Below are 140,254 nucleotides of genomic sequence, written 5' to 3'. Positions count from 1 at the left end.
CCTCTCTTTCTTTCCCCCTATGATCCCAGACCTTTCGGCAGCAGAGCAGTGCATTGTAAAGAGGTTCTTTTCGTTGATTTCTGAAGATGGTGTAAGGAAAACTGTGGACGCGGCTGCTCCGGCGCGTTTGTTCAGCGTCACAATGGATGAATCCGGGCCCTTAGGCACTGGCGGCGCACTGCAGGTTCGTCGTGCTTGACGTGGTGAAGTACAACGGTTAAGCAGGGCTATGCACCTACTTCGCATTTGATTAACTAGGCAAATCGGCCGTAATTGTTTTTCCAACGCCGTCGACGCGTGGTATTCAGCCGCATACATACCGCAGATTCACGTGACAACCATGCCTGACCGAGGACTGCCACAAGCAAAGTTCGCATTTGTGGTTGGAAGAAATTCGACGAAAGCAACAGCTAGCATAATGGTCTCCGGAAACAACTCGCCTCATTCCTGCAAGTAAGCTGAGAGGAGCCGCAAAAAACCGGCACCTGACCTTTGGCGCCCAGTTTCTGAGATGTGACTCATGGCGGAAACCGTTCTTGGACGCATTAGCCGGCCAACCTTTACCATGGCAACAGCAAGTCATATCCTCGATGCAATTCAGCTCTCAGTCGCTCCACGACTATGCCCATTCAAAGCTACGCATCATCGAGAAATGCCCAGCGCCGCTGACAGAGCCCCAGAAATATGAGTATCTTTTACAAGGTATTTTTTGCACATTCACCTCAACAAGCTAGCTGTTCTAGCCCGTCGTCGGCACCCTGCTTCGTTGACACCTGCACCCAGCTCGACCGGGCAATGCAACATGTGCAGGTCGCAGTCTATTGTCCAGAGTAGACTCCTCTCGTTTACAACGAAAATCCCTGTTTCAGACGAGCCCCTTCGATGCCAATAATATCAGAAGTTGCATATTCAACTACATGCAACTCCAGGTCCAGCCTTGCGCCTACAAACCGCCCTCGCATAGCAGACCTCCCACCTGCTGAAATTGAGCTCGCTTTTCCGCTCTATCGCAACGTTATGGCGCCCCTGCCTTTCGTCCCGGCCAGTCACTAAGTGAAGCTGTCTGCTTCAAGTACCGTGGGATGGGGCATCTAGCTTCGAAATGTCCAGCGAGACATGCCAAACAGCAGTCAACCACAGTAGTCACACCTCTTCATGCGGTAGCCCTTGCATTGCACGCCAGCCCTCAGCAAGATGTGCTTGGCTCTCAGCAAGAGTGTTCTTCACTGCCAACATCCCACCCCTCGGCGCATACGAAGTTTTTCCGGACACAGATTCTAAAATAACTATAGAATAATTTCTCCCTTGCACCATCATAATTAAAAATAATAGTGTATACAACATACATTCGTCCACAACTCGAATACGCCTCATCTGTTTGAGACCCCGCTCGAACAACCCTCATACACTCCATTGAGGCAGTACAAAATCGCTCAGCCCGGTTCATCTTAAATAATTATCAAAGAACAGCCAGCGTTACTAATATGAAAGCATACTTACATCTGCCGCTGTTATCGACTCGAAGAAAGCTATCACTTTTTCATAAAATATACTACCACAACTCAACACTGCGATTCTTATCGGTTCAACCACCATCCTACACTTTATTTCGCTGTAACCGCAGTCAAAAGGTAAACATTCCGCACTCAAACACAGTTGTCTCTTCTAACTCGTTTCTTCCCCGGGCCTCTAATTATTGAAATAACCTGTCTGCATCCCTAACAAGTATAATTAAAAAAATAAAAATTTAAATCTGCGCTGCAAACTTTCTTTCTTGCCTAGTATTAAACCTTGTTGTATGGTTATTTGTTTATCTTCAATTTATACTGTGTTGCTTAACATATTTTTATATTTCATTATTTTTTACACCTAAACCTAAACCATCTTCCTAAATTACACATGTACCTCGTTGGTATTTTTATGTGCTATCCTTTGAAAAACTGTTTTTCAGATATTTCTACACTTAATGTGTTAACCTTCTGCTTATATATATATATATATATATATATATATATATATATATATATATATATACACATTGTAAAAGAAGGCTAGCTCGAGACGGCGAGGTCGTGACGGCAAGGACAGCGAAGCCTTGTCTAGCGTTTTAATCCGATCACGAACCCAGGCGCGCGCAGGAGCCGGCGCCGCGGGACGATGATGATGGTATGTACAAATGAAAGAAGAAGATCATGGCATGTACAAATGAAAGAAGGTCCACAGAAGGCTCACAATATATATATATATATATATATATATATATATATATATAGACATGATTTGCTTGTTACTAATGGGTCAGAGTTTCAGAGTTAAATTCAAACAGGGTCACACAACTTTCCCGATTATCTATTTTATTCCAACAGTTTCGGACGGTGGACCGTTCTTCTTCAAGGTAAAATTGAGAGTCTATCTTGAAGAAGGTAGACTCTCAGACTGAAGAAGGAATTGAGTCTACCTCTCAATTCTACCTTGAAGAAGGACGGTCCACCGTCCGAAACTGTTGAAATAAAATATAAAATAGATGATCGGGAAATTTGTGTGACATTATATATATATATATATATATATATATATATATATATATATATATATATATATATATATATATATCGTGTATCCGCCTGTCCCCTCTGTAACATACATCTATCTGTAGCCTGAGGGGATATTAAATAAATAACTATATTCACGAAAGCTGCAGTCAAAGACCTTCCCCTGATCCTCTGGACAGAGACGCCTTTAGCCGTCGTAGGTGGATCAAGTATTTTTCCAGAAGGCACAATCTACTTCAAGATTACAGTGGGCCCCATCAGAGCTTTTGTAGAAGCAGCCGTCGTCGAAAATATCTTAACTGCGGTCCTCAGTGAACACTGGTTTTGCCCCAGTAGCACAAAGCTGGTGTTTGAGCCACCCAATTCAGCTGAATGCCATCATTCTGCCTCCAGCAGTTTCATACGGGCACAACAAAAGTAGTATCTGCAAGCAGCTAGCTCTGGGTGTCTGCTGCTCCTGCTCCATACTCTCAGCTGAGGCAGCATATGCCTTCTACTGCACCTGCGCAGCAGCCTCAGCAATTGCCTCCAGCAGTAGCTTTGCAGAACTCCCAGTTGCAGCCACAGCCATTGCAGTCAGTCTCTACAGCCGCAATCACTGCAGCGACACACATTGCATTGCAGCCCCAAAGCTTACAGCCTCCAACATTGCAGCCCCAGGCCCTGCAGCCTCAACAACCGGTACTTCATCAGGGCTTGCAGCTCTAGGCAGTACAACATCAAGGAATGGAACCTAAGGCATTGCAATCTGAAGCTGCATGTTCCATATGGGATACCCGCCATACATCGTTGATTAACCACTTTAGGGCTCTAAACAAAATAAAACTTTGCTTCAAAATTTTTTAATGACGCGAAATGGTTAGATAACATGTTTAAAATAGAAAACTGATTGCAAAAAGATGTACAGCTGCTTTTAACTTTTCATTTACCATTCCTTGTTGCCTACAGTGATACAACATACGTGGCTACGTTTAGGTGGGACATAAGAAGTAAATTTATGTCAGAGAAAGTGTACAAAAAAGATATGCACTGAATAGTCATGCATGCTTGTCCGTTTCTTCACAGTTCAGTTCAGTCGTTCAGTCGTGTCCGACTCATCTGACCCTATGGACCATGTCACGCCACGCTTTCCGGTCTCTCACTATCTTCCTAACATCACATAACTTCATCTGCAGTGCCTCGAGGATGCCATCTAACCATCGCGTTCGCCTTCATTATATGGGCAGGGTCAGTTCAGTTCAGTCGTTCAGTCGTGTCCGACTCTTCTGACCCTATGGACCATGTCACGCCACGCTTTCCGGTCTCTCACTATCTTCCTAACATCACATAACTTCCTCTGCAGTGCCTCGAGGATGCCATCTAACCATCGCGTTCGCCTTCATCGTATGGACAGGGTCAGTTCAGTTCAGTCGTTCAGTCGTGTCCGACTCTTCTGACCCTATGGACCATGTCACGCCACGCTTTCCGGTCTCTCACTATCTTCCTAACATCACATAACTTCATCTGCAGTGCCTCGAGGATGTCATCTAACCATCACGTTCGCCTTCATTATATGGACAGGGTCAGTTCAGTTCAGTCGTTCAGTCGTGTCCGACTCTTCTGACCCTATGGACCATGTCACGCTACGCTTTCCGGTCTCTCACTATCTTCCTAACATCACATAACTTCATCTGCAGTGCCTCGAGGATGCCATCTAACCATCGCGTTCGCCTTCATCGTATGGACAGGGTCAGTTCAGTTCAGTCATTCAGTCGTGTCCGACTCTTCTGACCCTATGGACCATGTCACGCCACGCTTTCCGGTCTCTCACTATCTTCCTAACATCACATAACTTCATCTGCAGTGCCTCGAGGATGCCATCTAACCATCGCGTTCGCCTTCATCGTATGGACAGGGTCAGTTCAGTTCAGTCGTGTCCGACTCTTCGTGACCCTATGGACCATGTCACGCCACGCTTTCCGGTCTCTCACTATCTTCCTAACATCACATAACTTCATCTGTAGTGCCTCGAGGATGCCATCTAACCATCGCGTTCGCCTTCATCGTATGAACAGGGTCAGTTTAGCTCAGTCGTTCAGTCGTGTCCGACTCTTCGTGACCCTATGGACCATGTCACGCCACGCTTTCCGGTCTCTCACTATCTTCCTAACATCACATAACTTCATCTGTAGTGCCTCGAGGATGCCATCTAACCATCGCGTTCGCCTTCATCGTATGAACAGGGTCAGTTTAGCTCAGTCGTTCAGTCGTGTCCGACTCTTCGTGACCCTATGGACCATGTCACGCCACGCTTTCCGGTCTCTCACTATCTTCCTAACATCACATAACTTCATCTGCAGTGCCTCGAGGATGCCATCTAACCAGCTCTCAGCTGAGGTAGCATATGCCTTCTACTGCACCAAACTAGCTTAGATTGTCGTCTGTGTGGTAGCGCTCAAAGCATGTCACCATCGCGGGAGCTGGCCCACTTCTCGCTGCACTCTTCCGCTTCAGACTCACTGTCGGTATAAACATCATCACTATCTTCTTCGCTTGAAGAATAAAATAAAAAGTCTAGATCTTGCACTTGCACTTCACTTGCACTGTCACTTGCACTGTCACTGTCACTTGTGATCACTTGCACTGTCATCATCTGACGGATAATGTTCTCCCGGATGATGCAATACTTGAAATAGCGGGAAAGTGTAGGAAATACTGGACACACCTTGCACCCTCTCGTGCACAAACTATAATTCAGTAGATGAGCAATACACAAGGCTCGAGCAGGTGCAGCGTATACACCGGACATCCTGAGTGAATGGCGCCCAACCAAGATCTGCTGCCCGAACTACCCTGCTTACTCCGTTCACCGGCAGCGCGTAACCTGGACCTGTCCTGGCAAGGCTAGACTCTGCGCCCACTACACATCTGCTCACCACATTCAGACTTACGAAGACTGGACAGCCCCAATGCCAAGGCCAAGCGCAAGCTTATTACCCCTGCTAGCCTTCATGTCGGAGACTGGCGCCATCAACCTCACCTAACCCACCCCCTTCCCCTCTAGGCTTCAGGTCATCCTCATGAATACAGGTTTATGAATGAATGAATGAATGAATGAACAGAACACATTCGGCCATCTATGTTTTAAATAAGAAAGCACCATTTCATGAATTGGGCTCGTCATAAACAAAAAGGCGGCGATTGCTCACGACGAGCAATGCTCGTCATAAGCCCTTAAAGTGTACCCTAGAAAGCGTACAAAATCGTTCAGTTCGTTCTACCCTCAATAACCACCAGCAGACTGCAAGCGTGACTAATATGGAACTAGTCTGAATTTTTCCTCCCTGGGTGTCCGGCATAAATGTTCTCGAATATGTCTTTTTCATAAGATCTTTTCCATAAGATAAGAATTCAAACCGCGCCTATCACACACGCCACATGCGCATAGAGAAACATAATTACGTAAAGAGCGGACACTCGAGCCTTTTCGCGACCGACCAAGTAAGTGTCTGACCACCGGCGAGGCTGCGTAGCTATGTTCGCTTCCATTCCACCTCAAAGGTAGATAGTTTATCATACGTACACCGGCTTGCATTAAAGCGTATGCTTTCCCTGCTATTTCCATATAAACGTCATGCTGCGCCGGTCATGTGCCGCCGGGTACGCCCACCTCTCCGCAGCTTTCCAATGCGTCAGCTCGTTTCGCCGGTAAATTGTTTCCTTTTGTCTGCAGAAATAGTTTTGTTGTTTTTTGAGCTAATAACACTTTTAGCAAGTCGTTTATTGCGCAACGTGAACGTATTTTGCACGTGTAACATAGAATAGGAACCGTGACGCACTTTTAGTGTGCAGTTACGGTATGTTTTTGGGTCGTGCTTTTCTTAACATGTGCAGTCCATCGATTGTGTAATTTTCTAAGACAGCTTTAAGACCGAGAATTTTTCGGTGGCTCAGATGTATCTTAACATAAACTTTTATTCGGCAGTTCAGGAACTGTGTGTTGCGCATGTGGGATCGTTTTGTGAATGGTGTTTATTTCGCTGTCTTTGCACAATGCATGGGCTTTTGCCGCTTCGTATACAAGCACCATTTTTACATGCCGAATTCCCTGTCATCGCTAAAGAATTCTCGTTGGTGTATAAAAAGCGGTGCTGCCTGTTTGTGGCTTGCATTTTGGCGACATCTACTGCTATTAGTCGCTAACAGTGGACTCCATATATCTTTGCCATGCGGGCTAGAGGGCAATTTTGTCGGCGATCATGAGTATATGCATAGCATAGGGTTACTTTTATGTATTCATTGTGATGTGTTTAAATTTCTGAACCGCCTACTTATCAAGGCTAATTTATAGAAATTCCGCGCGGGCTGTGCCTGCATTTTTTTCTCCTTACACGTGTCTAACAGTTCGCAACTCATTTTCTGTTGTTCTCACGTGTGATGTTTTGAGAGCAAAAACGCACAGCCGGTATGCGAAATTTTGTCATCGGAACACTTTTCTGCGTGGATCAACATACCATCATTTTGTTGCCCTTTGTAATATGATGTATTTTATAAGGTGTGTGATCAAGTATTTTTTTTTTTTGTGCCATTCAATATGTAAACAAGAAAATGAACTTTTTTGTTTGGAACCACTGCCTCCTTGCGATTTGCTGATGACATTGCCCTGCTAAGCAACTCGGGGGATGAACTGCAAGTAATGATTGATGACCTAGACAGGAAAAGTAGAAAGGTAGGCTTGAAAATCAATATGCAGAAGACTAAGGTAATGCTCAACAGCCTCGGGAAGGAACCGCAGTTTAAATTAGGTAGCGAAGTACTGGAAGTAGTAGGTGAATATGCCTACTTAGTAACCGCAGATCCGGACCATGAAAAGGAAATAAGAAGAATAAGATTGGGATGGAGCGCATTTGGCAAGCACTCGCAGATTACGACTAGCAGCTTACCGGTATCGCTCAAGAGGAAAGTATACAACAGTTGCATCTTGCCTGTACTCACCTGTAGGGCTAAAACGTGGAGGCTAACCAAGAGAGTTCTACTTAAGTTGAGGACAACCCAGAAGGCTATGGAACGAAAAATGGTAGGGGTAACATTAAGAGATAGGAAGCGTGCAGAGTGGGTCACAGAAATAACTCAAATTACCGACATTCTAGTGGAAATCAAGAAGAAGAAATGGACATGGGCAGGACATGTAGTGCGAAGCGAGGATAATCGATGGTCGCTGAGGGTAACAAACTGGATTCCAAGGGAAGAAAAGCGGAGCGGGAGCGGCAGAAAGTTAGGTGGGCGGATGAGATTAAGAAGTTCGCAGGGGTCAAGTGGATGCAGCTAGCACAGAACCGGGTTAAGTGGAGAAATATGAGAGAGGCCTTCGCCCTGCAGTGGGTATAGTCAGGCTGATGATGATGATGACTGCCTCCTTGTGTGCCACTGAGAAAGGCAGCTCAATAACGGCAAAAAATTACAGTAAGAACAGCTCTGATCGCATTATTCTAACCTGCATGAACTAAGTCAGCCACGCTTATGCTCTGCGAGAACCTTGCCGACATTTCCATTAATGAGGTTGCGATCCGCGACTTTAATATATATATACGTCCGTATGGATGGCATAGTTAAAGCACTTGAGCGCAACTCTAGATGATGCAGTTGAATATTTTAGCATCTGAAGGTAAGTCAGAATTGAAAGCATTTCTATCGAAACCGAATCCAAAACAGAGCAAACCATGTGCCGAAAATGTCCGCTCTGTACGTATGTTTATCTATGACATGCGTCCTTACAAAGTTGCCATACCTCGCCAAGACACAGTGACAAATGCACTTTTATTTCTACCTAAAGCAAGCCGCAACTAGAACCGCTTGTCTGCTGCTCTGGTCACTAGCAGCGCAAACTCCCGCTTGCGTGCAGCTCTTACAAATGTCTTTAATTATTCAGTTTTCTCTTTTTCTTGCTTGTGCTTGTCGTTCAGTCTGCTTTCAACCGTTTATTTTTTTTTTTTTCCGTTCTCTTGATATACACTGACCTATATTGTAGCCAACTGCGAATTTTGCAATATTCTGTGTTTTGATTAAGCGCTATCGTTTCCTTTTCTGTTTCCTTGTTTAAATTCTTGTATACTAAAGTCTGAGTATACTTTTTGTATTTGTGTCCCTCTCCTATACAATAATTTTGTAACCCCTGAGGGTGAAATAAATAAATAAGATGCATCTTCACTCTAATCGTATACTGCCATCATTTTCATTATCACTAACTGCATCCTCATTGTCATCGCTACATCATCCTTACGCTAACAAGGAGCATTACGATCTGTTTCTCACGAGCCTGGCGTGGAGTAGTGGTTTGCGCGCTTGGTTAGGGATTGGAAGTAATAATAATCATTGCCTGTAGGAAAGGAAAGGCGTAGTATTTGTCACACTTTTTCGTGCACACCTGAACCACACCGTAAGGCAAGTGAGAAAGGTGAAAGCGGAATGAAATTGGTGCCATAGTGGAGGGCTGCGGAGGATGGATGCAAAATTTCCGGAAATTTTGAATGCCGGAAAAGCAACGAAATAAAACGTTTTTTTTTTTTTTTTAATATTGGGAAATTTTGAAAATGTAAATTATATACATTAATCAGGATGTAGTGTGGCATTGAAACAAGAAGCCGCTTCATTGTTACTTATTTGTTGCTCATGCATACTTTTACACTTCTACATTGTTATTATCATCAGCCGGATTATACCCACTGCAGAGCGAATGCCTCTCCCATTTACTCCAACTATTCCGGTTCTGTGCTAGCTGCATCCACTTGACCCCTGGGAACTTCTTGACGTCATCCGCCCACCTAACATCCTGCCCCCCCCCCCCCCCCCCCTATATATGTGAAGGAAAGAAGCCAACAGTCGGTGAGGCCAAGGAAAGCATTGGATGTTATCAGGCGACGTCGAAACTAACCCTGGTCCCGAAAACATCGCTGCTGTACTGGCTGCATTAGAGAAATTAACCCCCGGCCAGACAGAACTGATTGCCGAGATACAGGGGTTGAAAACCCAGCTAAGCAAGGCGAATGCAACCATTACAGACCTACAAAAACGTATGACTGAAATAGAAACACACTATCAAACACTTAAACTCTTAAAAACAGATATGAAAATATTGCAAGCAAACACGATAACCATGAATAATAAGGTACACGAACTGGAAGCACATCTAGACGACGCAGAAAATAGATCTCGCCGAAATAATCTTATTTTTTATGGCATTCCCGACAATAGCACTGAATCGTGGGCTGAGTCCGAAAAAATAGTTATTGATATCTGTGAAAGTAATCTATGTATACGGGTGGAACCTACCGACATAGAAAGAGCCCATCGTCTTGGAAATTACTCAGCCGATCGAACTCGTCCTGTAATCGTAAAATTCTTATCATACAAGACAAAAAACGCCCTTCTATCTGATGGCCGGAAATTAAAAAACACCAATTACAGCATTGGTGAAGACTTTTCCTGCCCCGTTCGACACGCACGAAAGCAATTGCTAACATTTGCCAAAGCACACTCTGACAAGTACTCTTTACGCTTTAAAACATTGCATATCGGCTCTAAACGCTACACTTTCGATGCATCGTCTGATACTGATAAAGAAGTCGCATAACCGTTCCCTAATCACCAACCATCAACAAAACATCGACCCAACACGCCCCGCAATGTTCTTTCGTTTTCCGTAATAGTATTCACTAACATCCGGAGCTTCCTTCCTAAACGTGAACTCGTATCAAACATCATCTCGTCATCCAGGAGCAACATACTTATATTAACTGAAACTTGGCTGAAAAGTAATATAACGGATGCTGAAGTACTAACTGATTTGCCTGATTTCAATGTATATAGAAATGATCGGAAATATTTACGGGGTTGTGGTGTCCTTGTTGCAATTCATAGGGATATATCATGCTCTGTTGTTGACGTCACTCCTGACATCGAATCATTATGGCTCATTTGTCGCACTCCCCCCGTAACAGTACTTCTCGGCGTTTGCTACGGACCTCCGCAGACAAATCCTGACTTTCCACGTCATCTCAATAATACCATTCATAAACTTCTTCCCACATATTCAAATGCTTACATCCTTCTTTTTGGTGATTTTAACTACCCTGACATTGACTGGCAGAACTTAACTAGCTCCGCAATAACATGTCACGCAGAGGAAAAGAACTTTATCGAAATGTGTCTAAATTTTAACCTTACGCAGTTAGTGTCGCAGCCAACCCGTGTGACACGAGAATCGGCAAACACACTCGATTTGATATTAACCAATAGCCCCGAAAAACTAACATCTATCAGTTATCTTCCGGAAATCAGTGATCACAAAGTCATACATGCTCGATTTTCATTTCGCTCTACTACAAAACAGACATCTGAAAAAACAATACGTCTATACGATAAAGGCAACCATAACGCAATAACTGAAAATCTTAACATCTTCTTTCCTGAATATGAAGCTGCATTTCACACTCGCTCAATTCATGAAAACTAGTTGATTTTCAAGAACAAACTAAACAATCTCACTGATACGTTTGTCCCAACCATTACGTTTCACACTAACCGCAATAAACTCTGGTTTACCCGTCCTTTAAAACGCCCAGAAAACAAAGAAACGATTTTTTTGCTCCGCCAAACGCATCGACACACCCGCCGCATGAAAAAAATACTACGAAATTGAAAAATTATACTTACATTCCGTTCGCAATGCCAAGCACTCATTTTATCACCACGAATTACCAAACCTACTAATAAGCAACCCGAAGCAATTTTGGCAGGTCTTATCTCCTACTCACCGTTCCCGTATACGCTAACTAATGACTTCCATGAACCTGTTACTGATAACGACTGCGCAGATATTTTTAACCATGCATTCACATCTGTATTCACCACCGAGTTTGACGCGCCTCCACACTTATCCTTTCACTTGGAATCATTCATGCCGGCTATCACCTTTAGCGTAGAAGGCATCTCATCCATAATTATTAATATGAAACTTTCGTCCGCAGCTGGTACGGACCTAATTAATTCAAAACTTTTGAAGAATGTGAACACTACTTGTACCGCCTATTTATGTCTCCTTTTTTCACAGTCACTCTCTTCAAGAATCATTCCAGCTGACTCGAAACAGGAAAAGGTCATTCCAGTCTAGAAATCTGGTAACAGAGACTTACCTTTGAATTACCGCCCCATTTCCTTAACTAGCGTACCATGTAAAATAACGGAACGCGTCGTATACTCACAAATCATCAATTTCCTTGACTCAAACGAATTTTTCCATCCTTCGCAACACGGATTTCGCAAGGGCCTCTCATGCGAAACCCAACTAGCACTCTTTCTTCATGACTTACATACTAATCTCGATCGTAACATGCAGACCGATGCCATTTTTCTAGATTTTGCGAAAGCCTTTGACAAGGTCCCTCACCGCCGTTTATTACTATAACTTTCGCAGCTCAACCTACAACTCAATATTTTAAAATGGATTGAAGAATTTCTAACTAATCGTTCGCAGTCAATGTTAACGGCCACCTGTCTAATTCCGCGGCAGTAACATCCGGCGTCCCTCAAGGCTCTGTTCTTGGTCCCCTTGTATTCCTAATATATATTAACGACTTGCCCATGAATGTTTCCTGCAATATTAGAATGTTCGCGGATGACTGTGCCATTTACTATACCATTAACAATCGTGATGATCAACACACCCTTCAGGCAGCTCTTTGCAGTGTAATTAACTGGTGCAATAATTGGTTGATGTCCCTTAATCCTACTAAATGCAAATTAATGTCATTTTCTCGTCGTCGTAACCATTATCGTTTTTATTACTCGGTTTCTAATACACCAATTGAGTTAACAGAATCGTACAAATATCTGGGAATCACCATCTCTCCTGGTCTGTCACGACGCGCTCATATCAGTAACATCATTTCAGCAGCAAATAAAACATTAGGTTTCCTTCAGCGTCATCTTCGTCTTGCCCCACCTCAGGTAAAGCTGCTCGCATACAAATCACTGGTAAGACCGAAGACCGAAATTAGAATATGCATCTGTCATCTGGAACCCACATCAAGCATACCTAATCACTGCATTGGAATCTGTTCAAAATCGTGCCGTCCGGTTCATTCATTCCTCACACTCATACGACACCAGTGTTTCAACTTTGAAGGTGAAATCCGTATTGCCACTCCTCTCATTTCGTCGCCGCATCGCTAGCTTCGCTCTCTTTCACAAGTTTTTTTACTGTTCTCTTAATCAAGCACCGTACATCGCAGCCGCAGCACGCATATCTCACCGCACCAGTCACCCACTGCAAGTTGCTCGCTCACCATCGCACACTACTACTTTTTCTGCTTCGCTCTTTTCTCGAACAGCTTCAGATTGGAACGGCCTTCCCCATGAAATCGTCGTTATCGCTTCGCCATCTGTTTTTCAAGCGCGTGTAACAGATCATCTTCAATGTTAAATAATCATTGCTGTTTTTTACATTATCAAGTGTATGCCATTGTCGTCATCGCTCGCCATCTGTTTTTAGGTGCGTATCATCTTCAATGTTAAATAATCATTACTATTTGTTGCATTTTCAAGTGTATTCCCACCCCTTATGTAACACCCCCTGAAAAAGGGGCGGGGCCTTTAAGGAATAAAACTGAAATGAACTGAACTGATTGCACTTAAGGGTTTTTTTTTAGTTTTAATTTTTGCTTCGGTAATCACATAAATTAGTAATGTAATCTGTTTAGGGGAAAGATAATTAAACACAAAGTAGAAGGAAAAACAACGTGCCGATGGTGGGAACCGAACCCACGACCTCCGAATATCGCGTCCCGTGCTCTTCCAACTGAGCTAAATCGGCCGCTGTCCCACTTGCTACACGCACACACACACACGCGCGCATATATACATATAGTGTGAGAACTGTGTGGCGCTCTATCCTCCACACGGCTGAACGTGCTGCTTCATCTTCATCCTGCTCCCTCTTGTAGATACCCATCGTCATCGCGGAGTGTGGTTGGCTGCAGTGTGCAACCAAGGCTTCAGGTCTGCGATAAAACCTGATTCCCCAAGTCCGACCTTCGCGTTGCCTTACAATATATATATATAGTAAGTGGACAACAGAAGCCTTAAAGCATTTTCATTATTTCACGGTGAAAATATGATGCCGGCCCTTTATGAAGAAAATCCCAGTTCCCACAAAACATATTGCAAAGTTATGAAACCACATTCCAAAGGCAATGTATTTTTACAACACCGGGATACGTGCGCTTGGGTGTCGTCGCTAGCCACCGGACCGCATGGCAGCATGACTAACAGAGTCAAGACATTCCCGTGTAGGCAGGTCATTCGTTCACATTTGGCATGTACTTTGAAGAGCACTGTGACAAAATATAATTCTCTTCCTTTCATCGCAAGTGCAGGCATCCAGACAAGTGAGACAGATACTGCGCGTTCCTTTACGCAAACAATTGGCTGTGGCTTAGCTCGGCTATACCAGCATATACGTAGTGAAAGCCAAGGCATAGCTTGGTTAGCCTTGGTTAATCTTGGTTGCACTTCCACGTTGGTGCGGTTGCCTGGCTAGGTCTCTTCGACTCGTCGTCTTCGCCTGTTTTCATTCCAACGCGAAGTCTGGCTTGTTTAAACCTTTCCGACTCTCTTTGCGTGGCTCCAAATAGGGCGGCACCGACGAACCAACCACTTTTTATACAGCGCCGCTACGTGCGCCAGCTGCTATCTTCCCTCCTCCTACCTCCCCGGCTGCACGCCAAACGGCGCGGCGCACGGCTTCTCCTCTCAAGCGTCTCCGCTGTACTCTTCGCCTCCTTACGCTTATTCTCTCTTTACTGCTGTTATGCGCTCTGGTGTCATGCGCAGCGCGCCTGTTCCTCCTCTCCGATTTCCGCGCATGAACACTGGTGGTCTGTCTTACACACAGCGAAATGCTTTTGTCGTATACACGCTAGATGGCGAGGAAGTGGTTACTAGGCAGCGGCGGTGAGAGCAGTGCAACCACGGTGGAAACTTAGACCTAAATTCACTCTCAGGAATTAAAGACTTAATTAATGAATATTGGAACAAAGGTGAACTTCCCCAGATGTGGAAATACGCGAAGGTTGTCTTTATTCCTAAACCCAAAAAGAAACTAAGCATAGAAAATAAGGCTCATCTCTCTTACGTCGTGCTAAGGTAAACTTATGGAACATATTATTCTAAACAGGCTGCAGAACTACGCAGAAGAGGATGGCCTACTTCCCAGCTCAATAATTGGCTTCAGAAGTCAACTCTCTACCTAGGACTTAATTCTTCAGTAGCTTGCAGAATAGATCCCCCTACGAAAACCGGAACCAAAGCCACTCTTGCCTTGAGTCTGGAAAAAGCTTCCGGCAATGTCTCTCCGGCAATGTCCCCTATGGGGCTGAAACGTGGAGGCTAACCAAGAGAGTTCTACTTAAGTTGAGGACAACCCAGAGGGCTATGGAACGAAAAATGGTAGGGGTAACATTAAGAGATAGGAAGCGTGCAGAGTGGGTCAGAGAAATAACTCAAGTTACCGACATTCTAGTGGAAAATGGGAGAGGCCTTCGCCTTGCAGTGGGTATAGTCAGGTTGATGATGATGAATGTCTCTCACAAAGCCAATCTCCAAACACTCTCCAACATCAACGCGGGGAATAAAACCATTAATTACATTCGTTCCTTTTTCTCGAGAAGGACTGCGGAGCTAAGATCGGACAAATAGCATTAGGAGACAGAGGAAGCCCGCAAGGATCAGCCCTCTCCCCCTTCTTATTCAATCTAGCACTAATAGGTCTACCTCCCAAACTTGAAGAAATCAAAGATCCTCAGCACTCTCTATATTCTGACGATGTCCCCTAATGGGTAACAAAAGGTTCAGACGCTCGCATAGAGAACACGCATCAAGAAGCAATGAATGTAGTCCAGTCATACGCTAACCAGATTGGACTGAAATGCTCACAACCGAAATCTGAACTACTAGCAGTGAGAAGGAAAACGCAAGACAAAGGAGACATAAAAGTCTTCCTGCACGGACTACCCATACCTACAGTCGATACTATTCGAGTACTCGCTCTCTACATCCAGAGCAACAGGAAGAGCAATGTTACTATCAACAGGCTGGAAATAACTGTGCAACAAATCACTAGACTGATACACAGAGTAATGGATAGAAAGACAGGGGTGAAAGAGGCTGACATTTGTCATCTTATCCATGCCTTTGTACTAAGTCGATTCGCATACTCAGTCCCTTATCTCCGCCTCATTCAATCCGACAAGGAAAAATTAGACATACTCATTAGAAGCACCTACAAGTCTAGGTTAGGTCTACCCAGACACACTTCAACCGAATTACTTCTCTCACTTGGGATACACAACACTGTAGAGGAGCTGATCACAGCACATAAGACAGCACAGCTACAAATACTAATGAACTCTTAAGCAGGCAGACAAATTCTCAACCGCATAAGAATTAATGCCGAACCACTAGCCAACCACCCAGGCCCACTACCAAGAGGAGTGCGCTACAAAATTATCACCAAACCTTTGCCCAAAAACATGCATCCCTCCTTCCATGAAGGCAGGAGGAAAGCTAGAGCTAGGGCCCTAGACAGAAAATACATAAATCATGATAGGGCGGTGTACACCGATGCCTCGGACTAAAATATGGCTGAAAGTGCCTTTGCCATCTGTGTAATTAAGCAGTCCAGTAACGTCAGTAAATGCGTATCAGCCGTTTCGGTCAACATCCGCTATTCGGACTAAGCGGAAGAAGCCGCAATCGCTTTAGCCATCGCTGCAACAGATGCGGACATAACTGCCAGCGGTTCAAAAACTGTCATACGAAACTTCTCGCGTACCAGATTATCAACTACTGCCAGAAACATCCTTGTGGATATCAGACTGGACAGAGAGATAGAAATCGTATGGACACCAGCCCACTCAGGGAACCGAGGCAATGAGGCTGCTCATCAACACGCTCGATGTTTTGTCGGCCGAGCGGTAAGATCTAATGCCGAGGACCTCGAAATGGAAGGATTGCTCACATGCAGCGACCTTACACAACACTTCAAACTCTATACGAGAGTATATATCCACCACCACACAAATCTTTAACAAGACAACAAGAAATTGTCTTTCGGAAACTACAAACGAACTCCTTCTCCAACAATGCGCTTTACGCACACATATTTCCGGGCAGCATAAGCTCATCCTGCACTAGGTACGGAGTAAAAGCCGACCTTAATCACATCTCATGGGATTGCTCAGAGGACCCGTCTCCCGATTAAGGCTCTCATAGAAGCTCCCTCACTTGAATCCTGAGAGTAAGGGCTGCGCAACGCGAACTCCGATATACAATTGGGCGCCGTAAACCGCGCTGAAGAAGTCGCCGCAAATCACCAGCTTACGGCCATTCGGCTCTTCCACTAAGACTCAGTAACCCTACTTCCGCCAATAAAGTTTCTCTCTCTCTCTTCGGTGCCAAGGCGAAATCGCTGCATCGCGGCAAATGTAGCTTTTGCTACAAAACCGAACCAGGCTGCATTTCGATGCCACGCCTCGGTGGCGCAGTAGCTAAGACGCCCGGCGGCTGTTCCGGAGTACCCTGGCTCGAACCTGACTCCCTGCGGCTGCATTTCGATGGAGGCGAAACGGAGTGGCCTCCGTGTGCTGTGCGATGCCGGTGCCGGTTAACGGGTTCACCAGGCGGTCTAAATTTCTCCGCAGCAACCCACTACGGCTGTCTTACTTTCTGTTCTCACTCCCACCTTTCTCCCTTTCGTTACAACCGGATAAAAAAAAATTGCTGCAGGTTTAAGCATGGCTTTCATCTTTCATCTTTATTTTCACTGTGAGGTACATGTGCATGGATTATCAGTATTACAGAAGGAGGTCCCGAAGTATAAACTGTCCGGGGGACCTCCTATGACAGAATGGATAAGATTAGCAGGTAACATACTAGGCAGTGAAGAAAAGAATATACAGGCGTGCAGAGAAAAACTATAATACAATACTAACGAGAAACAGTGCAAATAAATTCTAAATAAACAGGAACTTCAAACAAAAAATGCACGAATTGCAGAAATTAGCGCATTATTAGTACAAGAATAAATAAAATGTAAACACGGAAACTATGATCCAGACAAACATCTTTAGTCGGTGGAACAAAACAAGGTAGAAAACAAATAGGTGTTTAATGAACGATGAAATGAATGAATAGTACGCTGTGCTTTAATTTCAGGAGGCAGTGAATTCCAAACAGATATGCCTGAGAAGTATGCAGTTTGTTTCCCATAATTGGTCCTGATTTTCGGTAGTAGTAGATAATGATGTTCAGCAAATCTGGTGTTATTTTTGTTAAAAAGCTTGGATGACTCAAAACCCCTAAGGACGACATGTTTATTACGCGTTTTAAAGATGATTGATGCCAACCTAAAATTAAGCTGTAGCGACAATGGCAGTATGTTAAGTGTGCGATAATAATTGAAAACGGATGCACGGTAAGGGCTGAAGGTAAGTATGCGGAGGGCTTGATTTTGAAGGTGGCGAACACATGAAAGGTGAGTGTTGTATGTGTTACCCCATGATGATATGCAATACGAAAGGTGACTATGTATGAAGGAGAAATACATTATGCGAAGTGTAGGTAGGTCAAAGTAATGTCGGGCTTTAATTATTACGCAAATACCGAAGGCTGCCTTAGATTTAATGAATTTGGTATGCTGATGAAACTTTAGTTCATTATCTAGGACGACACCAAGAAATGTAGTAGATTCTGACGGGTAAATTGTGTCCGTGACTAAATGTACCTGAAGAGCAGGAATTGCCTCTTTATTGCGTGAGTGAAAAATCATAAAGGTGGTCTTTTTTGGATTAATTAGTAGATGGTTATTTTGGCACTTGAACCTAGTAACACGAGTGAAAGGAAGTCATTGTGCTTGTGTTCACTTCAACGTTCCAGCATGAAGCACTGCAGCGTCTCTCATAGCCCGAGTCGTTTTGGGACGTTAAACCAAACAGGAGGAAGAGGCTAAAACATTTATTTTATTCGGTTAGGGGGAGGGGGTGTGGTGGGGGGGGGGGGGGGGGGGCTCAGTCTAGGGTCGCAGTAACAGCGCGTCGAGCCAGTCATTACTGGCGCTCCGTGCAGGGGTCCTGCAGGGCGGTCTCCCAATCTTCTATGCAGGGGGTGAGGAAGTGGACAAAGAGAAGGGGTAACCTGACATGCCCAAACCATATGGTATAGCGTTGCCCGCTCACCGCATGGGGCAGTTAGGGGAATAAAAAGATACCAGAGGTTTAGGAAAGAGGGTGTAAGAAAGATATTAGTTTGTAGGTGGTGCTATACGTTGCTGCTTCTTGGGTAGACAGGGTCTGGTAGCGGTGGTAGTGTACGGCGAAACAACCTGTATTGTCCAGGCAGTTCTGTGTAAGTAAAAATCGGGAAGGCGTACCTGTGATCCGGGAGAGGGGGGCTCGGGGACCCCACAAATCAAAACAAATCATAAATGTATTCTTAGGAATGGATGATGATGGTTGGTTCACAGGAAGGGAAAGGCGCAGTATCTGTCACACTTGTTCTGTGGACACCTGAACCCTGCCGTAAAGGAAGGGAGGAAGGTGGGAGTAAAAGTGGAAAGAGAGAAAGGGGAGCCGTAGTGAAGGGCTACGGAGTAATTTCAACCATCTGGGGATCTTTAACGTGCATTGACATCGCGCAGTACACGGAAGCCACTTCGTTTCGCCTCCATCGAAACGCAGCCGCCGAGGTCGGGTTCGAGCCCGGGAACTCCGGCACAGTAGTCGGGCGTCTTACCACTGCGCCACCCCGGCGGGGCCTAAGGAATGGAAAGGCATATCATCTCAATTGTCGGTGGACACCTGACTGGCTACGCGGCGAGCATGTTTCAAGGTCATGTTTAACTAAAAGTGCACTCTCTCTCACACACTTCTTGGTGAATACTTGTGTTTGTCCAGGAGGGAGGAGGTGGTGAGGGTGGCTGTTTCTGGCTCTACGGGATTGGGACTGATAGGTCAATGCCGCTTGCGGTAGGTGCTAGCCTGCCCCCAAATTTTTATCTGTTATAGGCCGGCATTGCACCCGCCACCGTTTAGGTGGTGGACGACGGCTGTTGCGGCGCGCGTCTTTCTCTCCCTCTTTTTTTCTTTCTTCTCTGCATTCTCTCTTTCGTCCGCAAGAAGCACCGGAGGTGGCTCAGCTACAGAGCCAATAGATGGCCCGTGCATTTTCTTTTCTTTCTTCCTACAGTCGCAACAAGTGCATTTTCTTTTCTTTCTTCCTACAGTCGCAACAACAACGACATCACACAGCAGCCCCGCCGGGGTGGTGCAGTGGTGACGCCCGACTACTGTGCCGGAGTACCCGGGTTCGAACCCGACCTCGGCGGCTGCGTTTCGATGGAGGCGAAACGAAGAGGCGTCCGTGTGCTGTGCGATGTCAGCGCACGTTAAAGATCCCCAGGTGGTCGAAATTACTCCGTAGCCCTCCACTACGGCTTCTCTTCCTCTCTTTCCACTTTCACTCCCATCTTCCTCCCTTCCCTTACGGCGCGGTTGCGGTGTCCACAGAAAACAAGTGAGACAGTTACCGCGCCTTTCCCTTCCTATAAATAAACAAATCAAATCAGACAGCACACTTGCGCCATTTCGTTTCACATCCATCGAAACGCAGCCGCCGGCAGTCGGGATCGAAGCCAGGTGCTCCTGCACAGCAGTCGGGCGTCTTACCACTGCACCCCATCGTGACGATCTACAATTTTATGAAACAAAATGTCGGCGGCTTGTTAAATTTATCGGTCGCTGTCTGTACAGCGTGACTGGCCCACCAAATCTGGCACGCACTCGCGTCACTTCTATTTGAGTTTACCCCACCCTAATAAAACTTCGTATGGAGGCTCCTAGACTCCCAAGAGATCCCCGCCGACTTTCTCTAAAGATGTGCAACTGACCTTCGGATTGGTTTCCCTCTTTGGGTGTAATAAAGTTCTATTCACCATCATCATTAGACTACCATCTCCATTTTTCCTTTCCACAGTACCTGGTACGGGCGCGGCGTAGATGACTAGATATTGGTGGCTCTATAGAGGTCAAATTGCAGACCCAGATGTCATACGCTGACAGTCGCCGGAAGGAGATTGTGGTAAGAGGAGACAACGCTGTAAAGATGTGGCGACTTGTGATGTTCGCGGGAAGATGCGTCCCAGCATGCTTCGATTTTTCTATGTTGTTCAGCCAGCTAGGAGGATGAAGCAAAAAAAAATTGTGCGCAAATGGAACAACGCCTCATAATAACTTTGGCTAGTAATTTGTTTTCCAAAACAGGACAAAATTCTGTGGAATTTCCTTTCATAAACCGGCCTAGCTTTGCACGTTTTGTTGAAACTAGTCGCAGTATGTAACTCGGTTTGCTGGTTACGTTAGCAGTGCGCCCAGCTGAATATTCCGCCTCCCGTTAAAGCTTATTTTTCCTATAGCTTTTCACTGAGTCGTGGTGCGGGCGTAGTGGTTGTTTGCAGACCATTACTGCATGGCAGTTTTCGTTTGTTCGACACGGAAGGCCGAGTGATTGCCTTTGATTTTTTTCGGGGTGGAAAAAAATTTCGTGCACTGAACATTTATGCTCCAGCGACGCGGCCGAATTTGAAACGTTTCTTCACCGAGCTGGCCCCTTTCATTTTAGAAAACCATCCGTTTTTGGTACTAGGCGATTTCAACTGCGTTCTGGATGCCCGGCGCGACATACGAGGACCTGGACAGGATGGGTCTATAGCCTCCTGAGACCCGGCTATGGGGATTTGTCCAATATATTGGACACTAAGTAATCAGACAGTACTCCTATGCCAAGGCATTCATCCTCATAAAACCCTGCAGTCCAATATATTGGACACCTGCTAGCGCCATCTATGCAACATAGATGAAAACGCATTGTTCAAATTCCCGCCAAAACTTTTCAAAAGGGCGACATTCAGCGGCGCGGCGTTTGATGGCTCCTGTCGGCGAAGTAAGTCCTTTTTCTCGTATTTCTACCTGCTTTCAAAGCATATCTTTGATTTTATATTAAAGGTAATACAACAACGAATGTGCAGAATAAGAAATTTAAACTGTTCAAGCGCTTACTTTTATTCATGCGTCCTTTGATTTCGCGTGTCCACTGTGTTGGACGCTGGGACTCAACCCGGTCATTTTGACCGCGCTTTTGCCACGGCCTTGTTATGAATAGCAGACGAGTATTGTTGCTATTTAGCGGCTTGCGGACAAAATCGCCTCTATTTGTTGTGTAGCAGACCGGCCTCGCATGTCTGATGAGACAGCTGGCGCAAGTTTATAATTTTATAATTTATAATTTTAATTAAAAATTAAAATTTATAAATTATAGCATCATAAATTATAAATTTAAAATTTTATAATTTTGTAATATAAAACAGTGTTCTTTTGCACCAAATGCCCGCTCTTCTTCTGCAATACAAAGGACAGAAGATGTTTTGAAATTGCCCACAGAAAGTGAAGAAGCAAGCGAGTTTTTTTTTTTTTTTTTTTTTTTTTTTAGCAGACGAAGGCTCGCTTTTACGTTCTTTTTCATCATTTTACCTTAGAAGTTAATAAAAAAAAATAGCACACGAGTTTGAGAGCATTATTTGCGGCATGTAAATACATGCGCGTTTGGTGAAAAAAGAACGGGTAGAATCCCAGTGTCCAATATATTGGACATCGCACTGAGCCGATACTATCAGTTCTATTCAAAAAACGTTTAACACTTTTCACCTTCATAACCATACTGACTTATTCTGAAAGTTAAAGAAAAATCTGTGCACCCAATGCATTCCGGGTCTCAGGAGGATAGCACACGCGGCCGAATTAGCACGATTCGTCCGCGAATATCGATTGAGTGACGCTTGGGTGCACATGAAAGGCGACACTTTTGGTGGCACATGACGACAACGAACACAGACCAGGCTAGACCGCGTGTATCTTCCACCTGAACTAGTCCCCCGTCTTGTACAATGCAATGTCCTAACATTCTCCCCTGACGCTGGCCACATCTCGGACCACCAGCCGTTTTCCATTATCCTGCATCTATAAGGGAAGCCCGGGGATCGTGGAGATCTCTGGAGGCTAGACGTAGCTTCTTTGCGTGATCCCGCAGCATTAGCTGAAATCAAGGCAGCAATAGAGGAATCGCTTACTCTGCGGAAGCAAGACTTTGACAAATTGGACGATTTAAAACAAAGCTGGAGGTCCGCATGCATAAGAGCAAGCAGAAAGAGGAAGAAAGCAGAGACGGAGCAGATCTGTGAAAGTTTGCGACGCATTTGCATAGTGCGAACGGGAGGTTCGAAGTCTCAACTTTTCCAGGAATACCTCGAATGCCAGCGCGACCGATATAGCCGCCTTTTGTGCAGAAGCTCACAGACGTCGGCAAAGGCATGGGCAACAAATCGACCAGTCTCTGATCCAGAGGTGCTGCGTTTGGCACGCACGTCAAGTTCCGCTCGCAGTAGTTCGTCGTTTATAGAAAAAGTATTAGTTGAAGATGGGAGCGAGAGCGGACTGCGTCGTGACATCGAAAGGATGTTCTATAACTGGTTTAGTGATGCTTTTATGTCGGAATGCACGCAAACTGCCGAAACGCTCAAGAATGAAATCAATAATTTTTGTTGTAGTCTTCCACAATTGGATGATGCAGAAGGAAAACATCTAACCGCCTCCACTGACAAGCAAGAACTGTTTCTCGTCCTGAAGACTATGAACAGCGGAGCAGCTCCCGGAACGGACGGGCTACCCGTCGAATTTTACCGAGCCTGCTGGTCAAAAGTCAGCGACGCTTTAGTAGCCCTACTAAATGCAGTGCTGGAATGCAAAGGGATACCTAGATCGTTTTCAAGAGGGCGTGTAACCCTCCTACCTAAACCCAGCGCAGATCCTGCAAAACCAGCATCATGGAGACCAATAACTCTTTTGAATGCAGATTACAAAATATTTGCAGCCCTACTCGTCCAGCGTCTTAAAGGACTATTAAGTAAAATAGTTAGTCCTCTCCAGACCTGTTCCATTCCTGGAAGGAGCATATTTTCCTCTCTCAACCTTACTCGAGACATAATACAATACACGAAAGCGCGGGCAGCACCAGGTCTTCTGGTTGCTTTAGATCAGGCGAAAGCTTTTGACCGCCTCGAACATCAATACCTTTTCGAAGTTTTGCGTTGTTATAATTTTCCCAAAGAGTTCACCCAAGTTCTTGAACTGTTGTATTCAAATATGACTGGGGAATTGTTGAACGGCAACGTAACACCAACATTTAATGTCACAAGAGGGGTCCGGCAAGGATGCCCTCTTTCCCCTGTACTGTTCGTGTTGGCAATTGACCCATTGTTAAGGCGTTGGCACAACAATACAACAATAAGGGGCCTCCCAATGCCAGGTTTCAGCCGCGTTAAAGTCTCAGCTTACGCGGATGATGTTACCCTTTTCCTAGAAGATGTGGAAAGCCTTGCAGGTGTCTTTACAACTTGCAATGTTTACTCCACTTTGTCGGGTGCCAGAGTGAACATCGATAAGTGCGAAGCACTAAATTTGGGAAATAACGACATCGCTTTACCAGGTGGAATCAGACAAGTGGATCACATGCGTATATTGGGCGCTATTTTTTGCGCCGCACATGTGGAAAGATATTGTGAGCGGGATACGACGATAGACTGAAGCTGTGTCGGCAGGATCCTTGTCTTTGGAAGAAAGAGCTTATCTAATTAAGAACGTAATGTGTAGCAAGCTCTGGTTTGCAGCACGAGTGGCCCTACCACCGTCATCAACGGTACGCACAGTAAACACTCTCATCTTCTCTTAGTTCTGGCTTGGGAAATCGCAGTACGTAGCACAAACATCCCTCCGTCTTCCTAAGGCAAAGGGAGGCTGGAGCCTACCTTGCGTCGTCACTTTCTGCAGAATTCTCTGTACAAAGTGCACTTGTGATCTTCTAGAAGACGAATCTTATCAAGGAAGGGTATTATTATTGTACTGGTTAGGCCACTACAAGCGCACTCTGGTGCCTCGAGGTCTAGGTAACTTAGCACCAACAGCTGTTGTGCCAGCGCCCCAGTATGCTGCAGCGGCACGTATGTATGCACAACTTGAAGCGCTTCCGAATGTGTTGTGGCGCTCAGCACCAGTATCCAAGGTGTGTGAAACCATGTGTATGTCGGCCCCGCCTTTGAACTCTTTGCCAAGTCGGACACACAATTGGAAACCTGTTTCTTCGCATGACTTGCCATCGACTGTCAGAGATGTCTACTGGCAGTACTAGTGGGGCATCTTGCCAACCAGGGACAGGCTGAATAGATGGGGCATGGTGCCAAATAATAAATGCATAAACTGTGCTCAAGTAGAGACTAATAATCATCCTATAAAAGTATGTGTAGTCGCGTCTACTATGTGGAAGTTTGTTGGGAAGGTTTTCGGTGTGCTTCCTACACATGCCCCGAGACAGCGGAATAAATTTGAATACTTGGTGTACTATACAGTGATGTATGTACTGTGGCACTTCCGTAATGTGTCCGAGAGGTCGAGAAGACGAAACAGAGCAATGTTTCCTAGGTTGCGCAAATTGCGTACAATCATACATGCTCATTTAGAGGAACGGCTGTTTGTTTTGGGGGAACAAGAATTCCTCCGCCAATGGTCAACACGGTATTTTCATGTATCTAAAAACAGAGTGCTTTTAACTGTTTGAAGGTCGTTTTGATGTAACATAACGGCTAGCTCGGACCTACACTAGCAGTTGTGTAACCTATATGGTTAGGTCTCTTTTGTTGTCTGTCGTAACGTTTGGGTATGTGCAAAGTGATTATTTGCTCATTTGGTTGTCAGTTGTTAACAATATTCATGCTTACAGCCAATTTTGATTTGGAGGGTGTTGTCCTCTTGTTGTCATCCAGCATCCTGTCATGTTTTCACATTATTGCATTGATCCCACGTCATGGTGTTGATGGGTCTGATTTGTACTGCTGTACTTGACATGTCATCTTCGGGTGTAATAAAACATTTTCTTTCGCCTTATAGGGACTTTTGTTTGGGACGGTGGGACAGCGCTAGTCACCCGTCACATTCTACACCTTTCGATGAGCAGCGCAGGCCTTGGTGCTGTGCTGTGCATCCCGACAGTGGCTCGAGTACTCGCGTTAAAGCTGATGGAGAGGCTATTAACGGACGAGTCTTACCCTGGTCGCTCGCTCATCCTGTGCTGGATGAGCACGGTGCGTCGTGTTCTTACACCCGAACATTACCTCGGTCCACAGGCGGACAGACCTCTGCCTTTTTACCGCGAGGTTGCCGAGACAAAGTCGACTCTCGATGCAGACCTGTCAGATGTTAATGAAGGCGATCTACCATCCATACGCATCAGCGAACTAGTTGCCGTTCGTGGGCTTTCAGCTGATGAGCAACGAGAGACCGCTTTCCCCAAATGGCGAGCGTGAGCAGCTTGTCAGCTGCCAAATGAAGTGCGAGCTTTTGACTGACTTAGGCGCTGGGGCATCCTCCCCACGAGACAGCCCCTTGCCATATGGCGTATTGTACCCAGTGACCAGTGTGCCAACCGCGGTGCTCCTGAGAGCCTCTCGCATGTATTTTTTTTTTTTTTCGAGTGTGTAGTTGCGAGAACAATGCGGCGGCTCGCATATAGGATGTTTAACGTCCGTATGAACCCCGACGTCAGGCGCCGGCGCCACCCTTTCGAACATCTTGCGTTCACTGTGGTTCTGTTTGTGTTGTGGCGTCACAGGTGCCTCGCTGAGGCGCGCGCATTCCTGCCCGCACAATGTACCCAGCCTTGCCGAGACTGCGCCTCGTCATCTGGAAGTGTCTGTCTGTCCAGTTAGAAACGGACAGCGAGGCGCGGTTTCTGCGGCGTTGGCACACGCTCTTTTATGTTGTACGGGAGAGCAGACTTGAAATGTCTGTCGTACTTTATTAGAACCCCGCCCCCCCACCCCTTCTATTGTTTCCCTCTCTAGAGAATCATGTATTTGAGTTTATTTAGTGTTTTGTATAGTGCTATTGGTCTGTGAGTAATGTGCGTTTTTGTATGTATGTATGTATGTATGTATGTATGTATGTATGTATGTATGTATGTATGTATGTATGTATGTATGTATGTATGTATGTATGTATGTATGTATGTATGTATGTATGTATGTATGTATGTATGTATGTATGTATCCTATTGCAAAAACCAGCGTCTTCCAGTGCGAAACCACTCATGTTTTTGCGCTGGTTTCGCACTGGATCTGCTGGAGGTCTGTGATATTCATTGGAGCAGCGACGGGAACACACTGGTTGCACTAGTACGATGGGAGAAAAACGCTGGGATTAGCGTTTTGACGCTGGGTGTGTCGCTGGCATCCGCGATGCACTGGGAGAAGCGCTGAATGTGCGCTGGGACCGGTTAGCATCCCTCAGGGGCCAACATGGCAACAGTGTACTCACAATCGACCATCGGGGCGCATATGAAAAACATAGTTCAAGTAAGCGCTTTTTGCTGCGAAGTCGCTGCGCACCTGTAAGAAAACAAAGTATCATTTTTCTAGCGTTTCCATGTTTCTATAGGTCGTTTCGAACGTTTCGAAAGAGACCACGATCGCCGCGCCTCTGATATCTCATGACACACTAACGATTTCGTACAATTAATACTGGAACTGAATAATGTGGGCTACCATGAATATCAAACATCACAGCTGATCTTGAGGGCATTCTAACACAATGATTACTGCCAAAATGTCCAATGCGGGCTCAATCGCAGGCTCCAAACAAGGCCTACGCATTAGCGAGCGTGGCCTGCATCACGGCCCAGTATAAACAGCAAAAAGAAAAAATAAAGCAAGGAAGAGAGTAGTTTACCGAGCGCTGGGCTCATGAGATAAAAAAAAAAAAACATACAGCGCTTGTAATGCATGATATTTCGCGTTTCTCAAGCTTAATTGAGCTCCTTGCTCTGCATATAAACCCATCGCATCGCTTTCCGAAATATTTACATACAAATAAGATTTAGTTAACAGTAAAATAGTGTCGTCGGGGCTGCGCTTGCCAGTACTGAAGCTTGATCGAAATTTTTTCCTTGAAGGTTCGTACTACAGCTCCGTGTTCAGCGAAAATTACGCCCACAGTAGTAGAGTACCACCGAAGAGCCGGCGCTGGTGAATTTGCCAGCGATGCCAAAATCGACATGTTAAAATGATTCCAGTGCACACAATAGGACACATAGGCATCCAGAACATTAGTTGCAAGTCGTGAGAGCAGGCAGCAAGCTCCAATGGTAAAGAAGTTGTCATTGTTAGAGCGGCTGCAATGGGCCTGTACGCTTCGAAACATCAAGTCTCAACCTATGATGCGATCATGACATAACATGCAAAAGTGTTTCAAAGATTCCCGGTGTAGAAAGCTACGGAGTAAGAGGTACCGAGTTCGAAGCGCTCTAGCGCTGCAGTTTTCTTTTTTGCCTAGTTTACTATTTTTTAGCTTTTTTTTTAAATGTAGTTAAGGTGCTTCGTTACTTTTTAGCTTTTACTTTTTATCCGAGAAACACTTCGCGAGAGTAGCTTCATACTCCTCCAAAAAACCATCTGACCCGAAGGCATGGAGACCGCCATCTCCTTACTCAACTCCGACTATAAGATATTTTCTGCAAACTAGCGCATCAATAGCATTTCTACCGAAATTAATCAGTAATGTTCAAACATGTCGTGCTCCAGACCACGCAATATTTTTTTCTTTGGCTCTAACCCGTGATCTGTTTATGTTTGCTACACGTACACAAATTTCCGGCACTTTTGCATCCCTAGACCAGGAAAGCTCATTATATAGTGTAGACAGAGAATATCTATTAGCTGTTCCTAAATGTTCTGGCTTTCCGGCGCGTCTGACAGAGGTTCTTCGAATGCTATACACTGGTTTAGAAGCTTGTCTGTTAGTCAACGGCCAGTGCACTTATCCGATAGCTGTCACTTGTGGAATACGGCCAGGATTCCCACTCTCATCTGTCCTCGTCGTGCTTTGCATAGAGCCTTTACTGCAGCAGTTCCAAAACTGTAGATCTATACGTGGTTTCACTCTCCCAGGTCAGGGTGAGGTGGGAATTTCAGCATATGCTGACGACATTTCTCTGTTCATAGGAACACTGACAGTTATAGGGCATTTTTGCGTCTTTTCTACACATATATCTGCTGGTCAAGTGCACTCCTCAATCCAGAAAAAAGCTAAACACTGCGTTTCGGAGCTTTCAACGAAGGTTTTCTTGATGGCGTCGTCTGTGTCTATGGTGTGAAAGTACTATAGTGTTACACTCTTGGCGTCTAGTGAGGTAGCTCGCATCACTTAGAAAGAAATAAAACCCAAAGCTGGGAAACGAATCGAGGTAGCCAGGACATTCCACCTACATTTTTCTGAGCGGCATGCATACCTAATCAAGAGCAGTATTGCTGCGCCCCCTTTTACGTAACCAAAGTACTCGTCCTCCTCGCAGAGTTCTGCAGCGGCTAGCTACTGCTTGTGTGTCGTTCATTTAGAACGAGAAGACTGAGAATGTTTCGGGGGTTGTTGTCCGCTTACCAACAGACCGCATTCTAGACTTTGAAATAATGTGCCGAGTGTTGGCCCTAGGAACCACTCAGGGCATCATCGCGGATGTAGCATACCGTGGCAAAGAACTTATTGAGTATCTAATGGGGACCTCTCGCCGTCTGTTTGGAATGGCGCCAGTACGGAGCCGGTGGCTGTGAGACCACCAATGTTTTACATCTGTGAAATTGCTGAACCTACTCTGACACACCACCAAACTGTCACCTTAAGGAGATGGCCCCCACAGACATATGTGAATGCATGACAATTGAAAGTCTGGACGACGATCAGCGAAGGAAGGCTTATAGAAGAAAGCGGAGGCCGTTGATTACTGCCGCCCTCCTCGCTGGTGTCCGCGATTTCATTTTGTTAAAAGAATGACAGGCACTACCAACAGCTGACCGCCTTGCGGCGTGTGACGTGGCGCCATCCGCTCATGCCCGCTGTGTGGTCAAACAGAAACTCTGAATGATGTCTTGCGCGAATGTTGTGTGGCACGCACGTTCTGGCACCTAGTGCCACGCATGTTTCATGCCAGAAGACAATGGCAGGGTCGCCACAAAGATAGTTTCATAGAGCTTGTCATGTGCATAGGCATGCATTTGCTTTGGAAGCGGAGGAGCCTGGCTATTTTGCGGGGACGCCCGCAAAAAGCCATGTTTCCAAAGCTCTATAGGCTAAAATCAATGCTCTGTACACATTTAAATGAGGAATTGACAACAATGGGAAGGGGGGGGGGGGGGGGGGGGGGACTTCCTCCGACGATTTTCTACAAGGTTTATTCTTGTTATAAACGACACAGCAACCGTGCCCATCCTTCCGCACTAGGAAGGTAGGCAAGTGTTTTTGAATGGCATGATTTCCGATTCCAGAGAGTAAGGCTACACAAGTGTTATTATTGCAGAGAGCCTATATGACACGTATAATACACTCTACGTCTGTCAGGTGTCTCATCACGTACCCGAAGGCGTTGCGTCTAGCACGAGGTAAAAAAAAAAGAAAAAAAAAAAAAAGCTCAGAAAAGGCTTCCACATAGTACGTTCCGTCGGTTTTCAAGGAAGACGGGGAGGCGCGACATCGAGCACGTGTTCTGGAACTTTTTCTCCTATCTTTTCTCCACCTGACAATTCGACACCGGTCCGGAGTACACTTCGCGGATTACAGAGTCCGGTCGGTTCTCCCGCGACTCGCCAGTGAGAACGCGCAGTCGATATTTGCCCAGCTACCGCAGGTGAAGTGTGGGATACCATATGCGGCATGAAAGGTGCACGTGCTTCTCCGGGATCAGATGGCATGCCTGTCGGATTTTACCGCGCCACTTGGCAACAGATACAAAAGCCCATCATGGAGTTTATCAACTCTGCTCTCAACGGAGAATTCGTGCCAATTTCTTTTGGTAAAGGCCGCATTGCGCTGCTGCCCAAGCCGGGAGCAGATGTGCGGTACTCCTCGAATTGGCGTCCATTACCTTTCTGTATACAGATTATAGGATCCTGACAGCTTTACTCGTAAAGCGCATTAACCCTTTTCTCCCAAAGCCTATAAGCCCATTCCAATCGTTGTCAGTTCCTGGCCGCTCCATTTTCGTCCCTCTCACACTTGTTCGTGACCTCGTAGCACACACTGATGCTCGCGCGGCTACAGGCATCATATAGTTAACCTTTACTAGGAAAAAGCCTTCGACTGGTTGGAGCAACAATACCTGATGACGCTTCTGGGAGGTTACAACTTCCCACGCACCTTCGCGGAACTTCTCAGTTGTATTTATAGACGCACCACAGCTGATATCCTCCCCAGTGGGGTGACAACGACTCGCTTTTAGTGACCTGGGGTGTGCGGCAGAGCTACCCACTCTCGCCAGTATTCTTCGCGCTGGCCATTTGTCTGTTGCTGGGACGCGTGGAAGGCGCGAGTTTGGTGCGCGGTCTTCTGATACCGGGCTCGGCGCAGACCAAGCTCATATCTTACGCAGATGACGTCATGCTTCTACTGCGCGACGCAGATAGCTTGATGGGTGTTATAAGGATAAGGAACGTTATAAGGATAAGGGTTAGGAGCCTCCGACGCCTATCCGCTAGCCGGCCGCTCGGGTTCCCCCTCCTCCCCTTGCTCGCTGACTTGGTCCACCTCTGTTGTGTGTGAAGTCCCTCATTGTGTGCGTCCGGCGGCGACACCCCGCGGCGAAAGAATGGCCATTGCCGGAGCGCTGAGTTTTTTGTGTCGAGGTGTGCGACTCGGGCGGAGACAAGCTATCGGGCCTCGCGAATTAACCCTTCGGATTCTGAGAATTGAAGTGTTTTATGGCCCTTCGAAAATGCGCCGCGCGGAGATGCCCCAGAAGCGGAGACGGGAGGTGGACCGCTACTGCCCCTCAACGCACGTGTGGCTCCCGCTGTGATTGCCTTTTCGTATCGGTCCGCGGGGCTGTAGCCATGGGTTTAGACACTCGACGGTTTCGAGGGAAGGCTTGGTACGGGAAAATAAAAAATAGTTTCGTTAGCTCCGGCAACCTTTCGGTTTTCTCCAAAATCCTCAGATTGGCTATCAGGAATGGGACCGTGATTGATGCGTACACTGTGAAAAATATTAGTTGAAAAATACAGAAATCTGCCATAAATTTTCGGTTTTGCTGTTTTAAATTTTTTATGTCATCTTACAGCTTTTTTTTTTTTGTTTACAACTTATAGGAATGTTTTGTAAATTGGCAAACATTTTCTGTTATACGGAGTTCTTTTTTTTTTTGCTTTTTTTTTCTGTCGCAGTGAAAACTAAGGATCCCAATATATCTTTTTTTACTCGTCTTTCGTTTCACGTTTTGTGTCTGTAACAACAACAAAATTGCGTTAAGCGCCATTTTTCTTTAATGAACACCATTTCTAAAGCGAAATCCCTGCCAACTCCATCTCATAAATATCTCGTGGCGCTGGCAATACCCGATGAAACCCATCAAGTTGGCCGCGCAGCAGTCGTTGCCTAACCACCGAATGGAGGCAAGTGAAAAGTACCTAACAGATATACTACTATAGCAGGGAGCCAACCAACAACGGACCTCAATGTGGCGCCACTATTTATATTCTTTCGTATCGAAATTGTTACGCATGCGTTCTTCGGACTTGGCCTTCGTGGTTGTCATAACATTTCACTTTCCATTCAACATTAACCTACTATTCATGCAAAAAAGAGTTTGCGGTAGAAAATAGAACAGACGACGGATTGTTTGCCTTCCAATTGAGGTTTCGGCTGAAAAACAGAAAATTGTTTTGTTTTTGTTCTTGTTTTTCTGAACGTATTTCGGTAAATGAAGTAGAACAGATATTCTCTGTATGGAGACAGAAATTTTCATTAAAAATACCTGTAATTTTACACACATTTTTTTACAGTGTAGGAGCTATAGGTGCCCCAAAAACAGGGGATGTTTTGGCCCGAAATGGGGAGAGTGCGCCTGGTCTCGGCCGCCTCTGGGCTGTCATCTTTTGTAACCGCCTTTTAAAAATCTGCCCTGTATTTGGGCTTGTCTATAAACGGTCTTTATATTCAAGAGTTATTCAACTTACAACGAGTCAACTGTCATTTGTAGGTCAACGCCCAGACTCGGTGCCGGACCAACTAGCCTGCGTCGAACATGTTTAAATATTAGGCGTCACGTTCTCAGGACGCGGTATTTCGCCATGCACGTGGCAAAACAATGTAGCCACTATAGAACAGCAGGTAGCCGCGGTCAGAGCGAGGCCCCTTCTACTGCGGGAGCTGGCTTATTTAGGTGTTCTTTACAATAAGTTATGGTTCGTGGCCCGTATCGCTGTGGCGCCCTCTTCGGTGTTCCGAACTCTGAATTCGTTTATATTTTGTTGGTTTAGGGATCACAAGACTGAGCTTGTATCTCGTGTCCATCTCCGCCGTTCGCGAGACCAGGGTGGGTGACGCATGCCCTTCCTTGTAACATTTTGTCGCCTGCTATGCACAAAATGGGTGCACACGCTCATAAGCCAGATAGACGACGTGGGCCTACCCCTTGTTTTATACAGGCTCGGTAGTCTCGGCAACAGTAGATCTGCAGAGGCTCCCATGCTATTCTGAGTTGCGCTGTAAGAATTCCCACTCAGTCAGAGGAAGACTTCCCTAATGAGGATTGGAAAGGCATGACTGAGTCGCGATTGTGCAAGGCACTCTCGATCGCTTAGCGCGCTCCCACCTAGCCCTCACGAGTCACAAAGTTGTCATTCCTGTTCAACATGAAAGGATGGTCACAGTTCCGTGCTGACCGATGTGGTAAAAGATCTCCGCTGGCGCATCGCGTGGGGAGTCCTTCCCACAAAAGTCCGCCTGAGAAGCTGGAAGGTTGTACAGGGTGACAGATGTGTCCACCGTGGCCAGCCATGAGGCAACCAAGCATGTACTGGAAGAATGCGTAGTGGCGCGCACGCTCCACCACTTGGCTACGCGGTAGTCCTCTGTGCCCTTGTCGAGAGTAGCCACACCACAGGGAGCATCTGAGCGAATCCTAAGTTGACGATCGCGTTCGATCTTTGGGAGAACCTGAACGTTGCTACACTGGTGCATACACAGCTTCGACGCATGCAACCCCTCATGACCAAGCTAGCGGTGTTAATGCGGTGCTTTCTTGATGTACAACTTATTGTTCTTGTTGAGGATGCCTTTCGTAAGGGGTCAACGCGCCACATACATATTAGACAGGAGAGAGCGACCCACCAATGGACCGCACGGTAGGCAAACTATCGCATCCAAGTGGGGAAGATCGCAAGCCCACAGTAACATACGCGACCTATGCGGTTTGTGCGTACTTGAATTGTTTTTATGTCTTGAAACTATTGTGACATTTCCTTAGTTCGAATGTGTTTCTGGCCCGTGTGTACTGCTGGGAACATGGAATCCCGACAGAGCACTGGCTGGTCACCTCTGAAGATTGCACCAGATTTTGTCTTGTGTGTGTGTGTGCGTGCGTGCGTGTTTGTTTATTTGTTTGTTGTTGTTGTTTTTTGGCGCATAAGCAACTAAGGCTATCATGCGCCAAGAGCAAGGTTATTTTTGTGTGTGAAATAAAGGGGGAAAACTCGTGTGTTCTAACCAGAGTTTGTTTAGAAAGTCTCCTTTTACGAAACTGGTTGTGTTGGTTTTTATGGCGCATAAGCTGCTAATGCAATGATGTGGAAAGCTTCAGGTTTTAATTTGTTTACTGATGCACACTTGATTTATTCTACAGTTTGCATAAGACATTTGCTTCTTTTAGAAAACTGAAAACACAAGACAAATCTACAAGTCCATCTTCGCCTAAAATCAGTTTTGGGTGAAAAGGAATGTGTTGTTTGTAAAATGGGGTAAAATATTTTTTCCTTAGTGTTTCGAGACCTGTGCATGATTGTAAGACGTGGTTAATAGATAGTTGTTCTCCACATTTTTCGCATTTAGATTTGTCTCTTTTTGTCAGTAGAAAATTGTGTGTCAGGTGTGTATGTCCAATACGGATCGCGGCATAGTATTATTTCTATGAAACGTTCATGATACCGGCACGGCATCCATTCTCCCAAAATGGGCTTTACTAAGTGTGGTTTGTTATCCACTTTACTATTCCAGGAAGACTGCCATTTTTCTTTTAGTTTGTGATGTACAAATTTCATACATTCTTTATAGGGTATGTTTACACTCTTCATTGGCTTGTCACGGGCTTTAGCAGCACATGTGTCTGCTCTCTCGTTGCCTTTAATGCCCATGTGACTCGGGATCCAACAAAATTTTATGTTATATCCTCGAGCAATGGCTGTTTTTATATTTTGTCCGCCGCACCTCTGCCGTGGCAGAGGTGCGGCGGTTGACGCTGGAGAAGCCGCTGGCAAGGCGGCGCGTCGAGGGCCGTGAGCACAAGGCGGGAATGCTGGCAAAGCAGCGGGGGAACCGCAGGAGCGGCAGGGGACGCGGGTGCGTCAGGGCCCGCGGACCGTGAAGTCCGCGGGAGACTGGCAGTGGCCAGCAGGGATTCGCCCACGGAGGAGCTGCAGTGGGCCGCCGCAGTAGCCATGAGCCCGGTCCAACGCAGGGGCGCGCCGCAAACGTGGAGGCAACGAGGGGTGTGCCTCGGGGAAATCCAGGTCACCGGCACAGCACTGGGTCGACGCCTCGAGGGCGGAAGGGGCGCACTGTGAGGGTCCGGTGATCCTGGAGCCGGTTGCAGCACTGGGTCGCACCTCTCACGCAGCAGCTACGAGGTGCGCGAAGGAAGTCACGGGTCCGGGGCACCACGGCAGCAGGAAGGTTGGCAGAAGCAAGCGAGATGGGGACGATGGCCCAAGGAATGTGCACCAGCGGGCTGGAGCAGGGAGGACTGAACCCCCGAAGAGGGCGAGCAGGACGCACGAATACGTGAGGGACGGTCAAGGCTGACGAGAGCGTTGCGAGAGCGGGAACGCACGAGCTCGCCGGAGCTAGCGCCGCACGCAACCGCTCTCGCCGAGCTCTGAGAGGCGACTGACGCGGAACGCGCCTAGTCGAAGGGGAGAGAAAGACGCGTGTGAAAAATTTCGAGAGCACGGCAGAATCTGCTTTGCAGACATGCATTGACGCCCCCTCGATATACCCTCGACACTTGCCTCCCCTCTTTGAGTCTCTTCATCCCTCTTTGCCTCCCCTTGCCTCTTTTTTTTTTTTTTCTCCTCATCTCTCTTGATTCTATTTATCACTCTTGTTCAACGTTCTGTGCTACGTTCTCCGCACCAAAGCTTCCGTCAAGCCTTGCCAAGGTGTGCGTTCGTTGGAATTGGTTGGTTGGTTCACAGGAAGGGAAAGGCGCAGTATCTGTCACACTTGCTCTGTGGACACCTGAACCGCGCCGTAATGGAAGGGAGGAAGGTGGGAGTGAAGTGGAAAGAGAGAAAGGGGAGCCGTAGTGGAGGGCTACGGAGTAATTTCGACCACCTGGGGATCTTTAACGTGCGCTGACATCGCACAGCACACGGACGCCACTTCGTTTCGCCTCCATCGAACGTGTCGAATTTAAGAGAAAGAGAGAGAGAGAATAGACTTTATTTATATAAAGCAATTGCGCGGGTGGTTCACCCAGGCCCCAGTAGGATACGAGATGAACAATGAAGAGATAATTAAATAATGGAAAAAGGTTGGCTGATTTCGTTGTTGTATGACCCGATACGCAGAAATCATGCACGTATGATGTAGTTTGGGTTTTGGTTTAAAATTTAAGAAAACACAACTTGCAATGTTTTATTGAAACATCAAGCATATTTTTGTGACAAATTGGTTGAAGTATATAATAATTTTATAAAATAAAATAGTTAGGATACTTAAACTTTTCTCGCTGCCAGAGGATCTTGCTCTAAGCACCAGGCGGCGCTATTTTCAAAATGGCGCTCTTGTAAACATTAGTAGATGCTACAACAACGTGAGTATTGCAGCTTAACTGCGCAGTGCGCTTATTTTTATGCAAATTATTTACTCTCAAGTCTCCTATTGCACTGAACATTCGTAAACATTCCTGATTTGTCTGGCACGTTTGCTGTTTTTCCCGGGTGGGGATGTCCTTTATGTGTATTGTTAAACCGAAACTGCCTTCCGTTCGTGACAGTCAAATCAATTTAATTTAAAACCGGCCTGCGCAAATTTTAATACACCGTGAACTTGAAAAGTGAATGCAGAATTCATTTATTAGTTCTGTGCACACTATGGAAACAATTTTTCACTCCACGTCCAACGCAGCTGTTCGAAGCGAGGAGAATAAAAATTATTTCCGGGCAAGAGGCAAACGCAAAATTCTGCACATTCGTTGTCAACGCTCATGGAGCGAACAAAATTATTCGCTGAAATCTGCGGTCTCCTGCTACTGGAACGCGGCGAAGATGGTCGCAGCGAGAGCATGCAAATTTGTCGTCCCGCGAAGAGGCCTTCGCAGGCTTACGCGATCCTTCGGAGTATTACGGCGATGAAGAAATTCCTCTTTTCCCGTCGTGGCGAGTACGTCTGCGCCGCTGCTCCGGTGCTGCTGCCGGATTCGCGTTGCATCACGGTGGATCTGGAGCGAAGGCGCACGGACGAACTGGTGGAGACGTTTGTGCGAAACGCGCGGGCTGCAATCGACGCCTTGTCGCAGCAAAGGAGCGACAACTTGCGGAGCCTACAGGCCTGTGAGCATCGCAGGAATGTCCGCATGTTGCTTAGAGATTACCTCTCAGAGACGTGCCAGATCTACGCCGAGATGAAGGCTGTCTACATAAAGCGCGTGTGCGACCGACATAGATGGGGCAGGCTCGGTTCACCGTACCGCAGATTGGGTCCTGGTAGTGCTGGCAGTTCGTCGGGTTTCGTATCTGCTCCCTTGATGAACGGCCTCCGACAATTTCACCGGTTTTCGAATGCGGCCTCCAAGATGGTTTCAGTTGGGAGCTGGTTCCAGTCGACGGACGATAGTGAGGGCCAGCGAGAGTCGACCAACTTTGATTTGAGCTTGAGTTACGACGAATGCGTCCTGTTCGAGGAAGAAAGCAAGGTTCTCATGGACCGTCTTAACAGCCCACAAGAAGCCGTGCGGCACATCGAGACGCAACTGATTGACATCTACTACTTGCAGAGAGTACTTACGGGTCACATCCTCGAGCAGGAAGACGATGTTGAAAGGATGGCCACGGCGACCCGCCTGGCCAGTGCACACTTGGCGGCTGCGACGAGGGTGCTGGAGGACAATGTTGTGCACCGGACTTCTTTTGGATACTGGCCTGCGGGCCTCATATTTTGGCTTTCCCTCGTTTTGCTCTTTCTTCACTGGCTGACACCATAGACAGGAGTTCAGATTGGAAAGAGGGGAGGGGATTAGGAAGAGAAAGAATCAGCAAGTCTATGGCCTGCGTGCACGCCCCTTCTTGTAATGCTTTTATTCAAAAAATAAGGCTTTAAAAATGCAGGATGTGATAATAGGGCTGTAGGATTATTTTATGAGCATAATATGCCCTGCATGTGTGTGTTGTCATACTGCTAACCCTCTAGTGAAGGTGTTACAGGGGATACTGCAATCGACACCATTATGTGTACAAATCGCAAAAAGAAAGAAAGAAAAAAAGCAGTAGAGGAACATTTCAGATGAATTGAAGCTTGCCTGTGATAGATTACCTTGTTTTAACAGCAAAGACACAACTCTAACTGAAAACTGCTTTTAAAAGGTATAAAGGGCAAGAAGATAACATACCTTGCCATCAATAATGTGAATAAACGGTCCATCATCACAGTCTTTTGAATGCATACACTGCCTTTCACTTCAAAATTGTGATCTGCATCAAGTGGCAAGGAAAATTCTAAGTGCCATTTCCTCAGCAATAACTGTCTTTTGCTGCAAGGAATACATCCACATGCAGAAACAGTCATAGCTTTTCAATTTATGCGATAATCAGATGGAGTGCCTTTTTTAACATTGAATGTTTAAAAAGTATGAACCAGTCACTCTGATGGTGTTAAATATATGAACAAGACTTGGCAGCCTTTGTGGTAATTTTATCAATATAGTTACACGTAAATGCGCTCTCTACAGTACTTTTGTATTTATCATAGCATACACTGATGGAGCCATTTCTACTCATGTTTGACCCACTGCAGTCGGTTGGTGGCTTTGGCATTCGGCTGCTGACCTCACTGTTGTGGTTTCGATCCTGGCAGTAGCAGACATATTTGTGTAAAGAAGAAATGTAAAAGTGCCCCCTTGATGTGCAGTACTATTGCATGTTAACAAACTTTGGGGGGTGTAAATTAATCTGGAGCCCTCTACTACAGTGTTCCTCATAACCAGCGCTTCCCTTCAGGACATTAAGCCACACAATTTGAAATCTTACTCAGGTTTACAGCTTAAGTTATAGCTTGTTAAAGCAGAAATATAGCAGAAGAAAACATGTCATCAGTTCCCAAGGTTTTTTGTAGAGTTTTTCAATAGATTTATCTGCAGCAAGTTAACACCATTAGATAATGACATTGAAGCAACATGACTGACCTTGTTTAAGAACAGTTTTTCAGTGGTGGCATCCTTTTGAATCCACCCTCAAATTCATTTCCTAATATTCATTGGTAGTGTTATCTGCACGCACTGAAAGTAAATGCTTGCTTTACAGTCATATGTGAAATAACTAGTAAAATTGAATGCATTAGATAAGGCTCATATCCTCACCAGCTTTCACCTGGAAACTTTATTGAAGGTACTCATTCTGAATATTACAGTTGCCGACATGTCGGTAAAAATGCTTGTCCAGTGTGTGTGTGTTCTATTTTTTGTATAGGTTCTGTTTACTCATATATAATCTCGGGCATGCTTTAGAAATCACCTTTGATCCACTCACCAAAGAGTTTTATGTGCACTAGAAATAGTGCAGTACAAACTTTAGCCAGTTCATCTTGAAGAAGTATTACACAGCCAACTGTGTAAATCTGACAAAAAGAATTCTAGCTTCTCGTCCAGGATGTCAAAATTCTTTAGGCAAGTTTCTTTTACAGCTTAAAAACATTTGCCTAACATTGCGTTCCCGTAGCTCTTTTCACATCACAGCTAGTCAAGCATTGTTTCACGGAATGTAAATAAATTACATCTAGCACCTAACCTAACACATTGAGATTCATTTCTTAAAAAACGATTCGGGAACCGGAACACAGTTCCAATAATAGCGCTGCTTGACTGTGATGGATTGTAATTAAAAGCCCTAACAAAAATGTGAACCTATTTTCTTCTAGTTAAGATGTTTTGCCCAGCGTGTTGATTGTGCTTGCCTAGTAATACATGACATATAATTGCGTGTTATTGCTATTTCCTGTGAGTTTAATGTTCTTCGGAGGATGCAATGCCTCATTGCGGTTTCAGAGCTTTTTTTTTTTTCTTGTCCTAGTACTGACCACGCGTTTAACGCGTTTGAATTGTGGTGCTGGCGAAGACTCTTGAGAGTTCCTTGGACTGCCAGAAGATCAAATCAGTCGATATTGTCGACCGTAAACCCTGACTGCTCATGGGAGGGTCAAATTCTAAAGTTAAAGCTCAGCTACTTTGGTCATCTGATGAGAAGAGAGGAGTCGCTGGAGAAAGATTTGATGTTGGGAAAGGTTGAGGGTCGCCGGAGAAGGGGTAGGCAGCGAACGCGATGGTTAGATGGCATCCTCGAGGCACTGCAGATGAAGTTATGTGATGTTAGGAAGATAGTGAGAGACCGGAAAGTGTGGCGTGACATGGTCCATAGGGTCACGAAGAGTCGGACACGACTGAACGACTGAACTGAACTGAACTGAAGTACTGACCACACTCCTTGCTTTTTTAACATATTTTGTTAACTAATGCCCACTATGAAAAACCTAGTGAAGGATTTTTGTTAGTAAATAGATATGTTTATAATCATATATATGAGCCACTTAATAGGACTATACTACTTCTGGAAGTTTTGATGCTTTGCAGCACAAGGAAGCCAGCCATGTAGTTGATGCTTTGACAATTGCTAAGAGCCCTGGCATATACCTGAGCAACTGTTCTGGATAGATGCAAACCATTTTGGAACTACTGAGAGCTTTGAATGTTTCATTGAAATATTTTGCACCTTTGTTGAAAAAGACCAGGCTAAGGTATGAGAGGAACTTTGAACTGCCGTAGGCTAGTATCATTGTTGGTTTGATGCGTTGCATGACGACAGCTTTGCTTTTGGTGCAAATGGTGCTGTGTGGAACTGATGTTGTCCACTATTAAGAAGTAGTGTTACTGTCGTCCTGGTACTGTTGTGCTTGCAAAGTTATGCTAATACAAGGTTGTCTCATGGTAATACAGTGAAATGCACTTATAACAATACCGCTTTAATGATATATTAGATAACAATGGACAGTCGTAGCGCCATCAACTTTGCCCTAAGGAAAAACAATCCGCATCAAACAATGCTGTAATGGTAAATTATTGGTTGTAACAATGAATTTGGGTCCTGAGTGCAAACACTAGCAGGAAAAAAAAAAAAAAAAAACTCACGAACACTGCAACCTTGCCAGCCAAACCACATCATGAAGTCCTAAAGATGATCAAGTCTCTGTAGGCCATCATTTGTGCTAAAACCTTTCACTCAGCTTTGTGCAGCAGTTGAATGCCCTGCAGAGAGATGCCAGCAATATTGGCGAGAAACAGTCAAAGTAAGTTTAAGCTGATGATTACATATTTTTGCCTGCAAATAAGTAAAAAGTGCAAGCTACGTTCTCTTAAATAAAATTTCTCAAGTTTCTCATGCTTTCTTTGTTGTTTTGACTTAGCCCAGCTATAACAATTATTGGCTATAACAGTGATATTTTCGTGGCACTTCAATATTGTTATATAAGTGGGTTTGACTGTATTACTGTTCAGCATAAATGCCGTGCAAAAAGCTGTTTTTTCACATGACAGTTTCATCTTTTCCACCAGAAAGCCTCTTAAAATGTGACAAAAATGAACCTTGTAGTAGCGATTTCGTCAGGTAAGTTTGTGCAGTTGTTGTGTAGGGATGCTTGCTGTGAAGAAATGTATTGCAGTAGGAAAGACACACATGAGTTACTGTGATGTTAAAGCAGATGTGTGAGTTGCAAACGGCATGGTCTGCTTGTGACCTTGATAGCATTGGTGTGCTTGGGATGCTGTGGCTCTGCAGATGGAGTATGCTGTGCCCAAGTATCCGGGTGTTGGGGAAGCAGGCCTGGAGCAGTTTCCTGGTGCCTTGGCCCATGGCCAGGACTACAGCTTTTTGCAGAACATCCTGGTGGATGGTGGCAGCCAGTTTGGTGTGTCAGCACTGGCCTTCGACTCACAGGAGGAGCTCCTCTGGATGGGAAATCAAGGGGTGCGTGGGTGTTTCCTTTCTGACTAACAACTTGTGCGGGGTGCCTTATGCAAATCTTGCCACTTAGACCGGTCTGCCTGTTCTTGCCTTGTTGATAAACGTAAACAAAAAATTACGAGGGACTTTAGCTACTAAGAAGTAGTGAAAGGCGATAGCCTGAGTGCCGCATTATGCTATGGAACTGGTGCTAATTAGTAAATATTTAGCTAATTAGTCATTAAATAAATAAATAATGAGTTATCTAATTAGTTATCAATCGGTAGTTAATTGGTAATTGATCATTGATTGACATATGACCATATAGCACGCATTTGCTCATACTGTGGTGGTGCTTTGTGATTGGTCGAGACCTCTATGAAGTCATCCTGTCTCGACCAATCAAAACGCCGCAAAAGCGGGACACATTTTGTCCACGGCAGCATGAGTCATTAAAGGCTTTCGCCTTCATACCAAATGGTATTGTTGGTAAGTAAGCAGAGGGAACTTTGGCTTGTGGTGACTGGTGGCAATTTGATGACTGTGTGCCTCCTGGAATTTTTACATGCTTGCTGTTGGAGATGCAAGGAGGAGGGAGAAAAGTATCCTATAATGCAACCTAATTACATGGAGACTGTACAGGTACGATGCAGGAATAGTCATTCAGTGAAGCAAAGGCAAAAATATGGTCAGCAGAGATAATTTGGTTGCAACCATGCTGCCCTAGGCAATATACCAGAGGGTAGTATGCTGTTGGACTTAACTAATACTCTGACCCCCTCCGCCTCACCAGAAAAAAAAAAGAGCATTAATAATCTATACTCTGTTCTGTATATCTTTCAAGAAAAAAAAAAAGTGAAGAAGCATTGATTCAGGAATATGGGATTTTTCGCTCTTTTGTACTCGGTAAGAAATGAAATTTCATGGCATACAAAATGCAAATGCTCCTTTGATTCTTTTCATTTCTTAATTTCAGAAATGAAATTTACATCTAGCACATCGCCATTTACACTGAGGAAACTAGGGATGCATTGCCTTTAATTCTCGTAATGAATAAAAATTTATTATTATTCCAGCAGTGAGTTAAAACTTTGAGAAACTACAGAAAATTGCATACGAGTGTTACTTTATTTCCAATGGCTCCTAATGTTGCAACATGCTTGTGTATGGGCTACTTATCATACGCCTTAAGATTAATGCCTATTTTTTATCTACCTAGGGTCATGTGACATCATACTACACTTCAGAGCTGCAGAAGTACACGTCATTCCAAGTTCATGCAACCAATGAAGTGCGTCAGTTGCTAACCATTGACGCAGGAGTGTTGTCTCTTACTTGCAACACTCTGCGACTCAACAATCGTAGAGGACTCATTGCTTTCCATCATAGGTGGGTACCACACTTGTGCTGCTCTGTGCATTCAAGCCGTAGCTTGAAGTGTCTGTGGAGAGGTATTGTGTATAGTTTGTATTCCATTGTTGGAATCTTACTGTGCTGTCCAAAAACTTACAACAGTCCAGAAATGTGTTGCATTTTATTCATTGCTAATCATTAGGCTGATTATAGTATTTTGGGAATTCTGTTACTACTATACTACTAAATCCACATCAGGGGTTCAGTTGTCATGTGAATTCACTAGAGATGTTAAAGTTCGGTTTATTCCAGTTTGAACAGCTGCAGTGAGGTTTTACACTTGCAGGAAGTATCAGTAGAATGAAGTCACCGCATCATCTTGGTATTCTGTGGTTATAGTAGTATGTGGTTGTTTTATTATGTATCCGAAAGGAAGGAAAAGGTGTTTGCCAGCCCCAGTATCTGCTATCTGATATCTGAAGCACCTGAACTGGGGCAGCAGAAATAGAGGGATAGTGATGATGTGGTAGACGAAATCAAAGAGGTGAGCGATAGGGAGAAAGGACAGGGTAGGTAAAAATGTAAAAAAAAATGGTGTGACAGCTGACTTTGATTCATTGTTACAGTGTGTGTAAATTCTACCGTCACTTCTCGAGCCATACTCATGAAACAGAAACTCATCAGACCACCACTGTTGCAATCTTTAAGTTTGTGTGCCAAGCATGTTGTCAGCAGCTGAAGATTGCATCATGCATCACTCCTGCTTTGTTGCGTTTTGCACAGTATGGGTATGGGCTACCATAATGACAGCCCTGCAAAGAGCTGGAGAAAACTGTGCTGGGCACTTGATTCGGGAGATGCTCCCTCTTGGGGAGCATAGACTGCTCTGGTGTCTCTCATGATTTCAGTTTCTGCCTTGCTTTTTGGGATGTATGGGATTCAATTCTCAGGTCTGCTGGGTATCCGCCTAGTTTTCTATTTGGCAGAGACTTATCCCTAGCTTGGTACTCGCCTTCTCTCGCATGAAATCTTTGGGGAAATGGGTTTTCAGTCTGCATGAGTTGGCTCCGACTCATGCGGACCAAAAACAGCTTAGTCCTGGTGGTCTTTGATCAAAACTGCCCTTCAAGTCATTGCCATTGTCATCCCTTAGGGAGCAAGATTGTCTTCCCCGCAATGTGTAAATTGCAACTCCTGGCTCTGTGCAGCTCTGAAGAATTGGAGGACATGCACTGCATGGCCGTGTCACCCTCTGGCTCACTGCTGATGGGCGGCAACCAGACGACGCTGATTGAGCTGGACTTGGCCACGGGTGAGCAGAAGATGGTTGCTGACGTGGGCGACAATGGCTGTGCTGTCATAAGGCGGCACCCACGCTTCATTTGCTGTGCTGACTTTACGGGCAAGGTGCGGCATGCTTTCTGCAGTACATTTGGCTGTTTTTCAGGAAGGTTATGGCCATTTTGAAGGAATGACTCATCAAGGAGCCATAGCCTGTAGTGTGCTTTGACAGCCAATTTTCACCTGTACCTTCAGCATACTCGGAGTGCAGTACTGACATTGTCAGAAGATGTGGACCACTGCATAAATGCTGAGCACTATGTTACTTTTTTAGCCACCTTGTTTTTTTTTTACCTCGTATTGCCGCATGTGGTATGGATTTTTGAATAATTCTTACCTTTTCTGGCAAGTGTCTGACTAAAAGGTGCCATAAACTGAAGCTTACTATTAAATTGGGTCCTCTGTGTCAAATATGAGCCCAAACAAGTGAACGGTTACGCCAAGGTATTTTCTTTTCGATTTTCTTTAATCGATGCAACATTCAGCAGAGTAGCTGCAGGCAATTCTGGTGGAACTGTAATGACATGCCTGTGGCTCTAATGGTCAAGAAACTGAGAACCGCAGCCATTTTTGGTACATAAATCTTCAAAGCACCTGAGGTTCCACAGTAACCATGTTCTGTGACTTGGCGAAACTCCTGGACAGTTGTGCAGTGGTCGAAAAATTTTGTTAATTAAGCATTGTTTCATTGGACTAGGACTAAGCTTGCATAGCTTGTATGAGCTAGAGCACATACTGTAACATTTTACAGGTTTAATGTTTAAAGTGTATTACTTATTTCAGAAGATATTTCAAAATATGGCTCATAAAATGTGCTTTTTTTGTTTAGTATCTCCTACCCACGACCTACTGTATAATGGGCGACCTGCGCGTGCGCCGCCTCCCCAGCGCCGGAGGTTTGCTTTTGCTTGTGCTGTTTTTTTTAGTTCTCTAAAACGTCACTGTTGAGAGTGGCGCTGTAACTCACCCCCACGACGAGACGCGTCGACTGGCTACGGAGCGTGAAGATTGAACACGAGTGGGCCGTAGATATACGGGATGGAGCGGCCGCAAAGCTCGATGCCGGCGAGTTTATTTTAAGTAGGCACTAAATAACTTAACCAGAGGCAGTTTTGACGTGCCCTGTGCCTGTGGGTTGCGGTGGATGCCTACGCGTTTGCGGCATCATTATGCGCACTATGGTCTACTGTTGCGTGCCACTCTGCAAGTCGAGCGGGCGAACATCGACAGGGACCTTACAGAGGTACGAAATCAGTGGCTCAAGAACATCTCGCGGCAAGCCAAACTTAAGCTATGAAGCTGCACCAGCTTTTAAACATGCCTATAAGATAGCCTTACTCGAGCATTCCGGGCGACGGCGTCCGTTGTAATAGCGAGATCATTTTAGAAGGAAAGGGTTGCGATCATCAGCTGATGCTGTAAAAGTAGAGTTTCCGTTGCATTCAGTGATGTCTGCAAAGTACATTTCTGTTATGGCACTACTTGCTTTTCAGTGTCAGGGAAACAGCCCTGGATTCCAAGCGACAGGAGCACGGTGTGTAGCCTGCATTTTAAGCAGGAGGACCAACAATTTTGCGAACGGAAAAGTGGCATATTTATACGTGCAGCTCAAGCAAGACACTTATCGCCAAATAACCGCTGAGAACCCAACACGAGGAAGCCAGGCGGCAACATCAGGATACCAGACAAGATATTTCTAACCCAAGCAGATAAACTAATAGAAACGGAAAAAAAAAAAATCGAAACGGAAGGCAGGCCAACTCTTCGCAAAATCAGTGTGGACCATTCGTAGCAACAGCTAAGCAAGACATGAGAAGCAAACCAGTTCAGACCCTAAAAAATGAAAAAAAAAAAAAAAAGCCCCGAGGAGGAGGAGGAGGAAAAACTTTATTTAGCCCTATATTATTTGGTGGCTTTTGGACGTCTTCAGAGATGTCTGCTTGTTGTATCCACCTCGAGAAAACAATTAGCAAAAGCAGAGTAAAAAAGGTGAAGCAAAAGCAGTCAGAATCTAGAGAAAACTTAACCAACAACGAAAGACGAACGTAGCAAAAGCAAAGTCAAACAAAAGAGGCAAAAGCAGTCAGAAATCTAAACCAACAACAAAACATGATCTTAGCAAAAGCAGAATCAAACAAAGTACGCAAAATCGGTCAAACTTAAAACAACAATAGCAAAAGACGCTCGTAGCAAAGGCAGAGTCAAACGACACGTCAAACGACACCTAACCAAACAACAGAAGCTAGGTCGCTAAAAAATTCAGGGCTTAAAAGTCGGTCAGTATATAACGTGACGTTATGTGGTTAGGTGTGCTGGTAATTCATTTCTTCGTTCGTTTGACTCTGCCTTTGCTACGAGCGTCTTGTTATTGTTTAGGTTTGATTGATTTTGCTCCTTTTGTTTGACTCTGGTTTTGCTTTTTGTTGTTGTGTTTAGGTTTCTGACTGCTTTTGCTTCCCTTTTTGACTATATTGCTTTTGCTACGATTTTTTTTTTTTTTTTTAAGGTTTTCTGACTGCTTTGCTTCATTTGTTTGACTCTGCTTGAGCTACGAGTGTTCTTGTTGGTTTAGGTTTCTGACTGCTTTTGCTTTTTTTTGTTTGACTCGCTACGATCGATCGTCTTTTTTTTTTTTTTTCGTTGTTGTTGGTTTAAGTTTTTGTCTGCATGCTTTTGCGTCTTTTTTGTTTGACTCTGCTTTTGCTACGATCGTCTTCTAATTGTTGGGGGTGGTTTAGGTTTCTGACTGCTTTTGCCTCTTTGTTTGACTCTGCTTTTGTTGTCGGTTTAGGGTTTTTTAGGCTTCTGACTGCTTTTGCTTCACCTTTTTGACTCTGCTTTTGCTACTGTTTTCTCGTTGTTTTTTTTATTTTTCATTTTTTAGGATCCGGACTGCTTTGCTTCTTACTCTGCTGTTGCTACGAGTGGTCCACACTGCTTTTGCAAGAGTTGGCCTGCCTTCCGTTTCGAATTTTTTGCCTTTTCTGTTAGTTTATCTGCTGGGGTTAGAGATACCTGACGTTGCCGTGTTGGGTTCGCAGCGATTATATTAGGCGACGAGTCTCGTGCTTAAGCTGTACGTATACATGCCACTTTTCCGTTGAATAAATTGTTGGTAGTGTGCGGATGTGGTGTCCCTTTCTTGTCCAGTGTGTTGCGCCGCCGTTCATTTTCACTACAGTTAATGTTCACAAGCTTATTATGCGCATGACAAGAAACGGAAGGGGGAAACGCCGAGCACGCATATTCGGCAAATATTTAATTGCACTGGACACAGCCTGCCTGCGCAGATATCAAATACGGAGGAACGAACGTGCACGGGAGGGAGACTGGCAGTCTGCTCCAACTGGGGCTACTACGCACACCAACTGAAACAACGCAACCGCGTCCGTCGAAAGGACGACGACGGCTGCTTCGAAGATGTTTCCGCGGCTCTTACTCCTAATATTGCCACTCTCATTTCACTGGCCCACGCCTTTATCTTACCGCAGCTATCGCTCATGAGAAATAATGGTTCCACAAATCCTCCCGCGGAACTCTGCGCCGCTCGCTTGCAGGCACAGCCGGAGCGCGTGAAACGCTGCTCTGGGGGTGAGCTTTGGCGGCATCTACTGGCTGTTTCGGTCCCTACTCAGCGGTCACGTGGCATTTCTTCGGCCGCGCGCTCCCGTAGAGAGTGGCGCGATGCGCAGGTCGCCCATTATACAGTAGGTCGTGCTGCTACCCTTATTTCTGCAAGAATCGATAACTTTCGCAAAGTCTTTTTCTCACTCGCACATCTTCGCTTTCTTCCTCATTGTTACTTGTCACTATTCAGTTAGGAAACTAACTACCTGATTTAGTTGTTGCCATGATTAATTCTGGGAAATCTTACTCTGCAGTTGCTGACCTTTCCAGTTGTTTTTAATTATCTTTTTTGTGATTTGCCCTTACGTTGTTGCTGCTTTGTTGTCTGTGATAAATGACCTTCTTGAATTTTTCTAATTGTTGTTTCATAGCCATACTTTTTGCTTCCTGAGAACTGTGTGACATTGGGCAGTGTTTGTGGGCTGTCTCCTGTGTTTTATATTGTCCCGCTCATGAACTGGTCTTTTGGATCTTGATGGCAAAATAACATGGCGATGATATTAACGGCTACGGAAAGGCAAGATTCTGGCTTCAGTGTGAGGCTTGTGCTCATTATTTAATGCAGAGTGGCTAAGATAGAACTGTCAGTGTATATAAACTTATGCTTGCTCTTTTTTCACAAATTTTTTGCTTTCCTGTAAGTTAAATTATTAACACTCTACAGCACATGTATTGTGGCTTTTGATTTGACTCATTCAAAGCTTTTTTTCTTCATGTGTTCTTACTGTGCCTTTCAGGTCACCCTGAGGGACTCCTCCAGCTTTAAGGTTGAATACACATTAGAGTCACTTTCAGAGACCAGCGTGCTCTCTGACTTTGATGTGCTCGGCAACATGGTCGTCACCTGTGGCTTTACGAGCAGGCAAGTGGACGAGACACAGCATAGTCATTCATTTATCTCTGCACTCTTGAGGGCAATGGGCATGCCAGCCTGCTGTATAGCAGATTGGTAAGTAGAACCCCTCTGTAGTAAACTCTGATATAGTAAACTAAAGCTGAAGTTCCTGTTCACCTTCCATAGACGACTGTTCATTTTTCCGCCTTTATGATAACATTTTTTGGCAAAAATTAGTTATAGTAAAAGGCGTCTGGCCACGGCGATGACTTCCCACGAAATGACATTGGCGCATGCCTGCTACCTAGAATCGCAAGGCATTTAAAAAAATAAAAATCACCATGTGTTACTTTAAATGGCTTTACCACTTGGCTTGTAGCGCTCAGGAGAAGTCAACTTTATGTAGGCCTTGCAGCTGTGAGGGAAAGCATGCAGGGCATAGGAAAAAAAAAATCGAAGCTGCCTGCAAACGTGGAAAGAAAGCGGCGCGGTCTGTTCAGAAAGAAAAGAAGAGTAATAATCCAGTAAGAAATAGGGAAGGGAAGGAATGGCCGAATATTCACAGGGCGAGGTAGCACAAGGCACTGGTGGCAAGAACTGGAGGTGTGTGCACTTTTGCAGCACTTGATTGCGGCGCGCATTTCTCATCTATTGCCTTTTAAAACAGAAACGGCGTAAGGTGATGCAGTGTTAATGAAAAGCTGTGGTTTTCACATGAAATCAAACTCGGCTGTATTGGTAGCCACTTTGCCCTCATGCTTCAGAGGTACTTCCAAAAGATGTGCACAAATTTATAACTGAAAAAATGGCACGAAGAGATGATAAGACAAAGGTAGAAGGTATTTTAGAGTGCTTTATTTGTTAAGCAACAAGGCGTGCTCGGTAAGTAGCCATTTCATCATCATCATCATCAGCCTGACTATACCCACTGCAGGGCGAGGCCTCTCCCATATGTCTCCAATTAACCCGGTTCTGTGCTGGCTGCATCCACTTGACCCCTGCGAACTTCTTAATCTCATCCGCCTACCTAATTTTTTGCCGCCCCCTGCTACGCTTTCCTTCTCTTGGAATCCAGTTGGTTACCCTAAGCTACCATCGGTTATCCTCTCTTCGCACTACATGTTCTGCTCATGCCTATTTCTTGTTCTTGATTTCCACTAGAATGTCAGTAATTTGAGTTATTTCTCTGACCCACTCTGCACGCTTCCTATCCCTTAATGTTAACCCTACCATTTTTTGCTCCATAGCCCGCTGCGTTGTCCTGAACTTAACAACTTAAGTAGAACCTTCTTGGTTAGCCTTCAAGTTTCAGCCCCATAGGTGAGTACAGGTAAGATCCAACTGTTGTATACTTTCCTCTTGAGCGATACCGGTAAGCTGCTAGTCATAATCTGCGAGTGCTTGACAAATGCGCTCCATCCCAATCTTATTCTTCTTCTTATTTCCTTTTCATGGTCTGGATCTGCGGTTACTACTTGTCCTAAGTAGACATATTCGCTTACCACTTCCAGTGCTTCGCTACCTAACGTAAACAGCTGTTCCTTCCTGAGGCTGTTGAACATTACCTTAGTCTTCTGCATATTGATTTTCAAAATTCCCATAAACGAAAGTGTTAGGCAAGAAGATACGATCTCCCCAGTACTATTCACAGCTTGCTTAGAGGAAGTATTCAGAGACTTGAAATGGGAGCAGTTAGGGATGAGGGTAGATGGAGAATACCTCAGTAATCTGCGATTTGCTGATGACATTGCCTTGCTGAGTAACTCAGGAGATGAACTGCAACGAATGATTGGTGACCTAGACAAGAAAAGTAGAAAGGTAGGCTTGAAAAGCCATTTACCAGACGACACCTTCAGGACCATGTCGTCACCAATAAATGATATGGGTATGTTCAGATAAAAACAGCAGTCGAGGTCCCATTATCATTTTTTGTTTTCGATTAAATTTTTATCTGTGGTGGGCAAATGTCTCTACACAAAAAGAGGGACCTTAGTTTTGCAAGGTATGCAGTAGGTTTCTCAGAAAAAAAAAAATGTATATCACTAGAGGTGGAAACCATCGTTTTTGCCATTTCAAAAAGTTGCAAGTTTGGAGCCCTGCTGCTTGCACATTAAAATGTTGCCATTTGTTTGTTATCTTTTGCTAAATAAATCAATGCAACTTTTACTTTAAGGAAAATTGTTAAAAATATGTTTTCTTGTCACACTCCTTTTCTTAAAAAATCGCAAACTTTGCTCCAAGAGCAGCGCGCTGCAATAAAAGTCGATTCTCAATCCTATATTATGGCACGAAAGATTGTGTTGTTGTCGGTAAAACTTTTTGTCTTGAATACTAATGCAATTATCGTAATTTTAGACACATTTTGAGGCTCTAGACAGTTAGGTGTTTTCTCCACAACACATCGAATTCGACCAAAAAAGCGAGAGCCTCGGGTCTCACTCTGAGATTGAGACTTTGCAGCTTAGGTGGGTGGCAGGTTCGCTTTGTGTTAATTTGCCGAGCCTAGCCTACATACAAGAACACTCAAAACCTTGGCACATTCGTGCGGCAAGCTTAGAGACATATAATTCCTCCCAAGCTATCATGCTGCAGAGCATATTCTGCTTATTATATAGTACGTAAGTGCACTTCAGGAAAATCGTCTTCAAAAACACATTAAAGTCAATTTCTATCATGACCGATATATGAATAGTTCACATTTTTCCACTCAGTATTATGCTAATAATGTGGTATTCTTGGCCTTGCAGGGTAAAGTAATTAACTAGACGTTAATAGGTATGTGCCCCCCCCTCCCCCACCTCCTTTTTCTCTCTGTGACAGACATGGGGCACTGACGGTGGATCCTTTCATCAAGGTGTATGACTTGCGCGTCATGCGTGCTGTGGCACCCATCCAGATGATGTTCCCACCCTCCCTGCTGCGCTTTGTCCCTGCCTTCACTTCTCGGCTGTTTGTCGTTTCCCAGGTTTGGCCATTCTCCCTGTTCATTTCACGATGAGATCTCTTCATTGAGAGACCTTCGTCCTATGCAAAAGATCGCGAAGAAGCACCATTTCTCATCAAACGACTAAAATGATTGAATGGGAAGCTCGGGAATTGTACAATGTGGTGTATGGTTTAAGAAATGTTTTTATTATATGAGCTTAACAGTAGGCAAGCTCATTTACTAGGGTTGGGCCAAGAGAACCGCTTGAAGGTTCGGGCTCGTTCATCTGGTGCTCGCGTCTCAGCCGGCGCGCTAGCGCCAGATCACCTTCTTCTTTACAATGTATGTTTTACATGCATTTTTTAGTTATGTAACCTTTATAATCATTGTATATCATTGTATTGGGTCTTCGGCGCTCGTCTTGCGTCAACTGAAACCTCGCTTGTAACAATATGATATACTATATTTTCCAGACTATAGTCAGCATCTTGTCTTGGCATAGACAGTGATACAGAATCAATCACCATTTCACATTTACCTTGAGAGCATGTTCAGGCTGTCAGGAACTCTGAACAACTTAAATGCACAGAAGTAGTTTATTTCACACCAGAATATGTGCATTGTAACTTGAAATTACTGGACATCAGCACTGTCACAAGGGGTTAAAGAGAGCATGTACAAAACCGGCTGCATTTTGATAGAGGCGAAACGAAGTGGCGTTCCTGGGATGTCAATGCATGTTAAAGATCCCAAGGTGGTCAAAATTATTTTGGAACCCTCCACTGGGGAGGGGGGGGGGAGGGGGGGGGGGGGGGCACCTTTACTTTGAGCTTTCATTCCCACCTCCCTCCCTTCCCTTAAGGCATGGTTCAGGTGTCCACAGAAACAACTGGGACAGACACTCCACCTTTCCTTTCCTGTGAACCAATTTATTTATTAACTTGATAGAAAAAAAAGTACGATGCAGTGAGTTCATGTGGTTGATGGGGATTTCACTTTTCTCCATTTGCTCTTTAACCTCTTGTGACAGTGCTGAGTGTTCAGTGATCACAATCGAAATCGTCGTGCCAGGAAATCTAGGCAAGAAAAAAAATTGAGTAAAATTGGCATTTCAGCATTATGGTGTGCAACAGCACTTGTATTTTTCCTGTGTCTAAGTTAAACAATGATGGCTGAGAGTTTAAAGTCATCATCCACAGTGCAGTTGGGCTTTGTTTTCCTTACATACATGTAAATTGAAAGTACTATTTTGGAAAAATATGCATTTTCAAACCGAACAAAAAAAAAAAAAGGAATTGTAATATATCGGTATTGGTTCCTTATAATTCCTACATATATCGTTAAATTTGCCTCTGCACTGCCTATTCTACAAGTGTGTGAACCTCAAAGCAGATGTTGCTTTAGGCTATACATGCTTCAAGTCATAATTGCAGTTTCTATTCCTCTGCAACTGTGCGTTGTGTGCAGCCTCATCTTCCTCGCTTGTCTCTCTCCCTTAGACAGGTCAGTTTCAGCTGGTGGACACCAGCACATTGACCCAGTCATCATACATCTACCAGCTCGAAACAGCTGGTGCAGCTGTGCATGCCTTCGACACTTCCTCATCCTGTCAGGCCCTGGCTTTTGGAGACGTTGCTGGTGAGCCCATCCTCAGTTTAAGATTCAGTTGGCTGCAGTCGCCGGTTGTACTTTCCTTAGCAGACCACGATAGCACCCGATTCTAGAATGGCTGCAGGCATATGCATAAGTCATATGCCACCCTACCGGAGCTGGGGTATTTATTTGGGTGGTTGCATTAGAAAGAGAGAAGATGGGAATTCATGCCAGTGAGTGCTGAATGAGATTCTCAGTATTTGCTTGCATTTTATATGTTTGCAGGTTATCTCCACCTTTATGGGGCCAGTCCTCACGTCAACTTTAACAACTTCAGCCATCCAACTGAGTTTGCAGATCCGGTATGTTGATGTGGGTGTTCAGTTTCAGAGTGATGTCTAAGCTAAAGCTGCATTGTTTTCTTTAAGTAATGCATTCTGCTGAGTGAGTTGGTTCATATAGCTATTGGAAATGCATGTAGCACAACAGAAAAGACAAGGGACAGCAAATAAACTGTTCATCTGTTGTTCATCGTTTCTGTTGTGCTACATGTATTATCAGTAATGATGCTTGCTTAGGTACTTTAAAGGGAAGCTAAAATGCTTTTTTGACAATTATCCGAGATGTGTGCATTAGAATATATGAAAGTTGTAGATTAAGCTCACAAAATGGTTTCGCGCTACCATATAAAGTTAGGACGTAATCTACTATTAAATTTGTGGCAATTCTCAGGCTTCTCCTCACAGCACTGCAGTAGTGTGGTGAAACTCGACAATGACGTCATTATGGGTGACATTTAGAGTTTCAACATCTTTCATCTAATTCTTTCTGCAAGTCACCCGATGCCTCTAAACTTTGCCTTCGTTGGCGGTGGTCTTCTTCCTCAGCGCAAACGTTTCCAAGTTGGAAATGCATCATCTCTAGAGATGACGTCATCGCTGGTGTTCCCACTTGTCACTATGTACTGCGGAAAAGCCCGAATGCCAAAATGGATTTATTTAGCAATTATCATGAATTTAAATGCTAGCTCAAAAGGGCTTGGCATAATTTAACCTTAGCCTTTGCACATGCCACCCTTTTAATTTAGTCAAATTCTAAAATCTCTTTAGTTTTCCTTTAATTCGGGCTTTTGCTTATTTTGGTTACCCAGTGCCCATTTTTTTCTGCACAGAGCTCAGACTGGCTTGCAATTTCAAATTAATTGCAGAGAAGCATAGCTGATAAAACTGAGGGAAGCAGAATTGTGCCTTTTATCCATTGTTAATTGCCATCCTCATTACTTTGAATGAACTGACTTGTCCAACTGCTAACGGCTTGGCTGCTCAGATGGAAATCGCATGGTTCACTGTTAGCGCACCATAAATATGTGGCAGGCCCTACAAGCATTAAGTTTCATGCCAAAAACATTAAAGAACCATGATCGTTTAGCATCTTGTTAAGAGTCATATGCCAAGGCCATTTGAAAGCTTGTTTGCCAAGATTGAAAACATGGATTTGAAACATTTAGTCCTGTACTAGCGTAGTCTTATTGACCTTCTTGAATATCTTTCTTCTTAATGACCACATGAATATCGTTATGATTAATGCATCTGCATGCTCATACCTTGTGTTTTTCCTTTTTTTCCTGTTTTGGTAAATGGCTTTCCGAGAGATACTGCTGAAATAGAATAATCAGCTGATTTTCGTGCAGTGCATAACGTTTGATCGTAAAATTCTACAAATAGGGCAGGCAGTTTGAAATTGCATATCTCATGCTGGTCTACAATGGGAGCGTAAAGTTAATAAACTGTTAATGGGAGTTGATAATAACACATTTTGTTCATTGAATGCAAGAGGTGGAGTGCTGACTGCTTTTTTTTTTTTCATGAAATATTGTGGATGCCATTTCTTCATCTATTTTTTTGTTTTAGGAAGAGCCGCTGCACCCTATTGACATCAACGATGAGATTGCCATTCTGTCTACTATACCCTTGCCCTACTGCAGTGGCAAGCTCCTATCTGACCTGCCCAAGGAATTTGTTAAATATGCCTACAGGTTAGTTGAGTTACTATCCTGCTATAGTAAACTCGGATATAGTAAAGTGAATCTGAAGTCCCAGTTCATCTACCATAGACTGTACTTTTTCCCCCCTTTATAGTGAATACATTTTAGTAGAAATCAGTCGTAGTAAAGTGCGTCTGGCTGCACCTTTCCATGAAATGACATCGCCGCACATGTGTTACCAAGGGTTGCGAACAGTTTTTCGAAAACAAAAAAAAAAAGGTTTTTTTTTTTTAAATGACTTTACCACCAGGCTTAGCAGCACTCAGGAGAAGCTAACTTTACGTAGGCCTTTGAGCCCTGAGGGAAAGCATGCAGCGCATAGGAAAGGAAAAAAAAAAAGAGTAAAGCTGTCTACAAACATGAAAAGAAAGCGGCGCATTTCTTGACTTCCGCACACATTTCTCATCTGCCTTTGCCTTTAAAAAAATAAAAATTTCTCATGTGCCTTTTAAAAGACAGAAACAGCAGAAGATGACACTATGTTCATGCAAGGCTTTGGTTTTCACATGAAATCAAACTCGTTAGTATCCATAGCCATGTTTCTCTCATGCTTAAGAGGCATTTCTACAAGATGTAAACAAAAAAGCTTATAACCGAAAGAAGAAAATGGCATGAGAACACGATAAGAGATGGAAGGTATATTAGAGTGTTTTTTTTTTCCGTTAAGTAACAAGGCATGTTCAGTAAATAGCCATTTAATCACCTCACAAGATCTTCAGGACCATGTCATCACCAACAACTGATTATACTGAAGACCCTGATATAGTGAAGATTTTTGTTTGTCCCAGTGACTTTACTATAAAGGGGTTCTACTATCTCCCTGTGTCTCTGCGCATTGGTACTGATAGAGCTGCTTGCATTTTTTCTCTGTTTGTGAGAACATATTCTCTCATATTTTTAGTCATGATTTGTATTTGTTTGGTCTTGATTTTGATTTGTACCTGGGAGGCTGCCATTGCGTTGAGGAGTTGGTTGACTGGCTGTATGGCATTCATCTAAGTTTCCGACTTTGCTCTCTTGGGAGATATGAGGCGTGCAGCATCTGCCAGTTTGTTTGTTTTTGCGGTTGTGGTTAGTTATTTCACCCATGATTTGTCTGTAAACAGTGTGAAGTTTTGGGGTTAGTTGTTCGTACATGACGAGCAGGTGATGACGCGGCCAGAAATAGGATGAGAGGAGAACACATGCACAATTGAAGGACCGTTCCTAGCACTCCAGTTAGGCACCAACTCGCTTAGTTTTCAGTTCTTCCGCACATGCACAAGCACCAGACTGGCTAAGGTTTGAGTTTGAGCCGCTGCATTTCCGAGGTTACGAAAGCTGAAATTTTAATGCAATGCAAGGGAAGTGCATAAAAACATGGTTTATAGGATTAACATTCTGAAGCGACTCAAGCTGTGAGAGATGCCAAAGGAAGTGCGTAAGGAGGAAAATAAGAGCACAAAATGATCTTCATGTCCTCTAGGGAATGTATACCTCAGTTATTAAATTCACCTTATTTTAATAATCGTAGACGTTTATGTTTTCTCCTTAACTCACTGCACCTCGAGCAGTCAACCTGACTGAATAGGGTCAGGCACTTGTAAGTAGCTGACGGATGCAATAAAATTCCTCATCTCCGAAAGCTTCAGTAATCATTACTTGCAATTGATGGTTACTCTGTGTGTATGCAGGAGGGCAGTGCCCATTGACCCCATCATCCTGAGCACCATGAAGATGGTGGGCTCCATAGGATACGCACCAAATCCGGGTCTCTGGAAGCGCAACGAAGTGCGGTACCCACACGAGGCACATCACCGAAGCAGGACCAAAGACACTCGTACGTGCTGACCTCTTTGTACTTCACTGGCATCTTTTCAAAGGGAGAGGGAGACAGTTGCAAGCATTGTCAGTGCACACTAGCGAAGGGTTGGGAAGAGGGAGAGGAGGAAAAGCCTCACTACAGTCTAAGTCCTAACGGCCGCACAAGTCACAATAGTGGCCCAATATTAAATAATTATGTTGATGATGTACTGGTCCTATGTAGGGCCAGACTTTGCTGACACAGCCCCAATATTGTGTTGATGGTTTGTACTGCCTGGGAAAAAAAGGGACAATGGTAAAGCCATGACGGACAGTAATATAAGTGCACAACAAAGACGTGACAAAGAGGAGAAGTTGACAACGACGGCGCCGTCACTGTCCATTTGTTCTCTTTGTCACGTCTTTGTTGCGCACTTATATTACTGTCCGTCATGGTTCACCAACTCGCCCAATTAGCCGTTCTTCTACGGTAAGGCTAGTCATGACACTTGTGAGAACCATCAAGAATGCGCACTGAAGGGACCTCTAATTATCTTTTGATATTCAAAAGGTGAAACTTATCACATTGTGCTTTTTAATTCAACTTTCTATGTCTTTAGTTGTTTCTTTGCTGGAGAAAAGGTAGCCAACTGTGTCACGGACATGTCTGCGTCACAGAGCGGAAGAGTTATAACTAATTGGTGCAGATTCTCTCGGCAATATGTGTAGTATGTATTTTGTCTACTACCAAACTAATATTGCGAAGCACGATTACAAGGTGATCGAACCGGCAGTTACTTTCCCTCAGTGTAGAAAGTACTTGTGTTTTGAAAATGTGTGCATAACCTGCCTCATTCTCGTAAAACATGATCATGTTTTACAGTTCAGGTATAGTATCGTGCAGAGTTGCTTTTTAGCTTGATTCTAATCCTGAAAGTGATTAAGTGAAAGTGAAAGCTCTGAAAGGTGATGGGCAACTCATTAGGTGAGGGTTTGGTGTGATTTGTGCTAAACGTGGTTTGTGCTAAGTTTAACGTCCTAAAGCGACTAAGGCTATGAGAGATGCTGTATTGGAAGGCTTCAGAAATTTCGACCACCTGGGGCTCTTTAACGTGCACTGACATCGTACAGCACACGGGTGCCTTGCTTTTCGCCTTGATCGAAAAGCGGCCGCTGTGGCTGGGATTCGATTCCACATCTTTGGACATGGTAATCGAACACCCTAACCAGTACACCACCACGGCGGGGCTCATTAGGTGATGGCTCACTGGATTTACTCATTCGGACTCATGCTAATGTGCTGTGCCAGTTATTCATGTGCAACAGTCGAAAAGCTCATTTGTTTAGGTAAGTTCATAATTTGGATGTTGTATACATTGCTTCACATATTCTTGCATCCTTTTTTTATGAGGGAGGTACACTTCCTCTAGTATAAAGGGGTTCATTTCCTGATCTTGTCTTCAGGACTTTTAATCTTATTTCTGGTTATGATAGTGAGCCAGAGCCAGAAATATAGTTCTCTTGTCTGTGTAGTCTAGTGAAAGGGCTTCCTTGAGCGGGCTGAATACGGTCATGAGCTGAATAAGCCGTATAAGCAGTTACTTGTTTGGATTGCTTAGAGTGTAATTTTTTGTTACGTCAGGCAAGAAAGCTTATAGTTTAGAAGACTGGTTTCTGTACAAACTTCAGTATAACCTTGCTGCCTGTTGTTTTGTGTTACAACTGTCAGTGCTATTGCCCAAAGCTTTTCTGCTTCAAAAGACAGTTTGTTACAGTTAACATATAGCACTGGCACTTTGGTCATGGGATGTTATTTTCGGTAAGTTTACAAATACCTGCGCACACATTCTTCAAAATATTTTAACGTTTCTTGCAGGTGAGGAGACCGACATGATCCCTCAGTGGTATAAGAAGATTGATGTCAAGTACTCGAAAATGGGCATAGAGGACTTTGACTTCAACTTGTACAACCGGACCTGCTTTGCTGGCCTCGAAACGAACCTTCCCAATGCCTATTGTAACAACATGATACAGGTGACGCCTCTTTTTGCCTTGCGTAGTACACGTATCTACATACATGGGTAGAGTTAGTCTTTCTTGCAGTTGGCAATACAGTAATGCCTCGATAATTCGAACTCGGTTAATTCGAAATCCCGGATAATTCGAAGGTTTTCTGCGGTCCCGTATTTTCCAATGTAAATTTGGCCGGATAATTCGAACAGGCGGCCTGCGCCAGCCTGGTTAATTCGAAAATTCGGACTGCTATGCGGCAATGCCTGATCCATGTTTCGCCGCAAACCTGGCGAAACGACGGCCCTATGAAGCCGCGAGGCAAACCCACATAGTAATGGTGATGATTTATAGGCGAAGCGCCCCAGCCGGAGCACTCTCTGCACAAAAATCGGTCCACAGTGCGCCTCGCGCACCGCCGAAACACGCGCCTGCAGAGGAGAAGACGTGCTTCACTGCAACACGGCGGGCATGCCGGTTTTTATCACGTGACCTCACCCCCACTCCATCCCTTGGTGTGCTTCGCCCACTCTTCCCCCATGCCTCCGACGTTGCAAGTACGCCACCACCACCGCCGTGCCGGTCTCGCCTGCGCCATTTCTTTGTGTTGTGCGCTGTGGTTAGGGGTCGGCTACTGTGCCGTTTTTTTGGGCGGGACTGTGCAGAAGTGCTAGCTTTGTGACCGTAGCAGTGCAGAAATGCCAAAGTACAAGACTTTAACGCTGCAGCAGACGTTCTGCTTGATCCAGGAAGCAGGCAAGAGCGCTTGTTCGAAGACCGAGTTGGCCAAAAGGCATGGCGTGCCCCTCTCGACGTTGTCCACAATATTGAGCAACAAGTCAAAAATACTAGAGGCTTACGGCAAGACCTATTCTTCGAAGCGGTCACGAGTGCGGGCTCCCACGTATCAAGATGTGGAAGCTGCTCTGCTTCGCTGGCTGCAGAAAGCAAACGCTGCCCACCTTCCCGTCAATGGAACTCTACTGCGGGAGAAGGCCAACGACCTAGCTCTACAACTTGGGCACGAGGAATTTAAGTGCAGCAATGGATGGTTTTGCTGTTTTAAAGAACGCAATAATTTAACCTTTCTCACCGTCTGTGGTGAGAGCGGCAGCACTAACGAGAGCGTTGTCGAGGATTGGAGAAACCACACATTGGCGCCGCTGCTGAGCGAGTACGGTGCAGACGACGTTTACAACCTTGACGAGGCTGCACTTTTTATAAGATGCTGCCAACAAAAACATTCGCAGTGAAGAACACCGCCATCAAGGGTAGGAAACAGGCCAAGGACAGGATTACTGTGCTGTTCAGCGCAAACATGTGCGGTAAACACAAGCTGCCGCTACTGGTCGTCGGGAAGACGGGGAAGCCTCGCTGCTTCAAAAATGCGCGGCTGCCGCCAAAGGATGAACTCGTCTACAGGCACAATAAGAAAGCCTGGATGACAGGTGCAATATTTGAAGAGTATGTGCGGCAACTTGACCGCAAGTTCGCGGCCACGGGCAGGAATGTCCTATTTGTCGTCGACAACTGCCCGGCACATGGCGACATCCCACAACTCCAGGCCATCAGGATGGTATTTTTACCTCCGAACACCACTTCGATCTCACAGCCGATGGACCAAGGCGTCATTCACCACACTAGGAAGATTTATTGGTACCAGCTGCTCAAGCGCATGCTCCTTTGCTACGACAATGGCAAGGAGTACTCCATCGACCTCCTCGGAGCCATATGCCTCATGGTGTACGCTTGGAAACAAGTGGAGCCCACATTGATCAGGCGGTGTTTTGAACACGCTGGTTTTTCCAGTGAAAGCACTGTTGATGCCGATGCAGACCACCCATGTACTACTACTCTTGACGAACGAAGAAGGAGCAGAGTATTGCGACTGCATCAATGCGCTCTGCGCAGAGGATGAGTCCAACGCAGTCGGCTTCGCCGAGTATATCAACATTGAGAGCGAAGAGCAGACTGGCTACTCTGACTTGGAGAGTGAGATCGACACCGACGAGCCTCCCCGAGCACCTGCTCTTGGTGAAGTTATCGGATCGCTGAACGTTATCCGCAGTTTTGTTGAGTGCCGCGGTGGAAGTTCAGAGATGTTTCGTCTATTTGACCAACTCGAGAGCATGACCTTAGGAGCCGCAAACTACCGGACGCGGCAAACCAGCATCTCTGATTACTTTCAGTAGTAATTCAAAATATGCCGAATAAAGGTAACACGTTCCTGCAACAAATTTTTTTGTCCAAGTCTTATTTCTTGGTGTGTTCGGTTAATTCGAAAACCCGCTTAATTCGAAGATTTCTCGCGGTCCCGATGACTTCGAATTAACGAGGTTGTACTGTACCTTATTAGTACCTAGGGCATTTACTTGTGGGAAAAAAGGATCAGTCGTGTACTACTGTCTAGCATTCCCATAGGAAGTTTCTTGTTTGAGGCAAGGAAACTATTCTAGATGTGTGTTCATGCGATTTCTTTTTTTTGCCTTCTTAAGGAACTGCCCAGCAGGCATTTTAATAAACTGCAAGAAATAAAATGAAATTAGTAGTAAATTGCTTTTCAGTGCATGCAATACTTAAAGGTCCACGGAAATGGCCCTCAAGAAGCCACTGATAAACGTGTTCAGTGTGTAAAACACATCCTTTTGAGCATTAATGCAAAGTATAACTCCTTGGAACAAAGCCAGCGATTTATTATTAATTTTTAAAAACAGTGTTTTTTGAAATTCGCGGGCAGAGAGAATGTCGCTTGGCGGTGTCGCATGGAACTATTTCCTTGCCCCGTGACGTCACGGGTCAGTTGACTGGCAAGGCTTGCTAGAAGCTGCCATTCACTGCGGTCACTGCAACCATGACGTCACGGACACACTTCCGGTAGCTGCGAAAGTCGTCTGCTCGTGCGCTGCTCGAACTCTGTGCGGGCTGTTACACAGCTCGCCGCCCTTATCGTTTAGGTGGCCATTGCCCATTAAGTGCAACAACCGAAGCGACGCAGGGATCAGCAGAACGAAGCTGCATTTACAAATATCTTATTTATATAACGTGGTTTCAGGAGTGTCAGAGTGTCGTCCAACGAGGCGTCAACAGCACGGTCAAGCACCGCACGATGGCAGCACCTCCTCGACCGCCGTAAACACCGTCGCTGTGGCCCCTCCTCCCGCATACCGTTCGCGAACGACACGGCGGATCGTTAGCACCGATGTCCGAAATAAAGCGTGCTAAAATTTGTTGGCGTCTAGAATACTGAGCCGAATATCAAGTATGAAGCCCTCGTGAGGATCGCTGACCAGCAGCAAATTGCTGGTAAGAGCGATAGCCGTGATATATGCTAGTTTCTGCTCAAGCCAGCTGCCGCTGGTGCATTTCGGCTGATCCGATCTGCTCGTACTATCTGTGCGATTAATGCGTCGGCAGAGTTAATCCTATGATTATTTTACTATGGCAGGATAGGAATCACTATAAGGCAGTTTCATAAGTAGACGATTTACGACAGCGTTGATCATGTTCCAAAGCGTCGACCGCCGCGGCTTCGAAGCGAAACAATTTAGGCCTAGCGACGACTAGGGACGGTCACGCACGGCGCCGTCGTTCGCCGCGCTCGCACGTTCCACCCCCGCGGTAATTGTGTAACATACCTCAGCCTACTCGCGGCATCCCGTGCTGCAAGCATTGCAAACTCGTGTACTTTCGTAGCTAAGGCCACGTATTTGTTGACGTTCTGCTCAGCAACAAGCCGTTCAAACGATACTGTAGGCAAGACAAGGCTTCAGTACGCAGTCGCTGCGCTGTCGGCCGTAATCAAAGACATCGGGCGGCACCATAATCTATACATCGATCTTTAAACGTGATGCAGTGGGCAAATGAATAACTTTGTGAAGCAGACCCGCTCGTACGTTTCGCGCACTCGGGCGCCGACGAGTAGCTTCCGTCAACAGACGCCGTAATAACCTCGGTTAACGACGCGAACCGAAGTCGTCAAGCTCGGTTTGCGGTAATCGCGGTTAGTGGTGCAACCATGGTTTGGTCCGCCGTGTAACATAGGATAACCACAGGTTTGTGGTTACACTAACCGTTGCTGCGCGAACTGGCGAACTCCTCAGGTGTGTGCGAGCGAGGACGGGTTGGCGCGAGTACGCCAGCGAGCGAGCGCGCGGCAGCCGGAAGTTCGTCGAAGTGACGTACGTCTGGGCGGAGCTTTGAACTTGCTTGTATTCTTTGTTTTTGTATGGCTCCCTTCGGCGTACGAGTTGAGAGGGAAAATTGGAAGGGTCATTTTTAATCGCCGATATCTCTGGTGTTGCAGAAGCTAGATCGAAAATTTTTGCGGGAGAATGATGGGTGGTTCAATAACTATCAGTGTTATTGCGTTGTTTACCCTTCTTTGTGATCCCTTTCAGGGGACCTTTAATGTGGGCCTCATGCAAATACTATGCTTCACTTTGCTAGTTTGCTGAGCATTTCTTTATTTTGCAATTCAGTCTGGCAGTCCTGTTTCCCATTAGCACCGTATGATGAAGGTAGCTGTAAGCTGGGCCTCAAGCCAATTTACAGTTTCTTCATTCCAGGCTATCTTGTTTGTCACTTATTGCTGAAGGTGTCAGTCACTTTTCTTCTCTTCATATCTTGTTGGTCACTTATCGCTGAAGGTGTGTAACAGCCACTTTTTTTCCCTGCATATCTTCTTTGTCACTTATATCTCAAGGCGTGACAGTCACTTTTATTCCCTGCCTGGCCACAGGTGCTGTACTTCACGGAGCCCCTGCGATGTGCGATCATGAACCACAGCTGCCAGCGGGAGTTCTGCCTCGCGTGCGAGCTGGGCTTCCTCTTCCACATGCTGGACACTGCCCAGGGCATCCCCTGTCAGGTCAGCCACTGGCCTCAAGTTTTACTGCATCTTGTGACAGCAAAGGACAGAAGTAGGAAGGAGTTGAGGAATCGGAGTGCATACCACTTTTAGGGCTTCACTTTTGCCTCTGTGAGCAGTAACGAGGGGGCTCAGTTGTCATTTCATGGGACAGAGTCAAGTTAGCTTTATTCTCAGCTTGCTCTTCCTCAGTGAAGTTTCGTGAGAGCTTCCTGGGAGTCTGCCTAGGGTTCTTTCACAAGTGCTGTCTAGTTTCAGCCTATGTTTGTTCGCCAACCATTCACTTTAGAGTGAAGTCGCCTGTGAAGACTTCTTTTTGCTGGCATTGCAACAACCTCAAGGATGAAGGTGATAGAAAACCAGAGATAGTGATCTCTGTGAGTTGTATTTTGTAAAGTATGGGTCTGTGCCAGCTGATAGTTCATAATGAACATGATGCGCACAGAAAATACAGACTAGAGAAGCACTTGTCTTCGTCTTCTCTAGTCCGCATGTTGTGTGCTTTGTGTTTACTCGTATTCCATGTCAGCACAGTGAGAAAAATGTGTGTGACGTGCATAGTATTTTTATCACGCTTTTTTGAAATCTAAATGTACCAGCAACTTACTAAATCATGAGCACTGCTTCGAACTTTGGGAAAGTGCAACTTTTGGCTCTTTTGCAATCATGAGCTTACTAGTGCAGGCCCAGCTGTAAGGCTGTCTACAATATGGCGAACGCTTTCAAGGATAGGTTACACGCCGCATAAATATCTAAGAAAGTGGAAGATTAAACAACTGTCACCATAGCTGAGTAATGAAGCAGCGGACGTGAAATTTGAAGGTCATAGGTTCGAATCCCGGCGGTGACGTATGGTTATTTTTTCTTCTACTTTCTAAACAAATACCTCCAGAATTAATTCTTCACATTCAGCAACATGAGGAAGAATAAAGTCCTCTGTGCTTCCCTTTGGCTCAATGGCTGTTGGCTGTTTTCTTATATATGTTTAATAGTTTTTGCTGCCGCCGCAGTGGCTCAGTGGTTGCGGCGCTCGACTGCTGAATCCAAGGACATGGAATCAAATCCCGGCTGCAGCAGGCACTTTTCGATGGAGGCAAAAAGCAAAGCGCCTGTGTGCTGTGCGATGTCAGTGCTCGTTAAAGAACCCCAGGTGGTCGAAATTTCCGGAGCCCTCCACTATACGGCGTTTCTCATAGCCCGAGTTGCTTCAGGACTTTAAACCCCATAAACCAAACCAAACCAATACTTTTTTTATCTGTGCTTATATCTGAGTCGCCTATTCGGAGTTGTTCTGCTGCATTAATTTTTTTTCTCGTGGAACTTACAGTAGCAATGAACAAGCAAGAAGTTGTACTGAAGCAGGGAACCTAGGAGCTAGTAGTCAAGAACTGATAGCAAAGTTTAGTTGCTCCTAGCTAATATGTTATCTTGTTAATTGCATTAATTAAAAGTCGGTGGCACTGAACTTGCATGTTCCCACAGGCGAGCAACTTTCTTCGTGCATTCCGGACCATTCCGGAGGCATCTGCCTTGGGCCTGCTCCTCTCTGATTCGGACGATGCTCGCAAAAAGGTTAACTTTCCACGCCTGGTTCAGAGCTGGACGCGATTCGTTCTCCAGCAAATACACTCAGTAAGTTGCCTTTTTCTTTTCTTTTTGTTTTGTACTCGGAGCTAGCAGTAGGAATATTTGTGTCTACCTGTGAAACTACAGTCAATGCCATGTTTCTGTAATGTCTGTTTCTTAGAAAGCCTTAGTAGTTGGTTAGTAGTGTACAAACATGCAAAACATGTTTACCACTCTACATGCTCTGAAGAATTTTGTTAATGCAAAAAAAAAAGGGGGGGGGGGGGGACAGTTTTTGCTTGCTCATTTCCTTCAATTTGGTGGGCACCGTCATTTAATTTTCGTGGCAGTACACATTAGAATAATTATGTGCTTTTAGTAGCTGCCAGAGTCCCGAATTTTTCAAGGTGACCTAAAAGGAAGGGAGAAGACATTTTGCAACCATTGTACTACATAGGACAGCATTTTATTGTGCAAAAGCAGATATTGCATGTGATTTTTTTGGCTTGTGGAGGTCTGGTGGCCCACTGTAGTGTTAAAACCTCGTTACAAGGGACCCGAAGAAGATGTCTCATGTAAGCAAGGTCTCTTGTAACCAAAAATTGTAAAAGCACTGTGGGGATCAGTTTACTGCACATCAGCATATATATATGCATTCACATGCATTAACAGGAAATTTTCAGGAAAGCTTAAAGAAGTTATTCATATTAGTATGTATTTTTGTGAGTGCAGAGTGTATTCCTTCCCAAATTCTGGAGGTAAAGCACTTCATTTTGCAAGCCTTCCTGTTGCTCTAATAGCTTTGAATCACTCTTATGTGCTCGTCACCCTCAGATGCTGACACTTTTCCTCTGAAATGTCCTCATAGTCACCCTCTATGACAAATGTGCCATTTACTCGCGCGAGAATTGCACAGTCTGAAAGCTCTTCGGGAGCACTCAAGATCCACTCTGCAGATACGAATTCCTCAAAAGATTATGGTACCTCAGCAGTCTCTTGAATGCTCGCCCATGCTTCATCCTCAAGGAAGCTTTCTGCAGTATCCATATATGGGCCCTCTTACATCATGTCACCACATTTAAAGCCTGCTTGTCTGAAACAGTTTTTCACTTCTTCACTTCTCAGGCCAGTTCAGAGAGCTGAAATCACCTAAACAGCAAACTTTGCATCAATAACTATTGTACAGTCTCGCGGCCTGTCAAGCAATAGGCGCTCTGCCAACCTGTTTTGTACAGCAACTTGACAGAGCGCATAATGCCTTTGTCTATTGGTTGAAGGTAGAGTGTGGAGTTTGGAGAGGAAAAAAATAACTTTGGTGGCTTTGAGCACGAGAACTTTGGTGTTGCAAGAAGCATTGTCCACAAAGAGACATCAGGATTCTGAGCTTTCATCCTGTGATCAAATTTTAACAGCGAAGAGTTAAAAATGCTGGATGTCATTCATGCATTTTGATTAATTTTATAGATGACAGTAATGTGATGCCAGTGGCTGAAACAACAGGGTCATTTTGATCTTCGAATAATGGGGAAGCACTCCTTCTCAGTTCCTGACATATACAACAAAAAGGATGCTGATATAATAGAATTTAGCTGAGGGAATCTGAAGTGCGTCATGTACGAGTTGTTATGCTTCAGCTGCATTGCATGAGAACACCTGAGTTGTGTTTCTTCTAAATAGTGAAGATTTTACTCCAGGGACCTGAAAAAGTTTTCCTTAGTAACCGAGTGTCTCGTGTAACCATGTGTCTTGTATGCAATGTTGTTAACATGGTAGACATATGAAAACCAACCAAACCGTTTTTAAATGTCTCTTATAACCAAGTGTCTCTTGTAACAGTGTCTCTTATTACGAGATTTAACTGTACTGTCGAACCCGGTTATATCGAACCCGGATATATTGAATTTTGGTTATATCGAACTCACTGAATATCTCCTTGAAAATCCCATGTAAATGTATAGGAAAGCCGCGTCATATATCGAACTCAATTTCACCGGTCGATCGATATATCGAACTCCGCACCACGCACTGGAAAGTGTGCCTTCCCCAAACACGATCGCATCACCCTTGGCCGTTTGCCACATGACGTTTTCAAGCCACGCGCGGAAGGAATGAGGGGACAGTTCGGTGACAGCTGGTCTGGGCAATGCCGCGCCCATTCCCCAAAGGCGCGCGCGCATCTTCAGTTATCCTTTCCCGCGCGTCAGTACACGACGTTTGCAAGACATGTGCGTAGGTGTGCCCATTCTTTTGCTGAGCTATCTCTTTCCTTCAGCACGAGCTTACGCATGCATCAAGCCAGCTCGGCCTGTTTTCAGACAGACGTCTGACGCTTTCTCCTGCGTGTGTTGCGAACACTCTGCGCGCGGCGGCTGACGTGGCTAAAGCCTTGTATACATGGACTCGACAGCACCGGGTCGAGTAAGCGTCGAGTAAGTGAGGTCACCATTACTCGACCCGATTGGTGTCTACACGAACTCTCTTTCTAGCGAGTAAGTATCGCAGCGGCGCGTAGCGCCGAGATTTGTAGTTATTGTGCAAGTTTCTTACTCGTATTTGATTCCGTTGCCTTTTACTATTGAGAGCTTTGATTATTCTTTTTTTATCGTTGATGAGGGCTAAAAAGCATTCAACTTCGCTGACGCTCCTCGCCGCTCCGGTTGCTTTTTAATCCCAGAGTTCGCCATAACTCGACAGCGTCTACATGCTTTTAGACAAGCGGGTCAAGCGAGTTAACCTACCGCCTGCAAGCGAGTTAACGCGACCCGCTCCGCGGCTATTTTACTCGACCCGACTGGGTATACATGAACCCGACAACTGGTTTTTTACTCGACAGGCTTACTCAACCCGACTCTGTCGAGTCCATGTATACAGGGTTTATGGCGCCTGCGGATGTTAAGAAGCGGCAGATTTCTCCCTCTCTCTGTGTTTTTTTTGCGAGAGTCATTTATTCTTATCGCTGTGCTGTACGCGGGGCATAGCGTAAGATATGGCCTGGCTGCGGACGTTAAAGAGCAGCAGGTTTTTTTTTGGGGGGGGGGGAGTCGTTTATCCTTGCACATATGAATCAACGAAAGCACGTGGTCAGCTGCGATCATGACACCCGCCCCAAGCGCTACATGATAAATGGAACCAGGCTTGTGCAATCAAGCCATCACGGGCACTCTGCCAAGTTCGCTCCTCGCCACCACAGGAGCTATCAAAAGATAAAAGTCCCCCCCTCCCCCCCGCCGTGACATCTTGGCACGCTGCCAAGAAATGAGCTATGGATGAGACGACCGAAACGGAGCGGCGCACGCCATCGACATGCAGCGAAAACGCTCCGCCGCGGCGACACAGAAACCTTGTTCCGAGCTGCCGTGGTGGCTCGAGCGGCGAGAGGGACGCCAGTTTCAACAAGTTGGAAATTTTTCGCTCTGTCGCTGCGGCTTCTGACTGAAATCGCTTAATCGCTTGCATGTGAGCGAGCTGGCCTTAACGCTTTTTTTTTTCTTTTTCCAAATTCTCGGGTGCAAGAGTGAAGAGTAGATTCATTATGCGAGTGGGTTGATTACACGACAAATACGGTATCGTTTTTTCGCATCGTAAGTGCTGTCACAAGCTGATTTCTGTATATCGAATTATCGATATATCAAACTATTTCGTGATCCCCTTCGAGTTCGATATATCCGGGTTCGAGTGTATATCTTTGACAGACGCAGCCATTACTTCCATGCTTCTTGTAAGCAAATCCTGTCTCTTTCAGGAAACACCAGAAGTTCAAGAGGATGATAGCCAGAAAACTGAGTAAGCAGCTCTTCATAATTGGCTCTCTCTGATATGCTGTCCTCGTATGCACTAAAAGCCCAAGCCTGTGCTATAGTCTCTGGTGTGATGAGAATTGTTGATGTAGTTAGCATCTTTAATTTCAGTAGGGTAGACTCCCTTTGATTCAGCAAAGGCTGTAGTTGTTAGGAAATGAAGCCCCTTTTTTATTTTCCTTGCACATGTGAAGACGTCTGAAGAAATGTAGTTGTTATTGGTGGCGAGAAACTTTAAAATTTTATGGAAGACAGAGGCTGTCTCTTTCATGCCTCATAACAGCCATGTTTAGCAAAATTTTGCTCTCTTGATGTGAGGGTAAGCTTGATGTGTCATAGTGAATTCCTAATGAACACTAATAGTTTGCATTTTTAAATTTCAGCAACTCTCTTCAAGATGACTTTGGGGGGCCAGCAAATTTGTTATCTTACCAGAAGTTTATCATTACAGAAATGCTCTTAGGAAACATATGCAAATGTGCTAGATGTGTCTACGTATATGTTGCGTGAAAACAGTGTCAGGGGCAAGAATAATTCAAATAAAGCATTTATTGGACTCTGGATGAAATGAGCTGGAGACCAGGAACATTTAATCAGCTGGCACTATCCTACTTGAAAATAGCAGTGGTAGAACCTTCCTGCACCATCATTTTTATCACTGCATCCTACAGTGGCTGCTATTCTGTTGTTGTTTTTTTCTTGATTTTTGCGTTCCACCCAGCTTCAAGCACTTCGAAGCTGTCCTGCAGGGTAGCCCTGTTACTAAGCTGTGTGCTATATAGCTGTTACTCATTCAAAGAGCATGCATACCTCGCGCCTTTCTGTACGCTGTAGGCAATATGCTTAGGCCAGTATATCTCTGTGCCACAATAACGCATATTGAAACACTGTGTCAGTTGAAAAATGTGGCCTTGGATTTTTGTGCCTCAAGCCAACGGGCAGGCGCTCCTTGCTTGTATGCCATTTTTAGTCTGTGGGAGGCAAAGCGCAGCCCGAGAAACACTCACAATGCTGAGACACTTTGGCAGCCTTCCCTTTCTGGACTGGCACGAAAGTTTCGACATAAGGAGTATGCTCCCGCAAGGCAGCTTTTTCACAGTTCTTCGCGATGGTGCATGGAAACCACTTTATCAGAGTGCAGTTTCTTGTGCACAAGCACGTTGCATTTCTTTTTTTTCCTTGACAGTGCACGAACGCCTCGTGAGTGCCATTGTGTGGGGTGGCCAGGGTACGCAGTAGCTGTGGAAGTTCAGTTTAGCTGAAAGACACTTAGGCAGACTTTTTCCGTTGAGTCCTATAGAAGACCAACCAAATGGTCTCAAGTTGTTCATCTTATTCGAGAATTCATCTTAATCAAGCTCATTGTAATGGGAGTCTACTGCATTAATGTGTACCCCGCCGGGGTGGCGCAGTGGTTACGGCGCTCGACTACTGTTCCCAAGGACGCGGGATCGAATCCCGGCCTCGGCGGCAGCTTTTCGATGGAGGCGAAAAGCAAGGCGCCCGTGTGCTGTGCGATGTCAGTGCACGTTAAAGAACCCCAGGTGGTCGAAATTTCCGGAGTCCTCCACTACGGCGTCTCTCATAGCCTGAGTTGCTTTGGGACGTTAAACCCCACCAACCAACCAACCAACCAACCAGCATTAATGTGTACTTAAGCACAGAGGAGTTAGCTGCTGGTAATGTCCTTGACAGAGGCTTGGTTCAGGATATCTCATCACTCATTCATGGCCTTTTCTTGGCTTTTGCTGTGCCACTTAAGACCGACTACATATATCGTCCTGAGATGGAGCTATGGGCTTTATATCCAATATATTGGGAATCACATTTTGAGCCAGTACTGTAATGCCAAGCATTTCTTGAAACCCAGTTGCCCAATATGTTGGACACCTACTGGAACCATCTATACGGTATTGATGGAATTACATGTTCAAGTTTTCCACACAAGATAAGAACTGAATGAGGTACAGCATGACGGCATTCAGCAGCACAGTGTTGATACATGTGCTGGAAAAGCAAATCCTGTTCTTGGCGTTTCGGTATATTTTAAACATGCAACTTTGATTTTAAATCACTGTTCATAATGAAAAGTACAAGTAGAAGTCAGGCTTTAAACTGTACACAGGGTTACTAAATTTTTGTCCAGTATAATAAACGTCGCACAAAGCTTGAACGATCAGTGCAATTCAGAAAATACAGTAAAAGCTCATTATTTCGAACTTCACGGAATCGGGGAAAAAAAGTTGGATTTATCTGAAGTTCGAAATTATCAAATCATAAGACACCATAGTCGACAATGGCGCTGACCGATTCTCGTGACATTACGAATAACCTCTTTAGACTTTATTACTTGCTGTGGTGGTGCAGTGGTTAGATCGCTCAACTGCTGTGGTCAAGGATGCAGAACCGAATCCTGGCTGCCACAGCCACTTTTCGATGGAGGCGAAAAGCAAGGTACCCATTGGCTGCATAATGTCAGTTCATGTTAAAGATTTAACCCCAGGTGGTTGAAATATTTAGATCTTCACTATGGCACCCCTCATAGCCGGAGTTGCTTTGGGACATTACACCACATAAACAAAACGAAACCAAACTTGCTATTGTAACATTTCAGGGTGTGGCAGATAAAAGAGGGCTCCCTACAGCTTTATTAGGTCACCTGCGGTATCATGAATATCGGTCGATGCTATTTGCTCAAGGGTCGTTCTCCTTTGAGCGGTATCTATCTTTCTTTTTTTCTAAATTTCTGTCTGACTGCAGCGCAGCCTCAGTGATACCTTGTTCATTCTCATTCACTTCAGCGCAAACTCGCAATCTTCCAATGCACCAGTAAGCTGCACTGCATCATTCAAGATACCTGTCATGGTACTTTTCGCCATGCCTAACTTACGAGCTGTTTCTATCTTCGAACGCTAGCCAGCGTGAATGTCAATCAATATGTCGGCCTTCCCAAGAAGTCCAAGTGACTTTGGTCAAATATTTAACCGACTAAACAGAATGGCAACGCAGTGTATACAGTATGCTCAAAAGCAAAACAATGTGCATCACGGGATGATACAGTGACATGTGTGGTCAGACAGAGGTGGTAACGCACTGTCATGATGACACAGTCATGTAAACCCCTGTAGGAGGCAGCGTTGGCTGTTTTTTTTTTTCTGTTCAGCATCGGTTGTTACAGCAGCCATTGAGCTGAGTTTGTTTTTACATTGGCCACAGTCTCGCCATTTCGCCCAGCCCGTCCGAAAAGCGAATAAAGAAGAAAAAAAGAAAAGAAAAGAAGAAGAAGACAGATAACTCGGTACTAGTTGGTAGAGGCGAATGACAACAGCGAGTTGCTAGAACAGAACAGAAGGTTCGTTCGAACGTTGTGATGGCGGTATGGCCCGGAGTTCGTTGTAGAGACGATGTCATAGCACAAGAAGTCTTCTACACAGGAATGAGAATGGTCAACAACGAGAAACAAGGGGTGCTCATATGTGAAGTGATTCCCCTATGGCATAATTAAAGCTGAAATCATAGAGTAAACTACTATGTGCAAAAAAGCCATGTCTTTACTTTCAATCTGAACCTAATCGTAGCCATGCAGATTTCTCTCGTGTAACTGCAGGTTTAACCACAAGCTAAACCACAGCTAATGTTTTTGCTCATTTAGCTGCATGTGTCAGCCGGTGTACATAGAAAACACACCACTGTCTTTTATTCTTAACACTCTGCTTCGTTCCTCTCCAAAATTGTGGACCAGCGTGGCTTGTCTATGAATAGGTGCTTGCTAAAGCCCGAAGAACAAAGCTGTGCTTGCCCAGTGTCAGTTGGGGTCTCCTCTTTTGCCATTGTTGCCGTAATAGTTCATCTTAACCAATTAGCGTCTGTGCAATGTTCATCTTAACTGGATTGTTTGTTTGTTTGTTTTGTTGTTTTTTTTTTATCGATTGTCTGGGACGCCAAACATAATTTCACACCGTTCATCTCATTTGAGATTTCATCTTAACCGAGCTCATTTTAACAGGATTCTACTGCAGTGAATTAGTCCTCAACAGTAATATCCAGTTTATGATACATTTCATAATGGCACTGTTGTCAGCCAAAAAGCCTAAGATTTTGTGCTTCAAGGCTGTTTTCAACTGTAATGTTGCCTTCTTCTTTTCCTGAAAAATCCTCAGAAACAGTGAACATGTATATATTAAGCGTATCCTGTCTTTGCTTGCTAAAGTATACAACGGTTGCATCTTACCTGTGCTCACCTTTCGGGCTGGAACAAGGAGGCTAATGAAAAGGGTTCAACTTAGATTGAGGGAAACGTAGAGGGCTATGGAACAAAAAATGGTTGGTGTAACATCAAGAGATAGGAAACGTGCAGAGGGGGTCAGAGAAATAACTCAGGTTAATGACATTGTAGTGGTAATCAAGAAAAAGAAATGGGCATGGGCAGGACATGTAGTGCGACGAGAGGATAACTGATGGTTGCTTAGGGTAACAAATTGGATTCCAAGGGAAGGAAAGCATAGAAGGGGCGGCAGAAAGTTAGGTGGGCGGATGAGGTTAAGAAGTTCGCAGGGGTCAGTTGGGTGCAGCTAGCACAGGACCGGGTTAGTTGGAGGAGTATGGGAGAGGCGTTTGCCCTGGAGTGGGTATAATCCGGCTGATGATGATGATGATGATGATCTTTGCTTGAATACTTTGTACTAGCCAGTTTTCTTCCATGGCAGGAAAGCTGGAGAGACCGACAGCCAGGTGAGCAAGCTGTTCGGATGGACGCTGGTCAACTGCAACCAGTGCCGATGCGGCAATGTTCGCGAAAAGGAGTCAGCCACCTTGCTCTGCTCCCTCGTCTACCCTGATCCTCTGCCACCTGGTAAGAGCTGCTCCTGCACGTTCGTGCATCCAGTTTTTGAGCAACTCCCTGCTACCTGAGGCTTAATCTGTTCTTTTTCTTCATTTCCTGCATTCTAGCTTGACATGCTTCTGTACGCACATATCCTTTGTTTGCTGCCTTTATCATTTTTTTCCATCTGCGTTGCATGGTTGTGGCCCTGACTGTGCTCTCTGTATGTACCTCTTTATGTTGCTCCATCCCAGCTTGTTCTCGCACTGCATATGGCCTTTTAGTGCATAGCACTACTAGCCGCAACCACGGATTTTGCTGATGTCTGTCCGAAGCCGCTGACTCTCTCTTTCTCTCTCTCCGTGAACTTGAAGTATATAAAGGGAAGTTGGTGACGCCCACATCACGCGACTTAATAATGAGGGACCGGAGTGGCTGCACAGACGCACTCAGTAAGAGAGGGGCGTGTCACAGTTGCGCATGTCGCGGCCGTCACCGGGCAGCATTGTACAAGCATGTGTTACTCCAAACTGAGCAATTGTGTGTCGCTTTCAATGCTCTCACAGACAGCAAGCGTGTATGCGCAGCGCTCCCTCGGCTCCAAGCCGCTCGCCGTGTCGTGAAGCAGCTTGTGCTTACATCTGCGCCTTAACTGGTGCTCACATTCAAGCGCATTTCCCTGCTCCTGGATTACTTTTCTTCGTCCTAAAGACCTTCCTTCACTGCTCGAAATGTGTTGATGCTGAAACTGTGGAGCATCTGTTTTGATTATGCCCTCAGTTTCAGTTTAGTCGTTCAGTCGTGGTAAGAGCCGTGTCGTGAAGCAGCTTGTGCTTACATCTGCGCCTTAACTGGTGCTCACATTCAAGCGCATTTCCCTGCTCCTGGATTACTTTTCTTCGTCCTAAAGACCTTCCTTCACTGCTCGAAATGTGTTGATGCTGAAACTGTGGAGCATCTGTTTTGATTATGCCCTCAGTTTCAGTTTAGTCGTTCAGTCGTGTCCGACTCTTCGTGACCCTATGGACCATGTCACGCCACGCTTTCCGGTCTCTCACTATCTTCCTAACATCACATAACTTCATCTGCAGTGCCTCGAGGATGCCATCTAACCAACGCGTTCGCTGCCTACCCCTTCTCCGGCGACCCTCAACCTTTCCCAACATCAAATCTTTCTCCAGCGACTCCTCTCTTCTTATCAGATGACCAAAGTAGCTGAGCTTTAACTTTAAAATTTGACCCTCCAATGAGCAGTCAGGGTTTATGGTCGACAATATGGACTGATTTGATCTTCAAGCAGTCCAAGGAACTCTCAAGAGTCTTCGCCAGCACCACAATTCAAATGCGTCAATTCTTCGGCGGTCAGCCTTTTTCACAGTCCAACTCTCGCATCCATACATCACAACTGGAAAGACCATAGCACGAGTTATACGGATCTTGGTTGGCAGACTAATGTCTCTGCTCTTTACTAGGCGGTCAAGGCTCACCATTGCTCTCTTTCCCAGAAGCAGTCTCCTAATTTCATGGCTGCAGTCTCCTTCCGAGGTAATCTTGGCGCCCAAGAACAGAAAATCTGTCACAGCTTCCACTTCTTGTCCATTGATGCTCCAGGACTTGATAGGGCAAGACGCCATGATCTTCGTCTTTTTAATGTTCAGTTTAAGCCCAAACTTCTCACTCTCTTCTTGCACACGGATCAGAAGTCTCTTGGGTTCCACTTCACTTTCTGCCATTAAAGTGGTATCATCCGCATATCTAAGGTTGTTGATACGTTTTCCAGCAATCTTGACTCCAGCTGAAGACTCGTCCAGACCGGCCTTCCTCATGATGCACTCTGCATATAGGTTAAATAGGCAGGGCGACAGTATGCAGCCTTGCCTCACTCCTTTCTCGATTGGAAACCAATCAGTAAGACCATGCCCAGTTCTGGCACCGAGCAGCCTTTCAGCTTGATTTAAAACTGGTTACCTGTGGGGCCTATAAGAATATTGCAGTAAAGTATGTAAGAATGTGACCTCAAGACTGACACCAGGAGTGAAGCTAATGAAAAGTAGTTGGAATAATAAACCAGCTTTGCAACGGAATTCCTTAAATTCCTTATGGCAGCATCATGGCCGTTGCTGAAGGGCAAAAGCAGATTGTATCACCGCAACAACCCTTATTGTGCTGTTGCCATTGCTGCTTGCGCATCCCTTTTCCCACATTAAGAGTGGTTTAATAGGCAGGACATTTAATTGCCAGGTGTAGACTAGGCCAACTATTTGAGCTACCGGATCATTCTTTCACGTTCTTTCTAAATGCAAAATCCTGCTCAGTATCTTGACAAGCTCTCTGGTTATCTCCCTCCTGTGAACCACTCCACTTTTTTGTATGGTGAGTGAGTGCATTTCTCACTGTCCTTGCTACTCTCTTCGACTCCCTACCTGTAGCTGAAACTTGCACGTCCTTTTTTTCCATAGACAAGCCGCCCTGGCATGTACATACCTCATTTGACAGCAACCATCAACACATGTTGAAACTTATACAGATGGGATGGTTGTTGGGCATAAAAAGGAGAGATACAGTAAAATCTCGTTAATTCGACCCCCGTTAATTCAGAAAATCGGATAATTCGAACAGCCGGCTTGGTCCTAGCCAGCACCCATAGAACTACACGGAGTCGGGCGCTCAATAATTCGAACGCTGCTACTCTCTCGCGCCGGTTAATTCGGCCCAACTTCTGCGACGCAAGCGTGCCGAAGTGCGACTTTTACGGCCGTACGACTTTTACCTCCTGGAAAGGATGCTCCTGTGCAATGAGGCTATGAAAACGTATAAAGTGTCGCTTCTCAGCGCCGTGCATATGTTAGCTTATGAGTGGGACAGTACGCCACCGCAGGTGATCGCCAACTGTTTCCTTCACTGCGGATTTGCTCAGTCCGGTGCAGACGAACCAGTGCGCGCTGCACTGTCTGGTGACGATCGTTTTGACGACTCGCTTCCTGAACAAGTGCTTCTGAGGACTATATCAACATAGATGTGGGTGTGGCCGTTGCTGGGTCATTAACGGAGGACGAGATTGTCGAAGATGTGCTCGGTGCCTCGGACAACGAATCCTCGGAGGTCGACACCGCATGTGAGGAGCTGCCACAAGTACCGCGCCGCACGGTGAGAGAGGCCGCGGAGGCTTTTGCCGTTCTGGAACAATTCTGCCTCGAGGCTCGCGACAGCATTAGCGCAGTGAAGCATCTCACAGAACGGCGCAAAATCGTAGTTGACTCGCAGTTTTCGCATCAAAGGCAGGCGATTATTTCTGAGTTTTTCTCCAAATAAATCTGCAGTAATTGAATATTTTGTCACAATGTTTTCGTGGTCATTCGATAATTCAAACTTTCGGTTAATTCGAACTTTTCTCCCGTTTTCTTTAAGCTTGAATTAACGAGAATTTACTGTATATATAAATAAACTGCAGCTCACTACCTTTTTAACAGTGTTCTTTTTTTTTATATATTTTGAGACTGGTAGTGTTTTACTTTTGCCAGTAACTGAAGCTACTATACTTACAACTGGAGTCAGCATGGCGTTCTTGATAATCTGTGTGGCTGGATGAGGTAATGCCTACCCTATCGAATTTTTTAATACTACCTATTGTTTAGTCTAATGTGCACTCACAAAGTCTAACGTTATAAAGGAATCAAGAGCAGCCATGTACTAGTTTAATGAATATGGGCTTCCTTTATTGTTGGAACGTTTAGCATATATACGCAGTGCTGTCAGGACTTAGCTTTCTTGTGTTATGACCACTTTTCAAGCTAAATAAGCTTTTGCCTCCGTGCCTGTGTCGCATGCAGTTCCAGAACGGGTGACACCTCACTATCCCTTCACCGAGATCCTCAAGCGAAGCCTGTGCCTCGAGAGCACCATGCCAGCCTGGTGTGACAAGTGCGAGAAATACCAGCCCTCAGTAAGTGCCACCTGGTTCGGCCACCTCCTCTTGTGCCATTTGTTTGTTTGTTTCACCAGAATTGAAAACTGGAGAAGTATGAATAGGTTTAAAAGCTAAAGAAAGAGAAGAAAAAAAGAGAGAAGCAAAATATGCCTAATTACACTGTCTGTTCAAAAGAAAGTGGTGTACATTAATAGAGTTTCAAATTGCACTGCTGGTTTCTATTATGTTATTGCATTTTTATTAGTGGTGTGCAAATTTTAAAATTTTTAAATACGAATCGAATATGAACATGGGAACAAAATGCCTTCAAATATTGAATATTTTGCAGTTTCGCTCATACCTTTATGGATGTGCCTTTACAATCATCACTGATCATCATTTGCTTTGCTGGCTGATGAATCTGCACGACCCCTGCGGTCGGTTGGCCCACTGGGCATTACGCCTGCAGGACTTCAACTTTACAGTGTCGTACAAAAGTGGTTGCTAGCAGGCCGACGCTTACTGCTCACGACTCCCTCTCGTGAAAACTCTTTGCAATGATGACAACTTTGACGACTATCTTGCCGCCGTTTCTGTGCAATTTCCGGATCTTGCCACTTTCCAGCAAGAACAATGCAAATATCAAGACTTGGTACCACTTTTTGGAAAAGCTCTTGATCCAATATCTGAAATCCCTTTCTGCATTCGTGATGGTTTGCTCTACTAGAAAAGTTACTCGCCTGATGAGCAAGTGGGTGTTGACCTCGTAGGCCCATTTCCCCGCTCGTCCAAAGGCGATTGCGGGGTCATCGTATGCATTGACCATCTCAAGCTTTATTGTGAAACTGGCGCCATCCCCTCCGCCAACGCTGCTAACGTCTCTTTCTTTCTGCTTCACGCTTTTGTCCTCCGTCATGGGCCTCCTCATGTCACTATTAGTGACCATGGCCACCAGTTTACGACAGGTGTTGTAGAACAGCTTCTGTGCTTTTGTACTTGCGAGTTGCGTGACTCTACATTGTACCATTCACAGACAAATGGCGTCTTTGAACGTACAAACCGGACACGGATGAATTTGTTTGCGATGTATGTCGACTCTCATCACAAGAACTGGGATGACGTGCTTCCCTTTATTACATATGCCTATAATACCTCAAAGCACGAAACAACTGCTTATAGACCCTTTTTCCTTCTCTATGCCCGACCGCCTCGACGTTCTCTCGACACCATTTTGCCGTTCTCTCTCGACACCGAGCCTTCTGTTTCGAGCACCCTCTGCAGCACCGAAGAGGCTCATCGGCACGCCCGAATACGCACTCTGGCATTGCAGGACCGCTCTAAGCAATGCTACGATCGTCGGCATCTGGATGTCTACTACCTTCCTGGAGATTTAGTATGGCTCTGGACACCTCTTCGCAAACGTGGTTTGTCCCAGAAGCTGTTGTCGCCTTACACAGGCCCATTTATTGTGCTCAATTGGATCAATGATTTGAATTACATGATGTCTCGTCAATCTTCCCAAGGCCGCCCCTCTCAGAAAACACAAGTTGTACATGTTGCAAGAATGAAGCGCTGCCACTCTTGAGACTCTGACAGCCCAGGGGTCTTCGTGTGCGAAGGAGGAGGAAATGTCAGGCAGCACGGAAGAGAGAACGAAGTGTGTGAGAAAGAAGAAGCTCGCCATCTTTGAGTGAATGCACCAGGCTGAGGCGGAGTCATCCCTGTAAATCAACCTAACAATATGATCAGTGAAAAAAGAATGAAACATTGCAAATAGCAAACATTGTTCGTCTTGCTTATATCAAAGTTCACATGGCATAGTCACAGATAAAATTAAACTAAAGTTGCACTGAAGCATATATTCTACTGAAAAATCCAGTGCACATTTTTATACAGGATTTTGTGTATTGGTATTTTGTACAGGAAGGACCTGCACGAAACCAGGTGAAGATGGCACATCGCTGCTGAGTACAGTAAACTCTCAATAATTTTGGCTCCAATGGACCAGAAGAATTGCCCGATTTAACAAAGTTTTAAATATTGAATAGACCAGGATAAACTGCCAAAAATCATTTGTATCACACGGATTGGGCCTGATGGACACCTGCACGATGGTTGTCTGCATCTGGGATGAAGCTGAAGGGAGAAGACATTTTTTCATGGTTTCGCCGAGTGCTTCACTTTGTACACACTGTCCAAAATAATAATAATAATGGGTTCACAGGAAGGGAAAAGCGCAGTATCTGTCACACTTTGTTTCTGTAGACACCTGAACCATGCTGTTAGGGGGAAGGGAGGAAGGTGGGAATGAAATTAGAAAGGGAGAATGGGGCGCCGTAGTTGAGGGCTCTGAAGTAATTTTGACCACCTGGGGATCTTTAGCATGTGCTAACATTGCACAGCACAGGGACGCCTCTGCATTCAGCCTCCGTCCAAACGCCCCTTCATGAATGAGCCCCATCGCGTTTCGAGAATGCTTTACTGCACAGTCCAGGCGGTCTAGCATTGCGGTAAAGCATACAGTGTGGTGAAGTTGAGGTGAATTTGAAAATTTTCGGTGTATTCGGAAATCTTTGAAAATTCCGAATATCAGTTTTCAGGATATGAACACAAATCAGACAACAAACATATTCTATTTATATTCGAAATTTCGCATACTTGCACGCCCATAATTTTTATGATTTTTAAAAGTTTGACACATCCATGTCCTGTACTCTGTCAAGTTTAGTGTTGAATTTTTTCAGAAGCGCTTCAAAAATGCAACACTTCCATGGTGCAGCCCTGGTTCCACTTACGTCATATGAGCGCTTCAGCATGGCAGTCCATGATAACATTCAGCATTTTCAGCTGCTATCTGAGTTGGAGGAGCTCTAGCTCCGACTGCTACTTCATGTAAGGTGGGATGAAGAAATGCAGTATATCTGTGCCTGAGACTAGGGGCATTTTATTTTAACTGCTCGAATGCATTCAAAATTCAGTCAGTTAACAGATTTCAGCATGTTTTCTCTTTTCTAACATCAGTTTTGCATACTGTAAGTGATTAAAATGCAAGAAATTCAGTTTTTGATCACGTGAGCTTGGTGAACCCATTTTTGAAGGAGACGTTTTTGAGTGTGTTCTTTGTGGGTCTCAATAGTAATGTGACAGGTGACAAAACATGTTTTAAGTCAGGCCAATAAAAGATGGGGACATTCTTTGCACCATATATGTCTGTATGGTTAGTAAGATTGGATATCTTTTGTTTTATTAAAAACACAGCAAACATTGGGAAGTTAGCTGGGATATGGCAGTGGTTCAAGATAGAAGTAATTAAAGGGCCATACTCTAGGTGATGATCCTGATGATGATGATGTGGACAAGGGGGGACTTGGCTAGTAAACACATCTTGCACACATTCGGCAACAGTCTGGAATGTAGTTTATCCCAAACACATTTCTCTTCACTTTGTGCATGCTTTTTGAAAATATCATCATGTTATTCATGTCGGTCTAGGCTTTTGCCTTGTTCATTTTTATTGTGTCTCTGTTTAAGTGTAGCTGCCTGTAAGATATCAATTTATGTGTGTGGTGCTATAATCCGCCTTTTTCACAAGGCTGCTCTGCGCATGCATGCCTCTCCCCTGGTTGAAAACAAACCACCAACCCCAGTTGCGCATGCGCTGTTCTTGGCCTCTGCGATCGGAGGAGCTGTAGCTGATCTCGGAGGCCATGTGTAGTTAATATTTGTGACAGGTGTATGCGATAGATGGCATTAGCTGTCAAGAGCACACACCGTCATTTCGCTGGTGCCAAGGACGTTTTCAACCAGTAGCAGACGAATTTTCAACCACTCCCAAAGGGCGCCACATTTTGTGCAAAAGGCAGATTGCCGGATTTCCAGAAACCTTTGTCTCAAATGTCAGTGTTGAGCTGAATGATTTACTATGTAAACGTAGGCTGTCTCTAAACTGCACTGGGGCGGTATTACAGAACTGCGTTCAGTTTGTGATTGTCTGGAAGCAAGACGACGCAGAAGTGACGACACACTTCTGGCTTTGGCTAGTATAACACAAACTGAACGCTTTTACATCAGCTGGCACATACTTCCGGTGTGGAGTTTCGCCAAGAGGAAGAGCTTGAGGCATGACGTGTGTGGGCGATTTCTCTGCCCGAGGGATGCGCACGACAAACACACAGTGGGCCGTATGACAAACATCTTTAATCTCACAGGGATCGTCGAAGTCGGTGCTAGGTCGTCGTCCGGGCGGCTGCTGCCTGCGGGTCGTCTTCCGTGCAGAAGCTCCAGGTGCGAAGCAGGAGCGAAGCAGGAACGAGGAGGCAGGGACCAAGAGAGAGCGACAGCGGTGCGAGGCTTCCTTTATAGCCCCCTCGCGCGAGACCGGTTATCCCCGAACGAGCGGGGAGAGGGAAACAGGCACCGCGCAGGGGGCATTGGGATAGTGGTGCGGCCTTCGAATGCGCGGCGTGCACGGGCCTTACGGATACGTGGTGCAGGGCCCCACATCTCCCCCCCCCTCAGTGTCCGACCCGGGCTACGCCAACAGCCGGGCCATGTCCATGTCCGAGCCGGGGTCGGCGTAAAATAGGGAGGCTTGTCGCCTGGCTCTGGCGGGATGCCCTCTCAGCTGGTTCGTGCGACGGGAGAAGCAGCAGGCATGTCGGGACTGTTCCGACTGGTCCCTCTCCAGCAGCGGCCACATCCTCGGGGTCACAGCGCAGCTGGGCTCGGCCACGGATACGTCTGGCAGCGGCCCTGAGCTGCTGCTCTACATCGTTGACCCCTTTCCACGTGGCGCCGTGCTGGATGCACATTGCAGCAGGCGTTTCCGCCCCGGGCACACCTGGCTTCCTGAGGCCCGTACTCCAGGCCTGGGCAGCTGGCTCCAAACCAGACACGTTGAAGACGGCCAGCATGGCCGCGCTGGTCACAATGATGGGCCACAAACCACTACAAACTAGGGGGGTACCCCCTGTTTATGTGGCCCCTCCTGGAACCATGCGCTGGGTGCGGTTTCCCGCCCCAGCGACGGTGGTTCATCTGGCTGCTGCAAAATCTTATCAGAATGCATTCTGAAAGAAGCAAAGACGTTAGACAAAGTAGTGCACTACCTTGGCCTTAGGTTATAGCGTCGGTTGCGAACCGGGTTGCTACCTGTACGCCTTACTTTGGGGGAGATCGCTGCATCGCTTTGAGCTTCCCCCGCTTCGCAGTTATCGTCCTTGCGAAGGTGGTAAGCTTTCAAGTCTGCGACGTGCACCGGACCAGCAGTTTCACTGCTCGCCAACAACCGCAGCTGGTAGGTGAGTGGCATAGTCTGTGCCATAACTTCGAACGGTCCAACCCACTTGTGCGCTAGCGATGCGGCAAAACCACGCGCTGCGTTACTAAGCGGGTGCGTTCTTTTCAGTACCAAGTCGCCCGTGTTGAAAACGACGTGACGACAACCTTTGTTGTACTGATCCGCTTGCTCCATGCGCGCGACATCGAGGTTTTCACGAGCCGCGCGCTCGCGGAGCTTTGCCGCGTACTGCGTAAGCGGAGGGGGCGCGGGCCCCGCCGCGTCAAGTAGGGTGTTCTCTAGCGGAAAAGCGATCTCTTTCCCAAAATTCAAGTAAGCAGGTGTCATACCCACCGACCTGTTCACGGTTGTTCTAGTGGTGAAAGCCGGTTCGGACAGCTGTGCGTCCCAATCTCTGTGCTGCTCGGTCGTCGCAACCAGCATACTCTTAACATTCCGATTCACTCTCTCGGTTATGTTGCTCTGAGCGTGGTAGGGACTCGTTTTCCTGTGGCGGATTTGAAACGCCCGACAGGAATCAACAAAGACTTTGCTTGTGAAATACGAGGCATTGTCTGTAATCAGGTCGGAAGGGAAACCGAAACGAGTGAATGTCTCCAACAGTTTCTCCCAAATCCGTTCTGACACAAGCTTCCTAAGGGGGAAAACCTCAACCCACTTGGAATAGGGGTCCGTTATTACCAGGATATATTGGTGTCCGCGCGCGGAGCGAGGGAGGTGTCCCATGATATCGCACGCGACCACTTTCCATGGATAGTTGCTAACTACCGGCTTCATCATGGCAGCGGGTTTCCCCGCCCGAGGCTTGGCTACCTGGCAAACAGGACATGTACGGGCGTAACCCAGCACATCCTTTCTCATACCTGGCCAGGTCGCGATGTGGCATAACTTGTCGTAAGTCTTACTGCCGCTGCCATGGCCTGCCAGCGCTGAGTCATGGAAGTACTGGAGGAATCGTTTCCGCAACTTCCTCGGGACCACGACTCGGAAGGGGGATGCAATCGCCTCTTCCTCGTCAAGTTGGGGGATGTAGCGGAGCAGTAAGCCATCATCGCCCAGCAGATACGCGTCGTACTTGCCCTCAGCGTTCCCGGTGCAAGCTGCACTACTCGCAAGCTCTGTCAGCACCCGCTGGCATAAACCGTCTGCTTTCTGGGCCTCAATTAGCTCTTTCCTACTGACCGCTACTCCCCAAGACAGATTTCTCTCTGCCTCGCTTCTTGGCAGGCGAGTAGTCGCCGCCACCAGCTGCTGTGCCTTCTCTCTCTCGCAGCACAGCGCGGCAACTCTGTCCGCCTCCTTTCTGTCTTTAACTACGCAGGGCGCGACACTCGTGTCTGCCCTCTCCTCCTCTCCACTAGCGGCGACGCCGCTTTCAGCAATGCTGGTCTGCGCCTCTTCTGCGCTTCTGCCAGCCTTCAACAGTGTGCGCGATAAAGCATCGGCCACCTTATTCATGCTGCCCCAGCGGTACTCAATGGCATACGCGTAAAGTTGCAACGTCAGCGCCCATCTCGCGAGTCTGCCTGCGGGGTTTTTCAGCCTCTTTAACCACGAAAGTGCCTGGTGATCTGTCTGCACGGTGAAAACCGCTCCGTCTAGGTACATGTCGAACTTTTACAATGCGAACATTATCGCCAGGCATTCCTTTTCGGTCACGGAGTAATTCCGCTCCGCCGATGTGAGCGTGCGGCTAGCGAACGCGACAGGGCGCAGCTTGCCCTCGTGTTCCTGCTACAAAACGGCTCCTACACCAGCATCACTAGCATCTGTCTGCAAGACAAACGGCTTGTTCAGGTCGGGGAGACGCAAACTAGCGCTGTTCGCTATCGCGCGAGCCAAGGCAACAAAAGCGTCGTTCTGTTCCTTGCCCCAGACCCACTTCGAGCCTTTTCGCAACAGCTGGTTCAACGGCCTAGCGAGCTCTGAACAACTAGGGATGAATTGTCTGTAGAAGGCAACCATTCCCAAAAACCTCTGCAAGCTTTTCACGTCCGTCAGGCAGGGGTAGTTCAGAATTGCCTGCAGTTTGTCATCGTTCGGTCTCAAAGTGCCATCATCAACCACAAATCCCAAGAGGTTCACTCTCTTCGATGCCAACTGCACTTTCTTTGGGTTGATTGTTATTCCCGCACGTCTCATTCTTTCAAGAACGGAATTCAGGTGAATGAGGTGCTCTTCGAACGACTGTGAGAATATCATGACGTCGTCGAGGTACGCCATCGCGTAGTTGAACCTTGCATTAGACAAACTAAACGGGAGTCGAGTAAATTCGAAGAGCCCGCGGTGACAGGTGAATGCGGTTTTCTGAATGTCACCTTCCGCCACCTCAATCTGCAGGTACCCTCTGCTTGCATCCAGGACTGTGAAGAACCTTGCGTTCCCTAACGCGTACATTACAGCCTCGATTGACTGGAAAGGGTACGCAACCGTAGGCGTCAGTGAGTTGAGCTTTCGATAATCAACACACAGCCTGACCGAACCATCTTTCTTTGGCGCTAGAACCACTGGGGACGCCCAGGGACTTTGTGAGGGTCTCACCGCGCCGGTATCTATCATCTCGTCAAGGGCGCTGTCGAGAAGCTGTCTCTTATGTGCGCTTAACGGCCGCGGGTTACATCTGAAAGGGCGCGCATCACCCGTTTCGATCTCGTGCTGAAGCAAGTCGGTTCTGCCTGGTTTCTCTGTGAAGCAATCCGAAAACAGGAGTAAAGTTTCCACGAGCCTTCTGCGCTGACTACCGGTTCCTGAGAAGGACACGATAATTGCTTCTAATGGGCTACCATTCAGTGGCGCGGGGGAGCCGTCTGCCACAAAAGCGTGGTCGCTCGCTCGCTGAGTGACGCATTCCTGTTTGGGTGCGCTAACAAAGGGAATGAGGGGGGTGAAGGGGCTGTAGCGATAGCCGTTCTCCCTCATGTCAAGCACAATGCCTTCGCTCGGAAGAAAATCTCTTCCCAGAATAACTGGTATGGCTAAGCCGGGCAGATAGACGAAGCGATGCCTCCGCTTCCTGCCGTCAAAACGCAGAACCAGACGTACTGCTCCCTCCGCTTTTGTTGTCCCTGCTGCTAAGCTCAAAGGGGTTTCGGCTGGCCTGACACGGATGTTACATCTACGGCAGGCCTCGAAAACATCATCACCGACCAGTGACAGAGTTGAGCCCGTGTCAACGAGTGCCGAGTAGCTTTGACCAACTAACCGCACTAGCATAAAAGGGCTCGAGCGCGACAACATTCCTTGCGCTCTACAAGTGAGGGGGACAAAAGCCTCTGCGCCCCCAGGGCGGTCGCCCGGTGACGCGGCGTGGGAGTACATTTCTCATTTTCCGCCGTGGCTACCACGAAATTCTCCCGCCGACGGCGACAGGCTGGTGTTACCAATTATGGCCGCCGGCGGTCCGCGTTTCCCTGCATACGCCTTACTTGACACTCTCGTGCCACGTGGCCCGGCTGGTTGCAATTCCAGCAAAGCCGATCGTTCACCTGCCGCGCGGTCGGTGAATGCCGCGTTCCACGAAGTGGTTGGGGACGTCTTTCCCCTCTCTCCGCGCCTATGCGGACGTCGCTGGCAAGCCCAGCTCGACGCCGCTGCTCGAACGCGTACGGGTCAAGAGCGCGAGGAATAGCGGAGCCTTCCGCTGGCCTTTCCTGCCCAACCGTCATTACGTCTGCGCCCCTGGCGAGCGACGCGGAGTCTTGGCCTCTGGCCCAGGTGCATCGCGGCTCTAGCGATTCGGCTGGCCTGGGGGGTGGCTGGTAGCGCAATTCAGCGAGTAAATCCGCCTGTACTACCTTCGCTTCCTGTGCTAGGGCCTCGAGGTTTGCAAAACCACGTCCCCGCAAATACGGCTTGAAGCGCGGATGGCATTGCCTCATCACGCGCGCGACCTGTTCAAGATTGGTTGCCGTGGGATCTGCCCTCTTGTAGAGCTCCTGCATTGCGCGTACATACTCGAGGAGGCTCTCCTCTGCGTGCTGTGTGCGCAACGCTAGCTCCTCAGGCATCCGGCGCTCGTAATCGGGCGGCAAGAACTCGGCGCGGAAGCGATTGGTGAAGTCTGCCATCGACTGGAAGGCCGGCTGACAGCGTCTCCATCGCGCCGCGCTCTCAACAAGTGCCACGGGGATTACCTGCGCTAGCACCATGTCGTTTGGGGAACCCAGTGCCGTCTGATAATCCTCGAGTTCTTGCAAGAAGTCGTGGACTGACTTCACGTCCGTGTAGCCGGAAAAGGAGGGAACCTCTACATTTATCCGCGGACGCGAGACTGTCGCCGCAGCTGTGGCTTGGTTGGCGCTAGCCACCGAACCGAGCTGACGGGTGAACACCGACAACATTTCGTTCATCTGCCTCATCAGGGCGGCCGCATCGGTAACCTGCGCAGACTCTACCGCGTCCTTTACCTCGCTTCCGGACGCACTGGCATCCGAAGCGGCGGCCCTATCTGGCACGTCTTTTCTCGGAGGCATTGCACTCAACAACTAAGGCCGGCCGGGAGCCTACACGCGCACGACTACCACCTAGCCCGCATCAAGAGGCTAGTCACAAAGGCTAAACACTTCATAAAACTAACATATGCACAAAAAAAATTAAAACACAAACCGCCAGACACTAACAAACACACACATAACCCAAAACAAAATTAAAACACTGTACAAACACTACTATACTACACTCCGTGTCATCTGCACACACGATAGCCCTAAACTCAAAATGGCGTCGCGCCTAACATACAAAGGACCGGCCCGTCGTGTTGCCGTGCGCTGCCACGTTGGCAGAAAAATCGTCCACATGGGTGCTAACTCAGCCCCAGTTGGGTGCCAGTTGTGGGCGATTTCTCTGCCCGAGGGATGCGCACGACAAACACACAGTGGGCCGTATGACAAGCATCTTTAATCTCACAGGGATCGTCGAAGTCTGTGCTAGGTCGTCGTCCGGGCGGCTGCAGTCTGTGGGTCGTCTTCCGTGCAGAAGCTCCAGGCGCAAAGCAGGAACGAGGAGGCAGGGACCAAAAGAGAGCGACGGCGGCGCGAGGCTTCCTTTATAGCCCCCTCGCGCGGGACTGGTTATCCCCGAACGAGCGGGGAGAGGGAAACAGGCACCGCGCAGGGGGCATTGGGATAGTGGCGTGGCCTTCGAATGCGCAGCGCGCACGGGCCTTACGGATGAGTGGTGCAGGGCCCCACACGTGACAGCAATTTCGTCACGACATGCCTCGTGATGCCTAGAGGGGCCATATAACAAAGTAGCTTCGCTTCCTCGTTGGCTGTAATATTCTGAGCTATGTCGTCACAAAAATTGTTGTTACGTCATGCCTCCCATTTTTATTTTCGGCGAAACTCCTTCCCAGAATTGTGTATCCGGTGGCATAAGAGTGTTCAGTTTGCATTGACTTTCTGTAATACCAGTCCTGGTGATGCTACCAGGACTACTGGTTGCACCTTGCACCTATTGGCTATTTTGCTGTCAGGTTTAACTGTTTTTGAGAGTGTAGCTTTGCCAAGTAGATGACTTGCTCTTAAATGCAGCTTGCTTTCATTGCCCAATGTTTCTTCTTCACATATGGTGTGCTATTTCTGGTCAGTGCAATGTTCTGACTATACATTCGTATTCCTGTGCATTTTTCAGCTGCAGAGCAAAAGGCTTAAGTCACTACCGGACATACTGACTGTCAGCTCTGGCTTGGAAAACCAGCAGGACCTCAACTTTTGGCAGACCCAGATTGAGGTACTGCCTGCATTGATGCAGCGATTTTGGTCACCTTTGTTGCCTCATCAAATTTTTTGCCATTATACCATTGTAACCAGTTGCACTGAAAACAAATTTAGTGACTATGCTGACAAGTGAGTGAATCAACCTTATTGTCCAATAGAAAAAGTTCTTCTCTACCCCAGGTCCTCCCTCCTAGAGGAGAGGTGCTTTGGGGCAGGTGAGAATTCGCTTCAGATGCTGGGCCAAAATCCCCTGGATGTCGATGGCCTCTTCAGCCAGTCGAACCGCTAGTAGCTGGTGTTCCGGGGTTGGGCTTTTCAGCAAAGCCTCCTAGGCTTCTCTACTATCAATTTTATTTGCCCTGCCTGGGGAATGAAAACACTCCCATATTATATGGTTAAGGGTGCCCCTTTTCCCGCAAATCTTGCAGCTCTCATGTTCAAAATCTCGGAATTAACGATATATTTATTTAAGATCGAATTTGGATAAACATCTGTTTGCAGACGGCTCCATGCCGTCATCTGGTTCCCATCTAGAGTCTTGTCTGGAGGGGGTAGTTTCAAACGCTGCCTTCTATAATACTACGTCACATGATAATACGACAGCAGACGCGCTTCTCTGTTGTAGCCTTCCTCAGGTTGCTCATTTCGACCTGCTCGGCAGTAGAGATCTTGAGCCAGGTTCTGAGCAGCCTCGTTGCCACTAACAGATTCGTGCGCTGGGTTCCAAATCAGATTAATTGTCCTGTCCAATTCTTTTTGTCTTAGAATTCTGAGTTCCATGGGAGATATCCTCCCACTACCAAAATTTTGAATTGCAGTTTTACTGTCGCTCAACACATACATGGCCTTTGTGCCGACGTAAGCAAGAGCTATTGCAACCTCCTTTGTGACATCAATATCATCACTCTTATTCGATAGTGCTGAGATCGAGCCCCCTCCCCCGTCAACCACTACCGCTAAAGTGCCTTCCTCCCTTTTTCCGTCAGCCGCATCTACAAATGCGACCTGCTCCCTCGGCTTCCTTGAATATATGCGTTCCAGAGCCTCAGCCCATTTCTGCCTTCTCTCTTTATTGTATTCCGGGTGCATGTTTCTCGACAATGGGGTGAAAAAAAAAAACTAAAATATACTTACTTGGTGACAGTTTGAGTTGGCCTACTTCACCGTTTCCATTGCCCATGTTGTCGTGGCTCGTGCATGGAGACTGGGAATGGTAACTCTGCTGGCGATTTTACTCATTCTGTTTGTTGTCTGCTTTGTTGTTGGGAAAGTGGGCTTGGGAGAAATGCCCGAACTGCAACCTGCTTGGGCGTTTGATCCAACCTGCTATCAATGGGCTGATGTCGAAATGAATTTGCAGATGTTTGGCAACAAAGACAGCAAGGCCATGGCATTCTGTTCATCCGCTCCAGTGCCCAAGCGCTGTCGCTATGGAAACTGCTGCACTCGGGCAGGCTGCAAGTTCTTCCACGAAAAGGATAAAGGAAAAAGGTGAGGTGCCACAGCATCCTTGCTAATTCCACAGTCCTGCTTTTTTTCGTGCACTCTCTCTTCTTTGACAGAATTGTGTGGTATTTGTGCATTGGTCCACCGCATAGGCCTAGTTTATCTTCAAGGCTCAAAGGACCATAAACACCGAATTTGATGGCATTTTTCTTCTTGTTAATGATGCGTAAGCCATTCCAGTATATCAATCCGCACGCAGTTTTTGTTTACGACCGCTAAATAATTTATAACTGAATTTTCCTTTCTCACCAGTTTCGGTTTTGACAGCAGAGGGATGGCTGTGACGTCACAATCATGTCTTGATGTGTGGCATGTAAAAACAACAATATAATCTCTTTTTCTTTACTTGTAGTGATTCTTGTTCTTGAGGCAGATTGGAGCGATAGTGAATCGAAATGACACAGCAATGATTATATTGCTGTATTTTCATTCCTCGCGAGAGCTAGACTTGACTGTGACGTCATAGTCATTGCTCGGCTGTTAAAACTAAAACCGAAACAGGTGAGAAAAGAAATTAGATTATAATTATTCAGCATTCATAGGCGAATGTGACGTGCTAATTCATATACAGTTATTTCCTAGGCATCATTAGAAATGATAAAAACACGAACCCAAAAATTAGGTGTCTATAATCTTTTAATCCTTGAATTGTTGCAAATGATTTGCACTGTAGCAGAAAGCTGCTGGCTGTAATGATTGCTGTTTCGCATCATCAGGCGGTAAGGCTTTTCAAGAGGGGTAAACTATCATTCTGATGCCTTTCTTATAGTAGTGTGTTTTTTTTTTTTTTCGTTTTCATTTTCGGTTTGATGGTGTAGATCACTTCTTTGTGCTATACTACTGTGGGGTAGTGCATCCACACTGGTGACCGCTTCACTCGCGCACGGTTGCGTAGGTATGTGGCCTCCAAAGTAGACATGGATTCGAGCCACCAGAGCGCCTTCTCGTGGCTCCCCCTGTCCATACGCATCACACTTAACAAAGATGGCACTGTGGACATCTCCCGGGCGGACTGCAAGGTTAGTGGGTCCCAGATTTTCTGGCCTTCTGACTATAAGCCTATGACTTGTAAAGGCATGCTGCAAGGTGGGTTTAATCTTTGAAATAATGCGATGCAAGAGGCAAGGGCCTCTAAACTGTTTTGAGAATATCGTCACGTCATGGTGACAAGGTCGATAACAAATGAAGAGTCCAGGAGTGCACTAAAGGAACTCTTTATTGGGCTGACTTGCGCCCACAAAAGAACTAAGCGATTCAGCAGCGACGATAACAGCAATTGTGCTCGCTGGTCGTCGAACAAAGAATGCCTGTCGAGCCCTCAATTTATAGGCGACAAAGAAATATCTAGATAAAGCCACAACCAGTGACTAGCATAACCTGGAACATTGTAGAAACGCATGAGACTGGCCGGAATCTTCGAGATACAGCTTGACAAAAAAAAATGCTATCGCATCATCTCTCGGGACAACAGGCATAAACAAACATAATACAACATTTTGGGCGAGTTGGTTGCATACATTCATTATTACAGCGCAAAGGCGGCACAGAACAAGAGGAGGACACAACAGCGCTGACTGTCAACTAAATTTTATTCAAGACCAGTAGGGTTTTTATACCGCCTGGCGATCAGAAACGGAAAAAAACAGGAAAACATGCAGGAATAGCAACAAAAACGTGCAAGGGTACAAGAACGGAGGTTAGCCGACACTTGCACATTCTTGTTGCTATTCCTGCATCTTTTCCTGTTTTTTTTTCCGTTTCTGACCGCCAGGCGGTATAAAAACCCTGCTGGTCTCGAATAAAATTTTGTTGACAGTCAGCGCTGTTGTGTCCTCCTCTTGTTCTGTGCCGTCTTTGCGCTGTAATAATGAATGAACATAAACAAACAATACAGAATCGATCCTCACGCTAGATTAACAGAGATAAGGTGGCATGTAAGTGGCTGTCTAAAAAGAACAAGCAAAGATTCAAATTATTTGCGACAGTATAACTCTGCTCAGCTCATTTCAGGTCCAAATTTAGTTTTAACTGAAATGGGTGTGTTCTGAATGCTTTTCATTCCACTGTTCATTTCAATAGCTTTTCCATTTTATTCTTCAAGCTTATTGCAGTATACAAAGTTAAAATGTGAGGAGAACCTAATGAGCTCGGCCCAGGAGCAGTATAATTGTCAAAACTTCTGGACAGCCAGGGTTCATACAAACTCCTTGCATGGGGAAGCACTCTAGTGTTGTTGCTGACTGTTGTATTGCTGGAAATCGGGGTGTGGAAATACTATCAGTGCTTTTGGTTATAAAGTAGTTGGGAATGGAATATGTTTTAAATGTGGGAATATAAACACTGGCAGTTAAATTTAGATCAGAATTTCAGTTTAGGCCAGTTAATTCATACTTCAAACACTATAGAACACCACAGAACAGGAGGCGTTCGAAGAAACACAGTACTAAACAGGATGGTTGCTATCAAGGAGAGAATTAGACAGTGCCCATCCTGTCTTCAGTGTTTCTCTGTCTTCATCTTCTTTATAATGTTTAAAATCAGGGAACAGATTTTTACGGCTCACAAATATTTTGCTCATCATCTTTATTTATTGCCCAAAATTTAAGCAGATTTGGGTGAAGTGGAATTCTAACATGGGTGCAGTTTGCACAAGTGCATGATGAATAAAATCCCAGGATTCATCTGTCCTGACTGTTCTCAGCATGTATGCCTGCACCTTAGCACTAAAATCATTGCTATGCTGACAGTCGCAAGTGAATTTTGGGGGAATTGTGATTTGTCTTTTTTTAAAAATACACAGCGCAACAAACATAGGACAAGCGAGTAGACGGGAACAGCGCTGACTATGCACAGAAGGAGTGGTATACAGAGTGCCGTTTACTTGCGGAAAAGATTACATTAGTCAGTCAGGAAGGTGTCTTAACATAAGGCTAAGAGAACATGAAACCTCCCTAGAAAAAGCCTGTCATCGAACCTGGCACTACACCACAAGGAATGTAGCCAAAAGCCCCCTTTGCACCCTCCTTGCACTCCCCTGTTCAAAGAAACTACAGTGTTGTACAAACACAGAGAGAAATTAACACGGGAATTAAAAGAGGCCTATCTCATTCACAAGAATTCTGACACATGCGTAAGCACCCCATCTGTTATCATTCATCCCCAAGAAATCTCATATCTTGACGAAACTGGTTAAAGTGAAATGTTGTTTTATCTGCGAACATGCGCACTTGGTTGTCAGAGAATTTTTGTATATATTCGTGTTGTTTCAATAAATCATGCAGTTGATAGTCAGCGCTGTTCCCGTCTTCTCGCTTGTCCTATGTTTGTTGCGCTGTGTATTTTTAAAAAATGATGCATCAACTAGCTCAACTCACAGTTCTTTTGTGATTTGTCATTAGTATTGTGCTTGGCGCAGGTCGACGCTTCTGCATCTCAGGAGCCAATCTCCAGCGCTGAGGAAGAGAGTGCTTCCTGTGGAAAAGAGGAAGTGGCCAGGGAAGAGGAGAAGGGGGTGGTAGGAAAGGAGGAAGGAGGAGGAGAAGGGGACTCTGAGATGAAAGGAGGGGACCCCTCCAAGTCTTCGGAAGAGGGAGAAAAAGGAGGAGGTCAGGAAGGGGTCCTCTACGAACTGACATCGGTGGTGTCTGTTGTGAACAACAGCCGGACTAACATTGTGAGCTGCATCAGAGTTGGACCTTCCTACCACCAGCACCACCAGGGAGGACCGGCCACTCAGTGGTACCTGTTCAACGACTTCACCATTGTGCCAATCTCTCCCGTGAGTCAGTTGGCTTGCCGTCTTCTTAGTGGCACGTTTCTGGGGAGAATGTTGCATTTCAAGCATTGATGTCCCGAGGCAACATTTTACATGCTCAGAGTTAAAGGCTGATAAAAGTTGCTGAGACTTACCAATTAGCCAAGAATGTATTTGTATCTGACAAACTAAAGGATGTTGCATGTGTCAGCGAGGGATTGATGGCCTCTAGAGTGTAGGTACTTAGCATTATTGACTATAAATATACATCATTGATTTTAAATATACATCATTGAATATAAATATAGTACTACTGTTCCTTGTGCAGAGCTTGATACTTGCTGGGCTGCCTGCTCTGAGCCTTTTCTTTTTTTTGCGTAGTGTGCTGTGGACTAATCTACTTTGTCCTGTACAACTATCTTATGTCAACCAGCCAAAGTGAATTACCCACACACCATAGAAGAAACAAGCCACAAAAGAACGGGTTAACACCCAACCTGACGTTGTATGCAACGCGTTTTATTTGGTCTCCACTTTTCCCAAAGATATCTGAGGGCACTGGTGCACTGAGAACTTCTTTGCACACAATGTAAATATGATTGAAATTGAAGAATTTGCAACGCACACCGAACTGTTGTTTCAAAATACTATATGTCAACATTTCTAATGGCTGAAGAGCTTGCCCAGCCATGTCTGCTGCTCTTTCCGAAGGCTGTGCTGATGCATGACCCTTCATTTGGACCGAATGAGTGGGAGAGAAAATGAGAAGCAGTAGCAAGGTGATGGATTGTTGTGGTGCTCTCAGAAGCATTGCTGCGGCATGCACCCATGTTTGGCGCCAATCACCTGAGGGTAGACTTGACGACCGGTGTTACTGATCGTGTTTGTGGTCTGCCCACCTTTTTCCAAATGTGTTTTCAATGACAGCTATCCTTGGCGCTCGCTATGGAGGAAGTCTGTCCATCCTAACGGCTCCATCTCAACGCGCTGATGCTGCCAGGAAGTAAACCTTCATAAACAGTAAACACATTTCCACTACGTCACGCGAGAAGTACACAGCCATTTTTAGCATGCTCCACTCATGAGATGCCACCACTTGATCTAGAACAGGGATGCCTCCATACCAGGGCATGAGGCCTCAAATGCCCCAAACCACTCCTGTTTTTCTTTCTTGCTTTCACACCACAAACAGCAAAATTCTTAATTCATTCGGTTTTTTCTTTGATTGAATGATTAGTTGTTCTATATTTATTCAGTTCGCCAGAGCTACATATTCGTGTTCATTCAGTTTTGAAAACGCATTATTTGCACAGCCTTGGTTGCCGCACAAATTTGCTAGAGCACTGTAGTGATCAGCAGAATAGAAAGCCGGGCCAGTTGGTAATGATCAATGTTAAAACGGTGCACATACAAACGAAGACACACCGAAGAAAACAACATGTTCTGGCTTGGACAGGTGCGCTCCTGTCCGTGGGGTTCTGTTCTGCGTGTTTTTGTTTGTATGTACGGCATTTTAGCATGGAGCACTGTAGTGACTGGCATTTTTTTTTATAGCGCTAGGTCTAGGGTTTCCAACTCTATTGAAAAGCCATTGGCTGCAACTGTGCCTAGCCCTGTGACCTCGAAAGAAATAAAATAACTATGGCCTCGACTGGGTTTAGATTCTGCGGCAATGTGTTAGCTTTGTGTGATCTCTGCTACTGATCACACCTCATGTCTAACCTGCCACTCGCTCGTGCTGTGCAATGCATGTCATTTTGTCTTTATCAAATTCCATTGGTGCGCAATGAATCCAAACACACCACTCCTAAGGTGTGTTAAGTGGGCTTAAAATTTTGTAATGCACTTCCAGTAATGTTCCCAGCCAGGTATTTTGGCCACCTTGGCCTGAAGCCTGACCTTGAAACCCTAGCCTCGAACTGAGAGTGAAAGCAAATGCAATGTGTTAGCACACATGCTTCGTATTTGGCCAACCTAGCTAAAAGAACTGCGTTTATTTTTTTTTTCTCTACCCATGTACTAATAAAAAATTCGTGTTTCCCACCTTCATGATGACATATTTTTACAGCATGTCCTGTATTTATGATTTTTGTAGGAGGAAGCAGTGTGGCTCCCTTTGGACTGGAAATTGCCTTGTGTCCTTCACTACACAGTTGCCGACATAGCAACCAAGCATCCTGCATCAGGTGAGAGTCGCCTGCTGCCCTGTTTTCGTCACACATTGACTATGCTTTATTTGAACCACGCGCTTTGTCTGGCTTGTATTGCGGTAGCACTTTTCCTTTACTGCGGTTTTCAGTTCAGTTCATTCGTTCAGTCGTGTCTGACTCTTCGTGACCCTATGGACCATGTCACGCCACGCTTTCCGGTCTCTCACTATCTTCCTAACATCACATAACTTCATCTGCAGTGCCTCGAGGATGCCATCTAACCATCGCGTTAGCTGCCTACCCCTTCTCCGGCGACCCTCAACCTTTCCCAACATTAAATCTTTCTCCAGCGACTCCTCTCTTCTCATCAGATGGCCAAAGTAGTAGCTGAGCTTTAACTTTAGAATTTGACCCTCCAATGAGCACTCAGGGTTTATGGTCGACAATATCGACTGATTTGATCTTCTGGCAGTCCAAGGAACTCTCAGGAGTCTCCGCCAGCACCACTATTCAAACGCGTCAATTCCTCGGCGGTCAGCCTTCACAGTCCAACTCTCGCATCCATACATCACAACTGGAAAGACCATATCACGAGTTATACGGATCTTGGTTGGCAGACTAATGTCTCTGCTCTTTACTAGGCGGTAAAGGCTAACCATGGCTCTCTTTCCCAGAAGCAGGCGTCTCCTAATTTCATGGCTGCAGTCTCCTTCCGGTATAACCCTGGAGCCCAAGAAGAGAAAATCTGTCACAGCTTCCACTTCTTGTTCCTTGATGCTCCAGGCGGTTTTAGTTTGGGATTATACAGACTTGTCAGGCTAGCTGTACGAGAGTCTGGAAGGCTGCTATCAGGAATAGTGTCTGATATGTATGCATTTTTGGCTTTAGATATTAGTATTTATTTTTTTAAAGGAAAGAAAGAGGTAGGGGCTCCATAGAATTGACTTTGAGGGCAAAAAAACAGTTACGTAAGCAAGCTAAACAGCACTCGGAGACTGTGGACATTAGTATTGGGTGAATGTTGATGTGGGTAAATTGTCGCATAATTCATGTTGAAGCTCTCAAGCAAGGCAGTGAGCTAGGCCAGCTAAATTATGTCATGTCAAAGAATCAACATGAAAAAACAGAACCCAAAGTACACAAGATGGCACCTGTTATCTCAACTCATCAATCTATTTAACAGGAGGGCAGTGACTCGATGTCAGAATAAATGTGTGGGAAAACTGATGAACTATTTATTGTGCGGAATCATCTGCAGAAAAGGCACCTCTGGCAGCGGATGTGTTCCAGCAAGACATCTCCCTGGCAGCCAATGGGGGCCGGCGCCATGTCACCTTTACTCCGCTGTCGCCAAATGAGATCCTCAAGCAAGGCGACATTGTTGCCATGGACGCAGAATTCGTCACCTTGAACCAGGTCAGCTACGTGTGCTGTGTTCTCTGTGAAAACGAGGATGTAAAAGAGTACGGGAACGCTCAATAATTCGAGAAACGTAGGCAAGCACGATGCAGTCTTCACAGACATGCAGTCAGATTGATGCTTTATTTTCTTATTCAAGAAAATATTTCCACGAAAATAATTGGACCGATAGCCTTCGAGGCTAGTATCTGGGTCGGCACAAAATATAGCATTAGGCCACCATATAAGTATATAAGTAACATCAAAAAGGGAACAAATTGTCAACACCTAAATAAAAACAAAATGCAAAAAAATAACTCAAGACAACGAAAAACTCTGTTTCCAGTCAAATACAGAGGCAAACATGGGTATTTTTTTAATGATGAAAAATTTTATTACCAGAAAAGTTACATTTGCTGCCAAGAAAAACACAACGGATTGGATGCTTTAAAGCTGTTTATGTCTACTTTGTAGAAGAAGTGGATGGAACACTTTTTGCAATAGTGGCAAGACAGCGAGGGCAGTTGTAATCATGTACTACAAGTTAAAGGTCCACGGAAACGGCCCCCAAGAAACCACTGATAAACGTGTTCAGTGTGTAGAACACATCCTTTTGAGCATTAACGCAAAGTATAACTCCTTGGAACAAAGCCAGCGATTTATTATTAATTTTTAAAAACAGCGTTTTTTGAAATTCACGGGCAGAGGGAATGTCGCTTGGCGGTGTCGCATGGAACTATTTCCTAATCCCGTGACGTCACGGGTCGGTTGACTGGCAAGGCTTGCTAGAAGCTGCCATTCGCTGCGGTCACTGCAACCATGACGTCACGACCACACTTCCGGTAGCTGCGAAAGTCGTCTGCTCGTGCGCTGCTCGAACTCTGTGCGGGCTGTTACAGCTCGCCGCCCTTATCGGTTAGGTGGCCATTGCCCATTAAGTGCAACAACCGAAGCGACGCAGGGATCGGCAGAACGAAGCTGCATTTACAAATATCTTATTTATATAACGTGGTTTCAGGAGTATCGGAGTGTCGTCCGACGAGGCGTCAACAGCACGGTCAAGCACCGCACGATGGCAGCACCTCCTTGACCGCCGTAAACATCGCCGCTGTGGCCCCTCCTCCCGCATACCGTTCGCGAACCACACGACGGCGGATCGTTAGCACCGATGTCCGAAATAAAGCGTGCTAAAATTTGTTGGCGTCTGGAATATTGAGCCGAATATCAAGTATGAAGCCCTCGTGAGGATCGCTGACCAGCAGCAAATTGCTGGTAAGAGCGATAGCCGTGATATATGCTAGTTTCTGCTCAAGCCAGCTGCCGCTGGTGCATTTCGGCTGATCCGATCTGCTCGTACTAGCTCTGCGATTAATGCGTCGGCAGAGTTAATCCTATAATTATTTTACTATGGCAGGATAGGAATCACTATAAGGCAGTTTCATAAGTAGACGATTTACGACAGCGTTGATCATGTTCCAAAGCGTCGACCGTCGCGGCTTCGAAGCGAAACAATAGGCCTAGCGACGACTAGGGATGGTCACGCACAGCGCCGGCGTTCGCCGCGCTTGCACGTTCCACCCCCGCGGTAATTGTGTAACGTACCTCAGCCTGCTCGCGGCATCCCGTGCTGCAAGCGTTGCAAACTCGTGTACTTTCATAGCTAAGGCCGCGTATTTTTTGGCGTTCTGCTCAGCAACAAGCCGTTCAAACGATACTGTAGGCACGACAAGGCTTCAGTACGCAGTCGCTGCGCTGTCGGCCGTAATCGAAGATGTCGGGCAGCACCGTAATCTATATATCGATCTTTAGACGTGATACAGTGGGCAGACCCGCTCGTACGTTTCGCGCACTCGGGCGCCGACGAGTAGCTTCCGTCAACAGACGCCGTCATAACCTCGGTTAACGACGCAAACCGAGGTCGTCAAGCTCGGTTTGCGGTAACCGCGGTTAGTGATGCAACCATGGTTTGGTCCGCCGTGTAACATAGGATAACCACGGGTTCGTGGTTACACTAACCGTCGCTGCACGAACTGGCGAACTCCTCAGGCGTGTGCAAGCGAGGACGGGTTGGCAGAGTACGCCAGCGAGCGAGCGCGCGGAAACCGGAAGTTCGTCGAAGTGACGTATGTCTGGGCGGAGCTTTGAACTTACTTGTATTCTTTGTTTTTTTATGGCTCCCTTCGGCGTACGAGTTGAGAGGGAAAATTGGAAGGGTCATTTTTAATCGCCGATATCTCTGGTGTTGCTGAAGCTAGATCGAAAATTTTTGCGGGAGAATGATGGGTGGTTCAATAACTATCAGTGTTATGGCGTTGTTTACCCTTCTTGGTGACCCCTTTCTGGGGACCTTTAAGAACCTATAGTTTTGGATGGCGTTTTTAGGAAGAAGCAGAGATACGAAGCGATGGAACACGGTCTACCATACGTCCTTCCCACATGTCTGTTGCCAGGATCTCCTGCCTGCGTGGGTGAGAAAAACTTAAAACGCTTTCTTCTTTTACTTCGTAGTTATACCTACAAGAGGGAATGAGTGTGGTGCGTAAACCTGAATCAGAGGTATTCCAAAGCTGCACAAGACATGTCTCTGCCTCGAGGTACACAGGAGAGGCTAAGCCAAAGAAATTGTTGAAGGGCACTTTGTATGCTTATGATTTAATCGTCTGCATGCCGCAGACAGTGTAACGCAATTTTTTTTCTGGGTAAAAATCTATTTCTGCTCCTCCGTCTGGCTTTTGCATTCATGTTTGTCTGGCAGCAAAAAGATGTACAGTCGTGCCTTGTTAATATAGACACTTTGGTTTCCGACCAAAACTGTCCATAAAGCGAGTCGTCCATAATAACGAGTCATGAATAAAAACAAAAAGGGGTTTATTCAGAAAAAAGAATTGTAATTAACGACTGCTTTTGTACATAACGGTGTGTACTGGACTGATAATTTCACAAAACACCGGCAATTTTGAGTGCATTATCCTTGTCATTGTTGTCTTCGAAAAATTGTAGTGCAGTCTGAAGCGACTCGCTTACGATTTACACCCATGATGGTGAGCTTTGTGTTGGTAGAACTTTCGAGCACGAACTCCTCACGGACCGATGAATTAGCGTCTGATTCTCTACTCACCGCCACTTCCAAAATGGCCTCGTCACTGACCAAAGTAGCCGCTAAGTAGCTGCCTGAGATTCTCCTGAGGCGAGGAAACAGCTGAGCTTTCGATACTAGTCCCTCGCGGCTTGGATTGACTGAGATGGCTTTTACCGCTTGTATTCACAGATTTCTTCGCGCCTACTTTCAGCTCTGTTCTTTTGCGTTTAACTCCCGCCATGCCAAAAGCCAGACTCAAGTTGAGGGTTACAGGCTTCTTATGCTTTGCACTTTTTTGCCTAGTTAACCTTTCTGCCTTTCCGTTCTTCTGATTCTTTCTTTTTATGCCTTGTACTGTTTCTGTAAAGAAGCAAGGGAGTCAAGTTGGCAAGCTGCTATGCAGAGGGCTATCGAACATCCCATCTTCTTGACACCGTTTTTATGTGTTCCTATAAATCAAACACTGCAAGCTGAAGTACAGTTTAGAACGACGGCTAGCCGACTACCAAGAACTCAGACCTTGTCAAGGCCGCATCGTTGACTCAAAGCGAAGCCGACAAGCGGACCGCCTGTTGTGCAAACTGTGGCAGTTCGGCAGCGCAACAGGGACGAAAACCAGGAGCATGAGAGGGAAGCGCGTCCAGGACGGGGCGCCCGGTCCCGGTTGCGTGTTCGTACGTCGCCTTTCTTTTGTCCCTCTACTTTGTGAGTGTGTCTTAACTCTCACCGAAAAGCGTTAACGGCTTCATGGAACACACACTGCGCTTTGGGAAAGAAAACTTCAGTTCCCACCGCCACTGTAGGCACTTGTCTTTCTTCCTGTCATTTCTTTCTTACGCTTTTACCGGTCTCTCTGTTCACGTTCAGCAGAATTTATTGCAACCACATGTTGCTGTTTTCCCGACTGCGGCGGCACTTCCGCTGTACCCAGAAATCTCCTGGTTCCCCGCTTTCGGGGTCTTTCTTACGCTGACCCTCGGTTTGCTGTGTACGTTCTCCCCCCGCCCCTCCCCCTTCCCTTAGAACGGCGACACACCCGCTTTGGTTCTTTCCAACCCCACAGGACACGTTCAGGCATCCCGCCGTATCGGCTGTCGCGTAGGTTCGCGGGTGGTGCGCCCTTCTTTAACTTACGTTCGGACTCCTCTGCTTTTTTTCAAGCACTGTCCATATTAACGAGACAAAAATACATGGGCCCAAGTGGGGCGCGTGCATTCTTCCCCTGTCCATTGTCCAGACAGCGAGTTTCCATATTAACGAGGTATAAACACATTGAAAAGGTTTCGTCCCCAGAAAAACTGTCCATAATTCGGATCGTCCATATTAACGGGGGTCATATTAACGGGGCACGACTGTATTTGTATTTCTAGCGAAAGTGGATTTCAAAATGCAGCTTTTTTTTTTCTTGCCACTAAAATCAAATTCGTAGTGCAAAGACTCAACAGGTCTTGACAATCACTGTTTAGTCTCGGACGATCTGCACCACAGAAAATTTCGACCATTACCTACTGGGTGTGATGAGTTATCAGTGCTAATTGATCACTTGTTGGTTATACTGGATGCCACGTATGTGATCCTAATAATGCAGGTCAAAAATATTGATGCTAGGCTACCACGAATGTCCGTGTACTCAGCAGATCGGAATAGCATGACCTTACTAGAGTTATCTGTTGTCCTTCCATTTTCTATAAGTCGGTACATATACCTGCAACAGAATTTTTTTTTACCATGTGAAAAAGGCGCTAATTATTTAAGGAAGCTTGCCATTACTGTTGTTTTCTTGTCTTCATCATTTTAGCATTGATTTTAAATATTTTGGCAATAATGTTGTGGCCAAGTGCTTGAGAAAATCATCATATGAAATCAGATTTTAAGCACTTTATTGCAGTAGTACTGCTGTAATATATTGGAAGAAACGCTGTGACTACATTTACATTATAGTACCACTGTGTTGCCGTAATACCTGCATGGTATAAAACTTGCTTTCTCTATACTTGTGGCTACTTTTCTGCAATAGTGCCAGTTTTTGCAAGGCAACCAGTGGCTACAACATTTCTACTGTTCCACACCTCTGCCTGCATAAGCTACTCCCTAAAACGTTAAACGTGCATATATGTCTGAATAAGGAGGCTCAAGGGTTTGGACAGTACCCACATTGCAGGTAATAAAATGACCTCCAGAGGCAGCCTGCTTTCAGGGCGAGTGTGCTAAACAGCTTCGCGACATATTTTGTTGCCGCATGCATGGCTGCTTTGAGCTTCTAGCTCTGTTACAGTGTTGCGTAATGCAGTTCTTCAGTCAGCTCTTATAAATTGTTATTCTCGATCAGCTACTTCTACCTGCTTGCTTATACTTGTCATGCAGTTCTTTCACGGTGATATTCCATGTTTTCAGACAGGGTCCTCTTGAGGGGATCCCTTTTATTGACGACTACATTGCCACTCAGGAACAGGTGAGCACTTTTATTGCTGCTGTATTAAGAGGTGATCGACTGGGTTCTCTGACTATGTTGACTACTGCACGTAGCCAGAACAAGCCCCATCAACATGTAGACAGAGCAGACTATCATGAATGTTCCCCAACATGGCCATCGTCTTGTACCGAGCAATGGCCTTATGCAGCATGTGCTTGTGCTGGCCAAGTGAAATTACGGTTTTTCCTTCTCTTCCTAAAGTTATTGTTTTAAAATTATTTTGTAAAAGGACTGTAATCTGGAGCGAAATTTCAGTAGGAACAACCACCGCTTTTGGTGTTCGGAGGGAAAAACATACTCGATGCCCCTAACTTTCTTCAGAAAAACAAATGCTTGCTTCCTCTCAGAGCAAAAATCTGCGAAATTCCGCTGGAGGCACCAAATAGTGCTTCTGAATGCAACTTGCGTTATATTTAGAATTTTGGAAATGTTTTTTCTTTTTTTTTTTAGCTTTTCAGTGTAGCTAAAGCAAACTTTGTCGTCATAGTAGTACTAATAGCTGCTAGGAGAAAACGTTTCATTGGACTTGGGCCAAAGCATGGCACGCGAGTATGAAGGAAAAGGTGCCTAAGGATATAGAAAGAAGGCAGTGTGGGATGTTAAGAAAGAGACAAAGCAGTGAAAAGAGGTGAGTAGAATTGGGAAGTCAAAGGAGGGCAAATTGTCTCAGGACTCAATAGCTGGAAACATGGAATTTTGAGGAGCTAGAATCCTTAAGCATACCTAACTTTGTGTCTCTAGCAGAAAGTGCATGTTGTTCTGTATATAATCTATTTACTTTTTATTGTATTTATCTTTGCACACAACTTGCAGCACTGTGCAGTTGACAGTTCGGAAACACGTTTTTGGGCTAAGCAGCTCCTCTTTATTTGATATGCATTTTTTCCTATTGAAGTTTCATTTGTGACCCCTTGGGATTATTTTTTTTTTATCACTTTATATACAAGGTTAGGAAGAAAAATACATTTTTGAAGCTCCTGAATATTTGCTAACATGCCTTTAACTAACATAACTGAGGTCCAAGGAAGGATGGACTAGTGAGCTGAGCTTGTTTCTGGTGTGCGTGCTTTGTTTTCTTTCATATGAATTGATGCTAGCAGAGTCCTGTTTCGCGTTAGCCTGCTCACTTAGAATTGGTGGCAGAAGTTGCTGTCCTTACTTGTTACGAGATGTATGCAGATCAGTAATATTAGTAATATTAAGCAGCGTGCAGTTTTCAAACTAATAGCAGAAGCGGCTAAATACTTGTATTGGAGTCACCAGATTAATTTTTCTCTTGTCCGCCGGGGTGGTGTACTGGTTACGGCCCTCAACTACTGTTCCCAAGGATGCGGAATCGAATCCCGGCCTCAGCGGCCGCTTTTCGGTGGAGACAAAAAGCAAGGTTTCCGTGTGCTGTGCGATGTCAGTGCACGTTAAAGAAACCCAGGTGGTCTAAATTTCCGGAGTCCTCCGCTACGGCATCTCTCATAGCCTGAGTCACTTTGGGACCCCACAAACCAAACCAAACTAATTTTCTCTTATGTGGCTGTACTTTTTTTCATGCTTATTTCACTTTTATTACTGCTTGGAAGCGTCATAGCACATAAAACAACTGACAGTGGTGTGTCAAATAACCTGGGTTCCCATGACTTATTCTTGGTGGCTTTAGTTAGCTTGCCATATATGGTGCCTTTATGGTACAGTGGTTAATGTTGCCTGTCCTTACCATAACTTTATCGGTGGAGGAGAGAAAAAAAGACGGGGCATTTATTCCTTTTCAACTATATGTATTTCCTCTTTGCTCTTCTTGCACTGCAAATCTAACAAGAGCCATGGTTACAACGCAAGCCCTAATGGAAACTGTCTCTTATTGTGATGGGCAATACCAATGTATAGTACTTCATTCTCTTAGCTACTCTATCATGTGTGCCCCCAGGTGGTGGACTACCTGACCCAGTTCTCAGGCATTCAGCCTGGAGACCTGGATGTGACGATCTCATCTAAGCATCTGACCACACTCAAAGCGACGTATCGCAAGCTGCGCTACCTCATGGATGAAGGGGTCATTTTTATTGGCCATGGCCTCAAGAATGACTTCCGAGTCATCAACCTTGTGGTAAGTGGTCTGAGATGACTTTTGCTTTGCAACATTCCCCTCTCGGTGATAAAATATGATTGATGAGGACTTACCGCTGACTTTGATACAGTTTGTCTCTACCCTTATTCAACAATATCAGCTGCATTTGTTGCTGGAGGTATAGTAGGAAGCCCATTATGCTGTGAAGATTTTTCACAGGTTTTAAAAGGGCACATGTTAGTCTGAGGCAAGCCCACATGAATTTGCTGATTGTGGAATGATTAAAGCAAGAAGCCAAAAATAAGACATTCCCTCTCAATTTTAAGGTATCTTATTGTTATCTGTACACTATAAAATAAAATATTCAGTACTGACCACAAGTGCCGTTAGTGTTATGAAAGCAAATACTTATGCTTGGGCGATAGATGCAGAGAATGTTTTTTTTATTTTTCTTGCTTATGCTGCGAGAAAAAGTCAAGAAAAAAAACTTCAGTCTGTCTCATTGTAAAAGGCTTATCGGAAGCGTGAAATCCCTGTCTGCTTGGCGTCTGCCCCCTGATGCTCACTGTGACACTACGAGACTATGCAGCAGTTGTTGCCAGAGCAATAGTTTGCTTCTGTCCTAGAGAATATGCCTTGTCAGTTTGTATATCCTGCTGCTACTGTCACTTGAAATTCAACCACATTATATCTCGGTTGCACAGCCCTCGCCAAAGGCTCGTTTTGCGGCAAAGGCACCTAATTTCATTAATGTTGCAAAACCAGAATGGAGGTCTGGCTAAGTGGCACAGTTTATATCAAAGATGGAAGTTATGAAACATTTAAAAGCTCTTCTTTTGGTGCATAAGCTGACACAAGTAACAAATGTAAAGGTTCAGCTACCTTAAACCAAGTTTAACGAGTGTTACCCTTTGGCTGCAGCCGCAGTCGCTGCTGCCATTTTGATCTTGGCTCGCTTCCGCGCTTGGCAAGGTTATCAGAAGCAGGCTTGTCTAGCTTGTCGTTGTTCAATGGTCTCGGCAGCCTGTTTGGCACAGCTGCGGTCTCCGTCTTTAGCGAGATGGCATACGTGTATGGCGAATTTACCTAGGTTAAGTGAAAGAGCAGCGCTAATTAAACTTCATTAAGACGACATTCAGTGAACAACGCGAGAGTGTTTGGATGTGAAAGCTTTATTACGCTACCTCGGGCAGCCGTCACAGACCTTGGAAGTTTTCACCTTCAAGTGACCTTGACAGATACTGCGCTTTTCCTTATAAACCAATTTACAATGGAAGCGAAAGCTCCTCTATGCTAGGTATAAAAGGTCTTTGTGTAACACCAAATTTGGCCTCCAAGTGACCTTGACCTAATTAAGTGTAGGTGTCCACGATTTCGTGGTGGGGAGTCAGGCCACACTGGGATGGTGCAGTGGTGAGAGGCCCAACTACTGTGCCGGAGTACCCTAGTTCCATCCCGATCGCTGGCGGCTGGGAAGGGCTGTGGGATCCCCAGATGGCCCTCCACCACAGCCCCCTTTCTCTCTTTCTGCTTTCACTCCCACCTTCCTCCCATTCCTTCTGGTGTCTACAGAACAAGTGTGGTGGATACTGTGCCTTTTCTTTCCTGTGAACCAATTACAGTCAAACCCGGATATATCGAACTCAAAGGGGATCGCGAAATAGTTCGATATATCGATAATTCAATATATAGAAATCGGCTTGTGATGGTACTTATGATGCGAAAAAACGATACCGTATTTATCGCGTAATCAACCCACTCGCATAATGAACCCACCCTCCACTTTTGCACCCGAGAATTCGAAAAAAAAAAAAAAGCGTTAAGGCCAGCTCGCTCACATGCAAGCGACTGAGCGATCTTAGCGACGAGTGGCAGCGACAGAGCGAAAATTTTCAAACTTGTTGGAACTGCATCCCTCTCGCCGCTCGAGCCACCGCGGCAGCTCAAAACAAGGTTTCTGTGTCGCCGCGGCGGCAGACATCGCGAGCATTTTCGCTTGCATGTCGATGGCGCGCGTTAGTTCGTTTCGGTCGTCTCATCCACAGCGTATTGGCAGCGTGCCAAGATGCTGCGCAGCGATAACGTCAGGGCGCGTTATCTTTTTATAGCTCCTGCGGTGGCGGGGAGCGAACTTGGCAGAGTGCCCGTGATGGCTTGATTGCGCAAGCTTGGTTCGATTTATCACGCCGCGCTTGGGGCGGGCGTCATGATCGCAGCAGCTGACCGCGGGCTTTCGCTGATTCATACATGCAAGGATAAACGATTAAAAAATAATAATAAAAATAAAAATAAAACATCACATTAAGTACGTCTTGTACACTTGTACACTATATATGCACTTTTTGCACCAGCCGACGATTGAAGCGCGCATGGTCATGATTGAAGTATATAATCAGCATGCATCGCACCGCATGCGTGTGTATACTTCTTTTGAGTAGGCGTAACAGTTACTTTGGAAAACTCGATTATGTTCTTGTTGACAAGTGCTGTTTATTACAATGCACAGACCAAAAGCATCGCGGCTGAATAATGGCAAGCTTCGTTGTCATGTGCTATTTGAAAATTTGTCAAGTTAACCGGGACGTTGGTGTCGGCTGACGCGATGTTATACACAGCCGACCGCAGCTTATTGGCGACGCCAAGGCTAGCAGACGGCCCGGCCTGCACTCTACCATTCGTTTGGAAGTAGTTGGTGCCGATGCTGCACCTGAACTGCTGGAACTGGCGCTGCACACTCAGAACTTAACGTAACTGGTGCAAAGAGTGCAGCTGAATCGAACAGACCTAGTATTTAATGCCTTTCATGCTTAACGCTCTTTGTAGGCATTTAGTACGCAGATGTGTCTAATTGCGGCATGCGCTCAAATTTAAGGAACCACTGCACAGAGTAGCTTGGAAAAAGGAATACTCAGCGGCTGTTGAGAGCACTTCACTTACCTCGCAAAGTCTGGTTTATGACATTGCATTAAAATTAGCCCGGCCAATTCTGTACAGCCAAATCTTCCTCCGGCTCACGTCATTTTTCGATGACGGGATAGCGAAGAACCGCTTTCCACTGCTGTGATGGTCTTTGCACCTGAAGGCACTGCAGCCCGTCATGGCGTACAGATAGATTGCTTGAAGTTAGGTGACTGACACACGTACCCAGCAAAACAAAAGCGGTGTTCTTCACAGCAAGTAAAAGCGAAGTTTCCCCAATGACGCCTACCGAGCCTACGGTGCACAATTGGAGCTGGCAATATGGCGTCCACGGCCACAAAAAGCACGGGTTTAAAGAACTTTTGCATGCGAAACTATCGACCAAAGGGAAGAGGCAACGGGTGCAGGAGAGTGAGAGGCGGTGCTCTCCAAAAGTTGTCGTTACTTTAAAGATTTCCAGGGGCTTTATCTTGACCTGGTTAGGTGTAGACGTCCACAATTCCATGGCATCCACTCAAAAGTATAAGGCTCCTTGCTTTCTCCAAAACCTAATTTAAATAAAAATTTGGAAGAAACCAGGGATTGAATAGCGGGTATTAAAGAGGCTATCGCTGCAATGCTCACAGCTTTCACTCTATCACAAGATTCAAGCCATGCTTAAACCCCCACAATTTTTTCAGTTGGAACTTGGTGAAGACAACAATGTTTACTGTACCATGCTTGAGATTTGCAGTTTTAGATGAGGTGTGTCGGCTGTGGCGATAACACAGTGCTTTCATGCCTGGGCACGATGATGCTGCACAACGCAAGATGAAATCCACTGTGGTGCACGAGTATGTGGCGCCATCTGTGGAACGTATGGGGTACTACGTCCAAGAATGATGTGGAATAACGCGAAACTCTCAAATGAACTCAATAGAGCTAACGCCCTAAATATTCAATATTGAGGTCAAGTATTTTATTCACCTGTTGAGCATAGAAATTTATTTCTGCAACTTCCTCTGCAGAGGGTTGCTGATAGCTTCTCTGGTGGCGATGTTTCGCCATGATTTTTGATGAACAAGACATTTGTAATTCTCTAATGCTTAGGAAGTTTGAATAAGCGTTTTTCGAAAAAAATGCAAGTGATGTTAGTAAACTACTATTCTTGTTTTAAGTTTCAAGTATGCATCTGTGCTATTCAATGCCCACATTTATGAATTTGTAGCTTACCGTAAGCATGCTATGCGATTATTACTGCACAGAGCTCATATGCAAAGTTTGATATCGCGATTTTCCCAGAAGCCAGTTCTTTCATGTAAAAATGTTTGAAATCACCGCAAGCAAGGTGTGTAAAGAAAAAGGTGATGCGACCGTGCGATTTCTGACAAGCTTTCAAAGCTGCATCTTCCATTTTATGATAACTTTTATAGTAAAAATGGGAAGACACTAGTTAACGACAAATTGCTTTTTATCCCTAGACTATGTTCCAGTTTGTTCATGTCCTTTGAGTCTACCTTCCCACAACTTGGACTAGCTACACAGAATAGAATGAAGGCTGATTGTTGCCAATTAGCGACATACCAATTTCTTACACTTCTAAGGTTGTAACAAATTTTTTGATATTGGGTTTTTAATGTGTGTACATTATCTGTCATAGTTAGTAGTAAGTGATAATTTATTTGATTCCTCCATAATTTGGACATTAAAGGCTTAAATTGCATGCAGCAAAAAGTGTAGCTGTCAAGTATTTCTCATGTTCTTTGCATTCCGCTTGTTTCAAACAGGTGCCTGCTGACCAGGTTATTGACACTGTGCTTCTCTTTCAACTGCCAAACAAGAGAATGGTGTCTCTGCGTTTCCTCGCTTGGCATTTCTTGGGTGAGTGCAGTGAAAAAAAAATATGCTGTTAAACTGATTATAGTGTGAAAGCACGGGCTTTTTTTTTCGTCTATGACTTGTTTAACTCACAGTTTCTGTATATTTTTTTTTTTTTTTACACGACACTTACCTGATACAAACTTTCTTGGCTATGAGCCTGGTGTGCTGCAGTTTAAACTGTACACGTGGTGCCATCTGGGAGCTGCAGTGTCCGATAGCAGAGTTTTAACTGTGGCCTCCCTGATTAGCTCCAGTCCAACAGCGCGGTTGATCTCAGAGAGGGCCACGGGTATAACCATATTTGTGGCGCCATTTGGGAGCCGCGTCATTAAATGGCAGAGTTTTACCATTGCTTAAACTTGGGTTTAATGAGCAAAAGCACCTGCCATGGTGGCTCAGTGGTTAAGATAGTTTGAACCCAACCATTTCCAATCCACTCCAGTCCTTTCTTCTTTTTTTCTGTAGTGCATTAAGAGGTCATGGTCAGTCATAGACTCCATCACTCTCTCTGTTGGCTGGTGAACTTGAAAGACCTGTCAAGGGAGACTCGTGCTTTGGAGCCGCTATATCTGACAGAATTGCTCGCGCGAGGCCCACTTGGTTCTGACCTCACTAAACTGCTTAGCCAATCAGAGTGATGGTACAAACAAGATCGGACAAAGTTCTTTGTCGATGTTGGGGAGCGTATAAGTGTTTTCACATTAGAAACTTTTTACTTCATTTTGTATGCCATTTTGTTGAAGCACATACATGGCTCTTAACAAACTCCACTCACTGAAGGTTTGTTTTTATACAGCCTGATGGTCAATACAATTTCTCATTGACTATGCACATATCTTATATGCTGTGGGCGTAGTGCTCTTTGGTTTTGAATAGAATAGCTTCTGAACAGTGCATTGCATTGATTTGTGACCCTTTTCGTTACAGTTGTAACATAGGTGTGTGTTTGTAAGATCAGACAGAAATGTGTCTGTGGGATTTTAATGTTGGGACATATGCTGGCAGTTTTTTTGTATGTATGAACATTTGAGGAAAATTACTGGGAATGGAGTATCCCACATTCACAGCTAGCCACATTCATAGCCACGGGCATTGAGAAGCTGGCTTCTCTTTGATGCTTGGGAGTGTGGTGATAAAGCTATTTCCAAGGGCGCCGTTTTATCGATTTCGGTATTTATTTGCCTCTGCCTGTTGGCCTTGCATGTGGGCAGGGCGGCATTTTGTTATTTACTTTTCTATTATTCCCTAATTATTTCTGGCTTTGCTAGTACTCCATTGCATGTCTGTTGCTCTGAGATCAAGGCTTTTGATGAGGGTGCTTTGAAAGTGGTTTGGGCCAGATTAAAGAGACTCCTCAAAAATGGAGTGGCAGAAGTGACAGGCAGCGCTATTTGCCAACTGCTGTCCAGGGTTGAAGATCCAGTCCAAGATGCACGACTCCATCGAGGATGCCAAGACAGCACTGCGCCTGTACCGCAAGTACCAGCAGCTGGAGAGGGAAGGGCGGGTGACCGAGGCCCTGAAGGAGATGTACGAGGCTGGCCGCAAGTCGTCGTGGAAGGTGCCCGGCGCTGACGAAGAATGACAGTGCGACCACCTCTGGGCCGCATTGGACGGCTGCTGGCCCAGCCTCGACTCCCAGTGAAGTCAGAAGGGAGCAGGGGATCTCCAGCTCTGTTGCCTGGAGAGAATGCAGATGTCTGTCCCTCTGGGCTGTCACAGAGTGGAGCTACATAAGCTCCGCAGCTAAGCGCACAGCAGCCCAGAATGTGATTCACAGCATATGAGCGCTTGCCAAAGGGCTACTTACAAATTGGAGATTGGTGCCAATCACCGTTACACATTGAAGTGACAAGGGAGGGCTCTGCCTTAAATCTAAATGCTTGGCACTGCTGTTGTATCTTGCCGCTATTTTTGTGCCTTCCTTTCATATTTGTTCATGGCATGAAAGCATAGCGTATGATGAAACATGCCATAGTCCCATAACTGCCTTGTTGCTTTCACAGAAGCTGAACAAGTTGTAGGCAAACATCAAAGAGGCAGTAGGTGCGCAAGTATCTAGGCACATGCACAGTGGCAGATGAAAGGGACAGCCCTGTCATTTGAAGGCTTTGTTTTGAAGTCTTTTAGATGTCTTTAGCACAAGTGTAACTGACCTTCTCTGGAGGAAAGCTGTATAGTCTTTGAAAGTTTTTATGACTGGCTATTGAACTACAAAAGCTTCCAGCATTAGGAAATATGCACTGGATGAAATACTTATTTGGCATCGATACAGGAGTTCTATTGCTTTTGGAGTGCAGAAAGATGATGTGGGTGTCTTTTTCTAGGCAGTGCGGATGGCTTACTGGCCTGAAGCATTTCTGCAGTTCCTAGATTTACAGGAAAAAGAGTACTGGGAAAAGTATTTTATAGGGACTAACCGAAGTTTGCCTTGACCTGTTGCACAATGCTTGGCAAACCTTTCTCGTGCTCTAAAAAGCACATTGTCTGCAGTGCAGTTTTACTATCGCACATCGAGTTGTATTTCTCTAACTAGTTCATGCTGCTCTTAAACTGGTACCTACAGCTGCAGGACATGTTTTGCTCAGCAAGGTTACCGATAATTTTTTAACTATTTTTGGATTTGTGGTTCACATTGCAGTTCTTATATGCGGAACCATATTGACCAGGATATATCTGAACAGAATTTCACAATGTTTAAAGTTTAAACATGCATAATGGTTATGGGATCTTTGGGGAGAAAAGCTGGTTCAACAAATTCAACAAGGAAATCACCCTTTTTCTTTTTTATGGGTTCTCATGGCATATTAGATGGAAGTACCTACTATATAGTAAGGGTTTTACGAGAATTAGCTCGGTGGATTTACCTTTCAGTATAGCAATGAGAACATTTGTCAGACATTTTAGTAAGAAAGTGCATAGCGTAGAAGTAGCACAGAGATCACAGGTTATAAATCTGTTTAGCTTTTCAGACATCTTTTCCTCTTTTAGTGTATTCTATTCCTTTGCATCTAGGAAAATTGTTCTGAATGCTGCTAGAGTTATCTTTCATGATATTTTTTAAGAGAGAAAGGAGTGTCAGGATGTTTAATTGGTACTAATAGACAAGTTGACTTTACCACCGGTCCATCAGTGTTGGCGTTAATTGTGTTTCAGTAGCCTGGAGTGTTCTTATATTAGCAGCTTTTTGTGGAAAGCTTGCATCTTTTCTACATTTAAATCTAATTTAGCTTTCAAGTAAACAGTCCTTTGCTTTACCATTTATTAACGTGATAGTGCAAATGGGCCTGTTCTGCAGAAAATCTGGCATTACAAGCAAAAAATTATGGGCATGCATGCCACTGTGGCAGGTGATGGCAGGTTGCATAGTCAGGTTGGCAGGTTGTGGGACAGGAGGCCACCACGTGACATAGCATTCGCTGCCAACTCTGTTTCTCATTTGAGGTGGCTGGGAGAGATGGAAATCTAATCCTACAGAACCCTTGGGCTATAGGAAGACATGCTAGTTGTAGACTATGCGGGCACATCCGTACGGCTTGGTTAAAGCTGGGCTTTATAGGTGCTACCTGTGTCAGGTGCCCGTTCACACAATTGGGTAGCTTATGACTGCATGCCGATGAATATATGCGAGTCAGCAGAGGTACAGATTAAGAAATTAGTGATTAAGCGAGTTTTAAAAGTGCATATTAGCGAACTAGGATTACAAACATGACCCGCAAACTGGCGCCAATAACACTATCGCACCATACCCGTAAATTAAGTGCTCAAGTGTTCCCCCCCCCCCTCTTTTTTTTTTTTTGTAGACAATAATATTGGTTGGCATACATTGCATTGCCAACAGCAGTTCTTATTTATCTTGCCAAGTAGCTGAGCATGTCTCTCTATGCTGACTTTTCTTGTTAACTTATCCACAGTTGAAAAAGTGAAGGCAAAAAGCATGCTTGTTTGCTTTTGCCAAATGGTGCTGTTTGTGCTTCAAATGCTTTCTGTATTTTGCTGGTGATGTGCTTTTATTTTTGTGGAGGCGTACTCAGGTAAATGGTCTTTGAACTTGCTTTTTTCTTTTTTTTTTTCGTTTTGTAAGTATTCATAAGCTCAAAATATTGCCCGATTTTTCTCGAGCCTTGTTACAGTTTAGCTCGGATATATCAAACCCTAATATTTCGAATTATTAGATGTATTGAATGCACAGATAAGCCCCTTGAAGATCCTGTGTGTAGACGTATTGGACAGTTGCCCCGAACATCAAACTGCAATTCTACTGCTTAGTCGATGTACCGAACTGTGGCGCTTCTGCATTTTCATCACATTTAGTGTGCAGCATTGGCCAACCGCTGGCTGCGCTATCGCTATAAAATCGCGAGACAAGATGAACGGGGGGGGGGGGGAAGGGGGGGGGGGGGGGGGGGGGGCTTGGCATTGATCTCCTGCTTTACTCATTTTCCACGCCACATCCCTGTCACGTGGTGAAGACAACCTAACTAGCCTAGCAGCTGCCATAGCTTATTTTGCTGCCTATGGCATTGCGTAAATCAACTGTATAATAACCGCTATGACCAACTAATCTCCTTGCACTGTACTGGTAACAGTTTTAGACTTTTTATGGTCGGCAACGACTAGGTCCAAAGCACTTTTCGGTGTGGCTTTGAGCAGGCTGGCAAATGACATGTAATGGCGAGAAGCATGTCACTAGTGTGGGTGCAATGTGCTGTTGCTTCTAGATTACAGATCTTATTTATTGTTGTTTCGAAATATTTCACGATCTCATTCGAGTTTGATATATCCGGGTTTGACTGTATTACTCTGTCCAAGGTCTGATCTCTCTGGGTCTGTGTATTGCACAACTGTGATGTTGCATCAACAACTCATCACACTAATGTACATTATCTTGGGCTGTCATATGTAAAATAAAGACACTCATTATATTTTATAATGGCTTGATGTTTATGTCGCCGACTGACCATATAGCTTCTTGTACCAGTGGCACAAAAAGCTGTCTTTTCGGTACTGCATTCTTTTTTCTTTTTCACTTATCTCGTAAGCAGCCTTCATAACAGGTATGGCTGCAAGTATGACAACAATTGTAGTTGATAAAAACTACATGGTGCTGTATTGCTATGGCATTTGGCAATGGTCAAAGCTTGTAATTTATCTAAAATGCTTGAGATAGCCTATGGATGCGCATTCTAGAGGTTTGGCTGCAGGCTGAGGACAAATTGAAATTTGCCTTTATCATAGATTATCACCTCCCGGATTTGATTTCATTCATGCTGCTTCCACTGAAGGTAAGAGATTTGTAAGCCGGAAAACTTCGTGTCACCTCTTTGTCGAGCAATTGCATAATTAACTACATATGCATTGGCACGTTTCTTTGGGCACGAATCCTAGAAGCTTGGCTACAATGCCAGCCACATGAAAACGGTGGGCTTAGCATAGACGTCCAAGCTCTTTTTACTTGATTCGTGGAGAATTTCTATGAAATCCTGCTGTAAAAGCATCTTTTGCAGCCTAACAAATGTCAAAACCCTGAGGATTCTGTTCAGATTAATTTTATTAAGAATAAGGAATGGACGAAGTTTTACTATGTGTCATAATATCATTCAAGCAGCACCTGAAAATATTCCTTGTTTGAGAATTGTCTTCTATCATGATGCACTCATCAGGGAGCAACAATACAGGGAACTTCCCAACATGCTAAATGTGCCCTTTGTTGTTTTCATTGACTAGCATGTTTATTAAGCTGTGCTGCAACCTCTAAATGTCTGATCCTAATAAAATTACCAGAGTAGTATTGGCTTCTCAAGGCTGAGCTTATAGAATATACTCAGCCAATTGAGTTGTACCTCTGTTAAAGCATTTCACTTAGTGTGTGGCTCACTATTCTTTCAAGAAGTTGGAGTTGTTGCAGTAGCGAACGCGCCCTCTGCCACTGTATTTCGGTTCTGCTAATTTTGCTGCCTTTGTCTCAGTTGCAGGCTACCGACCTACCGAGTCATCAAGCTAGGTGGTTAGGACCATCTTTGTAGACTTATTAAAGGTGTGCATTGAATAAGATGGTTAAGTCAGGAAAACCTAACTACCGGATATTATGGGGTAACGAACTACCTTCCATGATATGAAGAGTCAGTCTATTTGCATAAAAGCAACGTCACGATGTTTAACCAATGTTTCCGATTTTTGGCCGCAAAATAAAAGTGACTTACTCCTCGCGCCATCTGGTGAATTATGCAAGAACCAATGCGCATGCGCGCGCGTGTCAGTTTTTTTTTTCTTTTCTTTTTTCCTTTCGATTCTCTTTCGATTTTTCTTGCACACCCTTCGCTTCTTTCACTTCCTCCTCCTCGGCGCAAGTCCCGTTTTCCGGCTCACCCGCTGTCTCCGGCGCTGCGCTGAGAAATCCTGGCGCTCCGACGAGCTCTCCGGCGTATCGGCGGCGGTAGCGAAGGCCGCAGCGGAGTGCGCTTGCTCTCCGGCTGCTGATGTCACGGGTGAGCCAGTGTCGCTAGTCTGGCACCGATCGAGGGCACTTGGCCGCCGCACGTCAGCCCCCGCGCGAGCTATGGTCCGCGCCTAGGGCCCGCATCACGGTTACGCGCGACGCCGGCGCTAGCCAACTGCTCACCAGAGAGACAGACAGATATGTCAGTGGATGGGCCGGCACTGGTGCTAGGCCTAGCCGCCGAGCCAGGCTCCTACTGACCTAGTAGCGACCGGCCAGTGGAGAAGTGTTTGCCGGCCGCCTCCTGCGTGCGTGTGTGCGCGCTTGCGCGCCGCTCGCTCTCTCTCTCTCTTTTCCTCGCCCTCTGCAGCGCTCCTTCCGTTCTCCTCTTATCACTCTCCCTCTCCCTACACATCGTGCGGTGTTCGTGAGTATATATTTTTCTCTGTGTGTGCGTGGGCGTGCGTGTCTGTGCGGCGATCGTCCGTCGCTGCCGGCGAGCAGACGAAGAAGGGGTGTGCGCCGTGTCAAGTGTGTCGGAGTGATCGCATAAACAAGAGCAGCAGCGCACGCCGGCTCCCGCTGCTGCGGCTGCAGTGATCCTCCGAGTGGAGAAGACGACGTCAGGCTCGAGTGCCGCTTCTGCGACTAGTAATACCGTGTGGTGGTCTTCGGTCTCGAGCGCGTCGTCGACAAGCATGGCCGATGAAGATGTGGTCTTCGACGACGTCTACGAGATGCACGAGTTTATCGGAAAGTAAGTACGACTGCGCTTTCGATTCCTGCACTACGTGCGCGCGCTCTCTGCGAAGGAGGCACGCGTTCGCCGGTGGTTGGTCTCGGGCCGTCGCCGCGCTTCTTCTCTTGGCTGGGATGCGGCGGAGCAGCGCGTGCTCCTCAGCATCCTTCGCTCGTTGCCAACAGCTGTTGCGGGGCGCGGACGCTGGCGCGGTTTTGACGCGCGTGGGGCTAATTGAGACGCGTGACTTCTCGATCCGCTTGCGCGAAACTCTGCAAGGCCGATTAGCTCGTCCCCCTCAGTGAAGCGACGACAGTGAGGTCGTGTCATCATTTCTTACGTCCCCTCGCTAGTAACCTTCTTTCAAATTGAGGTTGCATTGCTTCTGTCATTATAAGACGAGAGAGGATGTGAGCTGTATTCTCTTTTCTTTCGAAAAATCAACTGATTGTCTAGTGTCTAAGCCGCAGTAGTCACTGTGCAGATTCAGTGATAAAATTCGTGCAATGCGACGCCCGTTCCGTCGTTTAATACTGTTTATTTTCCTCTTTATACGCTTTAGGTAGATTAACATCGGAAGACGCGGTTTTGTTTTAAGCCCTTTAAATGGCTCCACCGCGTGAGCGCCATGTGTTCGGCCCGACTGAACTCTACACTTACCGGTTGCGCCGACGCACGTGTCGCGCCGGTGAGGTAATCGCTTTTCGCTGGCTACACCGCTTAGACAGGGAGCTTAGACTAGGTTCATCGCTTGGAGAGTCGCTGAGATGCCGGGAGAGGCCAAGACATCTTTTGTGCACATAATTTACCGCGGCTGTACGCTACAGTGTGCTGCGGAGGACAAGTAACGGTGATGGAGACGACGGCGCAACAATACTCGATGAGAAAAAGCTCTCTTCTCAAGTGCCTCCGAGTCCAGGCCATTTGCTGCTTTGCAAAGAGGCCCTTATCTCCTGCCTGGCCTATGTCTTGGGCTTCACCACAAGACCGACACGAATAAGATAACTGCCTCCCTTCCCACCACGACTTCCGTACGTCTTTTCCCCCGGCGCGCATTACTGTCTGCTGCTCACGATTTGCCTGGCCGATGATTAAGTTTCCTCTCGATAAACTGTTTCTGTCGCCACTTAAGGCGCCTTGTTTACAATAATTGTGCAGACTACGGACTCGCAACTTTCTGCTCTCGGGAGCATCCGTAAGCAGGGCGCTTTTGTGTATGAAATAGCGAGCGCAGCAACACACACACACACACACACACACACACACACACACACACACACACACACACACACACACACACACACACACGTATATATAGATATGTGTATGTCTATATCACCACTAAAAAATGTTTTTTTTTTCTTGATTTCTTCCAACGAATTCATCATAAAATAAATGTTTCCATGAACTCTAGGATACTAATTTCATAAATCGAAATTGTAATATGTTTGATATGTGTTTCCAAATGTTCTGGCAGTGTATAAGCAATTTTAGATGCAGAAGGTATGTAATTGGCGTTGTATCGTGTTTTTTTTTTAAGGCCCGCATGATATATCCAGGTCGAAAAATATTTCTTTGGAATCTATATGGTGGGGGGGGAGGGGATGAAAAGCGTCTCAAATATTTGAAGTAAAGAGTTAACCATGGGTCCGATGGGGTTGGCGACGAACTGTAGTCTTCAGTCTTCCTCGAGCAGCGGTAAATAGGTAGCCAAAGCGAAAGTATTGCAAAGCGTATCAAAGCGCTCACATCCGTCGCAAACCTCTGTTCCTGCCGGGAAATGACTTTTCAACGTTACGAAACCGCCCTTTCAAGGCATCGGTTGCAAGAAGGAACGCAGAAGCGGAAACAGTTGACGGCCTGTCATCATGCCGGGGCCATCTTTTCGTCATCTTCTGGATATCAAATGACATTGCGGGCTGCTATTCTCGTCAGAGAGCTCCAGTGCTTAGCTCGTAATTTCACCGGCAGCTTTCTGGAAAAACGGCTCTGCGGCGCCAGCCTGCTGTCGTCTTCCGCGCAAGAGAAGACCGATTTTCAATTGCCGTTGACTCGGAGAAGACAAGCCTTGGTTCGGTCACCCTAATTCGAAGCGACCTGAATTGACCTGTACTCCTTGTAATTCCTGCGGTATACGGTTCCTTGCTGTTGAACTCGTATAATGCGCGTTCCAACTGCGTCTTTGCGTGATCGTTAGTCTGCAAAAGTTTTGCGAACAGAATCGCACCTGCATATCTCTGGAAAATTATGATGGAAAGTCCCCTGTCCGCTCGACCCGACAATATTGAGTGGCCTTCAATCACAGAATGGTTAAGGTGTTACATCTGCCGGTCGTGTTGTCATTGGGAGATGCTGATTTGGAGCCGCCGCCTCCTTGGTGGAGAGTGAGACCGGTAATACGCAGAGATGTGCATGTCGAACGGTGAAGTCTTTTTTGAAGAACATATATTTGGAGAGCCAAATGATGATGCTTCTATTTCCATGCCGTCGACATCGCCGCTTCCCATTGTTGTCGATGCTGTAAATGCCGAGCTGATGCATGGCCTCAAGTCACTCAATTGAACTCATGCATGGCCTCAGGTCGCATTGCCTCTGCAGTGGTTACAAGAAGTACTACGAAGTCTAGTTGCGTAATGTTCTGTTTCATAGTAATAACATCTAAAACTGCAGATGTGCCCTTCTTTCGGAACATAAAAAGCGTAAAAGATGCAAAGCGCGCGCTGTCAAAATATATGTCGTATGTGCTTAGAAAAGTATAAATGACGTTAGAAATACAAGCGCGAGACGGCGCATTTTCAATTAGACGAAACGCGCTATACTTTCGAAAGAGGTTCCATCTCCTTCGTTTAGTTGCATGGCTGCTTATACAATAAATATTTTTGTTCGTCGCCAAAGCAGCTAAGAGTAGAGCTTCAGTCCTTCGAACAGGTTGTCGTATATATGTAGCTGCGCCATTCTCACTCCAAAATGGCGGTCGCGCGTATTATTATTTTTTTTTTACCTCTCCTTGAACGATTGGAGCTTATTTACTGCTGCAACTCGACTATCAAAACTGCTACCCTGTGTACGACGCCAGTCGCCCTAGAATGCGTATTATCTTGCGTGGCCCCGCTTCTCGAACTCGCGCCCAGCTGGGGCCCGTGCTTATCGCACACAGAGCGCTCGTATACACTCAAGGAAAAAAAAAAGATCCCCGTCCGGACTTTTCGTTCAGTTTCCAAGCGGGCGCAAGTTTGCGATAACTTTGGTGACAGATAGCTCGCACGCGCGTGCAGGCTCAAAAGTGCTCTCCGGATGCCCGCGCCGTCACCCTGCTGGGCGGTCCGCCTCCTCGGCTCACTTGACCGCTCTTTCTCGCATTTCCACTGATTGCGGAACACTCTTGCGGGATACGCTGCGAGGTCCCAAGTCAGTACTACATACATACAGCCAGAAATATCGAGTGATTCGTATGCAGGAGTTGGGTCATCATGCTCCGTGGCGCGGACTTGTGGAGTGTGACGTAAGAGCCGCGCATATGTGGGTTGCGTCCTTTGCGGGAACCATCGCGCATATCAGGTCTCCGAATAGAGTAACCCCGCTTCTTTCTTTCTTTCTTTCTTTCTTTCTTTCTTTCTTTCTTTCTTTCTTTCTTTCTTTCTTTCTTTCTTTCTTTCTTTCTTTCTTTCTTTCTTTCTTTCTTTCTTTCTTTCCTTCTTTCTTTCCTTCTTTCTTTCTTTCTTCATCTCTCCCGGCCATAACATTTTATTTAAACAGATATAGTGCACCATTAGATGAAGCTAGTTCTGGCTCATTTTTACAAGTATATAGTCGATGGTGAGAGCAATTCATGGGCACATCAAATGTATCATGCAGAGTTGCTCGTAACCCGTCGCAAGTGGGTGATTGGCTACTTATAATGAATTACGTTTTCTTCGAATTTTGAAGTGTTGTGTTTGCTTTTGCAACGGGTAACGTCCTCGGTAATCAGATTGTTCTTTTTTTAGTAATCTAGTACTATTAAGCAATTATTTTCTGTTCGAAAAAAAAAAAGTTGTAATCACCGGTAATAATACTTCGAGAACTCCAATTTGGTGGCCAACACTTGTTCTAGCGTGGGATGGTCCCTCGTGATAGAAATGATAAGGGAAAGGGGGGGGGGGGGGGGGCGACATGTAAGTCAAGTTTGAGCGGCCTGCATTTGACTTCCGTTATGATGCGCGGAACCGAATTCCATGTTTATTGGCCTCGAGCTGTGCTCCTCAGAGCGCGAACCACGATGAAGCGCGCCGTTTTCCTTCGCGATATGGGTTGGTGCGCGAGTTCTTCGTTTACTCTCTGCTCTTCCGTCCAGCGCGTGCACTGACGGGGTCTTCAAGGTCGCTTCTTAGTTTTCACAATTAAACGTGTGAAAGAATACCCATGAAAATTGAAAAAAAAAAAAAAAAAACGGCCCCTGGTGAAAACAGCAGTGTGTCAACTGCAGCAAACAGATGAAGGAATCGTACCGGATCAGGAAAATATCATGCTAATATTAAATCAATTACTCATTCCAAAATGGTTCAGTTAATTTTGGAGAGCTGTAGCTGACGACAGAAATCAGTTACATTTCAGATGAAATGGTTATAATCTTAATAGGTTACTTCTTTTCCCTACTGTGTATGCATGACGTAAAACCACGGAACCTCCGGAGAACTGCGGAAACCAAACAAGAAAAAGGGAAATACAAAATAAGAATGGATATATATATATTCTAAGCTTTCGATTTGCACATTTACATTATCATGGAATATAGGAGGGCGATTAATCAAGACATAATTTAGTTTAACGTTAAGATAATTTATTACTCATTGCCTCTTCATCGTTTTCTTTATGTACTACGCAATAGCTTATTTCTTGTTTTGCTTGTTTTTATGTAAATCAAGTTCGGACATTATTTATTTATTACATTGTAATGAAAAGATTATTATTATTATTATTATTATTATTATTATTATTATTATTATTATTATTATTATTATTATTATTATTATTATTATTATTATTATTATTATTATTATTATTATTATTATTATTATTATTATTATTATTATTATTAATTTAAGCGCACGCCAGCAGCAGGTTGTAATAAATGCTATATGTCGTCCTCGCCTGTGGATGTTTTATCTGGAGTGCCACAGGGTTCTGTGCTCGGACCGTTACTGTTCCTCATAGTCATCAATGGTTGGCCTCAGATCCACTGTCAGACTGTGTGCTGGCGATTGCGTTTTGTATTCCCCTGTCGCGTGCCTTGATGACTTGTGCGTATTACAGGCTGACCTTGACAGAGTTTGTGACTGGTGCTCAGTGTGGGGCATGTCATTGAATGTATCTAAGTGTTTTCATGTGCAATTTGCAAAAAAAAAAAAAAATCTTGAATCATACCTCTTAAACCATGACACTGTCCAAGCTATAGATAAGTTTAACCTCTTGAGACCCCTTGTCCCTCTATCTTGGTGTTATGCTCTTGGTGTCTGTCTTGGTGTTATGTCTTGGTGTTACGCTCACAGCATCCTTAGACTGGACAGCCCACGTAGACATGATAACCGCCAAAGCTTCTCGTATTTTGTATTTCTTTCAGCGTAATTTTAAAAGCTCTCCCCAGGTACTAAAAGTAGCGTTATATTTAACAAATATCAGGCCAGTAGAATATGCTTGTGTAGCATGGAACCCTTTCACCGGTGCACTCATTGACAAGTTAGAAAGGGCACAGAAACGCGCTGCAAGGTTTGCGACTGTGAAGTGTAATTTTCATATAAAGAGCTCAGAACTGCGCGAACGTATTGGGTGGAAGACTTTGGCAACCCGAATTGGATTGGTAAAACCCGAAGAAAAATCTGCAGACTGAAGTTCTTGCGCAGCATTTACAATGATTGCACCGGTATTAATAAAAGCACTTATATAGATCAGCCATATTACATTTCGGAGAGACTAGACAACACGAAAAAGATTAAGAGTTATCAATGCGGCATTAATTTGTTCAAGTATTCGTTTTCCCCTAGCATAATTTTGGACTGGAATAAGCTTCCGAATGATGTAGTTTGTGCACCTGATTTCCAAAGTGCTGTTGAGTTGATGATCTAATGTATTTCTTCCAAGTCTCGTGCGTTTACTAGCGGTGTACCGATGCATGTTGTTACACTGATACTACTTGTGAATTCATTTAGTCTTCTTTAAATGTGTTGTTCTACCTTGCTGACATGTTTCCCAATATCTTCTTTGCATATGTTATTGTATATAGTTATATTCCCCCTACGATAATGCCTCATGGGCGCTATGGGTACTTGCAATAAATAAATAAATTGTAGCTCTTCATTGGTCTCAATTGAATCATGCTGGCGACCCCTGAGTGCTCGGCGATATCAATTGCGATGAATTCCAGATGAAAATTAACCATTATGTCTCAGAGTGAGGAGGGTGTATCGTTTTTAAACGATATACCCTCCTAACTCGCGGTTCGCAGTGCGCGAGAAAAATCTGTATATGCAATAGCCCGATATTAACTGCGCTCATATAGTTACGAGATTATGGGTTTCGGGTTCAGTGCTAAGTCGCTATTCGTACTCCTGTGATTGGGAGTAACTTGAAAAAAACGATCATTCAAAGGTGATTAGCGAGAGGCCAATCGTAGCAAATGAATGCAGCAAGCTGTGACTAAATCTATAGGGCAACCAAGCCCGTTATCACAATTGCTTTTGAAATGGAGTTGCTATTTGTTTTCCTGATGCTCATCCACCGCCGCGCTATCTAACAAATCGACTGGAGCCGTGAAGAGTGCGGAAAGCATATATAGACAGTCGATTTTTCTACCACCTCTGACGGGCCGTGCATGAGCTAACTCTCAAATAGCTCGGCTAAGAATAAGACCTGGGGCAGTGAGGATGGTTAGTATGTTTTGGACACAAGGGATAAATTCAATTTTACTGGATAATTTGTATACGTGCCGACTTTTTATACACCATTTGTATACATGAACGTGCTCACTATGCATGTGACTGCTAACTTCATTTTAACAACGCGAGTATTAATTCTGTATCAATTCTCGGCTGTCGGACACGCAGTAACGAAGCTTAATTTCACCGCCGCTCGCAGACAAGCTTTTCAAAATGCTGATGAGGAAATGATCAAACTCGATGCGTTGTTATGACAACGCTCTGTGTTAACATCGGGGCGGAAAACAACGGCGTTATTTCCGTATCAGTGTGGCTGTAATGTTTCGGATTCAAAAGTTCCCAGAAGCGAGTCCTGTCGCGGTTTCCTGCCCCGCGTCGGTGTTGTACAGCGTGTTTGATACAGCAACGCCATCATCCGCGCGTGTGTGTGCATATATAACACCGGCCAGAAAGAAGGTAGCTTGATAATGAACCGGAAGTGCTGTTCCGCCGCAAGGCGGAAATGGAGCGCACATCGAGCCCGATCGTTGTTCGCACGCGCGCGAAGCCCAGAAGGCGCACCTGCGTGCAATGCCAATGCGGTGGATGTCTGTGCTTTCGTAGCAAACTCCGCGCAGGCTTACGCACGTGCTGCTTTGCATGTCGCTGGCTGCGCTGACTGAAACCGTGTATGAGGTGGGTGTTGTGTATAGCCCAGAGCCTAAACAGGAAGTGCTGGTTTGCATAGCTGACGCACTGCGCCGCGCGTTCGCGTCACTCAGCATGCGAGCATGATCGGCGAAAGTCGGGAACTATCGCTTTGCACACCGCGCGTCTCGTTTCACCGCTTACCATATACCTAGGGCACATGCCTGTGTATGTGTATATGTTTTGAAGTAAAACTGACATTCGAGCTAGTTTGTATGTACAACTGAATCTCTTACATATGTCTTGCTTTCTTTCCGTTTTCATTCTGCAGAAGGGTGTGCGTATGACATGCTTTAAAAGATACTCTTTTTTTTTCTTTTTTTTTTTTTTGTACGCAAGCTTGCGATAAGGCATATTATATAAACTCATGTAAATGGTTTTAAAAGATACTCAGTCGGCTAACTTACATAGTTACGGTAAAGCCTTCGTCAAAAGTTTAAAGCCAGAGGGTTTGCTTTTAAGCCGTATATCCCGGCTTCTTTAGCAATCGTGGAAGTCCTAGCCATTGGAAAGGGTATGACGAAAAAATCTCATTGCCTTCAGCAAGTTTGGAAACCTGGGAATGCATTATTATGAGCCACATGGTCTGACTCAGAAGCAAACCCCCTGGGCTCCAAACTTTTGACAAAGACTGTATATGAAGCGCGCTCAACGCGCTATTTCTCTCAGTTATCTGCGCGCACCGTTTTCGAGTTTGCGGAATGTGCACGCTATAGTAGCATATTTCGTAGACGTTGTGTGGCAGTTATTTAAAATATTTTCTCTTCTTTTTTCTCTTACTGCATTGAATAAGGCGAAGGTGAAATTAAAAAGGATACGTTACGGAGTGCCGCTGCTGTCACTTTTATTTCGATTACCGACACCTTCAGCGGGCACTGGCCCATATTCAGCTGCGGTTGCAAGAGTGCTCATTGCGACGCTGCTCGTGACGACGTCTCACAGATACATACAAGACTAGTTGCTTTTTGCAGACCGGCCGCAAAGAGTTCGCGTTGGGTTTAATACGTCACTGTGGGAAAGTTACACACGTATTCGCAGACGAAGACTGGCGACCCGTTTGAGGGTATCGATCGTTATTGGGATCGTGTATACCTCGCAGTCCATATTTATATTTCATAATGGAAAAGCAGATGCTTTCGATTGCTGTTACACGTAGAGCCCGTTTCCCTCTTAAAGTCAGTTTCGGAACTCTGCATTAGCACTCGGTTTCTTATGTTACAAATAACTGTGGAGCTTGCTAGCTTATGTATCCGCTAAGCACACTGCGCGCCTCTATGTCTGGCGTTGAGTATCGGTGATTAAGAGTTCGTCAAGCTGCCCACACAGAATACGATAATTCCCGAGGCGCCCAATTCTAGGCAGTCTGCGTGCGGTCTTTTCTTTAGACTTTGGGCGTAATTATGACGTCTCAGGACGCATTTCTTTTGCTTTCACCAATTAATTACGAGCAAGAGGGCACTCGCCAGGCGAGGTATAGTCTTTCCAGCGTTTATATGAAAAACACGGGACGAGAAACAAGCTGACATCGACGGTCTATTCCACCTTTTTTTTTTTTTTTTTTGTGTGTGTGTGGGGGGGGGGGGGGGGGGTTCTACACCAAAACCTGGCGAGCCCCCTATCATGGGTATGTGCCGTTTCTACGATGGTCAATAACGGCAAAAAAGCGGCTTCCTGCGGGCCGACTGTCCGGCACAGAAACCAACTGCAGCGTCCGGCATGCCTGGCAGCGCCAGGACTCTTGCCAGACAGCCCAGCATCCTGTCCGACCTATACACAAGGATCACATCATTGTTCCCCTGTTGGCTTGATTGGTCTTGAGGCAACAATTTCATATTTATTTATTTATTTTCACATACCGCAGCCTTTTTGTATGGACTGTAGCAGGAGGGGGCGGAAACAGCGCAAACGGTATGGAGCGCTAACTATATGTAATGCAACACTAAAGAGGAAATAATAAAAAAAAACAAATGCTGCACGTGCAAAAGCGATCACGCGCGTAGAGTCGTACAGTACGCTAATTCCGATGCGGTTCAGAAATTATTTCAGGAGTTCACGGGTGCTGTCAGAAGCGAGTTCCAATCAGATATTGTTCGAGGGGAAAAAAACTAAGTTAGCCCGTGCGTAGAAAGGTGTAATGTATAGCGGATGGTAACTTTTTGATGAGGTTGGTTGGGCAAACTTTAGGTAAATATTATGTGAAATACGACAGTAAGAATCAATAATGCAATGTAAAACTTTAAGGCATGAGCGCGATGACGTTCTAAGAGATGAGGTAAATCTACTGAGGAAAGTGTGCAAGAGGGGTAAATATTGCGGTCATATCGCGAAGGATGGTGCGAACTGCTTGCCTCGATCTGCACAGCCTCAAGTTTCCTCATTTCATTTGCCGAGTTCGGGCTTTAGACCACGGACGCATATTCAAGTAGTGGGTGGACGACATATTTATACAAGGGGAGCTTTGTTTCTTCGTGTGCTTGAGACAACGTACGGCGTAGAGATAACGAAGCTTTTACAAGGCTTTGCCGCAGATTAAGTCACACTGTTCAGACCATGACATGTTATACGTAAAAGTTATTCCGAGGTACTTAAATTGGGAAACTGTGTTTACTGAAGACCCTTTTATTGAGCACTAGGGCACTGTTTATTAGTGAAAATGATGAAAACAGATTTCTAGAAGTTTAAACTCATCTGCCACTTGTCGCATCAAGCACCGAACCTCGAAAAGGAATCAGCAAGGTGGCTGTGGTCCTGATGGTTGTTAATGGGACAATACAAGACGCAGTCATCGGCTTAGATGCGTATCTGAGATTTGATATTGCACAGAAGGGCATTTATGTAAAGTAAAGAGAGTAGAGGGCTGATAACATGAGTCTTGGGGAACAGCAGAAGTTGCGTCTATATGGCAGGTGATTCGGCGTTGTTAAAGGAAACGAACTGTGAACGTTGTGAGAAGCAGAGGTGGGCATTTGACCTCAAAAACCTCGACCTCACCTCAAACTCAAAAAATATTTGGCGACCTCACTCAACCTCAACCTCATCAATTGAGGTTGAGGTCTCCCAGGCGACCTCACCTCACTTTTCAGGTGACCATTGGCGACCTCACTCAACCTCACCTCAAACTCAAAATGTGAGGTTGAGGTCGGGCCCTTGACCTCAAAAAACAAAAGAATCATTAAATTAAACCGCAACTTAAAGCTAATATACATTTCTCGGTAATCCTAGGGTATATAGGCTAACCAGAATTTTGTCGTATGAAGGCTGTATTTTACTCCTAATTTTATACAACAATTAATATCCCGGATAAAAGCAGAAAAACTCCGGACACTACATGTCCAACTCTGCACTAAAGTGGCAATCCTCTCCCCCTCCTCGCCTACCCTTTTGTGGTCGGTTTCAATCTAAGGCCTGTATGGGTACAACGTTACTACGCATAGGCCCATAATGCAATACAAAGAGTTTATCCCATCTGACCCACGTGAATAAGATTCGTATTAGAAATAAAACAAGCCAGTTTTTACAAGCCAAATGCTGTTGACCCTAGTGACGACTACAACAATGACGATATGCTCTTTTTCTTTTCTTGCCACATAGCGCTAAACAGACAGGGACACAGCGAGACACACGGGATGGGCGCTTTTTTTTATCGCCCGTCCAGTATGTCTGGCTGTGTCCCTGTCTGTTTAGCGCTATGAGGCAAGAAAACCGACACCAAGTCGCCCAAGCTTCCATCCTTGCTCTTTTTCTTAATTCGAAAAAAAACGATTGATGATTGCCGAGCTTTTTTTTTTAATACACTGTACATTGTTTTGCGACAGAATACATTAAATTAGGAAAAAATAGGAATACATTCGTGCCTCGTTAGTACGAACGATTTGGTTTCCGACCAAAGCTGTCCATAAAGCGAATCATCCATAATAACGAGTCATGAATAAAAACGAAAAGTATATAATTGAGAAAAATTTATGATTAATGGCTGCTGTTTTAATTAATTTGGGTATATAAACACAGCCGAGATGTCGATGCTACCCTCCTCTCCATAGATCCGTCGACCCGAAATGTCATGTCTGTTCTTAAATCTTGTCAGCCATCCTCTTGAGTAGCTGAGGTCAGTAACGCCTAGACAGAGCGTAGAATAATATTTCTCAATAAACATCCCCCTGTTTTACTGAACAAAAATTCTGTAAGTCATCACAGGTAAAACCTATCAAGACGGAGGAGAAGAAGCACTCATAATGTTGCCGAGGCAGCGAGCCTTCTTTTGAAGCCTTTCGTCGCTCACGACAGCACCATTCGCGTACACATTTCCGAACCACATTAACAAGGCTGACTCCATTTCTTCGAACTGTGCTTGGCGCTGTCGCACTGTAGCTTTCGCTGCGATGCCGACGTTGAGTCATTTATCGGAGTCCTGTAGTATATATAGATGGTATACCGTCGACCTGGCGAGGCTGAGGCTATAGTTGAACTTGGGTCCAGTCTTTCATGGCTCGGATTGACTGAGATGGCTTTTGCCGCTTGTATTCACAGATTTCCCGCTTCGCGCCTAAGTTCAGCTGCATTGTTTTGCGTTTAACTCCCGCCATGCCAAAAGTCAGACTAAAGTTGAGGGTTACAGGCTCCTGCTTCTTTGCACTCTTTTTCCCTAGTTAACCTCCCTGACTTTCCGTTCGTCTGATTCTCTTTCTTGCCTTGTACTGTTTCTGTAAGGAAGTGAGGGAGTCAAGTTGGCAGGCTACTATACAGAGGGCTATCAAACAGCCCTTTCCAGTGCCGTTTGTATGTGTTCCGAAACAAACACTGCAAGCTGAAGTACATTTTAGAACGACGGCTAGCCGACTACGAAGAGCTCAGACCTTGTCAAGGCCGCATCGTTGACTCAATGCGAAGCCGACATTCGGATCGCTGTGTTGCAAAATGTGGTAGTTCGGCAGCGCAACAGTGACGAAAACCAGGAGCATGAGAAGGAAGGGCCTCCAGGATGGAACGCCCGGTCCTGGTTGCGTGCTCGTCGCCTTTCTTTTGTCGTCTACTTCGTGAGTGTGTCTTAACCCTGACCGAAAAGCGTTAACGGCTTCATGGAACACACTGTGTTCTGGGATAGAAAAACTTCAGTTCCCACCCCCAATTTTGGCGCTTGTCTTTCTTCTTATTATTTCTTTCTTACGCTTTTACCGGCCTCTCTTCTGTTCACGTTCAGCAGAATTTATTGCGACCACATGTTGCTATTTTCCCGACTGCGGCCTTTAGTTGCGGCGCTGCCGCTGCACCCAGAAATCTCCCGGTTCCCTCCTTTTGGGATCTTTCTTAGTTAGCTGACCCTCGGTTTGCTGTGTACGATCCCTGCCATCCACCCTCCTTTTCTCCTCCTCCTCCTCCTCCCTTGCTTTCCGCTCTTGCCCCCCCCCCCCCCCCCCCCCCTCCCCTCCTAAAACGACGACACGCCCGCTTTGGTTCTTTCCAACTCCAGAGGACTCGTTCAGGCATCCGACCGTATCGGCTGTCGCATAGGTTCCCGGCCTGCGCACCCTTCTTTAACTTGCGTTCGGACTTCCCTGTTTTTTTTCAAACGATGTCCATATTAACGAGACAAAAATACATGGGCCGAATAGGCTGTGTGCATTCATCCCCTGTCCATTGTTCAGAGAGCGAGTTTCTATATTAACCAGGCATAAATATATTGAAAAATCTTCGCCCCAGAAAACTGTCCAAAATTCGGGTCCTCCATATTAACGGATGTCATATTAACGGGGCACAAATTTTCCATAATAGCCCCTCATGAAACGACTTGTGAAGACTAAATCCCCAACAAAACAAACAAAAGAGGAAAAGACAGCAAAACACCAAATAATCATAAAACTCGGCCAACGCCGAATAAACCTTCAGAAAAATTCCAAGAGGAATGCTGTTTATCTTATGAGGTCCCAACCGGCCACTCCTAGACGTTTGTTTATAATTCTGTGATCCCGTGGCGTATTGCAAGAATTGGCGAAATTGCTTCTTCGAACACCACGCTTCATTAAAAAATTACAAGGGTCGGAACTGCTAGGAAAAAGGGTTAAACGTGAACCACTTTGCTGTCGCGAACATCGACTCACCCGTCAAATTTCGGGAGCAAAATGTCAAACTCCCACCCGCCTAAAAAAAAAAAAAAAAAAAAAAAAAAAAAACACTATGATATAAATACTTGTACGTCTGAACTGAATACTGGATGCCATTTCGCCAACAATTCTGAGACGAGCTTCTTTCTAGTATTCACCTGTTTGCATTTGAAGATTAAACTAATAAATTGCACGGTGGTGTCTCCGAAGCTGCTTCGCCGCATGCGCCGTACGTGAATCTAGAGAAACCGTTTCCCCGTTAGTGTCGTGTAGTTACAGCACCTAAACGTAATATAAAGACAAGAACAACATAAAGGAGGCGAGCAAGCAGCCCGGAGGGACCGCGCCCCCTGCTGTGCACGCGCTCCTCCCTTCGCCGTCCGTCTCCATGGCATCTGGTTTTGCTCATGCAGTGAATGCCGAACTGTCACCAATACACACCAAAGGCAGTGGGGTATGTGTGTCAGCTCCGCTTCCAGAGACTGCATCACGCTTTTCAATACTTGCAAAAAGAGAAAAACTAAATGACCGCGCCGGTAAGTGGAAAGGAGGGTTGTGCTATGGGCCTCTGAAAAGATGCCAAAGAAAGAGCCTAATGTGAGGGAAGAAGCCTGTTCTCTTTTCGGCAGTGTACGAACTTAATTGACATACAAGAAAATATATATGAAGAAATACCATGTTGACGAAAGTAATAACAAATGTCGCACACTAAAAACAGAAGAGAACTGCGCTTCCCAGAGCGTATAGAAGGTTTGAGACATCGACTTAGTACTGCATTCCTCAGTGCTAGCATGTAATTGGCTTCATTCACGTATATCTAAATTGATTTTTAAAGAAAAAGACAAATGTCTGAAAAAATTATTCCGACATCTGGCCACAAAAATTTTCACCCGATTGATTTGTCCGTCTGGAGCAGACGGGAGCACAAAAGAGACACGCTCAGTTCGCTACACCAATTCGTCCGTCTAGACACCAAAATGTCGAGCCGGAAACCATCTCAGTACTTTCTAGCTCATAAAAACCTGTAGGAGAACGCTTCTCTCTTTTTTTTTTCTGCGCCTGAATAAGAGATTTCAAGAGAAACCTGATATTATGAAGTTAAGAATCCCTTACTCTCCTCCTTTCTCCCGCATTGCTTGATTTCACTAGAATTTGAGAGAGAAACAAGGGGCCTTAGCGGAGCGAAATCATTTTTTTATTGGGCTTCACTGTATGCAAGCCCCATATATTTTTTTTTGTCTCTTCTATCTCGGCAAATAGTTAACATGTGCAGGCTTCATTCCTGTATACCACTGCGTCTTATAAACTGTGCCGTCCGTTTCATCCTCTTGCATGTTTTACCGCTATATTGGTTATATACGGAACGCTAGCACCTTCATCCCATTGCAGTTGTTCGGGGCCACCTGTGAATCTGTTAGAAGGAACAAGCAGCACAAGACCAAAGAGAGGTTGTTTTGGAGAATACAAGAATATAAATTTACAGGACCGGAATACAGAACGATGACGTACAATTCGAACTTCGATAAAATGCTCAGATGGTATTGTGCCGGTTTTCCTGGTTTGTTCATGTTTTCCTCTTTTTTATCTGTCAGTATCACGTCCTCTAACAGTTTCGCTGCACCATTTTCTGTTAAGTTTCCGTGTAATGTACAGCGGGGTCCTTTTTCGAATGTAAGGCAGCAGCTGTGACGTTAGCGCCTGGAAACGGGCATGCACAAGACACAGTTCTGCTCCGCGCCGTGTGCGCAAAGACAATTTGCTTCGCTTTTTAGTTTCTTTGCGGCATCCGACAAAAGCACCGCAGGTCAACGTGAGTTATATGCTTTGCGAGCTCCTGGGTGTTTGAGCCTGCGGCAAGCACCGGCACAAACAAGTCAGAGGAAACAAGGGGGGGGGGGGGGGGGCATGAGGAGTTCGTGAAGTAAAAAAAAAATATATCTCCTTCCAAGAAGACCAGAGGGAAGCGTCCTCGGGCTGCGGACATTACGGTGGAATGTCGAAAGCTGGGCGGGGGTTGCGGCATCCGGTCGTCCGAACGGGGGGTAACCAAACACCGAGAGCCGGCGGGCACACCGCGGCAGTACGCTCGAGCTCCGCGTCAAAAGGGGCGCTCTTCGAAGAAACCCGCGGCAACAGCAAAAAGCCTGGACCTCACAATTTCGACCTCACACAATGACGACCTCACTCAACCTCAAACTCACGCGTGAGGTTGAGGTCCAATTTTGTGACCTCACTCAAAAAATTTTGAGCTGTCACCGACCTCACCTCAACCTCACCTCACTCCGTGAGTTTGAGGTCATTTTGAGGTTGAGGTCGACCTCATGAGGTCGAAACCTCATGAGGTTGCCCACCTCTGGTGAGAAGATAGAAATCCATTCAACTAGACGAGCGTTAGTTATAATCAATTGTAGCTTTTTTAGAAGTTTACGGCGAGGTACTATCTCGAATCTTATCAGTTGTGTTATTGTGCTAAACCCAATTGTCTGAAACCGCGTTGAACGTTGTATTTCGGTTTCTTTGTTCTTATTCTGTTGATTCAGTCTGGATGACGTCGGATGATTTGCCTGTTTTTTTTTTTTTTTCTTTTTTTTTTTTTGCTTCCCGTTTTTCTTATTCTATTTATGTCCTCGTCGCCGGAGAAAGATTTGATGTTGGGAAAGGTTGAGGGTCGCCGGAGAAGGGGTAGGCAGCGAGCGCGATGGTTAGATGGCATCCTCGAGGCACTGCAGATGAAGTTATGTGATGCTAGGAAGAAGTGAGAGACCGGAAAGCGTGGCGTGACATGGTCCATAGAGTCACGAAGAGTCGGACACGACTGAACGACTTAACTGAACTGTATTTGCCCTTTGTTGCTGTTGTTTTGTTGTTACTGCTTTGTAATTTTTGTTTTAACTTTGTGCACTCCTGCCTTGACCGCCAAAGGGCAGTCGGCCGTATTTATGAAATAAATAAATATGTTTTCAAGAAATACCATTATGTGCTTATGTCTAATGTGCTCCAGCAGTTTTACAAGACGGCAAAGTTAGTGAGATAGGCCTACTTAGTTATACAAGTTATGCTTTTCATCGATAAAAAAAAAAGCACGAAAAAAGACGTGATAGACAGCGTTCTTTGTAGTTCCTCGTGTTCCGTTAACGGCATAAAGAAATAAAACGCGCTTCGAGTTTCACCATCAGTCATCCCAGTCGAATGGGCTTGCGACATGTTGGCAAGGATTAACGGTGACCGGCTACGCTGTTTGGATCAGGTTTGTACAATGTTCAAACCTTCTGTACGCTTTCGCCGCCTCCTGGTTCAGTGCGCCCACCCTGTCATCAGGAACACAACACGGGAGCATGTTATAGTTTCGGCTGTTGCTGTTGTGCACTGTGTGCACCGTGAACGCGACGTCCAGCGCTCACTGCATCTCTGCCAGTGTCTACGAGGCGCGGCTCTGTTGTACGAGTAGCGCGCGCAGTACGTGATGTAGAGCACGTCTCGTGGCGCCAGCAAACTCTCCACATTGATGCTTATCGCGAGTCAGGCATGCAACGACGCAGCAGATAAAAACTGCGCGCATGGGCGCACACTTATTGAGAGGAGCGAGGTGTGCCGCGCCCACAGTCCTTGTTTTTCCAGTGATGCAAACATTGGAAGCGGACAGCGTATATGCGCAACGTGCTTGAGGCGAAGCCACCGGAAGCTTCTTTTTTTAACGAGTTTTCGCTTTTTTCTTTTTTTTTCTTTCGCTCAGGGAGATGGTGGAAGGGAGGAAAGTTGCTGAAGACCAACGTAGAAAAGACACGCATGTTCTTCTCGTTTAGTGCTGCCCTCGAGGACAGACGAGACACAAATCTACATAAGAAAAAACGAGAAAAGAAAGCACTCGGGTTACGCCACTGGTTAGTTGCGCCGTACAGTTTACCAGTCGCGCTTTTCTTTTTATACAGTTTAATCCTATGTATGTTCGTGCAGGTTTGCATCGTTTGTAAGCTGCGTGTCGAGTACGTGTCGTGCCTTCTGCCCCCCTCTCTCTCTCTCTCTCTCTCTCCTGATGGGAGGCTTGCAGTCGAACGTAAATGAGAGCATAGTGCCACTGTCAGTATGAATGATCACGCCTCTCCTAATCACGTCTCGTATTCCTGCTATGAAGGTTTAAAAAATAATAATAATGGCTGGGTCTTAAAGCGAGGCCAGAGAGAAGAGGATAGAATGGGCATATGCAACTGCACGCTAGTTTGAATTTGTCTGGTCTATATATGGTTCGTTCTCTTACAATTCTTGTAGAAATAATCTATATATTTTCCCTGTTCCGCACTGTCGGAATCTGAGTTAACGCCAGTGATATCTTTTGGAAGAAACGAAACTGGTTGGAAGAAACGAAACTGAATTTTGCTTTCGACGAATGTAGTAACATCGGATCAGTCGTCGTTACTTCTGTCTAGGATGAGCAAGGAAGTTTTCCGTCTAGATATTGGCAAATTGATTCTGGCTCCTACACAGAAGCGGAACAGTCGCCTGAACCGATGAACGATTGGAACTGACCAAGAATTTTACGCCCCGTGCACTCAAAGTTTCCTACAATAACATTTTGGATGCGTCATGCGGAACTTTTCCACGTAGCGAAAACAGTGACTGCGGCACTTTTTTTTTTTTTTTTTCAGTTGCTCACAGACAAGACTGCTTGCGTGTGAGGAGGTCAAACATTACGTTACTTTATAAAGTTTGGTTTGCGGGGTTTTAACGTCCTAAAGCGGCTCGGGCTATGAGAGACGCCGTTGTGGAGGACTACGGAAATTTCGACCACCTGGGGTTCTTTACGTGCACTGACATCGCACAGCACACGGGCGCCTTGCTTTTCGCCTCCATCGAAAAGCGGCCGCCGAGGTCGGAATTCGATCCCGCATCCTTGGGAACAGTAGTCGAGCTCTGTAACCACTGCGCCACCCCGGCGAGGCGTTACATCAGTCATGCAGCGTTGCATATTGACTGAGTCGTGAGTAGGCGTAATGTTTGTACAAACTCTGGACCTTATATTACTAAGTCTTTCGTAAAGTGCTGAGTCATACTACGGCATACCAGTCAGTGGTCATGTCAGCTACGAACTACCAGCTACAAGAGGCGTGATAGTGAGGAAGACCGTGACGTTTGCAGGAGCTACGTACAGGTATAGGGAAACAAGTATCTGGACCTCACATATGTCGATTGTGGACTGTAACCACGGCGCAAACGAATTATTACCATATTTCTCCCGCAAACATGAAATAATTAAAATCCAACTTTCACATCGACGGAGATGGCTCGAGACTACAGGCTGATACGAAAGTTATGCTCTTTGGTTGCAGTTCGCATGGTCCCCAAAATTTTGTCCCCGATAGTATTGGACCAAGCTGTTCGAACTTGCTTGCAGTGACCTAAGAGTAGCATCTCTGAGAATCTCCGAGGGTTACACCAATATCAAATGTCCGGCGCAAGTTGGTAGCCCCTGCAAATTCGGCCATGACACGTGGTCTTTTGACGTCACAAAAGCCGCCGTCCAATCACTGCTCAGTCATGCCGATTGACATAGCTCATGCTCGCGTTTTTCGTGCTGTTCGACGAATGCAGTTTCCCTCCTAATAGGATTCTAATAGATTCGCAATAACCGATTTAGTCTGTTGTGATAGGGGGTTGTAAGCAGGTGGGTTTATGACGGCACTCTCAGTGACGCCGTGTTTGCCTCGATTGGGGGCTTCTGATGCTTTCCTTTTGGTTCAATTAGTTGTGGCAGGTGTCCACACTCACGTCAGCCGAAAAGGCGTTTCCTCTCTGTGTTTCTGAACTGTACTGTCCTCCCCACGATCATTACTCCGGGTGGTGACACGGCCACCTCCATACCCGAAGTTCATATACTAACTGGACATACAATACCACCCGTCAGAGGCATCCCTGTGGTTTACCGGTTTCTGGGCTAATGGGTCATAGAAGGCTTTCGCCTTAAAAAAAATTATTGCGAAACTCTGAAAGATCGGAAGGTAGATGGCATGTCTATCATTTTGCATGCTTGTCTCTGGAAGGTGGCGGCTCTTACTTCAGCTATAACAACTAACTCGTCCCTGCTTTCCGTAATGCAGTCAAGCGCGCTGCCTGGCCTTTCTTCTGTGTCGTTCGCCGTTTCGCTATGACCGTGTCATATAGGAAACAAGGAACACCATCGAAAACTCGCGAGATTGAAGGCGAAATGTACGCAAACAATGGTGGTCGCTTGAACGAAATGACCACATTCAAACAAGAGCACATAGCCAGCCACACAGAAGCATTAACTTCGATAAGTGCGTGGTTGTGCGCATGCAGTTTTCATAAATGTTGCAGTGCTCGTCGCACGTCTGTAGCCCGCATGGAGGCCTCGCCGCTCGACGACGAGTGGTGCGTGCATAGTGAATGAAAGAGCTAGAAATCGCTGCTCTTCGTCCTGGTCGTCGCCTGGACTAAGCGGATTGTCCGACGGGAGAGTGAGAGGCACCGCGGCAACGCGCCCGCCTCGCCGCTGAAACGTGCTTGTACGACATTAATTATTTTCCTCCGCGCTCGCGCGGGGCCTGCTGCTGTTCGCGCCGACACTGCATGCAGCGCCTGCGGAAGCCGTGATAGCTGCTGCTGTTGCTGCTGCTGCTGTTGTCCGTCGTCGTCGCCTGCCTGCACTGAGGCGCCCGTCTCCTCCCTCATTACTGCTCAACCGCTTCCCTGCTGCAGGCGCTCATCTTCCCGCTCCGTTGTTGCCGTGTCGCGCTCGCTGGCGCGCTGCAGATTTTGTAGCGCCGCTTGCCTCTCCCTCTCCACATTCACTGTTTCCCTGTTTACTAGCAACCCGCTTTAATTTTTTTTTCTCCTTACCCAACCTTCGGTGGTTCGTGCTTGTCTTCTTTTATCCTTTCGCGTTGTAAGCACTCTCTTTCGTTTGTTGCACGAATATTCTCCTCCTCAATTCCTTTAGTCTTTCTTCTCTGACGCCCGTTGTCCGATGTCGGCGTGTGTTTATATGCCGCCGCTGTTTGAGTATTTTGTCGTGAGCCTATGTTCATCCCAACGCGTATATGTGTGCACTGTTCGTTTTTTTTTTTTTTCTCTCTCTCTCTATATATATGTATTTCGTTCTGATTTGCTGAGCAGCTTCTTGCCGGGCAGTCTCCTGCTTCGCAAATGAGTGTTTCTTCTTCTCCAGAGGGATGGAGCAAGGAGGCGGTTGTAAGCTTGCCCCTCTCCCACTGCGCCTCTCTCACTCTCTTTTCTTGTCTCCTTTGTCTGCGGGCATTCCTTTCAGGGAAAATAATTCTGTGGCGAGCTCTCACGCGAGAAAGTTGCAGCGACGACCGCTGGTAACGCGCGCGCTCCTTTATCCCAACGCAATGTGTACGTGCCCGGCGCGTCTTTCAGGAATGCGGGCGACGCTCTTCTGAAAGAGCGCCCTTACAAAGTTCGTACGAGGGAGTGACAGAAAAAAAAAAAAAAGTAATATTTGAGCCCAGGCGAGAGCAAACTGATATTTAGCGCGCTTGTTTGGGGCGCGAGCATATCGCGGCTAAGCTCAAACCGCCCCAGACTAATTACGTTGGTGCCTCGGTCATTTCGTTTAAGTATAGAAAAAAGTTTAAATGAAGGCACCGCTAGCGAGCGTTAGGAGCTGGGGTGTAGCAGTTTTGGTGGCTGCTCTTGCACGAGCCATTAGCCTGGACGCTCGCTTTGGCGAAGCGCTTTCGGCGCCTGCTGCGAACGACGCCCCCGCCCGTCTCGTCCAGAATACGCACGCAGCCCCTTTTGACCACCACTTCATGGCGGCCCTTTGCTCCGGACATTGTTTTGGCACCGTCGATTCCCCGGAGCTAGCTGGCGCAGAATTTAGCGCCGGTCGCTTGATTGATTTCCCCCCTAAGTACAATAGACCCATTAGAGTTTATTGCGGGCTCGGCTCTGTTGAGCTGTTTTATTTTTCTCACTTCTCCTTCTAGCTACTTTTCTCTCTGCACGCACCTTCTCTTATGACCTTCATCTACTATTCTTCTCCATTCCGTCGTCTGCTGATGTCTTCATATTTTCCGATATTGACAATACAACGAAGGAGTCGTTTGCTGTCGTAAATGTAAGAGCGCGCGGTTGAAGTTGAAGTTGAAAGTTTATTTTCAAAAGAAAAAAAAAAAAAACTTACAAGAATATACAGCGAGAGGTCCCATTAGAAGGTATTTGGAGAATAGGAGGTGCTGTTAAGCTGGGAAGAGAACATATTTAGTACGGCTGATTTGAAGGCAACATTCCATTCAGTCAAAGGCGATATGTCTTTGAAGGATCTCGCGTGCCCGTGGGATTCGCCTCAGTCAGGGTCACAGGCCAGGAACGCGACCCGTATAAAACAGATGTAAGCAAAATTTTCCTACCTAAATATCTTGCAGCGGTATCTCTACTCCTCCAGGTACAAACCCATGAATCGCTTGCTTTCGTCCGGGTGACCTTAAAGCCGTGCCAAGGAGACAGCGTGTCTGGCGCAAGGCTCGCAAAGTGTGTTATGCTATGGTAAGCTAACTAACCACATGATCATGACCTCTGGCCATGGCCTTTCACCTTGAAAAATCATTGATTTTCAATTATCTCAGATATAAAGTGATAGACGCGTGATGGCGTCACGTGAACACATGGTATTAGTATAACCAAGAAAGACAGAGCTATATCTCTCGTCAAACTTGATTACCCGTGTTTAACCT

At 45.7% G+C, this 140,254-nt stretch overlaps 4 protein-coding genes across 10 annotated transcripts in view; all 4 read left to right on the top strand.

Annotated features, from left to right (window-relative positions):
* The first annotated feature begins 9,435 nt into the window (after positions 1-9,435).
* On the top strand, positions 9,436-10,161 carry LOC146200108 (uncharacterized). Its single transcript, XM_084592870.1, has one exon. The coding sequence runs from the start codon at positions 9,436-9,438 to the stop codon at positions 10,159-10,161; it is 726 nt and encodes a 241-aa protein (XP_084448996.1).
* A 26,389-nt stretch (positions 10,162-36,550) lies between these two features.
* On the top strand, positions 36,551-114,756 carry PAN2 (PAN2-PAN3 deadenylation complex catalytic subunit PAN2). Of its 3 annotated transcripts, none has more exons than XM_084595369.1 (27): positions 36,551-36,593; positions 41,821-42,009; positions 43,205-43,374; positions 44,547-44,745; positions 49,044-49,168; positions 51,962-52,106; positions 53,567-53,705; positions 53,946-54,022; positions 55,571-55,695; positions 57,378-57,523; positions 59,363-59,520; positions 64,235-64,363; positions 65,846-65,995; positions 69,672-69,712; positions 74,433-74,578; positions 78,379-78,491; positions 89,386-89,484; positions 90,832-90,962; positions 91,873-91,996; positions 94,393-94,755; positions 96,827-96,917; positions 98,140-98,297; positions 100,662-100,747; positions 103,753-103,810; positions 105,750-105,929; positions 110,576-110,669; positions 112,079-114,756. In XM_084595369.1, exons 2-27 carry the CDS (start codon positions 41,821-41,823, stop codon positions 112,252-112,254), a joined length of 3,612 nt encoding a protein of 1,203 aa, XP_084451495.1. In that variant the 5' UTR covers positions 36,551-36,593; the 3' UTR covers positions 112,255-114,756. The 3 variants fall into 3 exon arrangements, with proteins under 3 accessions (XP_084451495.1, XP_084451494.1, XP_084451496.1); XM_084595368.1 differs by having other exon boundaries at positions 36,560-36,698; XM_084595370.1 differs by lacking the exons at positions 36,551-36,593; positions 41,821-42,009; positions 43,205-43,374 and having other exon boundaries at positions 44,571-44,650.
* Positions 36,725-39,891, top strand: LOC146200107 (syntaxin-18-like). Its single transcript, XM_084595371.1, has one exon. The coding sequence runs from the start codon at positions 36,987-36,989 to the stop codon at positions 37,980-37,982; it is 996 nt and encodes a 331-aa protein (XP_084451497.1). The 5' UTR covers positions 36,725-36,986; the 3' UTR covers positions 37,983-39,891.
* A 2,282-nt stretch (positions 114,757-117,038) lies between the features above and the next one.
* Positions 117,039-140,254, top strand: part of CASK (peripheral plasma membrane protein CASK) — a 756,819-nt gene continuing 733,603 nt past the window's right edge. For 3 of the 5 annotated variants that reach the window (XM_084595365.1, XM_084595366.1, XM_084595363.1), the window contains exon 1: positions 117,039-117,865. In XM_084595365.1, coding sequence (XP_084451491.1) covers positions 117,807-117,865 — 59 coding nt within the window. In that variant the 5' untranslated portion in view covers positions 117,039-117,806. The remainder of the gene's footprint in view (positions 117,866-140,254) is intronic. The other 2 variants (XM_084595367.1, XM_084595364.1) reach the window with 1 other exon arrangement.

Source organism: Amblyomma maculatum, chromosome 2 (genome assembly GCF_055883805.1).
Source record: "Amblyomma maculatum isolate TAMU_Amacu chromosome 2, ASM5588380v1, whole genome shotgun sequence".
Classification (NCBI taxonomy): domain Eukaryota; kingdom Metazoa; phylum Arthropoda; class Arachnida; order Ixodida; family Ixodidae; genus Amblyomma; species Amblyomma maculatum.
The sequence above is the reverse complement of the archived record's forward strand: the minus strand, read 5'-3'. Positions and strand labels throughout refer to the sequence as shown.

Coding starts and splice junctions, on each gene's coding strand:
- PAN2 (XM_084595369.1), top strand. CDS start 41,821: ATGGAGTATGCTGTGCCCAAGTATCCGGGTGTTGGGGAAGCAGGCCTG. Junction 44,746..49,043: donor GTGCTGACTTTACGGGCAAG/GTGCGGCATGCT, acceptor TGTGCCTTTCAG/GTCACCCTGAGGGACTCCTC. Junction 94,756..96,826: donor CCATTGTGCCAATCTCTCCC/GTGAGTCAGTTG, acceptor TGATTTTTGTAG/GAGGAAGCAGTGTGGCTCCC.
- LOC146200107 (XM_084595371.1), top strand. CDS start 36,987: ATGGAGCGAACAAAATTATTCGCTGAAATCTGCGGTCTCCTGCTACTG.
- LOC146200108 (XM_084592870.1), top strand. CDS start 9,436: ATGTTATCAGGCGACGTCGAAACTAACCCTGGTCCCGAAAACATCGCT.